This window comes from Gopherus evgoodei, chromosome 9 (assembly GCF_007399415.2).
Source record: "Gopherus evgoodei ecotype Sinaloan lineage chromosome 9, rGopEvg1_v1.p, whole genome shotgun sequence".
Classification (NCBI taxonomy): domain Eukaryota; kingdom Metazoa; phylum Chordata; order Testudines; family Testudinidae; genus Gopherus; species Gopherus evgoodei.
The window spans coordinates 58726536-58870714 of NC_044330.1; the positions used below are offsets into that span (position 1 = coordinate 58726536).

Consider the following 144179-nt stretch of genomic DNA (forward strand, 5'->3'; position numbering starts at 1 on the left):
CCCTGGTCATTTGTCCAATCTTCCACTTCTTGTAAGCTGCTTTTTGGCATTTAAGATCAGCAAGGATTTCACTGTTAAGCCAACCTGGTTGCCTGCCATATTTACTATTCTTTCTACACATCGGGATGTTTTTTTTCCTGCAACCTCAATAAGGCTTCTTTAAAATACAGCCAGCTCTCCTGGACTCCTTTCCCCCTCATGTTATTCTCCCAGAGGATCCTGCCCATCAGTTCCCGGAGGGAATCAAAGTCTGCTTTTCTGAAGTCTAGGGTCCATATTGTGCTGCTCTCGTTTCTTCCTTGTGTCAGGATCCTGAACTTGACCATCTCATGGTCACTGCCTCCCAGGTTCCCATCCACTTTTGCTTCCCCTACTAACTCTTCCTGGTTTGTGAGCAGCAGGTCTAGAAGAGCTCAGCCCCTAGTTGGTTCCTCCAGCACTTGCACCAGGAAAGTGTCCCCTACACTTTCCAAAAACTTCCTGGATTGTCTGTGCACTGCTGTATTGCTCTCCCAGCAGATATCAGGGTGATTAAAATCTTCCATGAGAACCAGTAAACTTCTGCTAGTTGCCAGAAGAAAGCCTCATTCACCTCATCACCCTGGTCTGGTGGTCTATAGCAGACTCCCACCACCACATCACCCTTGTTGCTCACACTCTAAAGTTAATCCAGCGACTCAGGTTTTCTGCAGTTTAATACTGGAGCTCTGAGCAGTAATACCATTCTCTTACATACAGTGCAATTCCTCCACCTTTTCTGCCCTGCCTGTCCTTCCTGAACAGTTTATATCCATCCATGACAGTACTCCAGTCATGTGAGTTATCCCACCAGGTCTCTGTTATTCCAATCACATCATAATTCCTTGACTGTGCCAGGACTTCTAATTCTCCTTGCTTGTTTCCCAGGCTTTTTGCATTTGTGTATAGGCACTTAAGATAACTCACTGATTGTCCCACTTTCTCAGTCTGAGGCAGGAGTCCTCCCCTCTTGCACTCTCCTGCTCGTGCTTCCTCCGGGTATCCCATTTCCCCACTTACCTCAGGGCTTTGGTCTCCTTCCCCCAGTGAACCTAGTTTGAAGCCCTCTTCACTAGGTTAGCCAGCCTGCTTGCGAAGAAGCTCTTCTTTCTCTTCGTTAGGTGGATCCTGTCTCTGCCAAACACTCCTTCTTGGAACACCATCCCATGGTGGAAGAATCCAAAGCCTTCTCTCCGACACCACCTGCATAGCCATTCGTTGACTTCCACAATCTGATGATCTCCACCCAGGCCTTTTCCCTGCACAGGGAGGATGGACGAGAACACCACTCGCGCCTCAAACTCCTTTATCCTTCCGAGAGCTGCGTAGTCTGCAGTGATCAGCTCAAGATCATTCTTGGCAGTATCATTGGTGTCCACGTGGAGAAGCAGGAAGGGGTAGCAATCCGAGGGCTTGATGAGTCTCAGCAGTCTCTCCGTCACATTGTGAATCCTAGCTCCTGGCAAGCAGCAGACCTGTCTGTTTTCTCAGTCAGGACGGCAGATAGATGACTCAGTCCCCCTGAGGAGGGAGTCCCAAACCACCACCACTCTCCTCCTTCTCTTGGGAGCGGTGGTTGTGGAACTCCCATCCCTAGGACAGTGCATCTCATGCCTTCTAATCGGTGGAGTCTTCTTCTGCTCCTTTTCCTCAGATGTATCATCTGTCCACTCTCTGCATTAGTGCCTGGGGAGAGAACATGAAAACAGTTGCTCATCTGTATCTCCATTGCTGGTACATGGACTCACCTCTAGAAGAAGAGAGAGGACACATGCTGCCAAATTTCTTCACCATCCCTCAGTCCCCTCTGTGCAGCCTGCTCCAATTCTTCAGAACGTTGTGCCCAGAGAAACACATCCTGATGTCTGTCCAGGAAATCATCATTTTCTCGTATGCATGGCAGGGTCGATACTTATTTCTCCAGACCTCGAACCTTCTCTTCTAATATGGAGACCAGCTTGCACTTCGTACAGACAAAGTTGCTTCTGTCCTGTGGAAGACAGACAAACACGGCACAGCTTGTGCAGGTTACACCTTCCGTAATTTCTTCCTTCTAAGAGCTTCCTCAGCTGTTGCAGCAACTCACAGAAGCTTCTGAGATGAAAGCCTCAGTGGGCTCTTCCCAGGCATACTCCCTCTGTTAGCCTCCCCTGTTTTCCACTCAGTTGGTTCGCTGCTGACTGCCTTTTTATAACAGTCAGGCCCATTCAAGGCTTACCTGGAACAAAGCACTCCCAATTCACTCTTTTCAATCAGTCGTCAAACTGACAAACTGTCCCCTGCAACAGACACTCAGATACTCACCAACAGAGCCCCCCAATGCAGCACTTAACATACCTCCTCTTGGACAGATCCCAGGCAAACTCCCTCTGTTAGCCTCCGCTCTTCGCCACAGTGGCTGCACCAGCACCAAATACAGAGGTAAAATAACCTTCCTACTCACACTTGAGGTTCCCATTTATGCATCCCAGGATCACAGCAGCCCTTTTAGGCAGTGCTGCACTGCAACCTCCTGTTTGGCTGATAACAGCCAAACAGTTAAGAACTGTCATACTGGGTCAGACCAATGGTCCATCTACAGGGGTGGCTCCAGGCCCCAGCACGCGCTTGGGGTGGCATGCCAAGGGGGCGCTCTGCCAGTCACCGGGAGGGCAGCAGGCAGGGTGCCTTCGGTGGCATGCCTGCGGAGGGTCTGCTGGTCCTCCACAGGCATGCCTGTGGGAGGTCCCGGCGAGCGGCAGAGTGCCCCCCACAGCATGATGCCGTGCTCGGGGCTGCGAAATGTCTAGAGCCGTCCCTGTCCATCTAGCCCAGTATCCTGTCTTCTGACAGTGGCCAATGCCAGATGTTTCAGAGGGAATGAACAGAACAGGTAATCATCAAGTGATCGATTCCCAGCTTCTGGCAAACAGAGGCTAGGAACATCATCCCTGCCCATCCTCCATGAATTGACCTAGTTCTTTTTTGAACCCTGTTAAAGGCCTGACCTTCACAACATCCTCTGGCAAACAGGTTGACTGTGTGGTGTGTGAAGAAATACTTATGTTTGTTTTACACTTACTGCCTATTTCATTTGGTAACCTCTAGTTGTGTTATGAGTAAACAACATCTCCTTATTTACTTTCTCCACACCAGTCATTATCATACTATGCCCCCCCATCTTTTTTCCAAACTGAAAATCCCAATTTTATTAATCTCTCCTCAGATAGCTGCCGTTCCATACCCCGAATCATTTTTGTTGCTCTTCTCTGAACCTTTTCCAGTTCCAACACCTTTTTTGAGATAGGTCAACCACATCTGCACACAGTGTTCAATGTGGGTGTACCATGGATTTATGTAGCAACAATATGATACTTTCTTATCCATGCCTTTCCTAATGAGTCCCAGCATTTTTAGCTTTTTTTTGATTGCCGCTGCACACTGAGTGGATGTTTTCACAGAACTAAGACCACTAACACCTCCAAACTCTTTTTCATTGCATCCAAAGATAGTCTCCCACAGATGCTCATATAGCTGGCCTATATGCTTTGTTCCTAGATGTATTCATTTACATGCATTAAAATACTTAGTTTGCTTGTACCAGCTATCATGTAATCTAGGTTGCTTTGTATTATTAAATACTGGCAGTTGCATGCAAGTACATTTAATAGTCTAAAGTAATGGTGTACAAGTATTATTGTTAAAGAAGGGACAAGACCTTCCTTACAGCATCAGCAGATGGAGATATGAATTGGTTGATTAGTTTGATTAACGGATACAGTAAAAATGAGATTTTTTAAAAACAGCAGTTGGAGAGAACTTATACCTGCACAGCTTTGAAGGGCTAGTTCAAAATACTTTGGGGACTGAACTAACCCTCAGCTTCTTAAGTTAATAGATTAGTTTTGTTTGGTTAGAGAACTTTTAAACACTGGACATTTTAAAGTGGGCTGTCAATCTGTAGAAAAACACTACTTGGACTGGCTGGAGTTAAATCTGGTCTCCAATATGAAATACTTCTCTCAAGCTCACACTAAATTTAGTTGTACAATACCTGAGAACTTCATTTACAGCTGTTTGGAGTGCCTTCAGCTGTGGAGGGGGAGGTAGAAGGGTGGAAAATGAAAGATGAGCTATACTTGGTATTGGTTGTAGCTCTGTTTAAGGCAGCTGCTCCAGGACTCCAGCATCAGAGCACAATTGTTCAGGTTTAAAGAGGTACCTCTAACTGGATATCTATTCCCTAAGTGTTGTCTTTCCACCTGTTAGCTAGTGACAAGGTAGTTTTCACATGGTTACTCCTATTAAAGGCAGCAGTTGTTTTAAGGTTAGCAGGGCAAAGTAAACCATCTAAAACAGCCATGTCTGTGATTTTTGTTTCATTAGCAAATGCAGTTCTCAAAACTTTTGTACTGGTGACCCCCTTTCACATAGCAAGCCTCTGAATGTGACCCCCCCCTTAAATATATAAAAGGGTTTTTAATTTATAACACCATTATAAATGCTGGAAGCAAAGCAGGGTTTGAGGTGGAGACTGACAGCTCATGACCTCCCATGTAATACCCTCATGACCCCCTGAGGGATCCCGACCCCCAGTTTGAGAACCCCTGATCTAATGTAAGAAAACCTCATCTTTAAGAGACTGCTGACTTGGCTTTAATTTGAGTACTTTACTTATTGACTGACAGCTGATGACCAGCTCCTTCTCCCCGTGCCAGCTCAATCAGTGGGAAAGGACCAGATATATTTCAGTTCCTTATCAGTATTTAGTCATTGAGATTGAGGCTCCTTGCCTATCTATACCAAAATTAAACTGGGCTAGAAAATGTAGATTAGGATGAAGGCTGCACACTGCATTAAAAAAAAAAAAAAAAAAACTAGCAGAGGAGTTTAAATCCTGGCTGCTGCTTTTTTTACTACTTTCTTTTAGCTAACTGTCCCCGACACTTTACCTTTATGAAGCACCTGCTCACAGGGAAACTGTAGTAAACAAGATGCTTTAACTTACCCAAAGAATGGTAGTATTAGCTATGTTGAATCACAGGTGGCACAGGAATGTAGAAAATATTGAGTGCCTGCCCGACATGCACAGAGTCAGTTTAGCCAATGCTTGCAGAGTTGGCCCTTGGATTTTCTTTTAGAGCTGGAGTCCCACAGGCTTTTGGGGGCACTTTAAATGTAAGCATCCTTTAAAGTGTAAATTCTAAACTTGATTTTTCAGTTACTTAGTTGTCCTGAATCTGTTTTGGATTCCTGCTGAAATCTTAAGTGGAAGCCAAAATGGTGCATATCTCTTAAATACTAATTTGAGATAGGGAAAAAATGAGGTATTTAAAACTCAGTTTAACATGCTTTCAGCAGAGCAAGCTCCATAGTAAGCAATTACTGCAGTATTCCTTTAGCTGCCTGAATCAGCAGTAAAACTACTAGAAAGACATGAAAGATGTTTAGTTTAAATCAGTTATATTAAATAGAATGTTTTATGCAAAGGACGTTTTGAAGATGAAAGGGATAGCTTACAGGCATTTTTGCATTTCCTATCAAGCCACGCCAAGCATTAAGCATGTGGAAAATCATGTATTTTCTAGTAAACAAGCTTTCTATGATGCAGTTTACTTTGGATTTACAGAACAGCCCATTAACTGTATTTGCTACATTTAATGTAGTAATGTGCAGAAAAAAACTATACTTTATGAATCTGGACCAGGGTTAGCATTTCAATTACAGTAGCCTGCAAAATAAAGGTCACTGTAGCGTTCAGACAAGCTACATAATGCAGTTTCCAAACATTAAGGACAATTTGTCTTTCAACCAATATGCAAGGCCCAATTCTCTGGTACCTTACACCATCTAGCTATTTAATGACTAAGGTGTAAGGCAGTGAATAATGTGACAACGGTTCTCTCTTTCTTTGGTGAATAGTTCTACTTGAAGATTTAAACTGTATTCCCACTTGTCTTGCTGTGGGATTGAGCAGAAAGAGCTATGCCTCTTCCCTTTCTTCTCGCACATGAAAAGGGGATGGTTGGTTTAGATTCAGATTAAGAATCTCTGCATGCTTTTTACTGAGTGTTCTCCACAAAATTCACTTCTGACAGCTTATTCCAGTGTAGGTCCTGAGGGCAACATCAGTCATGCTGAGGATGACTATGCAGAAGTGCACTGCAGAAGCAGCTAGACAACCCTGATTATAGCCCTCATGCTAGGTGCAAACAGAAAAAGATGGTCCAGATGTGTTTTAATCTGCTTTCTTGAAGCTGTTTTTCTACTCGATTTAAGTCTATACCAAACTCTTCCACATATGGAGGATTTAGATAATGCACTTTATAGGTAAGGTAGTAGTGACTAGTTTTCTTCCTGCTCAGGAGGAACCAAGTCAGTCTAATCAGGACAGGCAGCACTATTGCTGATATATTTAAAGTGTCTTAGTAATTTGGCCTGTTTCAGAAGCACACCAAGTTAAGTTAGGCAGGGTTTTAAAGAATAACTTTTCACAACACTGCTGGGTTTAATATTAGTGGTGCTCCTCCAGCATGAGTTGGGAGCAGCCATTTAATGCCAAGCTACCCTTCACAAAATTTAGCAAAGTCTGGTCATTTGCCATAGAGTAAATTTATTCAAACAGGATAACTTTGTTTTACAGTAATGCCTCACTGCATTCTTTAAAACAAGAGGAAATAGTTTATATAAAAAGTGTTTGTACATAAAGAGACAAATCATAGGAAATGAACAGTAACATTACCAATCCCTAAAACCTGCAGAGTTGCACATTGATTGTGGGCAGTAGCGCGTACTTGAAGGAGATGACCTATCTCCTGCTCTTCCCAGATGAGCCATGAGTATTTCACCGATTGAGGGTTTCCAGTAAACTCAGCATTGCCTCCATTCTCAGGGGTTAGTCCAACTGGCGATAAAAGTGAGCTTAACATGGAGAACAGGGTCACAAATATGTTTTCTTGCATGGCAGGAAGACACTAACCAGTCTCCAACTACCATGGATCAGATTTTGGTCTTCTGAGGATAAGCCCATGCATGGATGTGAATTTCGAGTACTGTTACAGAATGGAACCTGCCGAGAGATCAGTGTGTAACATGCAGCAGCACAAAGGATGCGATGGTGGTGGCAATTTGGTTTTCAGTGCCCTGTTTCATGGGGACACAGTACTAAATGGCCTCAGGGATAAACTCCTCAAGGCCAGAGTGCAAAAGCTGTTCTGTACATCACATCTGATTAATGGCACTGCAATAAGCACATGGCTTTAAATATATGCACTAGCCTCTCTCCCTCTTCCTCCCACACACACCCCTCTACCTTCTTAATAGGAGTTAGTTTCTGAGTGCTCAGTCACTGAGCACTGGAAAACTCTAGGGCCCAGGAGTTAGATATTTGTGTTAAGCCATCTCATATTTCTCATTTATAAGAGGATTTGCTTTTGTCTCCATCCCCTCCATAGGAAACAGAGCTCTTTCAAAAGAAATATTGAATAGTTTACCAATTAAAAAAAAAAAAAAAAAAAAAAAAAAGAGTCAGCAAGCCTTTTCCACACTGCCTAGGTCAGACCTCAAGCCACTACTTTACAAATCTGCACTGTATATAACTGGACAGCGCCACCCCAATTTCAGCTATTGAGGAATTATACAGGGCTATCCCTAGGATAAGGATGTCCAGATAGGACAAAGGGTTTATAATCAAAGCTATCAGACACTGGATAAGTCTCTATGGGGCTATTTTTGGCCCTGTGAGGTTCTCATAGTAGTATATTTGTCAGACTCCTGCCTTTGGTTGTTAACATTGGTGTTTTGTACCACAGATAATCCAGAATACATCTTGGGATAAGAGTTTCCCTTCAGAGCAGCACAAGATGAGACTTAGAACTGGGCCGGAACCATCAGTTACCTGTATCTTTAACGTATGGAAGGATCTGACCAGGATGGAAATGCAAGCACATGGCACTTCAGAACACGTTCTCTTTGCAAACCAGAAAAATAGCTTGGCCCCAATTCCATCTCGAGTAATAAGCACTTGCTGTAAGTTTATTTTGAGTGGGGGAGGATTAAACATACGGGACAGAAACAATACTTAACACACAATGACAAACAGCAACCAAGTTATCACAACCATCATCTTTACTCTATCGACTTAGTCACAGAGTAGGGGAGCTGGGCAGACGACAGAGGGTGAAAGAGGAGTAATTTCAACATGCCCACTCAATCCCCACCCATCTGTACAGATGTTCAAAGAGATACCCCAAAGGAAAAAAGGGTTCCATATTGAAGAGGGAGATGTCTCTTCCAGAGGGGCCTATGCCTTTCAAGGATCTTAACATCTACTGTGCTGTTCCATTTGTGACCTCAACCCATGTTTGCATTGGTGGCCCCTGAACAAGCAAGCATTTAACTCTACATAGTACATCACTTTGTGGACCAAACATGTAGGGAGGAGATGTTAATTAGATCCCAATACAGTGGCAGCAAAATGGACTTTCACCACTCTGACTACCTTCATAGACCCACCTTGAGCTCTCCAGCCCCACTCCTCATGCAGACATGGAGGCACTAGCAATGCTGTTCTCTGCTTAGCACGCTCCCAGTAAACTGCCAAGCTGTACATACACACACAGATGAATATGCATGTACGCTCTGGAGCCAGCCTTGCTGCCTGCCCAGCTGAGAAACTGCTGGTAAGACAAAAGAACAAAGAAACAAAACCCTTCAAGTAGTTTTAAAACACAGCTCTTCCTTCAGGCTGAAAGTGCACTGAGGCAGTGATTTGGGGCTGCTGGGGGTGATGAGACAAAGAGAAGTCCAAAGCCCTGGAAGGATGGAAGAATGAGGTGTCAGTAGTGAAAGACAAGTTATTTTGTGGGTTGCTCCTTCGCACACGCTCATGCGCTCTCATCCTTGGCTGAACAGCACAGGCCATCTGTTTACTTCTGCACACAGCTGGGCCATGTAAGCCCACCACAGGCAGCCGACACAATGACGTAGATGACCACCTGCAGGAAGAAAGCACTGTCACATGGATAGATAATCTCTCTCATCACTCAAGTACTTAGAACAAGGTTTGGAAACTCAGACTAGGGTACTATTCCTGTCTCTGCCACCAACTTCTCCTTTGGCATTTAATGATTCGGGGGAAACCTGCCTCCGTTTTCCCCAAGTGAAACATTGGGATAACACCACCCGCCCTGCAGAGTGATGCAAGGCTCCATCAAGGACAGCAATGCACCTATGTCATCTGCAATTATGCTTTGAGGTCCTCAGATGAAAGAGCAAGAACATCTGAGGGCAAATAGCTGAGGAGGGAGAGGTCTTGACTCAGGCATGAAGCCATTTCAAATAAGAGCAACAGGGGCACAGGGCTCCTTAAAACTTAAGTTTCCACTGGGCCCAGATACCGTGAACTCACTGCTTCAGTCTAAGAGTCAACAAGGCAGCTATGTCCCTGCCCTCTCTTACAGGGCTATATACAGCTAGAGAGAACGATGACAGGGCACCCTCTGGAATGCTACACTTCCTGTCCCTCTCATCTGAGACATTAAGATAGCAGACATCACCCCCACACACTGTTATGGGCAGGGCTAGAAATGACTGGAAAAGAGAAATCCCCTCCTGTAAAAGACTTCCCATTTTTGAAAAAGGTCCTCATATTTGGGATGGAACAAGTCAAAATAAAACATTTTTTGTGGGAAGGGACTGAGAGAACCAAAATGGAATGTCTGGCTTCCTGCCTGAAGGAAGTCTCTTCCTCCCTAGGTGGTGGCCTCCTAACTCCTGGGCCTGTAACTGGCAGGCAGAAAATGTAGTTGACAAGAGAGTTTTCCAGGCAGGCAGCCAGCTAGGGAACCATCGCTTCAATTTTCTTGATGGAAAAAATAGAATTTTTTGGCAAAATGAATTTTCTGCAGAAAATATTAGTTTTGGGAAAAGGGAATTTTTTGTTGGGAAATCATTGATGAAAAATTCCCGACCAGCTCTAGGCAGGATATTGCCACCTGCTGTAGTGTAAAAAGGGTAGTGAAATGCTGATTTCTAGCCTTGGGAAGAGAACCTTCAAGGAGGAACTCCTTTACCTCCATCACTAGGAGACAATGGTTATTTGGGCGCTACAGTGAAGAGACATGGATGACATTTTCTAACATCCAGGCCTCACTTTAGAAAGGCGCATGTGTGTTACCTCCTTGGAAGAAAGAGGATGAAGGCTAGTAACTTACAATCGATACTACTGTGATGATGATGGTAAGCTTGAGGTTCTTCATACACATGGCTCTGGCCAGGTTCCTGCTGGTAGTTTTGAATGTGACAGACTATGAGAGAAAGACAACCCCCACTTAGTCGATGTGCCCTGGTGAGCAGCCCTAGTCCTCCAGTTGGATTTCATCAAAATCCCTCCTGATCCAATATCTAATCTCCAACAGACTGTCAAGGGGAGCAGTAGGGGGGAAAACCTAACTGGCTTCAAGACTGAACTTGGTAAATTTATGGAGAGGACAGTGTGATGAGACTGCCTACAATGGCACGTGGCCCATCAGCCACTGCTAGCTGCAAAAATCTCCAATGACAAGTGATGGGACAATTAGAAGGGGAGGGCTCCGAGTTACTACAGAGAATTCTTTCCCAGGTATCTGGCTGGTGTGTCTTACCCACATGCTCAGGAGTCGGGAGGGAATTTTGCCCCATGTCAGATTGGTAGAGACCTTGGAGGCTTTTCACCTTTCTCTGCATCATGGGGCATGGGTCACTTGCAGGTTTAAAGTAGTGTAAACAGTGGATTCTCTGTAATGTGAAGTCTTTAAACCATGATTTGAGGACATCAGTAACTGAGCCAGAGGTCTGAGGTCTATTACAGGAGTGGATGAGTGAGGTTCTGTGGCCTGTGATGTGCAGGTCAGACTAATGATCATGATGGTCCCTTTTGACCTTAAAGTCTATGAGCGAGTGAGTAAAAGAGATGCATTCCCTGTGCCCAACCCCCACCTCATCATCAGCATTTAAAATAAATTTGGATACTTCCCACTGCTGAAGAGCTGATCATTTCATCCCTTGGAGGTTGTATGGGGCCCCTATCAAAGTTATTTATTTGCTTTGTCCCTTCATTTCCCCTAGGAAAGGGAGCCCCTTCCCATTCCTGCCTCTGTACCTGCAATCCTTTAGCACTGATCGTCTCAGTGGGAGATGGGATTGGGGCCCCAAGTTTCTGCCCTAGTTTTCTTCCACAGAAGTGGTAGTTAAATAGGCAACATCAAAGCTTGTGTGGGCCTGAAAGTAAGCCTTGTACATGGGCACCCCTCTGCTCAGTCCTCCAGCTTTTCTATGCACTGCCTGTTCACATGTCCTGTGTTGCACATACAGCCAGGCTAACCTACCCTGTTCCATTTGCAGGCCTACAATCCAGTAATAGAGAGGGCACTGTGCACAGTTTTACCATTGTAAATAAATATATTAAGAGAGGTTTCAAACTGAGCAACTTTTAATACCAGCTCCCTTTTGGACCTAGCTGATTGGAGACCTTTGAGAACCTGAAGCTTATCTCCAATATTTATGTCAGGGGTAGGCAACCTATGGCACGCATGCCGAAGGCGGCACTCGAGCTGATTTTCAGTGGTACTCACACCGCCTGGGTCCTGGCCACTGGTCTGAGGGGCTCTGCATTTTAATTTCATTATAAATGAAGCTTCTTAAACATTTTAAAAACCTTATTTACTTTATATACAACAATAGTTTAGTTATATATGATAGACTTATAGAAAGAGACCTTCTAAAAATGTTAAAATGTATTACCGGCATGCAAAACCTTAAATTAGAGTGAATAAATGAAGACTCGGAACAGCACTTCTGAAAGGTGCCAACCCCTGATTTATGCTATTCTGACCTTGTGGTAAATCTTCACTTTATTCATTTTTCCCATCCTGCTTCTCTGTAATCCAGAACCCCACCACACTCCAAATGATAGGGTTTCATCCCAGGATGGCAGCCTACTGTCTTAAGATCAGATGATTTCTTGCACAAAAACCCCTCAACATCTCAGTGCAAAGAGCTCTCTGAATGGAAAAAAAACTGGCAAATGCTGGACATTCAGCACAGGAACATGCAACAGCTTCCAATCCAATCCAGCTACAGGAAACTCAGCATTGCCCTCTGTTGGGAGCAGAGTGAATTTTCTGCACCCCCTTGCATTATTTCCCCTTCTCCCTTCTTTTCTTAAATGCAGAAGGGCATTTCTTGACATTTCTGAGAGGTGAAGAACAACTTCTAGGGGACCCATTCATAGTTATGTGGGTGTTAGCTGCAGTAACTTGTTTCTTTTCAGTAGCCAAAGCACTATTGTAGGCCAAAAGGCTTCCACATAATTAGCCTGAAGTCAATTGATCTGAGAGTTATTTTCATAATTAAGGTTTCTATAATGAAGAACATAAATGTCGTGGAACCAAAATATGAAGGAAACCCAGACTGTGGCTTTCCTCTTACACACTAGGAAGCAGGAAGGAAGGTCATGGGCATTTGGGGCTTCTGTGCACAGACAGGAACAAAGGGAAAGAATGGAACTTATACAGGAAGGTTCCTTAACAGAGCAGGATGCAGCAGCAGGAGCACATAACTGAACTAGCACCAAGGAGGTAGGAATCAGGCATTATTCCAGTAGGAGCAGAGTTCTGACATGTCTACATGTAGCCTGGTATCCAGTATCCATCCACACATCTCATGCACTGCTATGCCTCGGATGCAAATAGCAGAAGACATGGTGCAGTAAGGAATGAGGGCACAATGAGCTACGCCACAAGCAAAACACAGCTTTGTTGCTGGAAACCAAGTTGCGTAGGTAAGGCCTAGAGGGGGACTGAAAGAAAGTCACGACATGCAGTCTCAGTACAAACACAAGGGCTTAGTGTCTAGAAGCTCCAGTATTTGTATTATCTGTGTACAGCTCGTGTGCCTGGTCTTTGCTGCCACCTGCACTCTTTGCACACTGGTTAATATCAGCTTTTGCTCAAAACTAATACAGTACCAGCATGTCTGGTTACTACATAAAGTCCACACGTCTCCCTCACCCCTCTTCCCCTTATGCCTCTCTGTACTTACTGAGTCCACTAGATTCTCCGTTTTGTCTATCAGCAGCTCCAGCTTCTCTCCTCTTTGAGCCACCAGGTCTGAGGGAGGAAGAACAAATCAGCAGTCAGAATCGAGGTGCAAAAGCACCTTCCTTATCCAAGTCTCTTGCTTCTTCAAGGCCAGGAGACATCTCTGATACAACTAGGGTTGGCAGAATTCAATTGGTATTTTTATAATTTCAACAAATCCATTTATTTTAAAGCTTTTTTCCTATTTTTATCAATTTAAATTTTCACAACTCCAGGAAATCACATAATTGTCTGAACTGCCCTGATGACGTTAAATTAGATGTTAGTTATAAAGCTTCTCGATTCTCAACATAAATTGTCAACATGTCAAAATGTACAAAGTCAATATCTTTAAATCAAATTAAGTTCTCAAGCAGCATTTTTCTTATTTTATTGAAGTTTTGAGTAATGTCGATGGGAATATGTTTCCCTTGGTTTGGGTATGAGTACAGTGAAATCGATATTTACAAACATTTACCAATAAAAAGCTCACTTGTTAGACAGTTAAGGGTTGTGTACAACCCTTCTGAGCTACTTGGTGTACAGTATTTGAGGTGGAGGGAGGAGAAAGGTCAAAATCTCCATGTCCCAAGCAATCCCAAATTAGTTTCTGAGCCAGATCCTAGAGTTTCACCAATTTATACCAGCTGAGGATCTGGCCCTCTATCTTAAGTGAGGAAGCAAGTTTTTCTTGAACTCTATTGCAGTGGGCTAGGGCACTGTTTATGAATGAAGCCCTCAAAAGGAAACAGGTCACACTATGGATTAGTCCAGGGGTCGGCAACCTTTCAGAAGTGCTGTGCCGAGTCTTCATATATACCCTCTAATTTAAGGTTTTGCGTGCCAGTCATACATTTTAATGTTTTTAGAAGGTCTCGTTCTATAACTAAACTATTGTTGTATGTAGAGTAAATAAGGTTTTTAAAATGTTTAAGAAGCTTCATTTAAAATTAAATTAAAATGCAGAGTCCCCCAGACCAGTGGCCAGGACCCTGGCAGCGTGATTGCCACTGAAAATCAGCTCACATGCCACCTTCGGCACATGTGCCATAGGTTGCCTACCTCTGGATTAGTCATTTAACAAGCTACTCGAGGCACTGAAGGAAGCATTAATACAGTATCTCTAGCTTCATCTCACCTGTATAACTCTATAAACCTGCTATATAGTTTGGGTCCAGAAGTAACTAGTTTAGTGTAAAAGAGCCCTACATCAGAAACTGGTAAGTTACTATTTTGGCTATGACAAGGAGCCAAGTGGATTTTAGAGCCTGTCTAGGCAGTGGAGTAATGTGTTTTAGAGGACTGTGATTTCTAACACACACACACTAACAGGCTGCACATTAATTGGCATGTGTAGACCTTGCTGGTGTGCACTAAAGGTTCCCTAATGTGCTTTAATGCAATGCACTGCAAACAGCACTACATCAAAGCACACCAGCAAGGTCTACACAGACCAAGTAATGAGTTTTAAAAAACACAAACCTGTAGAGCACATTACCCCACTGTGTAGACAAACCCTTCGTCTGGATAAACCACTGCCTTCTCCAAGAATAGGAGGAGTTCCAAATCTTTACAGCTTTAAGACTCTTCAAATCCATCAGCAAAGGAGTGCTACACGTGCTTTGCCAAAGCCCTGATCCTGCACTCAGGCCCACATGGTTTTCAGTGCAGAATGGAGATTGAGCATTTGGAATTTGGAGCGCATCCACCATTGGTCTTCAACACCACTCCTCAATCTGCCACTCAGAGTGAAATCTTAGTGCAAACAAATTCCTCTGCAAACTCAGAGCACTTCTGCATGTGGCATAGAATACTTGCCAACTGTAGCAGACTCTGTTGTTCAATCAGGTTACCACTGCAGAAGATGGTAGGTAAACCTTGGCCTCCCATAAAGCATTAGCTGCACAATACCGTTGGGAATGCCTCTGAAAGAGATGCTCCTCTAGGACCCAGGGTTGCATGCTGTGTGCAGAGCGGGAAGTGAAGTGATACATACCTATGTTTCGGACCATGATTCCTTTAAGTTCATCAACCTGGGCTTGTGTCTCCACCATCTGATCAGTGCCCTTGTTCTCCGAGTGGTGTTTCTGTAACAGATGAACTGAATCAGTGATGGTACAGATCTGTTTAGAATGAAAACAAATTTCTCTCATCTCAGCTCCCCGTTCTCTCCTAAAGAGCTTGCTGGCAAGCTGGGGGAAGTGGGAGGGGAGAGAGATAATCCAAATATAATATCCAATAATAATAATCCAAATATAATATAGGTAGCCTTTTGTCTGGTGAAAAAAAATTTCCCTGGAACCTAACCCCCTCATTTACATTAATTCTTATGGGGAAATTGGATTTGCTTAACATTGTTTCGCTTAAAGTCACATTTTCAGGAACATAACTACAACGTTAAGTGAGGAGTTACTGTACCAGTGTTCTATCTGTACAGGTCCTGCAGACTGCTTTCAACCACTTCCTGCATCTACTTTGGCTTGCTGCTAATTTCCAAAAGCTTACAAGTGAAGTTCTCCCCACAGAGTCTCAGGGTATAGCTACACTATGGGATTATTCCGATTTTACATAAACCGGTTTTGTAAAACAGATTGTATAAAGTCGAGTGCATGCGGCCACACTAAGCACATTAATTCGGTGGTGTGCGTCCATGGTCCGAGGCTAGCGTCGATTTCTGAAGCGTTGCACTGTGGGTAGCTATTCCGTAGCTATCCCATAGTTCCCGCACTCTCCCCCACCCCTTGGAATTCTGGATTGAGATCCCAGTGCCTGATGGGGCAAAAATCATTGTCGTGGGTGGTTCTGGGTAAATGTTGTCAGTCATTCCTTCCTCCGGGAAAGCAACGGCAGACAATCATTTCATGCCCTTTTTCCCTGGATTGCCCTGGCAGACGCCATAGCATGGCAACCATTCAGTTTTTTTTTTTTTTTTTTTTACACTGTCACTGTATGTGTACTGGATGCCGCTGACAGAGGCGATACTGCAGCGCTACACAGCAGCATTCATTTGCCTTTGCATGACAGCAGAGACGGTCATCTGTCGTTCTGCACCGTCTGCTGCTGTCATAGGTGCCACTGGCTGAGGTCGGCCAGGGGTGGAAAGACAAAAATGGGAATGACTCCCCGAGTAAATCCCTCCTTTATGGTATCTAAAAATAGAGTCAGTCCTGCCTAGAATATGGGGCAAGTGTACTAGAGAACCAGTGTATCAGAAAGCACAGCCGCTCTGTATCAGATCCCGCAGAAATGATGAGCTGCATGCCATTCTAGGGGGTGTCCCTGCAACAACCCAACCCATTGCTTCCCTCCTCTCCAAACCTTCCAGGGCTACTGTGGCAGTGTCCCCCGCATTTGTGTGATGAAGTAATAAAGAATGCAGGAATAAGAAACAGTGACTTGTTACTGAGATAAAATGAGGGGAAGGCAGCCTCCAGCTGCTATGATAGCCCAGGCAGGACATTAAGTGGTATGGGGGAGAGGAGCCCAGCATCCTGCTGCTATGATAGTCCAGGCAGTACAGAATCTTTTCTTTACACATGAAAGGGAGGGGGCTGATGGAGCTCAGCCCCCAGTTGCTATGATGAGGACTGTTACCAGCTGTTCTGTACCATCTACTGGGAATGACCAGGAATCACTCCTATTTTTACTCAGGCGCCCCCGGCCGGCCTCACCTGAGGCCAGCCAGGAGCACTCACGGGCTCATGAGGAGGATGGCTATCAGTCCTACTGCACTGTACCGTCTGCCACTGGGGAGGGGAGGGGAGGAGAGAGGATGCTACTGTTTACTGCTGCAGCACCGTGTCTACCAGCAGCATGCAGTATACATACGGTGACATATAAAAAAAAGTCAAGAAACGATTTCCCCCCCTTTTCTATCACAGAGGAGGAGGGGTGGTAAAATGACGAGATAGACCCTGAACCACCCCGGACAACGTGTTTGACCCTACAGGCACTGGGAGCTCAGTCAAGAATTCAAATGATTTTCGGAGACTGCGGGATAGCTGGAGTCCTCGGTACCCCCTCCCTCCCTCCATGAGCATCCATTTGATTCTTTGGCTTTCCGTTATGCATGTCACACAGCACTATGCTGTGGACTCTATCATAGCCTGGAGATTTTTTTCAAATGCTTTGGCATTTCGTCTTCTGTAACGGAGCTCTGATAGAACAGATTTGTCTCCCCATACAGTGATCAGATCCAGTATCTCCCGTACAGTCCATGCTGGAGCTCTTTTTGGATTTGGGACTGCATCACCACTCGTGCTGATCAGAACTCCACGCTGGACAAACAGGAAATGAAATTCAAAAGTTCGCTGGGCTTTTCCTGTCTACCTGGCCACTGCATCCGAGTTCAGATTGCTGTCCACAGCGGTCAAAGTGGAGCACTGTGGGATACCGCCCGGAGGCCAATACCGTTGATTTGCGGCCACACTAATCCTAATCCAATATGGTAATACCGATTTTAGTACTACTCCTCTCGTTGGGGAGGAGTACAGAAACCGATTTAAAGAGCCCTTTATATCGATATAAAGGGCCTCGTTGTGTGGACGGGTATAGTGTTAAATCGGTTTAACGCTGCTAAAATCAGTTTAAACGCGTAGTGTAGACCAGGCCTCAGGTTTATCTTCCCTGTTATTTCAGTATCCTTGTAGATAGCTTGAAATCTATGAGTGAAGAACACTAGACAAGTACTAGGTATTACAGGAGGCAGACGGACATGGAAAAATAAAAACTGAGGTAGAAGCTAAGATTACTGAGTTTATGTCCCAGCTGACTTTGTACAGTCTTGGGCAAGGCACTTCTCTTGTGTGCATTAATCCTCATCTGGGAAACGGGAACTGCAACTGCAAGGTTAGTCGCAAAGTTTGTTATCAGGGCCCTGTGTACACTGCAGCAAGCTAGACAAATTCTGTGGTGCTCTGGTGCGGCAAACTGATTGGAAATTCTGTAACAGCTTCATTTAATTATACAAGTGGATTTTATTGAATTCAGTAGGAAAGTGAGTACTACAAGCAGTACTATAACCGCACGATATTTCCTTTTGTGCTACCCCACATTTCCAGTATGCTAATTATCTGCATAATCAACATTATGAAGGAAGCTGGGTGAGAGCAGTAGGGTGAAAGCTTTTCACACTCAGGAGGCAGTTTAGGATTGCTGGATAAGAATATTAGCATAATGTTTTTGCTCAAGTGATCCACAATAAAAGAGTGTTGCCATTAAGTGTCATTAGGAGTCAACACTTAATTGAAATGAATGGGGCAGTTAATTGCTCAAAGTTATTGTTTCCATGTTACCTGAGGCTACGGGCAGCCACGTTACATTCAGTTCCCATATTTTTATCATTCCCTTGAAAGGTTTTCAATATGGAAGTTGAGACTGGAGCAATATCTGTGACAAAGGGTGGATTCTACAGGAAATTCTGCAGTCTCAAAACAGCAGACTACATGGGCTATGCTTATGACTATCAAGTGCTTAGACATGCCCAGTCCTAGAAAGGCTACATACTCCTTAGATGTATGAGTCCTGCTGATGAGAAGCACATCAGTGTTCAGGCAGGAGCTCCCAACACAGCTTTGCTCAAGCTATTACAAAGTACGCATGCATTTTTCTCTCCAAACACCACTCTCCTCCCTACTTAGGGGAACTCTTTCCAAGGATGATTGTGGAGTCTGACTCAGAACTTGAAGATTGTCTGTATGAAATTTTAATTTGCACTGACTTTGCTAATGCTTTTTTATGTAGCCTGTTGTAAAAATAAGCAAATATCTAGATGAGTTGATGACATGCAAGACCTCTGCACACCCCCATAGGTACACATACTCCTGGTTGAGAACCACTGATGTAAAGCCAACAGGAGCGTTTACAAGGGAGAAATGAGGCTGGTTAGAGAGCCCCTTCTGACCATATGTATCTTACCAGCTGTGCAGCCAAGATACTGGAGAATTCGCTGTTCATGGCATATGGAAGTGCTGTCTGTGCTCTTGAACCGTACGTAGTCTGAAATCTCTTTTTGATTTCATTCAGGAAACTGAAGGCTCTGGAACGTTCAAAGTTCTAAAAGTAAAAACAAAATGTTCACATCAGGCAGAAAACTGCAAGTCACCTAACATTCTAGTTAGGAAACTGGGGGGAATAGGTGGCCTACAGAAAAACTTAAGACATGTAACCATTTAAAGACCCTCCACCTTTTATCAAATACAAACAAACAATCACACTGCACATAACCCTGCAAAAGCCTTGCAATCTCTTCCTCTTAATCTCTTTGTTAACAGCAGTCACTTTTTTAATATCAGTCTGTTCCTCCCTGGATACCCACTGGAATCAGGCCTACAAAGCTCAAAAGCAAGCCTGTGCTTTATTTACTTTTTAAGGGGAAACAAAGACAAAAGACTTCATAGCCTCTATTTGTACTTTCTTCCACAGCTGAGGGCAAAGCTTAAGTGTACTGTACTAATGACTAGGATGCCTTAGGAATGATTGCAGAGCGAAAAGTCACCTGATCCTTGTAAGCAGCAAAGAATCCTGTGGCATCTTATAGACTAACAGACATTTTGGAGCATGAGCAGGATTCTTTGCTGCTTTCACAGATCCAGACTAACACGGCTACCCCTCTGATACAGATCCTTGTAGTTCTATTTACTGGTCCTGCTCAGAAAGCTGGGTGAATCTTACCAACTCGCAAGTAGAAAGCAGCAGGGGAAGTTGGTGCAGTGGGAAGGAGACACTGTCATCCCCCATACACACACCCGCTGGATACTGAGGTAGACTGAACTAAAATATTTGAACTTTGACTTTAGCTAGAGGGGCCCATGTTCTGAGTTACACCAGTGTAAATATGCAGGAACGACACTGAAGAAAACAGCCCCATGGGTTTGTGCCCATTATTGATTTTCATGGATAAGCAGAGAGAAAAGCGCTATCCTTTTCAGGGTGTATGCATAGTAGCGTTATCCAAAATACTTACATCATCTGTGATACATAGGTATATAATCCGGTCTTGGCAGATGTAATGAAATAGATAACTGCAAAAAGGGGGGGAAAAAACAGCAAATCTTATTTAGAGCTGCCAGCGAGACTCCATGAACTACTGTAGAAGACCCCAATCTTCAAACTATCTGCCAGGCACACCCAAATTAAGGAGTGGAGCAACTTGCAGTCACCCTACAGAAAAGAAACAGGTCCCAGCATGCAATGCTCCATCTTGATCACAGCATATTTCTTCTGGGACCTTTGTACTGTAACCTGCATAGAACTAAAGATATCAGCTGTGGGCAGTGGTACAGGTTGGTATCCCAATGGCTACATGTAGCTCACAGCCCACACTTGGCTACCCCTGGATTAACAGCCAAGTGGGGCAATGTCTAACTGCAGATCTATTAAAGTTACGCATTGTACTAATCATTTAACATACCAAGGTAAAACCATCAAGGGGCTTTCACAGATATGATTCAATGCAACATCATCCCAAGTATAAAGCAAACAATATGCCTACCAAAGTAAGCCAACATAAATTCCTTGAAAAAGTGTAGCTAGTGTGTCCAGACAGTAATTTGCTTAATGAAGCAATGAAATTTCCATTGTAAACTCTTCTGGCCCAGGTCTCAAGTTGCAGTGGGGGAGGTCTAGGTTGGATATTAGGAAAAACTATTTCACTAGGAGGCTGGTGAAGCACTGGAATGTGTGAAGTAGTGGAATCTCTGTCTTTAGAGGTTTTTAAGGTCAGGCTTGACAGAGCCCTGGCTGGGATGATTTAGTTGGTGCTGGTCCTGCTTTGAGCAGGGGGTTGGACTAGATGACCTCCTGATGTCTCTTTCAACCCTAATCTTCTATGATTCTCTAGCACAAGGAGGCCAGTTCACAACTGGATTCTCTGGGTGCTACCATAACAGTTGTATCAATAACTGGATTAATGTTTTTACTAAACCAATTTCAAAGGCCTCCATAAGCCTCCATCAGCTGCTTACACAAACAGCTCTACGGTCATTGGCATCCTCCGACTGCTAGGCTGCATTTAATTAACTGTGCAACTCTTTGGAAATAGCAAACAGCCACATTGCTCTAAGTCTTGCATTCATTCTTAATTTTTCCATTTGCACCTAGACTGACACACTTAAGCAAGCCTGATGTTCTGCATTATTAAACACCTATAAATGAGAACAGCAGCAGTGTTCTTCCCAGGCTTTAGAAAGGCATCTTAGGAATACTTTTGAATTATTATACAGCCTTTTTCATCTAAGGATGTAAAAAACAATTGACAAGACATTAGTCAGTCTCACAACATTCCTGAGAGATGCATCTACCTAGTACAATTTGTCCAGTTCTGCCTCACCTGTGGTTTGTGCACACACACAGTTAGGACCCGCCCCCCACACACACACTAGGAGTTCTGGACATGGTTTTGATTTTTACTGGGTGGTTGTGAGCCCCTGAAAGTCCAACCCTATTCCCCCAAATAGGAATAAACTCCATCCCTTCTATGTCAGAAGGCTCCCTCATGGCAACAGCAGAGAATGGATAGCACTGGGCAGTCCAGATGCTAAACAGCATTAGGTAGGGACCCTGAAACCAAGGAGTGGTTTGCAGCAAGATCAGGCATTCACCTCCTAAAGTTCTTCGCATTAACGAGGACACACCAGGCTTCAGCTATTTCCTCTCTGAGTTTGTTTTTGGTTTAAAAACAGAGACTCCAGACATTCTAGCACAGGGGGAAGAGCATTCCCAGGTCTCCCTGTCTATGGGGGCCAGGACGCTGGGGCAGAAAGTAACTGCCTACGCTCTGAATGCTAAGTCCTCTCCTCAGGCCACCTCAGGTGCCCTGCTCAGGTGTCCTCAAGTACCACAACTGGACAGAACCGCACTGCATCTTCCCAGCCCCATGCCATGATCTCTGCTCTGTCCCAGAGGAGGGAAGGAATTGCCGGTCCCAAGCAGGGAAGCTGGGTTGTTTGGAGGATTTTGAACACAAGAAAGAAGACGTCCTACCTTCCAAACACTCTTCAAAAGGAGGTGTATGGAATTTGAGCCAAACTGCCCATTTCCTCCCCCTGTGGAAGGACAGAGGAGTTCCAGTCTAAGGGGTGGTTCTCCCCATTTTGTTGTGGGCATATAAACACTGCAGAATTAGATTGCTAGGAGGGAGCCCCTGCAATTCTGGCTGGGGATGCGGTTTCATACTGAATACAGAGTGTGCCTAGTCTCAGAGCTGCCCAATAGCTCCAAATCTGCACTGTGCATTATCCTACTGCAGTAGTTTAGAAAGTCTGAGAAATGCAGTTCACCCTATTCAAGCAAAGTGTTTAATAAAGCAATAATCCTGCCTTGCCCCAGTTATAGCCACCCACCCCCAGCTGATATCTTCAGTCAGTTCCAAGTTTAGCTCCCTCAAGGTCTGGGGTGTGAACACTCCTGCTGCATGTCACATGTAACCCATAGCACACTTGGGAAGCAGACATGTCTGCTAGTAATCATTATCCCTCATCTGAGCTCCCTGCACAGCTGAGACAGACTGCAGAGCCAAGATCCTCTCTATCAGGAATTAGCCCAATTAGCATGCATCAAATATACTAATGGAGGCAAGCCAAGCCAACTGCCCAGTTTGACTTTAAGGAGAAACTCAGGATTAGAGTAAGAAATGTGAGCTGTCCTCAAGATTAAGATTTAGTATTTTTGTAAAAATTGAAGATTGCAAAGCAGATACTAGGCCGACTCAGTGAGACACATCCCTAAATACAACACTTTGCAGTGCTCCCAGTCAAAGTCCTCCCAGTCAGAGCTATAATTTGTGGGATTCCTACAAATTTCATCAGACAGCCTGTGTGTAACAATGGAGCAGCCAGGTCCAGCCACTTGTTACCTGAAAGCACACTTCGAATCCTAAAGTGCACAAAGTTTGGACCCATGGTCTTTACAGTGTGAGGGAAAGTTCTGGGGTACTCTAGATTATAGATCTAGAGTAGAGATGCAATTGAAATGAAACACCCTGAACTTTGGGAAACCATCCATCTGATCTGTGCCACTGAAGTCCAGCCATAGTTCTGTGCCTGGCGGTTTGGGTCACGCAGTGTTGTAAAGGCAGGAAGTCAGCCTACTTTAGGAAAAAGTTTAAATAAATCTATATTAAAGCCTTATCCCACACAGATTTCGCTCTCCATGGCCCAAAGCCAAAATTGCACATAACCAGTTGCACCCTTCTGGCCTCCCTCACTGTTGACGACTATTTCTGGGTATGTCCAATGAATCTCCGACTCATAGTACGAAGATCCTCCTAGCCATACCAGAGGATAATACCAACTCCACTGGTGTCTTAGAGGGACAGGTTTCTAAGAACTGCCTGAGCAATGAGACATCTTAAATGTATCAGTAGCCAAAAAGTGTCAGCAATCAGTGCAGCAAACCTGGTGCCCTTACACGCTGCATAACTGCAAGTGCAGCCCAAGGCATCCCATGTTCAGCACCACTTCAGAAAGCATGGTTAGATCAATTGCTCAGCCTTCAATCTTGACAAGTGATGTCATAATCCACCTAGTTGTTCACAGGGCATTCAAGACCTGAATTTTTAGCATAAGAAACAAGGTGCATGGGAGCAATGTCCTTCTCAGGTCTTAATACATCACTAAGTAGCAATGGCCCAAACTCAGTTTCTCCCCACAGCAGGTCCCTTCTCTCCCCTTTCCCCACAACTCCAGAAGACAGAGCATTACTCACTTTCCATGCGAGTAGGTGAGTTTGTTGTTCTCTGATGGTATCTTTGCCAGGATCTGCTCCGTCACCTCCAGGAAGTTCCCTCCACACCAGGCATGTTTGGCAAGGATGGTCGTGCCTCTGGCAACAACGACAAACAGGATGGCCATTGCTTCACACTAGCTAGAGACACAACACACACAGGATTAGGAGACTCATAACACTTCCTCTACAGATCCCTCTCAGCAGAGCACAGTAATTCCATGTTAACAGCATCTCTCTCTTTGGCACAGAGAGCAAGGAAGCAGTAAGACTGTTCAATATTTCTACTGGATGCCATTACCTGCAGCCCATCTTTCTTCCTCTTCCCCTTTTCTAGGCACCACTCAATAAGATATTATGCTGACCTCGCTACAAGATTCTGGTTTGATGCAGGTCATGCATCATGGCACTACATGCAGTTAATTGCCCTTCCAATCTCCTCACCAAGAGAAAACATTTGTTGCAAAGGAGTTTGCTTCTAGGTAACTAAGTTTCACAGGAGAGAGTCACAATTTTCACCATTTCCCAAGTTAGCATTGCATGGCTCCATTGCACAAGACATGCCACGTACAATGGAAAGACCATCTCAGACTGTAAGCTCTTTGGGGCAAAGGGTAGCCCCCCGTCTCATAACAGATAAGGGGAGCAAGACTATGATTATTGTACCGGTAGTGGTCACAATGCACCAATGCCCGTGCTAATGCATGCACACAAATCTCTGTGGGTTAGCTGGTTGTTTTAAAGAGGTTTCCTGATTTTAGTAAATTATGGATCCAAAGTACAGGAGACACACCAGCAGCTTACAGTTCTGGAACCACCATATACATTTCCCCAGTAGCATCTCTTGGTCTGGCAGTTAATGAGGTTCATATGCTTTAGGCAAATTAAAATATCAACATGCATGGACTTCCACAACAAAAAACACTCACAGCATGCCATTCCGAATCTTTTAAAATTAGATTGAATCCCTTGATGGAAAGATAACCACGTATCCTCACATCATATGAGTATCAAATTCAGGGTTTAAACGTCCAAGCAACTGGGGCTATGCTGAGTCTAGCAAGACGGTAGAGAAGTACTTGTTAGTCTGCTGCCTCAGCATCTGTGTTAATCAGTGGAATAGCAACACTTTAATCTGCTGTCAGGGACCCAAGATTTAAAAGGTGCAGTACATCCATAAGCCTCTTTTCTGCTTAGAGCGTATATTAAAGGAACGCCTCCTGCCCTTGTAAAGGAGCCTACTATTTTTCACTTTCCACTTGGAGAGTTCCAATGTCATCCATCTTGTACTCAGCCACTGAAACAGACGCTGTGCACATCACCATGTATTTGAACTTGGGAAGCCTGATTGGCAGAGCCATCGGACCGTGTGCCGAAGCAACCGGGATGACTGAAAAGTCAACGTTGAGAATGCCAAGCAATCAAATCCCTGTTCAGACTGGAAGCAGGATTGTGCTAGTTTCCCTGGTACTTTCTTTTCAGTGGGGATGAGGTGTTTTATTCTAGGCCTTAGACTGTAAAAGGCCAAGAAAAGGCACCAGATCACAGCATTTTTAGCACTAGACTCCTTGCCCATAAACCCAGCATCTATCATTTCAGTGGACTGTTGTGATAACTGGTCCTAACTGTGAGCACCACTGTAAAAAGTGATTCAAAGTTCATAAAATGTTACAACATCAAATGATGGGAAAAGGTACAAAAAAGAGAGACAATTACTGAGTTAGTCCAAACAAAGAGACCTATGGATACAATTCCAAAACTGTGTTAAAATCATGCCTGGTATACAAGAACAGTGAGACCCCAGTTGGTGTGTCAGAAGTTAGACCTAACTGGTCAACAAAATAATGATGGGATGGTTATTACCCATCATCCTCTTTTGAGGTCCTTACCAAAAAAAAAAAGACTTTTGGGGGGAAATGAGGAGGAGGCTACCGCAACTCTGGCTGACTGAAAAAAGGGGAAAGAGTGAGTTTCAACATCATGACTGCCACCCCCACTGTCTCTTGGACCCCCAGACTGTCTTCATCCTAACCTGAGAGATGTCCTGACAGAGGACTCAGGTGACATCAGCACCTCCACCTCTACCAGCTGCAGCTAAATCCAACTAGCACCTGGGATGTGAGTGCGTGCAGTGGCTGAGTAGTTAACACAACTACAACCCCAAAAGTTGTGCTTTTGAGTCTCACTTGATCTCACACTGAAAGACCATCTCCAGTTTACACAGTGGCCAAATGAGCCAGCAGGTTAGGGTAGCCAGAGATGTTTGGATGTGCTGCTGGCCACACTACTCCCTTGGGTACCACTGGCTATGAAACTGACATGCCTTAACCATATCTGCCCCATGAGCCATTGGCTTGGGGAAACTCTGATCTGGGATGTAAGACTGTCACCTGCTGCATGCTCGTTCCCCTCCCCCCAGTTCTTTTTCTTCCCCTCTTTATTTCTTCTCTTTTCTGTCTCTTTTTCCTTCTGCCTAAGTAGAGTCTGGCTAGCCTAGCCTGGCCTGTATATTTTGCAAGCCTGTGACCAGAGAGGCAGCTAAATGCAATGATCTAAACAGCCTGACACTAATACAAGTATGCTAGGTCTTGAAGTGGCTGATCAGACTGTGTGCTGTGCCTGGATTTTTCAGCACTGAGAGTCAACACCAGAGACAGCAGCTGCGTTTTTTCTTTGCTGTTCTTTTCTCTCCCATCTTGTCCCGCGCTCTCATTCTGTCATTTAGGAAACTAAATCGGATTTTAACACCACCACTTCCTCCAGGTCATCTCAGCTAACTTCTTTTCTCCCCAGAAAGGCCTGTTATCTTGAATGCCATCTGAAAGATGGTCAAAAAAGGTTTCTTTTCCTTTCTGAATGCTCTCTAGAGCTCCACGGAAAGGCAACAAGGGTATTGTTCAAATGAAAACCTGATTTAATACTTTACATACATTTCAAATGCTTTAACTGTCTGTCAGCCCTCCTCCCTCATCCTTAATAAAAGATTAAAAGAATGTTTCATGGTGTGTTTTCCATGGTACAAAGCAGGCTAAGGTCACTGGATACCAAACCCCAAACCCTGTTTAAACTGTTTAATGTTAACACCTTTAAGTCTTTGGGCCCACATATTCCAGCTCAGTCAATACAATAGGACTCCATCTACAGTAGGAAAATGACCCATTCCTGACAATAGCGGGTCACTGCCAGATTCTCAGTAGAAACATTGAGAACTGCTGGTTTTGTCCCTTCTGTATTATGTACACTGTTACAGGAAATGAGCATTGAACTGGAAACTTGGTACCAACTGCTGTTTACAGCAACAGCCCAAGTCCCTAGCATATACAGAGCTACTGAGACTTGAAATGACTATTCAATCAAGGATCACATCAGTGTCCACCTTAGGAGGCAGCAGGGACAAAACAACCTGATATGGCCTGCACTTCAGCAACCTCTTTCTGGCCAGCACTTTCCCCACCATGTGCAAGAGTCATTAGGCATGAAAATAGGAGGAAGTAGCAGGCACCAGACCATAAAGCCGCCTTTAACTTTTGAACCCAGAAAGCACGTACTGAAAGAACTATCATTACCTTTCTATCAGGCCAACCCCTGGTCTGCTCTAGCAATATGGGTATAAAATGACTTTTTTTTTTTTAAAAACCACTTAATTCTGCATAAGGGCTTATATTTGATGTTTGTGATGCCCCAACTCAGGATCAAGGCCCCGTTGGGCCAGCCACTGGAGACACAGAGGTAGAGTTCTGCACTAGTAATTATACTTGCTGAATCTCACTTCAAATTAGATGGTGAGTATGCCAATAGCTGGCACATGGGAAGGCAGGAATAGGGGCAATAACGCTAAGGCCACAGTGTTATATAGGTTAGCTACTGCATAGCTTAGTGGTTTGAAATCTGACAGATCTGATATTGTATTAAAGAGTGCTGAGTGCCACGCAAGCTTGCCAACTCACGGCATCACAAGAAATGTGTCATGAGAAGGGATTTGAAGAACAGGGTAGTGGATTTATGGATTAAGTCAGAAATGGCATTCCATGCTGAAAATCAGCAGAGAGACATTTGTGGGAACAGCCAGGTGTTCAAGCTTGCATCACTGGCAAAGCCAGTGTGATAGGACACAAGAGTAGATATGCAGGACAGCAGAGCAATGAAAGATTTAGAGCGCTCTGGGCTGCTGAAGGAGACTTTCAGAGGAAGAGGGCAAATCAGATATGCCATTAAATGGATGAGCTTTACAAACCCAGAGAACACACACTGAATCGATGAAATCCCAGATGCAGGAGAGCTGCCCACACTTACTTTCCCTTGGCCTCTTACATGAAAACAGAGCAATAAGCTGGGCAGGGCGAAGGGCCCTCCAGCATTTGTCAGCCAGTCACAGCAATATTTCCCTCCAGTGCCCTAGCGTTCACTGAATTTGCCTCTTTCACTTCCCTCTTGGTCTATAATAGTCAATCTTCAGACCCAAATTAATGGGCTTTCAGCATCACCCCACTAAAGGTAGGAGGGCTACTCCTGCTGCTCCTTTGGTCTGCACTAGTTCTGCTTTAAGCAACCAATCAGTGTCTCTGGATGACTGCAACTTGATACATGTTTACCAGCTGCACTTGTGTCCTCCTTGCTTCTCTAAAGCTGTGCTGATGGCTCCCCACTTCCCCATGCCCCTTTATATTTCAAAGTGCTTGTTTTTAACCTCAATCGCTCCCACCCATTCTCACTCCTAGAGGGAGCAACCTGGTTAGGACATTAACCTAGGCTTAAGCAGTAGGACTGACATCCCATCGACAAACTGTCACGAAGACTTTTTTGCAGCATCCTTCTCCCTGCATCAGGGCTACACAGTCACTCCCTGTTGGCTTCTCAGCACTATCCCCACTACCTGCATAGCAGTCAGCAAGCTTCCTGCTTATCCTCACTGTGCAGCTGTTTTGTCTGCTTATGCAGCTTCAAGGCCCTACCAGCTTGAGGAAGTCAGCACGCAAGCTCTCAGGGGCTTTGAATGCTTCTCTCTCAGCATGCACCGTTCTCATCTCCGATTTGCAAGCAAAAGACTAGTCAAAGAGAACAAAAGCTACAGTGGCAAATACATTTATTTGGTGATCTTTTTCTGTTTGCCATCATCTTTGTAGAGCTATTTTCCCCAATATTATAGATAGCACAACTGTGATCACGGCATGCAAGACTCGCTATTGTTCTTTATTACTATAAAGATATAAGATTCTTCTCTCATTACTTCACCCATCTTCTCTAACAGAACTGCACTTTTTTTATTTTTATTAATGTGCAGGAGCACTTCTAGGAGAGAATGCTTTGTTTAGTGAAGGTCACCTGAGCTTTCAGGGAACCTAACTCCTGTCATGAACCCTTAACAGGCTGTTGCTTTCTTCCTCTACGTCGGGCAATTAAATCGGCATCTGGAGACATTCAGGATTCTTTTGCAGGATGAAACAGACACTTATGAAATGGAGCACTTGTCCACATACATACATAAAAAGAGAAACCACATACACACACTAACCACATGCACCATACCCACAGGGCATTTCACTTGTGATCAAAGTAGGGGACTGACTAGGAGTCAGGACTCATGGTTCTGGCCATTCTATCAATTCATGCCTTGACCTTTTTTCTTAGCCTCACTATGTTCATATCTCCCACCACCTTCCTGCATCTGTACAGTGATCAGAATATCTACTTCACAGAAGAGACAGTAAGTTACACAGAGAAAGGCCTACAGGACTGCAGACCATCATCATTAGCAGTACTTAAGCCATCTGCTCTGCATGATGATTTAACAAGGGGTTTAAAACGTGCTTTCAAGGAGTCTTCATCAGCTCTTCTGCTGTTTGAGACATATCTGTTTGTAAAAACCTGAGGTGATCTGCTTGCACTGACCTGCAAGTTACTCATGAAAGAGACTTTAGAAGGTTGACCACAACAATCTATTGCTCCTTCCTGCCAATATCTGGAAAGCTACCTGCTGTAAGCCAGACCTTGTGTGGTATAACATGGCAGTGCATTAGCCCAATACAAGAGAACTATTACTCACCCTAAAAGCAGCAAAGAGTCCTGTGGCACCTTATAGACTAACAGATGTATTGTAGCATGAGCTTGAAGTGAACACCCACTTCAAGCTCATGTTACAATACGTCTGTTAGTCTATAAGGTGCCACAGGACTCTCTGCTGCTTTTACAGATCCAGACTAACACGGCTATTCCTCTGATACTTGATTACTCACCCTGTGGGATTTTATGTTTGCATTTCGTATGATTTAGAATGAAGGATAAAGAATAATGAGATAATAAAGTAGCATATATTAAATGTACTGATATATGATGTGACCATATCCTGCCAGCCACCCTTTTTGAATAGCGGATAGGAATGGCTTGATACGCCATTAGTAAAGATGCATCAGCCAGAATTTGTGTGTGTCTGGACTGATTTTAATGCAGTAACAGATCTTTGAGGGTCACCATTTTGTTGTAGGTTTAGCATTTTCAAATAAGTAAAAGAATGCCATAATTGTTTTCTTTTGCATTGCAACTTGATGTTCCTGTTCAAAATTTTCTGCATAAATTAATTCTGTTTTGTGTGTGTTGAGATAAGTGTGAAGGCCATCGCTGAACCAGATGGTCTAGGGAGGATCCAGAGACAGATGCAAAAGCGCCAGGAGCTTGCAACATGCCCCTACTGAAATGTCAGAAGAGGGCAGATTGAAAGGTGAGACAGGCACCTATCAATGGGGACAAGATAGCTGTGATCAAAACCAGCATGGGGTAACTCCCTGAGAAACCTGATGAAAGAACAAGATAAAGGATGAGAAAAACAAATTTAAGAAAACAAGCACTCGTCAAACAACAATTGATTACAGCATGATGGTGCAAAACTCATTGGTCCCAATGAAGGAAAATCACTATATAAAGAGGGTGCCCTTGCCATGAAACTTTGGGTTCATCCTGCCAAGACGTCCCCAGAGCATCATGCTGCGACCGAAAGAACCCGGCTCCTACCTACCCATGATCAACCTAGCTGGCCTCTAGATTGATCTGGACTCTGGACTGGTAACTATAACATTGACTGGCAGGACAGTGTGTGCGTATGTGTGTGTGTGGGGATGGGGGGCGGGGTATGATTGAATGCATATGCTAATTGTTACATCTTCAATAAACGCGGCGTATTGCTTTTTCCCCTGAAAAAGATGCTGTGTGCTTCTTATAAGCATAACAACCCCCTTCCCCCAAAAGTCTCAGACAGATATCTAGAGAAATCAAGGTCCATAAACTGGGCTGTTTGCAAGTGAGTGCATCACTGTAGTCTTGTCAGACAGAAGTGTCTTGAGATAGATCTTTCTGGAAGAGAAGTTGCCTTGACCTTTTCCTAATCAGATTTCAAACTGATCAAGTTGCTTTAAGTAATTTCTCATCCAGAACTATAGAGAAGTTCTGCAGACACGCCCATTACACTGCATTGTACCTTTGCAGAACACCAGAGCAGGGAAGGAGACCCAGACCAGACGAGGCAGACAGACTCCACAGTCATCTTACAGACTCCACAGTCAAGATGACTGTGGAGTCTGCTTGTCACCTCTGGTCTGGGAAAGCCTGAGTCCATGGATCTTCAGAGCACACTGCTAGAGCTGGGGAGGTTTCTTACTGAGGATTAGAGAGTTAAAGTATTAAGAACCTCATACAGCAAGAATTCAGCTTAAGTGCAACCAGACACAGTTGAGTGCATCAGTTACCAAATAAATACCTCCCTCCATTATTCTGAAAGGCAGGAAAAGGGCTTAGCCCACTGGACACGTGTATCTGTTTATATGCTGTGGTCACCAGGTGATTTTAGAGTGGGGCCATGATGATATAAAAAGGCACATGCCAGGACTGACTAAACCATAGAATCACAGAAAGTAGGGCTGGAAAGGTCCATGAGACATCAAGTCCAGCACCCTGCACTGAGGCAGGACCAAGTAAACCCAGACCATCCCTGACAGGTGTTTGTCCAATCTGTCATAAAAACCTCCAATGAGGGAAATTAAAAAAAACACCCAAACCCTCCCTTGGAAGCCTATTTCAGAACTATATTACCCTTATACTTAGGGTACGGCTACACTTGAAATTTCAAAGTGCTGCCACGGCAGCGCTTTGAAGTGTGAGTGTAGTCGGAGCGCCAGCGCTGGGAGAGAGCTCTCCCAGCACTGCACGTAAACCACATCCCTTATGGGTGTAGCTTGCAGTGCTGGGAGCCATGCTCCCAGCACTGATTACACTGAGGCTTTACAGCGCTGTATCTTGCAGCGCTCAGGGGGGTGTTTTTTTACACCCCTGAGTGCAAAAGTTGCAGCGCTGTAAAGTGCCAGCGTAGCCATGGCCTTAGAAAGTTTTTCATCGCTTGAAACCTTCCAGCAGAAAAACACATTTACCTATGTAAAGCCTAAATGGAGAAGAAAGCAAAGCCAAAAATAGACTGGATCTCAAACACAACCGCATCTCTGTACAAGCCAATTTACCGAGGCTTAATACTCTCATGAGAGGCAGGAGAAGGCTAGGATCCCCGACTATGATCTTGAAAGAGCAAACAGGGCCACAGAACCACTGTAGCTTGCTCAACCCCATTACACAGCAAGTGGTTGTCATCATTAGTGCCTGACGAGATAATGCCTAAAGTACAAATGATGCTTCCTCAGCATAACCCAAGAATCCACCAGAGACAGGATGCGAAATGGCCAGCAGTTACTCTGGACTAACTTGTGGCATGTCCTTGGCAAGTCACCTCACCTCTGTGTCAGTTTCCCCACTTGGAAAAAAATGAGGCCGAGCAAGAGGCACATGTTAAGGCACTTTATGCTCTTGGATGAAAGGTGCTGTACAGATGTAAGTATTATTTCCTTTCCACCTCCCTCTTACACTTCCGGGGCTCCTTTTAGGTGAATACTTTAGAGACTCAACACCCCTCCTTAATCTACCTCAAGGAATGGCAGGAGGCACCACTACTTCAGCTAGAAGTGGGGAAAGGATGCAAACTACATCTGCAGTAGAAGAGAATAAGGAATCAAGCCTGAGGGCTTGTCTACATCAGAAAGTTGCAGCGCTGGTGAGGGAGTTACAGCGCTGTAACTTAGGAGGTGTACACATCTGCAGGGCACCACCAGCGCTGCAACTCCCTGTTTGCAGCGCTGGCCATACTCCCGTTTTGTCTCGGGTGTAGAGGATCCAGCGCTGGTGATCAAATATAGACACTTACCAGCGCTTTTCTTGACCTCCGTGGAATAAGCAGGTATCCCAGCATAACTGAGGAAGCCTCTAGTAATCAAGCTGGTCTCCTTCCCCGGCTTGCTCTCGCGTTCCCCGAACCCCGAGCAAGCAGGTCTCCTTCCCTGAGGTTTGCTGGGTGGTTCCGGGAACGCGAGAGCAAACCGCGGCGAAGCTGGTCTCCTTTCCCGGTTTGCTCTCTCGTTCCCCGAACCCCCGAGCAAGCAGGTCTCCTTCCCTGCGGTTTGCAGGGTGGTTCGGGGAACGCGAGAGCAAACCGCGGCGAAGCTGGTCTCCTTTCCCGGTTTGCTCTCTCGTTCCCCGACCCTCGAGCAAGCAGGTCTCCTTCCCTGCGGTTTGCAGGGTGGTTCGGGGAACGCGAGAGCAAACCGCGGCGAAGCTGGTCTCCTTTCCCGGTTTGCTCTCTCGTTCCCCGAACCCTCGAGCAAGCAGGTCTCCTTCCCTGCGGTTTGCAGGGTGCTTCGGGGAACGCGAGAGCAAACCGCGGCGAAGCTGGTCTCCTTTCCCGGTTTGCTCTCTCGTTCCCCGAACCCTCGAGCAAGCAGGTCTCCTTCCCTGCGGTTTGCAGGGTGGTTCGGGGAACGCGAGAGCAAACCGCGGCGAAGCTGGTCTCCTTTCCCGGTTTGCTCTCGCGTTCCCCGAACCCCCCTTGAAGCCGCCCAACAGCGCTGCAGTGTGGCCACATCTAACACCACTTGCAGCGCTGGTTGCTGTAAATGTGGCCACTCTGCAGCGCTGGCCCTATACAGCTGTACTAATACAGCTGTAACAACCAGCGCTGCAAAATTTTAGATGTAGACATGGCCTGAGTCTCCCACACTGCAGTGCACAGCCACCACTGAAGCACTACAGGTCACTGGGTAAGAGATGCATTTTGGTCTAACAGGAGACTGTCACTGTTTGATACAAACAGTATGGCATAACTAGGAAAAAAAAACCCATGACTAGCGTTGCCAGGCATCTGGTTTTTGACCATAATGCCTGGTCAAAAAGGGACTCTGGCAGTTCCATTCAGCAGTGCTGACCAGGCCACTAAGAGTCCGGTTGGTAGCACAGCGGGGCTAAGGCAGGCTCCTTGCCTGCTCAGGCTCAGTGCAGCTCCCGGAAGCGGCTGGCATGTCCAGCTCCTAGGTGCAGGGGCAGCCATGGGGGCTCCACACACTGCCCCTGCAGCTCCCATTGGCCAACTGAACAATCTGGATAAAATCTTCCTCCTAACTCCAATTAAAGTTATTTGTGCTATTCCTAAATGCTAACATTAAAGAGGTTCCACCCTTCTAATGGGGGAAGCGGGAAGTACGGCATCAACCCCTTACAACTAATGCTTTGAATATTTAATGTATCAAACATGTACCCTCAATCTCTAAGCATGTTTACAGTCATTAGAAACAATGTTTAGAAATACCCAAGCTGTACAAGACCAACTCAAAACTTCCTGGAAGAAAATCTGGACCTACTTTGCTCATTTAGAAAGAGCCTGAGTGACTAAACAGGACTTGCAACATGCTCAAGGCAAACTGCCAGTCTAAGAGGGGGGAGAAGAGGATGGATATATTACAGAGTTGAAGGCCTCTTTCAAGATGACTCTGCCAGATTTCAGATCTGGGGTCTCTTAGCAAGACTATCATCTGATTTCAACTGCAGGCTGATGGATAGGTGAAATGCTGTCTGCAGAATAATCCAGACCCAAATCATATAGCACCTTGCAAATCAAAATTTATGTCTTGAACCATGCCCAGAAACAAGTAGTAACCAGTATAGTCAAAATAATGATGCAATATACTCCATATGCAGACCAGTAAGTGAACAGGTTGCTGCATTCTGCATTAGCTGAAGTTTCCCAGTGATCTTTCAGAGAAGGCCCAAGAAAGTGAATGACAGCAACTCAATCAGGAGGTGAGGAAGAGGAAAGGAAGAAATCATGAGACACTGTACAGTTTCAGTCTTCTACAATTTGGGGTTTCATACTTATGCCATCAAGTACCCCAAAATGCACTACACTGCTTGGCATCTTTCATGAAAAGCAGCAAGAGACTTTGCAGAACTAAGACCTAGACTACAGTAAGTGCTGAGCTGCCATGTGAGAGAACTGAGTAAGATTGTTTGCTCATTCTTCATGCTAGCATGGAGCAGGAATCAATACAGACATAGCACAGTTATGTCTCTTCAACAGTACTGCCCCCACTCACTAAGGAGAACTCCATAGTCTTCTTTGACTAGAAGACTGAAACCACAGCTCAGAACTGGAGGAAAGAGAAAAAATAAGGGAATTCTCATAAACACTCTAGGAAAATGCAGTCTAGATTAAATTACTCAGACTAATTATCAATGGTTTGGTATCAAACTAGGAGGGTGTATCTAATGGGGTTCCATAGGGGTCAGTCCTGGGTTTGGTACTAATCAAAATTTAAATTAATGACTTCAGTAATGGAGTGGAGAGCATGCTTATCAAATCTGCAGATGACACCAAGCCGAGAGAGGTTGCAAGCACTTTGGAGGACAGGATTAGAATTCAATACCATCTTGACAAATTGGAAGATTGGTCTGAAATCAATGAAATTCAATAACAAGTGTGAAGCACTTCACTTAAGAAGGAAAAATCAAATGCACAACTACAAAATGGGGAATAACTGAATAGGTGGAGGTAGTACTATGGAAAAGGATGTGGAATTATAGCAGCTCACAACTTGAATGAGAGTCTACAATATGATGCAGCTGCAAAAAAGGCTAATGTTCTGGGGTGTATTAACAGGAGCATCATAAGTAAGGTGACTGTCCTGCCCACTACTCAGCATGGGTGAGGCTTCAGCTGGAGTACTGTGTCCTGTTCTGGGCACCACATTTTGAGAAAGAAGAGGACAAACTGAAGAGTCCAGAGAAGAGCAGCAACAGTGATAAAATGTTTAGAAAATCTGACATGAGAAAAGTAAAAAAAACTGGGAAGGTTTAGTCTTAAGAAAAGACAACTGAGGGGAACCTGATAACAGTCTTCAAATCTGTTAAGGGCTGTTATAAAAAGGACGGTGATCAATTGTTCTCCATGCTCACTGAAGGTAGGACAAGAAGAAATGGGCTTACTCTGCAGCCAGGGAAATTCAGATCAGATGTTAGGAAAGACATTCTAATTCTGAGGGTAGCTCTAGCATAAATTCACTAGGGAGGTTGTGGAATCCCCATCATTCAAAGCTTTTTAAAAAAAGGTTGGACAAACATGTCAAGGGTGATCTAAGTTTACTTGGTCCTGCCTCAGTGCAGAGGACTGGACTAGATGATCCCTAGAAGTCCCTTCCAGCCCTAGATTGATGTGATTCTATTTGCTTGTGGGGGGCACAAAGAGTTACAAGCGATACAGATCCCTTCCCTATCACTTTGTTGGGAAATCTTCTAAGGTCACCAGAAAAGGTTTTCTACAAATCAGATTCAGGACAGACCATGCATGGTACGTGTTGTTCCACAGTACATACGTTAACAAAACTAGCATGAGCAACATTTGTATCGATAGACTACAGATTCCTTCTTGACCTCTATAGTGAATATTTAAACTTGATGACTTGACCAGAAAGTGAGCCAAACTTCTTTTTAGCTATCCCTCATTTTCGTTCATTTAAAATGAGGAAAAGTTTTTATCCTATCCTCCAAAGCTTCCATGTCGCTCTTAGTTTATTTTGACCTGACAGGTGTCCCTTTAAAGATATTCCTACCATTAACACCACCTTACATTAAAACAAATGTGAAAATCTAACATTATTTTCTGTACTTAGGCTGTTTATTTTTTGCCTCCCTCAGCCTGAGCATCAGGAACACAAAAGCTGCCATGACTGGTCAAATCCCATCTAGTCAGGCAGCCAGTAAAAGATGTTTCACAGAAAAGTGAAAGAAACTCCATAACAATTATGAAATAACCAGCTCCTTAAAGAAGTTTCTTCCTAGCCCATAACATAAGAACAGCCACAGTGGGTCAGACCAAAGGTCCATCCAGCCCAGTACCCTGTCTACTGACAATGAACAATGCCAGGTTCATTCCCTCTGGGACACTTAACAGGTAACGGTCAAGTCATCCCTCTCCTGCCATCCCTCTCCACCCTCTGAAAGAGGCTAGGGACACCATTCCTTACCCATCCTGGCTAATAGCTATTAATGGACTTAACTAGATAAATTCATGGAGGTTCTCTTTTAAACCCTGTTATAGTCCTGGCCTTCACAATCTCATCGGCCAAGGAGTTCCACAAGTTGATTGTGCGCTGTTTGAAGAAGAACATCCTTTCACTTGTTTTAAACCTGCTGCCCATTAAATTTCATTTGGTGGCCCCTAGTTCTTATATTATGGGAACAAGAAAATAACTTTCTTATTGACTTTCTCCACATCACTCATGATTTTATATACCTCTATCATATCCCCCCTTAGACTCCTCTTTTCCAAGCGGAAAAGTCCTAGCCTCTAATCTCTCCTCATATGGGACCTGTTCCAAACCCCTAATCATTTTAGTTGCCCTTCTCTGAACCTTTTCTAGTGCCAGTATATCTTTTTTAAGATGAAGAGACCACATCTGTACACAGTATTCAAGATGTGGATGTACCATGGATTTATATCAGGGCAATAAGATAGGGTCTGTCTTATTCTCTATCCCTTTTTTAATTATTCCTAACATCCTGTTTGTTTTTTTGACTGCCGCTGCACGGACGTCTTCAGAGAACTATCCATGACGACTCCAAGATCTCCTTCCTGATTAGTTGCAGCTAAATTAGCCCCCATCGTATTGTATGTATAGTTGGGGTTATTTTTTCCAATGTGCATTACTTTACATTTATCCACATTAAATTTCATTTGCCATTTGGTTGCCCAATCACTTAGTTTTGTGAGATCTTTTTGAAGTTCTTCACAGTCTGCTTTGGTCTTAACTATCTTGAGCAGTTTAGTATCATCTGCAAATTTTGCCACCTCACTGTTTACCCCTTTCTCCAGATCATTTATGAATAAATTGACTAGGATTGGTCCTAGGACTGACCCTTGGGGAACACCACTAGTTACCCTCTCCTTTCTGATAATTTACCATTAATTCCTACCCTTTGTTCCGTCTTTTAACCAGTTCTCAGTCCGTGAAAGGATCTTCCCTTTTATTCCATGACAACTTTATTTACATAATTCAGCTGTTGATGTATGTTCTGAAACATTAAGGTTTATATCCCTTCTACTTTCCCCCCTAGCAAATGTAACTGTAGATTTTCTCATTATCCATGAGAGTGTCTAATCCTTATTTTGAAGCCAATTAAACCATTGGCCTAAATTACTGTATATACTCGATCATAAGCTGGTTCATTTATAAGCCAACCCCCGCCTCGTCACCCCCCACCCAGATGAATAAGTAAAAATGGAAATTTTTTATGACTCCTTCATAAATCAACCCTATAATTCAGGAGTCAGCAAACTTTGGCTCCCGGGCCATCAGGATAAGCCGCTGGTGGGCCGAGATGGTTTGTTTACCTCAGGTTTACCTCTGTGCCTGCGGACGCTTAAGTAAACAACGTGTTCCGGCATGCCAACTGCTGACCCTGACGGGCCGGGACAGCAACTGGTGGAGAAATTTTTTGTGGGGGAGAAGCTGGGGGTCAGGGAGTAACCCCTGTGACCACCCCCCCTCATGACCCTAGCCCTAGCCTGGGACCCACACACTCTCTCCATCCCATCCTTTCCTAGCTTATCTGGGGAGGACGTCTCTGGTCTGGCTGGAGCTGCTCCAGCAGGCTGGACAGTGCAACCGCAGCCTTCTCCGGCCGGCCAGACCGGGCGGCGCAGCTGTATGTTTCAGCGGGCTGGGCGGCGAGGCCGAGCAGCACCGCTGCAGCCTGCCAGCCCTGTAGCTGCAGCTGCTTCGGAGGCTGGGGGGCACAGCAGCATGGCCAGAACCCGAGAGACTCTGGCCCCGCCTCTTCCCTTCTGACTCTGCTGCCTCTCCTTGCTTCCTCTGTTGGGGGGACGGGCTGTGTTCCACCTCTCCCTCTCTATACCCATTCATAAGCCAACCCCCTTCTCTGGTGCTTCCCTTTTTCACTAAAAAGTTCGGCTTATTAACAAGTACATACATATATAGTGACATTTAGTTCCAGAGATGAACTAAAATAAACGGGCCTGTTGCACTTTGCATACTTGATCAATTTCATACTCAGGTTCTCATGCACTGACACAGTCTTACATAGTTCAGGTTTTTAAACATAAGCCAAGAGATTTTCCAATGAAATGTTTTTGTTGCATCACTGATACATTTCTATTGTTTGAGTTCTGTAAAACCTCTCTTTTACTAAATCCAAGTTTGATGATTCTCTCATTCTGTGTCCCTTTTTAGTGTTTAATTATTGTTGAGAGATAAGAACTTACCAAGCCTAGAATGAAGGGGGGGAAAAAAAAATAAAACAGACTTTCCTTACAACTTCCATCAAGTTCATTGACTAGCTTCCCATCAAAGTCAGCCTTCATTCTACCTCTCCACCCCTTTTGCAAATGAAATTAATAGGCAGCAGGTTTTAAACAAATAAAAGGAAGTATTTCTTCACACAAAGCACAGTCAGCTGGTGGAACTCCTTGCCAGAGGATGTTGTGAAGTCCAAGACCATAACAGGGTTAAAAAAAAAAACCTAGATAAATTCATGGAAGATATGTCCATCAATGGTTATTAGCCAGTAATGGTGTCCCTGGGGGTGGGGGAGGGATAGAGCTCAGTGGTTTGAGCATTGGCCTGCTAAACCCAGGGTAGAGTTCAATCCTTGAGGGGGCCACATAGGGATCTGGGAAAAATTCAGTACTTGGTCCTGCTAGTGAAGGCAGGGAGCTAGACTCGATGACCTTTCAGGGTCCCTTCCAGTTCTATGAGATAAGTATATCTCCTTATATGAATATGAAAAGCCTCTGTTTGCCAGAAACTGGGACTGAGTGACAGGGGATAGATCACTTGATGATTACCTGTTCTGTCCATTCCCTCTGGGACACCTGGCACTACTCACTGTTGGAAGACAGGATACTGGGCTAGATGGACCTTTGGCCTGACCCAGCAGGGCCATAAGAACCGCCGTACTGGGTCAGACCAAAGGTCCATCTAGCCCAGTATACTGTCTACCGACAGTGGCCAATGCCAGGTGCCCCAGAGAGAGTGAACCTAATAGGTAATGATCAAGTGATCTCTCTCCTGCCATCCATCTCCATCCTCTGACAAACAGAGTCCAGGGACACCATTCCCTACCCATCGTGGCTAATAGCCATTAATGGACTTAATCTCCATGAATTTATCCAGTTCTCTTTTAAATGCTGTTATAGTCCTAGCCTTCACAACCTCCTCAGGTAAGGAGTTCCACAAGTTGGCCATTCTTATGTTTGCATAAAAGCCCACATGCAAAGTCAGAAGCTAGCTGACTTCCACAGTCTTCCAGTTTCCACTTCCAGCATCCCGCTATGAGCTAAAACCAGAACACATCACTCAGTGCGAGCACCTAACCAGAACAGGTGGGAAAACAGTAAACTTCATTTTCTCTTTTGTAATTATTGAGTAATATCTGTTCTCTTCCCCACCCCCTCCACATTTAAAGCTAATTTGGTTTCACAATTGCCTTTGTCTCTAACAAGAGATTATACAACTCTCACCTACAGAAGTTTAACTGTCATAAAGCTTCCCCCAAGATCATCTCACTGTTTTACCTCCTGTTTACCTCTACTTCTATATGGCAGCTCTCCTTACAAAGGGACAGCTTTGCTGTTGGAAGTCTGTCCCTTTCCTCCCACTCTTAAATAGAGACTGTCAGTTTATGCCAAAATAGTTAGATTTGTACAAGCAAAATGTTGGGACCTGTTTTGGGGACAAGCATTAAAAACTCTTTTGAGGCATTTACAAGCTCAGCAAGGTAACATTCACCCATACACCAGAACCTGAAAGTGAAACCAACAAGCTTGCCCAGGAGAAGAGAAATGCAATAAGTAAACAAGATAAAGACAGGCTACAAAACAAACAGCAGCAACAAAGGAAAGGTTAAATGAGATGTTTAGATTCCAGTCAGCAACTTCAGGTGTTGTTAGTGAGGCAAATCAGGAAGGCTGTAATGGCTCTGGGTGAAGCTGCCTGGCAACACCCCACAGGTGTACAGGCAACAGCCACCAACTTGGACACACCACTCCTCCTCCACTGCACAGACGCTACTAACGAATATTGCTGCATGATGCGGCTTCTCCATCCTTTGCGTAGAAAGCCCCAGGCTCTGCCCCTGAACTTCAGAACTCTCTTTGGGTGGTAACTCCCACCCCTACTCCTTCTAGCTGTCCCCCACACTCCTTCCTTCTGCCTCTAGTCCCCATTTGGGCCCAGCCCCACACCCCCTCCTCCTGCTGCTCTATTGCTCCTACTCCCGTCCCCAGACCCACCCACCCCAGCCTCCTCCTGCCCCCCCAAGTCCTACTTTTACCCCCTCCTGCCTCCAGGTCCTCTTCCGCCTTCCTCCTGCTTTATTACCCCCACCCCTTCTCCCCAATCCTCCTCCTCCTCCTGTCCCCCAAGCCCACTCCCCAGACTCACATCCTCCAGCCTCCTCCTGCCCCCAGTCCTACCCCTACCCCCTCCTATTGAGCCTTCCACCAACTCCCGCTCCCGCCCCCTCTCACCTGCACCCGCGCCTCGCTTTCCGGGCGGGGCAGTCCCCAGCCCGGTGCACTGTTTACCTGCCTCCCCAAGTCGCTGTCCCCTCCGTTCGGCGAGCACGTGCACTTCCGCCAGAGACGCTCCCGACGCCGCAGGAACTCACGGGAAATGTAGTCGCCATCGCGGGGAGGGGGCCGGCGCTGCACGTTGGGAAACACCGCCTACGCAGCCGCTCTGACTGCTGGGTATTGTAGTTCTACGGTGAGCGTGGTAAGGTCCCGCCGAGAGCCTAGGACGGCAGCGAGCAGCTCTCCGTCTGGCTCAAGACTAGGGTGACCAGACGTCCCGATCGATGTTTGGGCGGGACGCAATTTGTCCGATATTTCGCACTCCTGGGGGGGGGGGTGTTTTCTTTTGTCCCCCCCTGCCGGCGGGACCCCGGGGTTTTTGCGCTCTCTGTCTTTCTGGCGGCGGCACTCTGGGACTCCGCGCTTTTTTTTTTTGCTGTGCCGCCGGCAGGACTCCACTCCCCCCACCTCCGGCGGGACTCAGTGACTCCGTTTTTTCCTCCCCCCGCCGGCAGCACTCCATTATTTTGTCCCTCTCTCTCTCTCTCTCTGCCCGCAGGACTCTGGGACGCTGCGCTTTTATTTTTTCTCCACTGGCGGGACCCTCCCCGCCGTGTCCCGATATTTTCTTCATCCCATCTGGTCACCCTACTGGAGACTGCCCAGCCCCTGTCCTCCTGGGGCCTCCCTAGACCTGCTGCCACAAATCACATTCAGATTCCAGTTCCAAGCCACTCGCCAAGCACCCCGCCCCAGAGCAGCAGGGTCTGCTAGAGGGCCCCACCCCCAGCACCCAAGATTGAGTTAGGGGTATTTTCAGTAAAAGCCATGGACAGGTCACTTTTGTTTATTGCTGAGACCTGTTCCTTACTTTTTCCAAAAATACCCCCAGGAGCGGCACCAGGGTTTTTGGCGCACTAGGCAGGGGTCCTTCCACACTCCCGGTTGTTGGCAGCAATTCTGCAGCGGGGGTATGTGTGTGGTCCTTCTGCGCTCCTGGTCTTCAGGGCACTTCAGCGGCAGGTCCTGGAGCGAGTGAAGGACCTGCCGCAGAATTGCTGCCGCTGACCCAGAGCGCGGAAGGACCCACCACCGCCAAATTGTTGCCCTCCCAAATCCCGGTGCCCTAGGTGACCGCCTAGGTCGCCTAAATGGAAGCACCAGCCCTGAATACCCCTGAGGTAGCCTTAGTGAAGTACCGCCTTCATTCCATTCAGAGCAAGACTTCACAGTATGTTTGAGATTCAAACCCGGGGTTGGGTTGTTTTGGTGATGACCAGTCCTGATGCTGTAGCATCTCACATGATGCTATCTCTGCCATCCGTTTCCTCACATGGCAGGGTGAGACACAGTTTTCTCCCTATTTCAGCACCAGTCATGCTTAGGATATGCTCTGTGGTGCAGATATGTAGTTAGGTGCCAAGGACATAGCTTGTTGTGGCGCTGTCCTTTATTTTTCACATATCTTCATTTCCTAATCCTGCTCTCACTGTATTTCTCCCAGGCAGCCAGTGTCATACAGACCCTTGGCAGCTCCCATGAATGCCTCTGAGTGGAATTAACCTGCCACAAAAGCAGCAGCGTCACCAACCTTAAGTGTTCAAATTTGAGCCAGGCCCCTCCAAATTATGGGACTGACTTAAAAATCACAAGGTTTTGTTTGTTTGTTTTTGTTTTGCTTTGTTGTTTTTTTTAATAGTACATTTGGAGTTCTTTTTATTTGACTTTTGGTTTTCTGTACTGTCACTCCTTGCAATTTTACTGTGAGTGGCACAATATTAGTGACTAGGTTAGCATCTCAGTTATGGAATCATTATTTCCTGACAATTGCAGCTTTCATTTTTTAAAAAAGCTAAATTTCTGGCCCTCTTGGCTGCAAAGAAGTGCTCGAAAGCATGAACCATACATGTACCAGCACCAGAAAGCAAACAAAAAGAAACCCAACTGAATTTTTAAAGCCAATCTCATGATTTTAGAGGCCTTGACTAATTTTTATTAACACATTACTGAGTTTTGAACCTTTAGGCTGCACTCAGATCACATTTCCAAGCTTTTCTCTTCAACAAAGTGCTAGAAACTTGTTTAAAAACACTGATAGCTGAAATTCCCAGGCAATCACGGGACCCAGGAGCTGCAGGCTTTAAGAAACACAACAAATATAGACTCCAATTTGGCAATGCCGGGAAAGAGATTTCAGAGCACACCAAAATCTTCCTTGTTTGCCCACTTCACTAGGGTTGGACTACAACTCCCAGAATCCCTTAGCAGCATTCGAGGAAGAGGAGGAGGAAGGAAATTCTTCCCAGGCAGCAATGGCTGAAGAGGTGGAGAGGAAGCCAGTGCTTGAGATGGTGAGTGTCTGGGAGGTCAGGGCTCCCTGGTCCTGCTGTGCTTCCTGGCTGGATGCACTAGGGAGGCAGGCTGGGGGACTCAGGCTTGTGGCAGAAGAGTCACGTGGTGACCCTCGGCTTCCCCTGTGCAGCCCCCAGGGTGTGCTGCTCCCAAACCCTTCAGTTTCCGTGGGCCTGGGACTGCTTTCATGGGTGGCCCTGTGTTCTGCCTAGCTCGATCTTTATCAGGCTCCCATGGCTGGAATATCTGAGAGCCCACCTACGGTCCTGGATTCAGAGAGAAAAGGCGCTTTATCTCTGTTCTGCAGGTGAGGGCTGGGTCTGAGGCACTGGGGTGAGTGATGATTGCACCAGGTAGCTTGCAGCAGAACTGGGACTTACACCCAGATCTTTCCTAAAATGCTGTTTTATTTATGTCCCCCTCAGCCTCCATACCCCAGTACTTCAGCCTTTCAAACATAATGAGTTGAGCTCCTACCCCAAACCATGAGATTTTAGAATCTAGTAAATGTGGGTTCTTTTTATTTTCTTTCTAGGTTTTGAGCCTTTTTTGAGGCTCATGTTTTCAAGCTTTCTCTATGAGCACTAGAAACTTTACTTTTCTTTGCAAATGAAAACAGGTTCTCACAAATCATGTGAATCTAGAAGCTGGGGCTTTAAGAAAAACACTTGTGATTCTAGACAGTTGGAAATGCTGTCCCTCTCTTCTCCATCTGCTTAGTTGTCTCGTCACCTGTTGTCTTTTCTTTTAGCCTGTATGGAGCAGATCCCCAAAGCTATTTAGGCAGCTAACTACCATGGATTTCCCATTGGGAATTAGGTGCCTAAATTCCTTTGAGCAGGGCCTGGATTGTTAGTCACACTATATTTGTACAGTACCTAGCACAATGGATCCCAGCTTGGTCAACACTAGGCACTACTGCAATATAAATGTTCAGTAGTAATAAGATTTTGAGTCTCCTTAAGTGTGAGGCCACACTTCTGGTTTTGCTAGGACCTTTTGCCTCCACAGCCCACCGCTCTGTTAAAAATGAGCTCAATGTGCCCTGCAACTGAGTCCAGAAAGCAAGTGTATCCTTCAGAAGAAGATAAGATGTGGCATAGCTACAGAGCAGTAGAGGAGCCACCAACCTGTTACTTATCTTCAGCCAATCCCATTCAGAGTTTTCATCTCCCTACTTTCAGCTTGAGCCTCCATTACAAGCTGCAAACTTCCTCTGTATAATGTAGTTCTAAGTATTGGCTGTTGGTAACAGCAGATGTGTTGTTTATAAATAAGAACATTTTATGCTTGATTTGCAGTGTGGTTTGGAGCAAGGGAGTCAGGAAGGATGTTGATAAATTGGAGAGGGTTCAGAGAAGAGCCACATGAATGATTAAAGGATTAGAAAACCTGCCTGACAGTGATAGACACAAGGTGCTTGATCTTAACAAAGAGAAGATTATTTAATAATGGGCTCTCCCATCTATCCAAGGGTAGGTCTACACTTAAAACGCTGAAGCAGCACCGCTGCACCAATGCAGCTGTGCCACTGTAGCGCTTCTGTGTAGGCACTACTATCTGACAGGAGACCTTCTCCCACCAGCGTAGTTAAGCCACCTCTGTAAGAAGCAGTAGCTAGCTATGTCGACAAGAAGCCCTCCTGTTGACATAGTGCTGTCTGCATCAAGGGTTAAGTCAGTATAACTGCGTTGCTCTAAGGTGTGGATTTTTCACAACCCTGAGTGATGTAGTTACACTGATGTAAATTTGTAGTGTAGACCTGGCCAGAGAAACGTAATGGCTGGATGTTAAAAATAGACAATTTCAGACTGGAAATAAAGCATACATTTTTAACAGTGAGAATAATTAACCATTGGAACAACCAAGGGTTGTGATGGGTTTTTCATCACTGACAGTTTTGATTGGATGTTTTTCTAAAAGCTCTGTTCTAGGGATTATTGTGGTGCAGTTCTCTGGCCTGGGTTATACAGGAGATGAGACTAGGTGATTACAATGATCTCTTCTGGCCTTGGAATCTAGGAATCTAATGACACTGAAAAGAATGGGGAGTTTTGGCATTGATATCAGTGGGAGTTGGGACCAGGATTAGGGGCATAGGCCTTCATAGGGAGGTTTCAATTGACCGTAACCTAATACATTTGATTAAATGGTTCTCTAAAAATGGGATATTGTGCCAGAACTGAAAGTTGTATGTGAAACCACAGCCGCATGGCATATGGCATATTATTTTATAATCAGTCTAGCCCAGCAGTGGAGCAGCTGGGTTGTCAGTTTGTTTAGCAAACAAAATTGTGTCCCTTGTGTAGCAGTGAATTGCTTACTATGGGCTCAGTGTTTTTCTGCAAGGGTTAATCACACATCTGGGAAGAAATCTTTCTATCAGGGATTCACAGAAGTGGCAGGAGGTCCCCATTTCCAAAAATCCATAGGTCCTTGATGAATGTATGGGTCATAGGAGAGCTGCTGGAGACAGCTTGCATTGGCACAGAAGTCACTCCCTTCTGCCATCTCCACAGCCCTGTTTCATGGTAGTGTGGCTTCTTCAGGAGTTGTGATGCCAGAGCTCCCCTGCTGCTCTCATTGTTTCACAGAACAGGCAGGGAACCAGGTCAGGCTGAACAGAGAGATGGTCAGTATGAAGTTGTATACTAGGTGAGGCCCTGGATTGGTTTTATTTGGGGTTGGGTAGTGCTATGGCAAACAGCCATTATTTGCCCCTTCACTTGCCCTCTCTTGAGATACAGAGCTTGAATCCAGTGGACCATCTACATGGCAGGTGGGCTATGCAGTCTAAGGGATGTCTGAGGAGGGTTGGTGGTTAGGGCACCCGCCTAGGACTTGGGTGAACCAGGTTCAGTTTCCTGCTCTTTTACAGACTCCCGGTGTAACCTTGGGCCAGTTGCTTAGTCTCTCTGGACCACAATTCCCCATCTGTACAATAAGGATAATAACACTGCCTTATTTCCCAGGACATTGGGAGCATAACTATATCAAAGACTGTAAGGCGCTCAGATGCTGCAGTGAGAGGTCTGTATAGTGCCTGAGATAGATCGAAGGGGCATGGACTAGGGTTGTCAAGCGATTACAAAAATTAATGGTGATTAATTGCGCAATTAAAAAAATTAATGGAATACCATTTATTTAAATATTTTTGGATGTTTTCTACATATTCACAATATTGATTTCAATTACAACACAGAATATAAAGTGTACAGTGCTCACTTTATATTTATTTTTTATTACGAGTATTTGCACTGTAAACAAACCAAAAGAAAAAAAGTATTTTTCAATTCACCTAATCCAAGTACTGTAGTGCAATTGCTTTAGCATGAAAGTTGAAGTTACAAATGTAGAATTATGTACAAAAAAAGTGTATTCAAAAATAAAACAATGTACAATTTTAGAGGCTGCAAGTCCAATCAGTCACACTTCTTGTTCAGCCAATTGCTCAGATGAACAAGTTTGTTTACATTTGCAGGAGATAATGCCCGTTTCTTGTAGTGAGAACAGGCATTCGCATGGCACTGTTGTAGTCAACGTTGCAAGATATTTACATGCAGATGCACTAATGATTCATATGACCCTTTGTACTTCAACCACCATTCCCGGGGACATGGATCTCTGCTGATGATGGGTTCTGCTCAATAACAATCCAAAACAGGATGGACCGATAAATGTTCATTGTCATTATCTTATGCCAGCAGCAGAAGATTGTTTTTGGTGGTTCAGGTTCTGTAGTTTCCACATCAGAGTGTTACTCTTTTAAGAATTCTGTTTAGCATATCTGGCAAGTAAATACCTTGCAAAGCCAGCGACAAAAGTGCCAAGTAAATGCCTGTTCTCACTTTCTGGTGACGTTGTAAATAAGAAGAGGGCAGCATTATCTCCTGTAAATGTAAACAAACGTATTTGTCGTTTTGTGATTGGCTGAAAAAGAAGTAGGACTGAGTGGACTTGTAAGCTCTGAAGTTTTACATTGTTTTGTTTCTGAGGGCAGTTATGTAACAAAAACATGTACATTTTTAAGTTGCATTTTCATGACAGAGATTGCACTACAGTACTTGTATGAGGTGAATTGAAAAATACTGTTTCTTTTGTTTATCATTTTTACAGTGCAGATATTTTTATAATAAAAATATACACTTTGATTTCAGTTACACAGCATGCAATATATATGAAAATGTACAAAAATCAAAATCTTTAATAAATTTCAATTGGTATTTTATTGTTTAACAGTACAATTAAAACTGCTATTAATTGCAACTAATTTTTTTAATTGCGAATAATTTTTTTGAGTTAATCACATGCATTAACTGTGATTAATCAACAGCCCTAGTAAGTACTGATTCTGTAGTGGGCTTCCTTCCTCCCCAGGCAGCAGTGTGGGATGTTTGCACAGAAAATTCTCGAACCTAGGAACATAGCTGTTGTAGGGTGTTTGTCACAAGGTAATGGAGGATGTTTCTGAGTTCAGATTTCACCCCTGATCTTTAGAGAAACATCAGTAGCCCTATCTAATGCTTGTCAGCACCACAGGATGTGATGCCACTTTATTTTGTATAATATGTTTCATGGAGCTAAATGGCACAGGTATGAAGTTAAAACCCAAGCCAACAGTGGAGGGAGGGAGAAATTGAGAAGAGACAAAAGTGGCATTTTCAGAAATGGACATAAGAGTGAGATCCGAGAAGGTGCCTGTTGCTTTAATTTCTTGAAGCATTTCATTGTGTTGCCCTTGTTTTGATCTCACCAAGATTATCCTACATAGAATAGGAATAACAAAGTCTGTGCTATGTTAGATGGAGCTAGGTTAGAAGCTAGGGTCAATATTTTCTAAAACTGGCCCTATTTTTCAAGGGGAGTTTTTGGAATGAGGCCCAAGGAGTCTCAGATAATCAATTTGATAGCTGCAAGACCTTTCCTTGGTAGAGATTTGCCCCACACTCTAAACTGACACATTGGCAAGATTATTCAGCTCTGTTGTGAGAGTTTCAGACTGGTCTTTCTATCCATGAACCCATACTTTATTCTTATGTCTGCCTTTCCTTCACTAGTTGGTTAAGTGCTGTTGTAGCTGTGTTGGTCCTGTTATTAGCAGGACAAAGTGCGTGAGGTAATATCTTTTATTGGACCAACTTCTATTGGGTAAAGAAACCAGCTTTTGAGCTTATACAGAGCTCTTCTTCAAGTTTTCAACTGATGGAGATCTCTGTGTTAGCTTAAAAGCTTGTCTCTTTCACCAACAGAAGTTGGTCCAATAAACGATATTACCTCGCCATCTTATGTTTCCTTTATCAGGTCCCTTGTACTTTATTTTTCTCTCAGCCAATGCACTAGATGGCATTACAGTTCACCATAGCTGGATTTGTATCGCATACTAGTTTGAAAGGAACTTGTTTGTCCAGCAGCCCAAGACATTGTAAATTAGTACTCTCTGGACAGCTCCTCCAGAGTCTCCAGTTGCCAGCCAGCCAGCCAACCAACCAACCAATGGGGAAGGGGCTATTGAGAATGGAGATGGCTGGACAGGGGAAACAAATGGATTATTAGTAGTATCTATTATTTATTGCCTGTTTTTAAAAAAGAATCATGTTAATATGGTCAGTTATTGTTCCAACCAAATGCCGAATCATGCAGATCCCATGAGTAACTATGAGTACTTCCATTGACAAAGATGTGGAAAAGGGTAGAAGGATCAGGCCCCTAGACAGCAAACCAGGCACTTTGATCTAGAAATGTCCCATAGTGTACAGACCCCTGCACAGTAGAAGAGAAAGGGGACTGAGATGGGTTGCTTGATGTAAGGGAATTTAGGGACAGACTTGTACCATGGTCTCTAACCAGTTACCACCTACACTTGTGTATAAACTGACCCTCCTGATTGCCCATTGAACATGAATAAAAACCAGTGTCCCAAATGTAAACTAGCCACCACCCTGTCTAGCTAATCTAGTCCCTCTATGTGCAGTGATAATGCAGCCATCACTGCAGTATGTAGGTACCACTGACAAGGTTAAATAATTCACAATTGTAAATCACAGTCCCTCTAAGCAGGAAGATCTTTTATATGATGTGGGATTACAGCTATTAGGATTGCTTAGCTGGGAGAGGCAAACAAATATCTGAGAGATGATCTGTCAGGACCAGAGTCAACAGCCTGCCCTTGGTGTGGATACCCTGGATAATCTTGTGGGTCTTTCCCATCTCTAAGGGGTTGTCTATGCAGGGAAATTGACCAGCATAGCTTTAGCAGAATAATTGTTCTTTATAGCCATGCCAGCATAACTGCCCTGTATAGATACTCTTCTGGAATAAAAGCGACTTTTTTCTGGAATAATTACTCCACTTCCAAACATCTTTGGGGATCTAGAGGCAATTTGATTGATTGTGTATTTCAGATTAGGAAAGCTGCCATGAAAACAGATCAGTTCTTCTCTTTTCCTGTTGGTCCATAATTTGAGAATAAGGGTCCAGCGGATGAAATGGATGGCAAGTAAATGTAGAAAAATAAAATATTGCTGCACGCACTAGGTAGAATTCCCTACACCAGGAAGGAGATCGGGCTTTCAGGTCAGATAATGGAGAACATTTTTCAAATGGGTTGAATAATTTGACACCTACATACCACAGTGATGGACACATTAGAAATATGTAGAGACATCCAACTTCATGCCTCTGGGCACAAACTGATTACCACAGGGCCATGTCAGAACCCTCCCTATGTATACAGTATGGCATAAGTCAAGTGGTGTGTTACTGGAGGGATGCTGTTTGCCTTCTTCTGAAGCATCAGATAACAGCCACTGCTGGAGGACCAGCAGTCTGATCATCTGCCGCAAAACTTCCATCCCTATGGAGATCCGGAAATGTATCAAAGGGATCTCTGTGCGAAGCAGGAGGGATAAATCAGGTCTCCGGGAACCAGACTGATCTGGCACAGCATGTTCCCTGCGGCTCCGTGAAATAGTGGTGCATGGGCTGTCATCCATCAGATCACTACACCAGTTTCTCAATGTACTAGGCAGATGGAAAAGCTAAATGCATTGTAGTCTGCTGCATGGTTTGTTACCTTCTCAATCTCCTTTAAGAAGTCTGCCCTGTGCATCTCCTGTCATGCACTGCACTAGGCCACACGGCCTCCTTTCCGCAAACTCCATGACTTCTGCAGTGGTCAGTGTGGCTGGCCCCAAGTGCCAGGTGGTCGAGGGACATCCACAGTGGTTGCTGCTGGAGTAGCTCCACAGCTAGCCATTTGGGTGGCTCTGCAGCCAGCCTCAATGGCCACGGCTCGAGTGTCTCAGGGTGGCTGGCCCCAGGGACCACCTGAGCAGTGGTCCCAGAGCAGCAGGAGCAGCCGCAGCTCAGTGGCCACTGGCAGCAGGCTGGGGATGGTCCCTGGGGGCACCCCCAGAGCAGTGGCCTCCCGGAGGCCTCCAGCAGTACCCCTGGGGTCCCACAGAGCAGGACTCCTCTTGAGGGCCCCCCCCCCAACTAAGATTTAGTCAGAGGTATTTATGGTACAAGTCATAGACGGGTCACAGACTGTGAATTTTTGTTTTCTGCCCGTGACCTGTTCATGAATTTTATTAAAAATACCCATGACTAAATCGTAGCCTTACTTATAACATCCAAATCCACATGTGCAGGTGTTTGAGGCATAGAGGGCCCAATCCCGTGACATATTGTGCCTTAAGGGCATGCCACACTGTGCAGGATCAGGCCCCTAGAGACATGACACAGGATCCTGATATAGTCTGTTTGGACTCCTGCCAATGCGCCAATAACTAAAAGCTCCAACAGGACCAGTTTGGGATTGAGATTGTCTCCAAAACCAAGAGTATCTAAATAATCTGCCAGCCATCAGAGCGCTGCTGAGCCTCTGGCCTCTCTCTGGGCTAAGTATAGCTGCTGCAGAGCCTGATTTCACCAGTCAATCCCCAGCCGACCTCGGAACTGCTGCGAGGTCTCAAGGTTAAGTGTGGAGCCAGAGCTATACAAAGCCCTCATCTCCTCACATCCTGCCCACGGTCAGCTCCTCAAATGCTCCAGAAGGTTCACAACTCCATTCACTTCTTGTCACATAGCAACACCCTCAGCAGTTACATTCACCTTTCCACAGGCACAGACACTGCAAGGAATTTGCTCAGAGTTTTAGAAGAACAGGGACAGTGATTTCAGAGAATGAGACGGGTTATCAAGATCTGCTAGAGAATTCCAGGACTGGCTCCAGAAAGCCCCTGTAGATTACATTCGGCACAATAATTATATTAACATTATAATCCTTTGTATTTCTACAGCTCCTTTCATGTTAGGATCTCAAAGTACTTTAATAAATTAAGCCTCGCAACCCTTCGGTGGAGTAGGTTAATATCATCCTCAATTCTACACATGGGGAAAATAAGTGTAGAGAGAGAGGTTAAGGAATAGGTCCTTCCCCCACGGTGGTCACTGGCAAAACTTCCATGGGAATAGAAGACAAGAAATGAGGAACTTTCCCTATGCCACTTGGTGAGATGGTGGCATTGCTGAGAACAAAACCCAAGTGAACTGACTCCCAGTCCCCTCTCACATGCATTAGGCCCAGATCCTTCCTGTTTGTTCCCAGAGCCCGTTGTTATTTTGCTAGTCCGCAAGGAAGTATTTACTGATATTATTAGTGTCTACTGATGCTCAGAAGCACCTTTCCATAGTTCCAGGCTCCTTGGGTAGCCATTAAAATGCATCAATCTAAAGGAGAAAATCCCCCTTGCCTGCTCTCTCCTCTCTCAGAGCATACGAGCCCATTTAAACCGCCCTTCGTGACCCTACCCCTGGAAATAACCATCTCTTTCATCAGCCTGGCGTGCACAGCCCTCAACCTGCTCTTTCCTGAGAAGTTGAAGGAAACCAATGAGGGGCCTGACAGGCAGAAGAAGGGCTTAGATGGCCCAACCGAGATCAGCGCCCCAGTGTTGTGGGCACAGAGTGAGTCCCTGCCCCAAAGAGCTCACAATGGGATGGGAGGGAAAAGCAACATATCATCAATAGGGAGCTGTGCCCAACGTCAGACAGGAAGTCTGCAGCAAAGCTTGGCACTGAACCCAGAATTCCAGATGTAGTGCCTTAGCCACAGAATTACCAAGATGTTCTCCCTGCCTGAGACCCTTCAGCTAAGACCAGGTATCGAGAGCTGATCTAAATGCTGGACAAACAGGATTTTAAAATGGAACTGCTGGGTTTTTTTTTAACTCCTAGTGCTGACTTGATCTCCGTCATAGACATGGAGTCCTAGTTATAAACCCAGGGGGTGGTGGAGGCAGTGTAGCCTAGTGAATAGAGCACTGAACTGGGACCTGGGAAACACAGTTCTGCCACTGGCTCACTCTGATTCCGTAGACAAGACATGTCACTGCCCCGTGCCTCAGTTTCCCCATATATAATGGCAATAACGATACTGAATTGCTTTGTAAAACCATGAGATCTGCTGATGGAAGCACTAGATAACACCACAACCTAGCTCTGATTACTAGAGTGAAATCCTGATCCTATTGAAGTCATTGGTGAAATTCACATTCATTTCAATAGGGTAGGATTTCACTTAGAGCAGTGGTTCTCAACCTTTCCAGACTATTGTACCCCTTTCAGGAGTCTGATATGTCTTGTGTACCCCTGAGTTTCACTTCACTTAAAAAATCATTGTTAGGGGGCTTATTCCTTCACCCTTCCACTTCCCTGGTCCTTTTTGCATGAACAGAGAGCAACAATACCCAAAGTCCAAAGGCGCAAACAATGTATACAGACATAAGGGTTTTCCAGCTGTGTCAATTGATAAGTGAGTTCTTGCCAGACAGGATGCTATCAAACTAAGTTTCCTTTTACATCTTCTAGGCTCTTCCCTTTCTCTGGAGGTGATAGGAATATCAGGACAGGATTGTATTCCTAATAGCCCAATAGCACCTTATTTCAATGTGACTAGTTTGGAATGTGAGGATGTGGCCATACACTTCCCAGCTTATGGCTGCCTAACTACATCTCAGCTGACGGCCTTAGCCTGTCACAGTAAGAGAAGGCCAGTACACAGACAGTGATTTTGATTCTTTTATACCTCTATAACTAGCTAAGTGATAAGAATACACCTAAATTCTTAAAGTATAGGCCTTTGCAGACAGGCCTGAATATCTATATCCTAACACCCCACCCCTCCCTTTTTTTTTTTCCTTTTGGGATTCTCCTGCCCAGGTATCCCTGGAAAAGCATAGGACATATGGCGACACATTTCCTGATACTGCCAGGCATCAAGGTGGAAGGTGTTGATATTTTATTTGTTTCACTGCCCCTTGTGTAGTATAGTGCCCTGCACCTTTTCTTGTACAGGCATACCACACCTATTTTAATTAGTGTTTCAGACTTCCCATTATAGTGTGCCCGAGAAGGTTGGGTTCGGGTTGTTCTGCACACTGCGGGGTGGGGCGGGCTTACTGCATTACTTATAGGTTATTTTTATATTCAGTGTAACACAAGTACTGTTAACAATATACAGTGCACAGCAACACCCAGTTTTGATCACTGCAGTATGGTCCCACGTCCGAGCCACGACCAAAACACTGCCTCTTTTCCTTTGACAGGGTTAAGATTTTAATGTGTCCAGTTGCTGGCAGTTACAACAAGGTGCCTCTGCAAGTTTTACGTGCTTTTGTTTATATTATAAGTTTATTGAATGTTTACAGAGAAATGGTTTGTTATTTAAACCAACTTAATCACTTGGTATGGAATTAGGTAGTATGCCCTGGTTTGATTATTTACAGCAATAAGATTTACAGATTTATTTGTGCACCAGAGTCCAGATAGCAGCGTGTAGATGTGTGTAGTTTGGTTGGGGGCTGGTGTAATTGTGCCCCCAGTAATATGTACATTTTTAGCAAAACATCTTATATATAGTACACCCAATTGTTTACCCCTTGCCATAGGCCATTGATTTTGCTTTTTTATAGTTAAAGGAGAGGGGCACAGCCAAACATTTTGTTTGATTTACACCCATTTTTTACACCCCTTTATTGATTTTTAGTGAGCTGCTTTTTTTTTTTTTTTAATTAGTTTCATAGGGCTCGTGGGGCCACCTTAGTTTCTGTTTTATTTCCAGGCACCATGGTAGCTATTGCGCTGGTGCTGGCCTTTTAGTTGAGCATTGAGCATTTTGCATTTTTACACACATTTTTTTTTTTTTAGGTTAGCCTTTTGAAGCCACCCCCAACCCACGTTATGCTAGCAACAAGACAAACACTACAGATAACAACACAAAACATAGATTCATGGTATTTTGGGTTATTTTTTTGCTGGCGCCAGCATGCTTGTAGAGTGTTTGAAAAACAAAAGAAACAATTTCCACCCCCCTAGTGGGGACAGATTGTTGCTTAATAATAATACTAATTTTTTTTACACTTTTTTTTGCTAATTGCAGGAAAAACAGAAGAATTACCTCCACGCTGTTTTGGTTTTGTTTTATAGTTAGGCTAGTGAATTACCCCACTTACTGTTCGTTCATGAAACTTATGAGGTGGTGTGCCTTAGTTTCCCCTTTTGTACAACAGACCATGTTTGCAGTAGTATTTTTGCTGTACCAAGCTTTACGTTTATTTTTAGGTAATAGCTGAGAGACAGCTTTAGATTTTTGCTTTGTGTACACACACACACTCTCTCTCTCTCTCTCTCTCTCTCTCTCTCAGGGTTAATCTGTTTCCCTTACTTTTAGGTTTGACTTGTTTTTTTACCTTCCTTTAGTAGCTTGTTTGCTGACCAGATGTATTTATTATTTTTAGGTTTTTGTGCTGCAAAGTGCAGTTTTTTTTTTCATTAGCTAGGTAAATTGCATTTACACAGACGCTTTTTTGGCTTGCCTTTGGATTTAAAGCTATTAGCAGCTCAGAGACTGTTTTAAAAGGGACACATTTTACTTTCACCAGAGTTGTGATTACTTTTTACTTTTATTTTTTGCTTTAAAACACTGCTTTAAAGATTTGAAAAAGAAAGCACAATTTACTATGGCTTCTTTTGGAGCCCTAACAGCATTTTAATTAAGTACCATGTTTTGTTTGCATTTATTTTACCCCTTTTTAAATATACACTGCACATGTTTTGGGAAATAGTTTAACCTTTATTATATTAGCCATATTAATTTTACACAAGATATGACTGCCTTTCCCATGCCCAGAGTTTTTATGCACTTTCAAAGTGACAGTTGGATCCCCCAGAGCCACCCCAAGGCTTAGTGTTCCCATTATTGCTTTCCTTTTTTCTTTTTGTGCACAAACAAAATTTTATTTTGTCTAACATTCCTTGCACTCTGATTACTTTTTTTACACAACTGTACCCCGATTACACTTTTATTTTGTACAACCAGAGATTGCCAGGAGCAGTTAAGTTTCAATAGAAACCCCTGACATTTCTTTAGTGATTTTGATTACATTACCAATCAGGACTTAGAGTAGAGTGCCTGATAGACTCTGGTTTCCCCCAAAAACCTTCCCTGGGGGGTCCCAAGACCCAATTCCTTGAGTCTCACAACAAAGGGAAATAAACCATTCCCCTCCCTCTCCCTTCTTTCTCCCAGCTCCTTCCCGCCCTGGGAACACTAGGAAATCACCTGATTCAATTTCTTGAATCACCACACCGAGAGGAGTGTTACCTTCCCCCTCCCCCAGAGGCCCTACAGATTTAAGCTGCGTGAATCTAACACAAAGAGAAAATTTATCCTTCCCTTCTTCCCACCAATTCCCTTGAACTTTAACTAGGAGAAAAAAATTAACAGGTCTTACAAGCAAAACTTTTAATAAAAAAGAAAGAAAAAAAGTAAAAGGTTTATCTCTGCACTTTAGATAGTAAACAGTTACAGAGTCTTTCAACTTATAAACAATAGAAGCTTTCTCCAGCAGAAACACAATTTAAGCTACTTCCAGCAAGTACACATATGCAAATAAGAAAACAAATTAAAAGACTATAACCGCCTTTTTTCTTACTCACAATTCTGAATAGATAAGAGACTGTAGCAGGGAGATTGGCAGAAACCTGGTTGCACCTCTAGTCCCGTCCAGGACCCAGAGAGAACAAAGCCAAACCCAAAACCCACAAACAAAGGCTTCCCTCCACGAGATTTGAAAGTATCTTGTCTCCTGATTGGTCCTCTGGTCAGATGTTTGCAGGTCACTGTTTGTTAACCCTTTATAAGTGAAAGAGACATTAACCCTTAGCTATGTGTTTATAACAGCACCTTATTTCAATGTAACTAGTTTAAAATGTAAAAATGTAACCATATACTTCTCAGCTTATGGCTGCCTAACTACATCTTAGCTAAAGGCCTTAGCCAGTCACAGTAAAAAAGGCCATTACACAAACAGTAATTTTAATTCTTTTATACCTCTATAACTAGCTAAGTAATACAAATACACCTAAATTCTTGAAATATAGGCCTTTGCAAACAGGCCTAAATATCTATATCCTAACACTCATCATCATCATCACCACCATAACCACACTGGTCGTTGGGGCACTATCATTGATGAGCAATCAGCCAATTTGTCTCTACCCCTGTGTGTCAGTGCTTGACTCTCCACAATGTCCATTCCTGTCCACTCTTTTATGTTGTCAATCCGTCTCTTCTTCTGTCTACCTCTTCTTCTCTTTCCCTGTACTGTTCCCTGGAAGATGATCTTGGATAGGCCAGTGATCTTGTTACATGGCCATACCATTTCAGCCTGTGCTTCTTCATGGTCGTCAGCAGGTCTTCATATGACCCAGTGCATTGGGTGATGATGTTGCAGACCTCTTCATTAGTGATGTGGTCGAAGTAGGAAATGCCCAGGATTTTACGGAAGCATCTTATCTCTACTACCTGTATATTCTGTTCAAGTTCTGCCATAAGGGTCCATGTCTCGCACGCATATAGAAGAATGGAGATGACCAGTGCATGCTGCAGTTTCAGTTTGGATTCCAGGGAGATGTTCTTATTCCTCCAAATTGGCTTTAGCTTTGCCTCTGGTGCTGCTGGTTGCACAGTTCTTGCCCAAATTTCTGCCTTGGATCCTTCATCAGTGATGATTGCCCCCAAATACTTGAACGGTTTTACTGTCTCCAGCTCTAGTCCGCTGGCAGTGATATGTGAGCTGATCCCACCACATTTGTTTGTCATCAGCTTAGACTACCCAGATTCAACAGAGGAGGATGACTTTCCAATACTTCGTGAAGAAGTGGAGACATCTGTGAAATCACTCAAGAATGGAAAGGCTACAGGTATTGACAACATCCCAGCGGAACTGATGAAATTCGGAGGAGAAATATTAATAGATGTACTCACCAAGAGCTGCAAGAAGATCTGGCAGGCCGGTGAGTGGCCCTCCACATGGACACAGTCACTCCGCCAAAGAAAGGCAACCTGCCACTGTGTCAAAATTATCAGACCATAAGTTTAATTAGCCATCCCAGCAAAGTGATGTTGAAAGTCATATTAAACAGATTGAAGCCACAAGCCGAGAATATCATCGCTGAAGAACAGGCTCGCTTTCATGCTGGAAGAAGTACCACTGAACAGATTTTCAACCTTCATGTTCTATGTGAGAAGTACTTACAACACCAGCAGAACATCTACCACGTCTTTGTTGACTTCAAGAAGGTATTTGACAGAGTATGGCACGAAGCTCTCTGGGCAACTATGAAGAAGTACAATGTTGGTTTTAAGTTTATTTTTACCATTAAACAACTGTATGCCAAGGCCAGCAGTGGCGTTCTCATCAATGGCACAAAAGGAGAGTGGTTTCCCACCAAGGCTGCCTTCTTTCGCTCACACTGTTCAACATCTGCTTGGCGCGCATAATGACTGATGCCCTAGAAGATCACATATGCACAGTCAGCATTGGGGGAGGGGGGCGAATGATGTGAAATCTTCAGGTTGCTGATGATGTTGATGGCCTGACAGGCAGCGAAGATGAACTTGCCAACCTTGTGAAATGACTGGATGAAGCCTTCGCAAAATATGGCATGGAAATCAGTGCAGAGAAAACCAAGCTGATGACTTAAAAATTACCTGCTTACAAAATTAGACATAAAAATACAAGTGTCACAGCACACTTACTGAAAAACTGCTGACTTTCTTATTTATACCATATAATTATAAAATAATCGGAATATAAATATTGCACTTACATTTCAGTATATAGTATATAGAGCAGTATAAACAGATCATTGTCTGTATGAAATTTCAGTTTGTACTGACTTTGCTAGTGCTTTTTATGTGGCCTGTTGTAAAAGTTAAAAGTCCGGTAAGCGGCGCAGCAGAGCCCGGGGCTAAGGCAGGCTCCCTGGCTCTGCACGGTCCCAGAAGTGGCCACCAGCTCTCCCGCTATCATAGCTACTGCTGCTCATTGTTGATGGGAGAGGTCTCTCCCATCAACAATGTGGTTACATGAGCACTCTGACAGCGGTACGGCTGTATTGGTGCAGCTGTGCTGCTGTATGCTTGTAAGTGTAGAGTTGGCCTGACTCCTCACAACAAACTTTCTCCTTTAGGAAGCTTTTCCTGCTGTCTCACCTCATTGCATGTTTCTTTTTATTTCATCCCATTATTCCTAGATATTCTCCTTTTTCTCCCCACAATGGATCCTAGCTGGTATCCCTACGACTCCTCCAGCAGCAATAGATGCTGGGACTATTTCCCCCCCCCCTTGAGTGGAAAAAAAAGCAGAGACTTGTTACACTCTAGGTGCCAGTTTCCACAGACTCAGACAGTTATTTAATCTTTTTAATACTGAATGTGGGAATGTGGTAATAAAGTTTGTGGATGACAGAAAGCTGGGAGGTATTGCCAATACAGAGAGGGACCGGGATATCCTACAGGAAGATCTGGATGACCTTGTAAACTGGAATAATAGTAATAGGATGAAATTTAATAGTGAAAAATGCAAGATCATGCTTTTAGGGATTAATAACAAGAATTTTTGTTATAAACTGGGGACGCATCACTTGGAAGTAACAGAGGAGGAGAAGGACCTTGGAGTGTTGATTGATAACAGGATGACTGTGAGCCGCCAATGTAATATGGCTGTGAAAAAAGCTAATGTGGTCTTAGGATGCATCAGATGAGGTATTTCCAGTAGAGATAAGGAGATGTTAGTACCATTATACAAGGCACTGGAGAGACCTCATCTGGAATACTGTGTGTAGTTCTGGTCTCCCATGTTTAAGAAGGATGAATTCAAACTGGAACAGGTACAGAGAAGGGCTTCTAGGATGATCCGAGGAATGGAAAACCTGGGGGCAAAAAATGAAAGGAGACTCAAAGAGCTTGGCTTGTTTAGCCTAACCAAAAGGAGGCTGAGGGGAGATATGATTGCTCTCTATAAATATATCAGAGGGATAAATAGTAGGGAGGGAGATGAATTATTTAAGCTCAGTACCAATGTGGATACAAGAACAAATGGATATAAACTGGCCATCAGGAAGTTTAGACTTGAAATTAGATGAAGGTTTCTAACCATCAGAGGAGTGAAGTTCTGGAACAGCCTTCCAAAGGGAGCAGTGGAGGCAAAAGACATATCTGGCTTCAAGACTAAACTTGATACATTTATGGAAGGGATATGATAGGATAACCTAATTTTGGCAATTAATTGATCTTTGACTATGAACAGTAAATATGCCCAATGGCCTGTAATGGGACACTAGACAGGGTGGGATCTGAGTTACTATAGAGAATTCTTTGCTGGGTGTCTGGCTGGTGAGTCTTGCCCATGTGCTCAGGGTTTAGCTGATCGCCATATTTGGGATTGGGAAGGAATTTTCCTCTAGGGCAGATTGGCAGAGGCCCTGGGGGAGTTTTGCCTTCCTCTGTAGCATGGGACACGGGTCACTTGCTGAAGGATTCTCTGCACCTTGAGGTCTTTAAACCACAACTTGAGGACTTCAATAACTCCTCGTTACAGGAGTGGGTGGATGAGATTCTGTAGCCTGTGTTATGCAGGAGGTCAGACTAGAAGATCATAATGGTTCCTTCTGACCTTAAAGTTTATGAGTCTATTGTTGGGTCTGGAATGTGACTCCTGGTGAATGAGATCCAAGAACGGCTTGGTATTAAAGATCGTTGAGGGTGGGATCTTGTACTCATGCTCCCAAAATTCCCTTTGAAGGCTGGGACCTTTGGGTGTGCAAGGAATGGAAGGATCAAAACCTAGGATAACACTAACCCTTTGACCGTGCATATAATACTAATTCCTAGCTTTTCTATCGTGCAATATATCTAGCCTTCATCTATCTGGCAGTCTAGAAATCCCTGGGTTCTAAGAGGAAGGCTCTGGCTTATATTTTTTTCCCCTCCAGATTTGTGTGGTGGGCCCATACTCCAGCTGTGGCGTTTCTCCAAAAACAAGCTCGTGGCAATTCTCAACCACTGTTTTCTAACACAATGATGAACATAGAAGAACAATGATAAACCTAGTTGTCCAGGTCTATGCTTACAGTTATACCATAGGGGGTGACCCTGTTGCTGACACCAGTCATCAGAAGTGAGTCATTTTTCTAGTGTAGGCCTGTCCTTAGTTACTTCAGAAGGAGTTTAAATCATCTGGAGATATAACCATATTCTTGTGCTCCTCTTGCTTTCCTGTCTCTGGCAGGTCCAGGCAGATGGGATGGATGGAAACTGTGTCACATTTGTGTTACATGATGAGGACCACACACTTGGCAACTCCCTCCGTTACATGATCATGAAAAAGTAAGTGAAGTCCCTGTGATAACTGGTACCACTTCAGGGCCATGTTTGCCGTCCCTAGACTTCTGATCTAGCACCTCTGGCACTGCTGAAGCCGGATGAATATTGCAAATCTCCCTACTTGGGTTCTTTAAACAAATGCACTTTGACTGCATCTCTGCCCCTTTGGAAACAAGTTTACTGTCAGGCCTGGGAGTGGAAACAGCCAGTGTTCAAGTGAGTATTAGAGAATCTTATTTTGAATGTGCAAACACAAATATTCGCACTGGGAGCCTGATTCGTATGCTCATGCAGTCAAAAGAATAGTATCTCATGACCTACATGACCCTATCCAGTAATCAATATTTAGGAGGAACTTCTTGTCATGAGTTCCTGCTCTAGAAGTATTAAGGAAGGGGGGTTTGCATTTGATAATTTCAAAGGACAAATTGTGATAGTCTTGTAAGCTGCTCATGATCAATCACTATCAGCAAACCAGTGTTGTAACCTTTAGGCCATGCTTTCTTTCAGCTGCTAAAACCAGGGCAACCACTCAACTGGTCTTAAGTTTGGGTCTGGGCAGTCGTGAAATCCATCCACAGCATAGAAAAGGCAGGGGGTGTTTATCTATTCCATACCCCACCAACTTTAGGATCTAGCCCACCCCACAGAAGCACACCTTTTCCTCTGCACGCCTATCTCAGGGAGCTGTGGGTGATGGGAGGTGATTGCTTTTGAAACAAGTGGGACCAAGATGCAGTGCAGGTCTGCTTGCTTCAGAGGCTTCCTAAACATGAGTGTCTCTGCAGTTGACTTGCTGCTGATTCTGAGAGCCCACTTATGCTTCCTGCTTCTGTACCTCCTGTAGCCCTGAAGTGGAGTTCTGTGGTTACAGCATCACCCACCCATCTGAAAGCAAAATCAACTTCCGGATCCAAACCAGAGGTAGGAATGCAGCTGGGTTTCCCTGGACAGCTGTCCCTTGCCATGTCAGGCCCTGAAACCATGGATCTGCCCACCTGTGAAGTCTTTCCCCCTCCCTCTGCATGTCGTTGGTTCCAGCATTCTACAGAGCAGTTGCAGTCACCATCCATGATCAGTGCAGCTTGTGTAGCAAAAATAGAGCTGGTCTCTGTCATCCCCCACTGCAGAGCCCAGACGTGGCCTCAGTAGTAATCAGCAAGCCTGGGGAGTTGTGGTCCCAAAGCCTCACTCAGCTTTGGGCATCCCACCTGGTATCACCCCTAGTTAGCTCCTGGGTGCCTCCTCCAAGTTAAATCTTCACACAAAGCTTGTTACGTTACACACTAAACAGCAGATCCAGTCTGTTACACAGCTCGATGGGCAGATATTGCTAATTCCTGGGGTGAATAGCACTGCAAGTGCTCTGTGTAGCAAGGTGCCCTCTGGGTGCTGTACTCTGTGTTCCCCTCATACTATCCTGATGTCCATGCCAAAGGGCAGCCTGCAGGATTCGCCTGGGACTGTATCTGCCATTGCAAGAGCAAGGCTGCTGCGGCTCCATTTCCATACCTACTTCACAATTGTCCCTCTGAATAGTTTGTAAAACCCAGCCAGAGCCTCTAACTTGGTTCCCAGCTCACAGGTCCCCTCTCCTGTGGCCTTGAGTGTTGGTTGCGTAGAAGAGCAGAGCCACTGGAAATGGCCAAGTTGTGCTAGATGGCTTTTTAATTTTTTGAAGAATTCAGCAGTACTGCAAAGTGCTGGATTGCTGGTCCCGGAGAGTAGAGCCCTATGTCTGTCCACAACACAAACTGCAGGGCAAGCTTCCCCTACGTTGTCCCCTGCCAAAGGGCTTCAGCCTGGACATGGGGCTCTGAGACACCAGTTCAAGCCTCCGTGGTCCATTCAGTCCTTGTATGATCTTCTCAGACTGCTGATGGGAGTGGGAGGGAGCATGACATGGATGCTGGCCTAAGATCCTTACCTTATCACAGGGGCCGCCAAAGAGGTGTATGAGAGTTGGGTTAGGAGGGGAAGGGCCCCATGTCCAGTACTGGAGCCGCACTTTCTGTGAATGCTTCTTCTTTTCTGAAGGGGGGATCCTGGCCGTTGAGCCATTCCGGAGAGGACTAACAGAACTGGTGGACGTCTGCCAGCACGTGCTCAGCAAGTTTGAGGTGAGGTCACAGCTTCATGGTAGAATGACTCTGGGCTCCTTCTCTCTGTGGTCTGTGAAGGAGAGAAATAGCTGGCTGCATTGTCTGACTGACAGAGGCACTAACATGTCCATGGCCGCAGATGTTATCTAACGGATCCCCTCCTCGCTCCTCTTGCAGGATCTGCACATATTTGGAGGCAGCCAGTTGTAGTAGTTAGAGAAGTGAAATTGGGAGTCAGCAGACTTGGGCTCTCTGACCAACTCTGACACTGGATCACTATGTGACCTTGGGGAAGTCACTTCACCTCTTTGTGACTCAGTTTCCCCATCTCTAAAATGACACTTCACCTACCTTTGAAAGGGGGGTTCTGAGAAGCAAGCAGTGTTTGTGGAGTGCTTTGGGATCCTCATATGGAAGTTGCTGTACAAGTCAAATGTAAAATATTGCTATTTCACCCTGTTCATTACATTTTACTGCAGTGTAAGTGAAGCTCAGAGAATGCACAAATCTGCATTCCACATCCGAGGGGTTTCCCCATCATCTTGGAAGAAGTGTTTTTTCTACCATACTGGGGGGATAGGATTTGGAAAGCCACCTGAGGCTCAGTAATCCTGCTTGTGGCAGAGAGCAGCTAGCGCATCACAGAGACAGTTTGGTGTCATAGAGGCGTAAGAATGCCAATGTGAAGGATGGCTTGGGTGTAAGTGGAACCTGGATGCAGCAGGGCTACGAGGATAAGTTTGGGATCAGTCAGCAATAAGATGGTGCAATAATCTGCTCCCCCCAACCCTAACGGATGTGGATGTATGCTCTTTGAAGGAAGGGCTGGATGCAGTGGCAGCAACTTCAGTGGGGGCAAAAATGAGCCCTGAATTTGTTCTCTTTCAAACATGCTGCTGTAATCCGTAAAACATCTGTGTCAATAGGCAGGCTGAACTTGGGGCTACTCCTGGAGGCACTGCCTCACCTCCCTTACAGTGAACCAAGACTGATCAAAAATAAAATGCAACCATTTCTCAGAGCACCTAAAGCTCATCGGTTTCCTTCCCCACCCTTCAGTCCTCCTAGACCCTCCAGCCTTTTCAAACAGGAGCCTCAACCACATTAAAATGTCGCTCTTTTCTTGTCTTACTCTGCCTGGGAAAGTATGTTCAGAACCAGAGAGCCTCTCAAAGCTCCTCAGGTGTGGGCATGGGCCTGGCTGTGTTTTAGTTAATCAAACATACAGCATTGACATTGGTCATTTGATCTCATTTGCAGGCAAGCGTAAAGGAATACAAGGCCCAAAGAGAGGCGGAAATGGACTAGCCCTGCAGCTGCTGGAGTACAGAGTGGACATGTATATATTGTTCATGTATGTTTAATGCCCCTGTTGAAAGAGGTTTTATTTTTTTATGACAAATCTGAAGCAAATTGTATAATTTCTCTAATAAATGCTGTGAGGTTCAGTCCTGCTTGCATTTCACTCCATTCAGACCTGCCACAGATCCAGAAAAAGAAAGGGGTTTCTTGAAATTTTCTCAGGTCAGCAGTCCCCACTACACTTCCATTCTCGCCCTTAGAAATCTCCACAGCCTCAAATTCACTTCAAGATCTGAGTCTGTAGAAATCCTCCAGATCAAAGCACCTCCAACCCTATGCAGTGTTTGAAATCTGATGCTAAGTTTTCAGCTTTCATCCATTTTCTCTAAACTTCTTACATTTCCACACTTCTTCCACTTTTTGGGTGCCTTGATGACTTCCACTTAACCCTTTACCCACCCCTTGGGAAAAACCGACTATGATTCTGCGGTGTTGGAAGGGTAACTGCAAAGACCAGAGTAATAAGAGCATTAAGATTTCATCAGTCCAATGAATGTGCAGTTCCCATCCTGCTTGTGTCTGTTTGTGCCTTTCTTGTGAGCATGTGTGTGTGTTTTTAAAAAGCATCAGTTCACAGAGCAAAGGGGGAGTAGTGTCCATTTCCCTTGATTGAGCTTTTGGTGCACAAGGAAATCCACCATCAGCAGTTGTGGGTTTATCATGAGCCCATTTGTTTAATTATCAAACGGGCACTCTGGTCATTCCTTACAACAACAGAGAACGTATCATTAGGCTTTACTTGGGGCATGGCTTATCCCAAGCAGCATAAATTATGTGTAATGTACAGGGAGAACAGATGTGATTTCTTTACAATAAATCAATTCAGTTTGGATCCCAAATTAATAACAGGATCCATATGGAGACTGAACTATTTACCAGTCTGTCCACCTGACTCCGATCTCCTTTTTCATTGTTTGAAATCCTCATTTTCACCTATGGTAAAGGTGAGAAAAATCAAGATCCATGTGTTTTAAAACAGAAGAATCTGATCCTTCTTTTACCCACCAAGAGCCTGCCTTCCAGTCTCTGTGTCATCCTCCAGGAGAGTTAACGTCCTTTCCCCTAAAGGCAGTGTGGCATAGGGGAGAGCACACTGGACTGTAACTCGGCAGACCTGGGTTCTATCCTGCCACTTTCTTGCTGGGTGACCTTGACCAAGTCCTTTCCACTCTCTGTGCCTCAGTTTGCCTAACTGTAAAATGGGGATGATAATGCCGACGTCCTTTGGAAAGTGCTTTGAGATCTACCAGTGGATAAGAGCTAGATAAGAACATAACATGTACACAGCCATACTGGGTCAGACTAATGGTCCATTTGCCCTATCTTCTGACAGAGGCCACTGCCAGGCCCTTCAGAGAGAATGAAGAGAACAGGGCAATTGTCAAGTGATCTCTGCCCTTTGATCTACTTCTGGCAGGCCGAGGTTTAGGGACAACCAGAGCATAGGGTTGTGTCCCTGCCCATCTGTCATAGATTTGCAGGCTCAGTGCTCTGGAACGGCTCTGAATGAAGTTCACACTGGATCCACTTATAGTGCAACAACGCCTCAGGCCACACACTCACTAGGGGAAGCCTCCTTGGATCTGACCTTGGAGCATTTAGCAGCCCTGTTCACATTGTGAGCTCCCTGCAGTGAGTCCACCTGAATAGGACACCTGGAGAAGCCTTGAACATACCCCAAAAGGGGCCATGCACACCAACTCCACAGTCAGCAGTGACTCAGCCAGCAAGGTAAAATAGAAAGTTTTAGTTCTGTGGAACTCAGCATAGAAACAGATCTTGTTAGCACAGAAAGCAGAAACATTCAGCAAAGTCCGTCTTGTGGAGATCCAGAGCCCTGGGCTCCCCACTCAGTCCCAAACTAGGAGACTGACTAGCTTCAAGCAGCCCACCCTCAGCCATACCTTGCTGGCCCTCCTCTGTCCTTTCTCTCTTTCCCAGGCAAACTGATCACCTGGCCTCCACCTCTTGCTTTGTTAGAATCATAGAATATTAGGGTTGGAAGCGACCTCAGGAGGTCATCTAGTCCAATCCCATGTTCAAAGCAGGACCAACCCCCAGTTAAATCATCCCAGCCAAGGCTTTGTCAAGCCTGACCTTAAAAACCTCTAAGGATGAAGGTTCCACCACCTCCCTAGGTAACCCATTGCAGTGTTTCACCACCCTCCTAGTGAAATAGTGTTTCCTAATATCCAACCTAGACCTCCCCCACTGCAACTTGAGACCATTGCTTCTTGTTCTGTCATCTGCCGCCACTGAGAACAGCCTAGTTCCATCCTCTTTGGAACCCTCTTTCAGATAGCTGAAGGCTGATATCAAATTCCCCCTCACTCGTCTCTTTTGCAGATTAAATAACCCCAGTTCTCTCAGCCTCTCTGTGTAAGACATGCCCCAGTCCCCTAATAATTTTCATTGCCTTCCGCAGGACTCCAATTTGTCCACATCCTTCTGTAGTGGGGGCCCCAAAACTGGACACAATACTCCAGGTGTGGCCTCACCAGTGTCCAATAGAGGGAATAATCACTTCCCCCGATCTGCTGGCAGTGCTCCTACTAATACAGCCCGATATGCTGTTGGCCTTCTTGGCAACAAAGGCACACTGCTGACTCATATCCAGCTTCTCGTCCGCTGTAATCTCCAGGTCCTTTTCTGCAGAACTGCTGCTTAGCCCGTCAGTCCCCAGCCTGTAGCAGTGCATGGGATTCTTCCTTCCTAAGTGTAGGATTCTGCACTTGTCCTTATTGAACTTTATCAGATTTCTTCTGGCCCAATCCTCCAAATTGTCTAGTCCAGGGGTAGGCAACCTATGGCACGCATGCCGAAGGCAGCACGCGAGCTGTTTTTCAGTGGCACTCACATTACCCGGGTCCTTGCCACCGGTCTGGGGGGCTCTGCATTTTAATTTAATTTTAAATGAAATTTCTTAAACATTTTAACCTCATTTACTTTACATACAACAATAGTTTAGTTATATATGATAGACTTATAGAAAGAGACCTTCTAAAAACGTTAAAATGTATTACCAGCACGTGAAACAAATTAGAGTGAATAAATGAAGACTCGGCACACCACTTCTGAAAGGTTGCTGACCCCTGGTTTAGTCACTCTGGACCCTAGCCCTACCCTCCAGCATATCTACATCTCCCTCCCAGGTTAGTGTCATCTGTGAACTTGCTAAGAGTGCAATTAATCCCATCATTCAGATAATTAATAAAGATGTTGAACACAACTGGCCCCAGGACCAACCCCTGGGGCGCTCGGCTTGATACTGGCTGCCAGCTAGACATCAAGCCATTGATCACTACCCATTGAGCCCGACAATCAAGCCATCTTTCTATCCACCTTATAGTCCATTCATCCAATCCATACTTTTTTAACTTGCTGGCAATAATACTATGGGAGACCATATCAAAAGCTTTGCTAAAGTCAAGATATATCACATCCACCGCTTTCCCCATGTCCACAGAGCCAGTTATCTCATCACAGAAGGCAATCGAATTGGTCAGGTATGACTTGCCCTTGGTGAATCCATGTTGTCTGTTCCTGATCACCTTTCTCTCATCCAAGTGCTTCACTCAAGAAAGAGATCTTGGAGTCATTGTGGATAGTTCTCTGAAATCATCCACTCAATGTGCAGCAGCAGTCAAAAAAGCGGACAGAATGTTGCGAATCATTAAGAAAGGGATAGATAATAAGACAGAAAATATCATATTGCCTTCACATAAATCCATGGTATGCCCACACCTTGAATACTGCTTGCAGATGTGGACGCCCAATCTCAAAAAAGATATATTGGAATTGGAAAAGATTTGGAAAAGGGCAAGAAAGCTTATTAGGGATATAGAACGGCTTCCCTATGAAGAGAGATTAATAAGACTGGGACTTTTCAGCTTGGAAAAGAGTTGACTAAGGGGGAATATGATTGAGGCCTATAAAATCTTGAGTGGTATAGAGAAAGTAATTAAGGACGTGTTATTTACTCCTTATAAAACAAAACAAGGGGCAACCCCCAAATTAATAGGTAGCAGGTTTAAAACAAACACAGGAAAGTATTTTTTCACACAATGTACTGTCAACCTCTGGAACTCCTTGCCAGTTGGTGTTGTGAAGGCCAATACTATAACGGGGTTCAAAAGGGAGCTAGATAGATTCATGGAGGATAGGTCTATCAATGGGTATTAGCCAGGATGGGCAGGAATGGTGTCCCTAACCTCTGTTTTCCAGAAGCTGGGATTGGGTGTGACAGGGCATGGATCACTTGATGATAACCTATCTGTTCATTCCCTTTGGGGCACCTGCCATTGGCCACTGTCAGAGAACAGGATACTAGGCTCGATGGACCTTTGGTCTGACCCAGTATGGCCATTTTTATGTTCTTATTCTTTTTTAATCTCAGTTTTGGCCTCTACAACATCCCCTGGTAATGAGTTCTATAGAGTGACTGTATGTTGTGTGACAAAGAACTTCCTTCTGTTTGTTTTAAACCTGCTAACTATTAATTTCATTGGGTGACTCATAGTTCTGTGAAGGAGTAAATAACTTCCTTATTCACTTTCTCCACACTATTCATAATTCTATAGACCTCTGTCATATCTCCCGCAAGTCATCTCTTTTCTAAGATGAGCAGTCCCAGTCTTTTTAATCTCTCCACACTCCTAAGCATTTTTGTTGCTCTTCTCTGTACTTTTTTTCAATTTCAATTGATCTTTCTTGAGATGGGGCGACCAAAACTTCACACAGTATTCAAAGTGTGTGCAGACCATGGATTTATGTAGTGGCATAATGGTATTTTCTGTCTTCTTATCTATCTTTCCTAAAGATTCCCAACATTCTGTTAGCTTTTTTAACTGCTGCTGCATATTGAGCAGATGTTTTCAGAGAACTATCCACCGTGACACTAAGATCCCTTTCTTGAGTGGTAACAGCTAATTTAGACTCCATCATTTTATATGTATAGCTGGGATTATGTTTTCCAATGTGCATTACTTTGGACACTGAATTTCATCTGCCATTTTGCTGCCCAGTCACCCATCTTTGTGAGAGCCCTTTGTAACTCTTTCCAGTCTGCTTTGGACTTAACTGTCTTGAGTAATAGTGCATCATCTGCAAACTTTGCCATCTCACTGTTTTCCTCTTGTTCCAGATCTTTTGTGAGTATGTTGAACAGAACTGGTGCCAGTACAGATCCTTCAGGGACCCCACTATTTACCTCTCTCCACGGTGAAAACTAACATTCATTCCTACCCTTTGTTTCCTATCTTGTAATCACTTACTGCTCCATGGGAGGACCTCTCCTCTTATGCCATGACTGTTTTACTTTGCTTAAGAGCCTTTGGTGAGGGATCTTGTCAAAGGCTTTTTGGCAGTCTGAATACACTATATCCACTAGATCATCCTTGTCCACGTTTGTGGCCCCCCTCAATGAAATCGAGTAGATCGATGAGAGATGATTTCCCTTTCAAAAGCCGTGCTGACTCTTCCCCAACGTAGTGTGGTCTTGAATTACAACTTGGAGGGGTGTCTCAGAGATGACCAGACTCAAGGACGGCAAGCTGCCATTGATTGCCTCCACCAAGTTGTAGATAAGCTTCCTTTGCACCAGCTGGTGGTTTGTTTAGCAAATTTAGTGTCCATGAAATTACCAGAGGCTCCAGAATCTATCAGTGTGAGCTGTGTGCAGCTTGCTTTGGGTGTAGACAGGCCTCAAAGTCGGAGCTTGATCAGAAAGTGAGATTGGCAATTGTCTGTGGCCGTTAGGATAGGTAGCAGAGAGGGTCTGCTTTGGGAACTGATGTCTATCGTTCTGGCTGGCCACTTCCCCTCTCATGAGGCTGGACCTACCTGTTTTCCCAGACTACCCATGGGACAGGACTTCACGGAGCATCTGATGGCAAAGTGGCCTCGTTCTCCACTGTACAGGTATAGGCCATTGAGAAAACACTATTCCTTCTCTTGATCTGAGGTCACGTTCATGTCGTGTCTACCTGCATGGATTCAGGTCCAGTGATTGCATGGAGGGAGTGGGAGGGGGACAGGAATAGGGCAGGGCCAGGTGGGGCTGAGCACACCTTCCTCCTTTCCTGGCATCGAACAGTTGATTGTCAATTTGGATACACAATACAAGTCAATGAAGGGGAACAATGCAGTGGTGGGGGTAGACCTGGGCCAGTTCATTTTTAATAAAAACACCGAGGAGTCCTTGTGGCCCCTTAGAGACTAACACATTTATTTGGGCATAAGCTTTCATGGGCTACAACCCACTTCATCGGATGCATGAAGTGGAAAATATAGAGGCAGGTATAAATACACAGCACATGAAAGAGTGGGAGTTGCCTTACCAAGTGGGGGGTCACTGCTAATGAGCCAATTCAATTAAGGTGGAAGTGGGCTATTCTCAACAATCACTTTTGTAGTGCTAATGAGGCCAGTGTAATTAAGGTGATCCATTTCAAGCAGTTGACAAGAAGGTGTGAGTATAAGCAGGGGGAAATTAGTTTTTGTAGTGACCCATCCACTCCCAGTTTTTATTCAGGCCTACTTTGATGGTGTTCAGTTTGCACATTAATTCCAGTGCTGCAGTTTCTTTTTGGAGTCTGTTTTTGAAGTTTTTTTGTTGAAGAATTGCCACTTTTAAGTCTGTTATTGAGTGTCAGGGAGATTGAAGTGTTCTCCTACTGGTTTGTGACTGTTATAATTCTTGATGTCAGATTTGGGTCCATTTATTCTTTTGCATAGAGACTGTCCGGTTTGGCCAATGTACATGGCAGAGGGGCATTGCTGGCACATGATAGAATATTTCACATTGGTAGATATCACATTTTTAATCTCATCCTTCAAGCCTAGCCAGAAGTGGTAACGCTGCACTGCTTCATTCCAGGCTTTGTTAGCTATCTGGGGATGGAAGTGGATGGCATAGGCTGCGACAGGGGCCTTGTCTCAATAACTGCAGGGCAACTTCGGCAGAGCGGGCACAGTTTGGATCATCAAACATGAGTGAAAAGACACAAATTCATCAAAGTCATTGAGAATTGTGTCCCCCCCTGTCACCCTCAGGAGTGGCAATGCACAATCCAGTGCTTCACCTCTCAATAAGCTGATGACAATCCCTACTATGGTTTGGTTCTTTGGGTAGAACATCACCAGGAACAGAAAGTGACATTGCTTGAGAAACCCTGAAACTTCCAATGGTTCCCATCAGCTCTCTGGTAATGGGAGCTTTGGGCCTAGATCTTGGGCTCTTTTCACTGGCACTGCTGGGATCTGTGATCCTAGGAAGATGTTTTCCCACTGTAGCTGGGCCCCTTGGTTCTGGAAACTTAGAACTAGCTCTTCCATCTCAGTGGTGGGGGAGCCTGGAAATGTTATTTTGCTTGTAGAGGGTACCAGCTGGCATTATGAAATCTGCCTTGGCCATTAAGCCTGACTGGGGTCAGTCTACTCAAACTGGTGGAAATTGTGATGGGGATCGTCCCTGAGAACCACTGGACCAGCCCCTGGCTTGAGGAGCCTAGCACAGGGATGACTCATCGCCACATGCAGCTTCCTCAGGCTCTAGCTCAGGGATGTCTCATCACCTCACAATGGGGCTTGGTGACATCTCCCAGCCCATGGGTCTATTGTTAGTAGTTGAATGTTAAGGAAGAGCAAGGAACTCATGGCATTAGAATTGCCAGCAGGAAGAGCTGACAGTGCTGAACTCAGGCTCTGACCGGCTAAAAGGCTTTCCGCACATCTTTAAACTGCATTTTTGTAATTATTTCCATCAAAGCAAGGTTTTCAGCTCCAATCTAAGGGTCAGTGTATGGACTGAACCTGTAGGAGGCCTTCCCGCAGGACCAGCACTTCTCTGTGCACCCAGCAGCTTCTGCAGAAATTAAGTTTTCTTTTCCATAAATAAATTTAAAAAAAGATTCTAGCTCTTAGAGTTCTGGAGAAAACCTCCTGCATGTAACCTAATGCAGCACTGTCTGCAGAGGAACTCCGCTACATGGGTTTGGTTTTACTGCAAAGAAAAAGCTGCAGCACCATCTCAGAGCCTGGATCAATTGACTCAGGCTTACAGCTCTTGGGTGGCGGAGCTAAAAATAGCAGTGTAGGCATTCCTGCTCAGGCTGGAATCTGGGTTCTGAGACCTGGCGAGGGGGTGGGGTTCTCTGAGTCTGGGCCCCAGCCCTAGTGAGAACGCCCACACAGCTATTTCGGACCCTGGAGCCTGAGCCTGACAAGCCCATTGCAGTATATACCAAGTGCAATGTGGCCTAATGTTGCCTGAAGTTTATCTGCTGCCCTCCAGCCTTTATTTTGCCATAAATGAAGCCATTCTTAATCCTTGGCTGACATTTGCCAAGGTGCTAGCCCAGAGGGGCGTGTGCAAAGTCTGCAGTCACCAAATGAACACAAGAATCACAGGAACCAGTTGACCCTCTATTAAGTATTTAGCAGACTTCCCAGGGCTGCTGCCCAATGATAAGAGACAGCCAGAGTCTTTCCTATCAAACATGAAAATGTTTTATTAACATACAGAGAAGAAAAAGGGCATGACATGTCATGATTTGCTGTATATTGCTCTTTCCAAGACAAATTGATGGACTGGAGCCCTGTGACAGGTTGACAATGTGTTTGCTTTCACAGACATTAGGTCAAGAAACCCATTAAACCCTGGGTTTCATGATAAGATTCTCTCCTCTCTCCACCGCAGCTGGCCCATCTTGTCTATTTCACTGTGATACAAGGAGCTGTCAAGCACTTGGCTTGGGAGGGTGCAAGGGCTGCTTTTCTATAGCACTTTCCATTGGCAGGCTGCAAAGCCTTTCTCTAGTAGAGACCTGATTTAAAAGGGGGAGTTGAGCCACAGCTGGACTGAGTTTGTGGGACCCCTAGTGAGTCTTTGACAGAGCCATGTGTAGAAGGGGGGTGTTTGCACAGGGCCAGCCTGCCTCTAAATGGTGCCATCAGTTTTTCTGTACTCGTAATCACCAGATTTGCTAACCCGAATGAAAGGGGATTGTTAAAAATAAGCATCCTAGTTAGCAGGAAGGCAATTACCCAGCGGGGATGGGAGGGACGGGTCCTCAAACAGGAGCTGATTCACACACAGGCTTATCCCATGATTGCTCAGCTGAGGACAACTGACAGAGAATAAACCTCCTTGTAGTTTACATGATCTGAAATGCAGCTGGCTTCTGGTAGCTGACGGGTGACTTTCTCTGATATCTCAGGGTGTCAGGACATAACAACTGCTGCATTAGCCCTAAATTTGTCTCTGAAGCCCTCCTCACCCTCTTTTTCTTCCCACAGTGAGAAGAGAGGAATGGCTACATACATACTTAACTATTCTATCTGCCTCTCAAAGCTGGATGCATCATGTAGATATGATCTTGTTCTGTAGGGAGCTATGTCATTGTATTAAAATTTTTGCTAGTAGTGAAAGCTAAACTTAAGGCCGAAGAATAGCTTCCATTGTAACTCCCTGTTTTCAGGTGCCCATAACTTTCAGAGATTTTGTTCCTTTCAGGCAAAAATTTTCTGGGGTTGGTCTTAGTCCAACGATTATATTTTAAGGCTGGGGACATTACATTTAAATGCATCTATCATACAAAAGGGTTCAAAAAAGCATATACAGTTTCCTGTTGTGCCAAATAAACTTTGAGATCTGTTGCTTTCGACAAGAGAATTACAGGGGGTGCTTCAGTGAGCTGCAAGGGACCAGCTATGCTGAAGGATACTGAGGCCCTCATTAAAAAGAACATGGTAGGAACCACCAGAATGTAGAGCTGGAATAAATTTGCAGCAGCCTATTTGTTGCAATATTTATAACGTGGATCTAAGGCTGTTTTGAAAGATTTGAAACATTTATAAAACTAAACATTGATTTGCATGCAATGGTTAATGTGGAAATGAATAAAACTGCTCCTTTAGGATGAAAAGGCAAGGGGTTTGTAGCTCTTCTATGTCTGGCTGTTCAAACCAGTGATCTGCAGTCCCCCAGGGTGCCTGTAATTGATGTCTGTCTGGTTCGAGCTCCACAAAGTGCCCTGAGCTCTCCTTCCAGTGCCAATGAGCGGCTTGTGGCTGTTGAAAGTATAGGATGTTGTATATTTACTGCCACCACTCAATGCTTATGGCTGAGAGCTTCAAAGCAGCCTTGGGGATTTAGAGGTACATTTCCCATTGAAATGAATGGGAGTGGTGCATCTGCCCCCTCCCCCCCACCCAATATGTCAATATAGCACAAGGCAGCAAGGGGGTCCCCAAAGGTGGAATAAAATGAGTCACAGTCCCAAATTCTTTGCCAGCCTACTGAACATTAGGAGGATGTGCCTGAGGTCCCTTTCCATGGTCTGGGTTAGTGAGGAACCCTGGGTGCTTTCTTTATGTGGTGGTGTGATAAGGGCTAGCTCTTTTGGGTTGGTAATGGCAACATTTTTGCACAGGGAAGATACTAACAAAGGGGCAAAATTACAGATATAAACCAATGAGCTTCCTTCTTTCCCGTCTGCAAACCCCTGCTTGTGCCACAGTGGCACAGTGTTCAGCTGAGTGCTGGGGACCTGCACAATCTGTCGCTCTGCAGCTCATCCAGCAAGCAGTGCTCCAAGCACTAGGGGAATTGGACCCTCTTCCCATGCCTGTCCCTTGAAGCACAAAGCACTTTGGCCCAGATCCTGAGAGATATTTAGGCACTTAACTATCATTCAAATCAATGGTAATTAGATGCCTAAATATCTCTGAGGATCTGGGCCTCTGCCATGGTCCAAAGTCTCTCTTGAACCAAGAGAAATAGCCCGTTACTGTCTTGATGAAGTGAGTTAATGCCCCCTTTGCCTCTCCTTCTGCATTCTGAAATGCTGCCATTCTTAAATGAGGCATCCTCTCTGCTCCTGCCTCCTGCTCCCCTGACCTGTCCGCCAGGGAGACAGCCACTGCCAGCTCTAGCTCTTGAGCGCAGCCCTCAGATCCAGGCATCGCAGGATCATGGTGAAATGAACTGCCTGAAAACCAGCAAACCAGCCAGTGAAAGGTCAAGGACATGAAGAGCAATGGCCAGAAAGCCCTGAAGAGCAGAGGGTATCAGGACGGAAGCTAGCCAAGCTGCCTGGGGAGTGCTAGCCCAATGGGAATTGACATGCTGGGGAGAGTCTGCTGTTCTTTCTGGGTTGGTTTCAGCTTGTTTGGTGTGTTGATTTTACCATTTGTGTTGACAGCAGTTTGTCCTGCAATGTCACCTGACTTGCCTCAGCGTCACCTGAAAATGACCACCAGACTTGTCAAACTGGCTTGCAGCCTTTCCTCTCCCACAGGAGCAAAACTCCAGGACTCCCTCCTCCAATGGCTCTCTCCCCCCACAAGCAGCGGCTGCCTTCTCCAACCCCAACTGCCCTTTTTCTGGCCCGTTAGAAATTCTAGGCTGCTCCATATGCCAAAGTTTAGGGTGACTTAGCCTATTGACTCACTTGGTAACCCAATGGGGTGGAGAGATCAATTTAATTAGTCAGCTGTCTCTGGTTTTAAGATCCTCTCAGTCTCTCTGCCACTAACTGCTCTGATTCCAGAGTGTGAGGATGTTGACCATGTTTGGGGTTAATGCAGGGTGGTACGGGGGTGCTGATGTCAGATCACATGCTGAACAGGAACACAGAGACAGGGGGTTATATACAGTATATGCACACACGCTCACTCAGGTCATCTGTAAGCACATGGAAATACCAGAACCATGACAGAAATCACAATGATTTAAAAATACTTGCTGTTGAGAAAATGCCCTCCAGCCTGGAGCACTTCAGCCACCAATGAAACTGCAGCCACCTCTGTGGTAGTAGGGGGAGAGAACACAGTAACAGCAGCACTGTGTAATTCTTAGGAGGTGAAGGCAAGAACAGCCCAGTCAAGTGTCGTGGGCATTTAGCTGGGCAGACTGTAATCACTAGAATGGCTCAATTTTCAAACAATTTTTTCTCATTGCAAATTGGGCTTTTTTCCAAATGGAAATGTTTGCAAAGCATGTCAGTGTATGTGTGTCTCTGTGTGTAAAGGAAAATACCAAAAGTGAAACAAAACTAGGATTTTTATTCCCATTTTTTTCCTTTTTCCCTACTTTCCCCACCCCTTTTTTTTAGTGGCAGAATGGAAAAGGGGGCAAAGAGGCAAATAAAGAGAAGGAAAGAAAGGGGGGAAAAAACTGACCCCCCCCTCCCCCATGAAAATTCCCCATAAAAATGTTCATGACATCATTGGAATAAATGCAAGATTGTTCCTTTGTGGAAGCTCTGGGGTGAAAGCCCATCTGAATGGTCGACTATGTCAGTGAAGGCTCTTCACCGTATTCTGAGCAGCTCTCTTAAGCCCTGTGCTGGAATCTGGCCCCAGTGCATGAAGGCTCCCAGCTCTGAAGCTAGCACGGAGAGCGATGAGCCTATAGACCACCACGAGTGGGCAGAATTGTGGGTTTATGGCTAGTCTGCCAAACGGCAGTGCCAGCAGCACCATGCTGGAGCATTGTTTCAGTATTGCAAGAGAGGGACCAGTACATCCTAAGGAGTCTCCAGCACCACTTCTTGCAGCACCTGGGGTTTTCTTAGAGGTCTCTGAACTGTGTCCCCGAGTTTGATGAATCTCACAAATGGACTACCAAGGGAAGTGGTGGCTTTGCTATCTCTGGAAGCCTTCAAATCAAGACTGGTCTTCCTGTTAGACAGGCTTAAGCCAAGCACAAGCCAATGGGCTAAAGCCAGGAGGAACTGGATGACATTTTCTGGACTGTGATATATAGGAGATCAGAGGGATGATCTAGCAGGCCTCTCTGGCCTTAGACTATATGAATTTATGTGGTACAGTGTTCCTGTAGCTAGGTACGCAGCCAGCATTGCTCAGACCCAATGGTGATCAAGGGTTTCCTTTCACTTCTAGTTCATCTCCTAACTTAGGTGACATGTGCAGTGAGCTTGCTGGCATCTGTTCATAGCACAACCCCAGCAGAGCTGATCTTTCCTGTTCAGAAGGACCAGGACTGGAGCAACATGCTGCAGATAGCAATTAAGGACAAGTTGGCAAAAGTTGAGTGGTGGATGACAGCCATCAGTGCCTGGTTTTGCCCCACGTTGACTCTAGCCAAGGCTGCCATTCCTGTGCTTGCATTTCCAAACACTAGCATGACCAGACGCAGCTCTCACTGTGAAGGAGCTGCCGGAAAGGAGAGAGGAGAAGCTGCAACAGCCCATTTCTTTGTATGCTACAATTTCAAAAAAGGAACATTTTCTTAACCCCATTTCTACTAAGAATATAACATCCCCTAAGCAGCTCTATTCTATATACACTACTGTGTTGTTACACTATAGACATGCAGGGTGAAATTCACTCCTAGGCAGAGGGCAGTGCAATTCCTAGGCACCCTCTGGGCTTAAACAGGGCTTAAGTGGTGCCTCGGACTTCTGCTGGCTGGCTGTCCAGGGTGAATTTCATCCCCAGTGATTGTGTCCCAGCAGCAAGGAGGGGAAGGCTATGGGCCTGTGATGCAGCTGCTTTGGTTTCACCTTAGCTTCTTAATGTATCAGCTTGAAGGATCAAAATTAACCTCCGCCAGTGATGTCCCTTGTCCGTTTAAACATGACATCACCCACAGCACCATCCCCCCCTCCCCATCTGGTGATCTTGCCATCTGGAGACAGATAGCACCATGGGTCACTCAGCTTCTCCAGCAGGATTTAAAACCCAAAAGGTCCTTTGAGGAAAACAAAAAAGATGATTATAAAGGAACAGATGAGAAGTGAGGTTCCAAGGCCCCCGGCAGTGGCTAGTTCAATGGTAAGTGAAGTGCTGCTGCTTTTTCCAATGGATCTGTGAAAGGAAAGCAAGTGACTCAGAGCCAGCCAGGAAATGACTGTGAGTGGGATGGATGGCTCCTTTCAGCTCTTGCAGTGAGCTCTCCAATTGATTTATGGTTCTTTAGGAAGAGCTGTACTTATTACTCAGGTGGGAGCTGCTTCGGTCCAGCCCCAATTCCTGCCCGTTGGCTTTCCACTTCCCAACAGTTCCCTTATCATCCATTGGTGTGCTGCTCAAGGCTGGTCTCTGGCACCAGCAGCACAGACAGGACTGGAAAGAGGTACACAGAAAGAGGTTAGAAGCTGGGACTATGGTGAAATATCCCCTATTACTGTCAGGAGGAAAGGTGGTCTTGTGGGTAAGTGATTGGCAGGGTCTTGGCCTGGGAGAATATATACATATATTATCTGGAAATAAATTATCTGGAAACAGACTTAAATTTATCATACTTTGAAATTGTTTGGTGATCCTGTGGTCTTAGGGACCATGCTCTTAAGGGCTGAGCTTCACAGACAGAATCTGGTCGGGGCATTGTGATGCTCTTGTTGTTATGTATAGCCATTTGGAACAAGGTGCAGCATAAAGCAGAGCTCTTGCAGGCACCGTAAGCACTGAAGACCACAGAACCCTTTGTGTGAAGGGATCTCAGCCCATGCATTGTCTGCAAGCCATTTGCTTTGACTGCTGGGCCAGAGGAAGACAAAGTTTAAACTTTACTCCTGGGGGAATTCTGCATCACTACGCGTGTGCAGAATTCTTGTCCCCCGCAGATTTCTTTGCTTCCCTGCAGAAAAATGACTTCTGACGGGGAAGCAAAGGGAAGCCCACAAAAGCAATCATGCATCCCTCCCCTGCAGCGTAGGCAGGTTGGTTTGACCTTCCAGAGCAGCTGTGGTGGAGTGGGGTGGGGTGGGGTGAGGGACTGTGCAGATGTGCATGAGAGACACTCTGTCCCTCTTGCTCGCTATTGTGGCATGTTTGGTATGGAGAGGCAGGGCTTTGGGGTGTTTCTGAGGAGGTAGGCATGGGGCAGAGCAGAATGTAGCAGCCTGCCTTCTTAGTGAATTGTTCCCAGTGTCTTTGTGAATTCCCCCAGGAATATAAAACAGGTGTAAAAGTTTTAAGGCTCCTTGTCATAAACAGATAGCTAAGGGTTAACGTCTCTTTTACCTGGAAAGAAGTAATCTGAACCACCTGACCAGAGGACCAATCAGGAAACAAGACTTTTTCAAATCTGGGTGGAGGGTTTGTTGTGTGTGTGTCCTTTGTTCTTGGGTCTTCGGCCTGTCTGACTCTTTCTCAGCTATGGGAAGGATTTTTCTATTTCCTGCTTTCTAATCTTCTGTTTCCAAGTTGTGAGTACAAAAAGGGTTGGTTGTTTTTGTATTTACATGTCTATAGTTGCTGAAGTGCTTTGAATTGTATTCTTTTTGAATCAGGCTGTTTATTCAATATTCTTTTAAGCAATTGACCCTGTATTTGTCACCTTAATACAGAGAGACCATTTGTATGTATTTTTCTTTCTTTTTATATAAAGCTTTCTTTTAAGACCTGTTGGAGTTTTTCTTTAGTGGGGAACTTCAGGGAATTGGGTCTGCAGCTCACTAGGGAATTGGTGGGAGGAAGAAGTCAGGGGGAGGTCCGTGTGTGTTAGATTTACTAGCCTGACTTTGCATTCCCTCTGGGTGAAGAGGGAAGTGCTTTTTGTTTCCAGGACTGGAATTAGAGAGGGTGAACTACCTCTGCTTAAATTCACGGAGGTTGCTTCTGTGTATCTCTCCAGGAGCACCTGGAGGGGGGGAAGGGAAAAGATTTATTTCCCTTTGTTGTGAGACTCAAGGGTTTGGGTCTTGGGGTCCCCAGGGAAGGTTTTCGGGGGGACCAGAGTGCCCCAAAACATTCTAATTTTAGAGTGGTGTAAAGGACAGTATGGCCTTACAAATGCTTATGGTGCTTTAGTGGTTAGAATTGGTCTAAATTTTTGGACTGCAAAAAATTCCTATCAAAATGTGCTCCATGAACTGTTTAGTGCTGACCTTTTTGGAGATGGTCAATAGCCAATATAAATTGTGAGTTTGATTCCCCAGCCCTCACTTGCTCTTCAGTTGCCTACAATGTAACACTGAGCATATGGCTGTATATATTTGTTGACTAATAGCTAGAAATAAAGGGCCAAACCTAGCTACATTACTATTAGATAAGGGAGTTCGGGGATTTCCTCTAATGCGCCCCATTGTATTGTACTTTTAAAAAATTACCAAAATAATTGAAACTGGCATGATTATATTGCATTATTTTGACAAATAAACTTTGCAGAATTTTAAAATATTGTGCGCAGAATTCCCCAGAAGTAAAACTTGACTTAGTTTCCCTGTGTGCTTTAGGTTACGTTTCAATGCTTCCTGAAAGTGCATGGTGCGCTGCTGGTGCTCGTGTTGCAGGGAGCATCAGTTGTTGCTAGCTCCAGATCGAACCCCTTTGCTCCACTTCACAGCCCTGCCAAGTGCAGCACGTGATGGGAGTGAGACCATCAGTAACCAAAATAAAGACCCTTTGAGCCAGCATAAAAACAGATCACTGGGGAGGTGCTAGGGAGAATTCGTTTGATTTTGGTCCCTCCCCAAATGGGAATTCATCCTCTAAGGACTACTAGACAGTGCACATGAGTGGAAGTCAGGAGACCTAGGTTTTATTCCTGACTCTACCAGTGGTGCCATTGGCCAAGTTGCTTCCCCACTCTGTGCCTCAGTTTCTCTTTCTTTGTTTAGTTTCTTTCAACTGTAACTCTTCAGGGCAGGTCTTGTCTCTCACTATGTGTATGTACCATGCCCAGGAAAATGGGTTCCCAGTCTTGCCTGGGACCTCTAGGTTCTTTTGTAATACAATGATAAACACCCCCCAAAGCGCAGCCCACACCCTTCTTCATGCTCCTGCTAGCTGAAACATCTTCAGGAGTCTCCACAGAAGGCGCATGGCACATGCAACAAGTCTGAGCAAGCTGCGTTTGTCTCTCACCTGAAAGCAGTTCTTGAATTTCCGGCTGACGAAGTAGAGAGCTATGGGATTGATGCAGGAATTCAGGGAGGCCATGTTGATACCAAAGTAGTCCATCACCAGGAGGAAACTGGGAGTGGAGAGGAGACAGAATGAGGGGGGAATTGGAGTGCTCTGTCTAGCCCACTGTCATGCTTCTGTAAAGAAGCAGTGATTGGAACTTCAAAGGAAGGCAAAACAGTCCCCTGACATACCTAGCCAATTGTGCAATGCTCTGACATTAGGGAAATATTTGTTTTCTGACCCCTGCAGTGACAAGCTCATGCCTGGAAGCTTAACATCTGATTACCTCGATCATCCTGCTTTCCGTAAGCTCAAAACATGTGCACTGCTCTTTGATAACAGCAGCTCCCTGCCCACCTACCATAGCCATACTGGGACCTCACTGGAATATCTGCACCCCACACCTTTCTGTGACTATTAAAAGAAATTAAGCAAATAAAAACAAAAAAACAAACCAATGACTGAAGTTCCAGAGACAATTACTGTCAGCAGCAGCCTGGATTCAGAGTCCAGTATTAATATCGCTGCGATCACAAGACTGAAGCATAATACAGAAGTGGGGGTCTTTTTCTCATTGTCCTCACCTCAGCAATTCACATCTGTTGGGGTCGGTCTGGTCATAGATGGTCTTCTTCAGGATCCTACTCAGGTGGAGAGGCAGCCAGCAGAGTGCGAAGATCACCACCAGGCAGAACACTGTCTTGGCAACCTCCCGGCGCTAAGACGCACAAGTTGAGAAGTGTGGGTGAGTGCACACTCAGTGTGAGCCTGTCTGAGGAGGGGAGCAGGGCACCACTAGCACAACCCTTGTAGAGGACCTTTAAATCCCTAGGCACATCCAGCAGTAGTTAGTGCTCAATCAGAATGATCATTGCACAGCACTGATAAGGGCTGTAGACCCCCTTAAATCCTTACATACCTCCAGCAGCACAGAAATTTACATGACTGCATGATCAGAGGGGTTGTGAGGGCTAAGGTGGCACAATACAAGTAGTACAATACTGGTGGGGACTAGGGACTCTATCTGTGGTCAGCCAGAGTCAGCAATGTTTGCTATAGTGAACACTCAAAGGACCTGACCCAAGCATGCTGAATTCAGTGGAAAGACTCCCATTGACTTCAGTGAGCTTTGGATCAGGCCTGCAGTGAGCCTGAACCAGCCGGGAGGTGAGACCTACAAGAGCCTTCACTGCTGAGGCATGAGGTCTCCCTTACTCATCTACGTATAGCCAAAGACAGGAGTTTACATCAGAAGCAAGCCAAGAGGCTGAGCACCAGCCTCTCCTAGTGCAGTGAGTCTGCTATTAGGAGATGTGAACACACACCAAAGCCACCAGAGCCAGCCCTTCTGCCCATTAACATAGTGACATCTCCACTGGCAATGTGCGTGCGGCTGCTGCGGTAATACAGGCAGTCTTCAACTTTACCACGTTTGACTTATGATGAACAGCACCCTTACGACATTTCTGAATTGACCCCCTGATTCGACTTATGGCAATTGGTATTGATTTTATGATGCTCGGTCCCACAATGGAGTGTATTGCTGTTCCAGGTTACAACATTTCGACTTATGACACGATTTTCAGGAACCAATTGTGTTGTAAGTCTGAGGACTGCCTGTACAACATTTCTTTAAACAACAGGCAAACAGGACTATTTATAACCCAGATATAATAAATACATAGGGAGGCTTGGCTTCCCCAAGACAGTCAGATTGGGCCAGACTGGGCTGGAGACCTAACCTAACACCACATGATTGCTCATATACTGGTATTTGTAGCTATTGGCGGGTGGCCCTGGAATGTAGCAGGGAACAGGGGAGCCACTGTGGCATAAGGAGGTGGAGATCAAGATATCTTAGACCAAAGGACTAAGGTCCAGCTCCTCAATGAGCATTAGGTGCATTAAACCCCTATGAAGCTCTGGGCCTCCCTGCCTTTTCTGTCCAATGGAGATAATAATCCACATTTTCTGCCCCTCCTTGCCTGGTTTGTTTATTTAGACTGTAAACTCTTCAGGGCAGGGACTGGCACTTGTGGGTATGTGCCACGCCTAGCACAAAGGGACCCTGATTGCCATTGGCCTTTACCCACTACTGGAATATAACTAAGCATAATACGTTAAAAGTCAAACTGTTTTGCAGCCTTAATGCTAGTGCCTGAAGTTGTACCAGATGAACTCTGGCAACACTCACCACTGGGCAGAAGAGGGGCGTTTCCCCCAGCTCAGACTGGCAGGGACCCTGAAGGGAGGGGTTCATCTTCCTTTGCAACATGGGGCATGGTTTGCCTTCTGAGATCATCTGAGCATGTCTCACCTAGTCAATGCTCTGCCATCACATGGGGTCTTGTGCACTGATGGCACCTTGATCCCTCCAGTTCCCTGCCCATGGCACAGAACAGTTTAGTCACCTGAGGAAATTCTTTAATCCAACTAAAGTCTATGGGTTTAGCAAAGGGATATCTGGGTGCAATGTGGTGGCCTGTCATACACAGGAGGCCAGACTAGATGAGCTGATGAACTTTCTGGCCTTAGACTCTATGAAAGTGACAGATGAGCTGTACAGAGCTAGAGGCCCCAGATCTCCATTGGTGTCAATTTCCATAACTCCACTGACTTGTCCTTCTCCATGGACTTCACACCGACTGTGGACTAGGGCCAATACATGGTATCTTGTGCTGCAGCTCTATCCTCTCTCTGTGGAGTGCCTAGTAGAAGGCTGGATCGCCTCACCCGCTTCATGTGGTCATTGAAGGCAATTCTCATGCCATTCCTCTTGCTCAGCATCTCGCAGGACATGAGGGTATAGAAGACACCGGTGCATGCCAGAGGCAGGCAGAAATAGAAGCCAAAAAGCCACCAGTCTTTCACATCCCTGTAGAACTACACACAAAACAGAAAGGACATGAATAGGAAACAGGAATAACCAGCCAGAGGCAGAACCAGGCTCCATCTAACCCAGTGTCCTGGCTTTTACAAAGTCCCCTGGCAGATGCTTCAGGGAAAGGTGCAAGAATCCTTGCATTAGGCAGATGTCAAATTATGTTTACATTAAGTCTCCTAATCCAAAATAGTTAGAGAATGGCTTATATCCGTTTAATATGCCTTCCAATAGCACCTCTTTCTTATTCCTGCAGATCATATACAGCACCCAGAGTCAGGAAGTAATCACAAGTCAAAATATCATGCAGGGCTCTATCCTGTTCTGGAAGGGGATACATTTTGATGCTTCATTAGGGATTTTTTCCATCCACAGATACTATGATGTCAGCTCTGTAAAGCTGTAGTAAAAAGTAAATGGAGGGTCAGCTCAGTTCTACACTTCTTATCTCTGCAGGTTAGTCATGGTAAAGCAGTGCAAAAGTCTTTGGTGCACTGACTGAAATGGCCAGAGCAATGCATTTTGGGGGGAACAAAAGTTTTTCTGTTTGATTTTGAGTTTTTCTTAACATTTAATTTTTTTAAATAAAATTGAAGGACATGCATCTGACAAAGTGGGTATTCACCCATGAAAGCTTGTGCTCCAATACTTCTGTTAGTCTACAAGGTGCCACAGGACTCTTTGTCGCATTTTGAAATGAAGTAATTTATGAAGAGAAAATCAAAACATTTTGAAAATAACAAAACTAAATATTTTGATTAGGGTTTTATTTGAGGGTTTGTCTGTGGGTTTTTTGACAGAAACAATTTGGTGAAATCCTCACAAATTTGCAAAATATTTCAGTGTCACTGAATTTTGCCCAGCTCTGTGTCCTGGTGAGTGACACAGGCCCTATACTGAATGCATGGGGCATAGTTCAGTCCAGTTCCCTTCACTTTTAGTTTGCTTTAAGATGTTTACACCCATCTGCATTCCTGCTTGTCTGGTTTCATCCAAAAGCAAAAGGATCCCAAAATCATTAGGGATGTTGTTCTTATAGCATTTCAAACACAGGAGAAATCACTGTTGCACTGGATGATGGGATGAATTGCACACTCAGCAAGTTTGCAGATGACACTAAACTGAGGGGAGAGTTAGATACACTGAAGGGTAGGGATAGAGTCCAGAGTGACCTAGACAAATTGGAGGATTGGGCCAAAAGAAATCTGATGGGGTTCAACAAGGACAAGTGCAGAGTCCTACACTTCGGAAGGAGGAATCCTATTCACTGCTACAGACTGGAGACCAACTGGCTAAGCAGAAGTTCTGCAGAGGAGGACCTGGAGATTACAGTGGACGAGAAGCTGGATATGAATCAGCAGTGTGCCCTTGTTGCCACGAAGGCTAACGGCATTGTGGAAGTAGAGCAAGAGTCAGTCTACATTCCTCATTATTGACACAAGGTTGCAACAACTTTTCACATAGCTCTTTCCCACTCGCCTCATACAATCCTCGCTTCTACATATCTCGCGTTATTAGGGTTACAGCTAGCCTGTCTCTTGCTCTACTTCCACAACATATTGGGCTGTATTAGTAGGAACATTGCCAGCAGATCAAGGGAAGTGATTATTCCCCTCTATTTAGCACGGGTGAGGCCATACCATAATACAATAGCATTCAACATCCCTGTGATGGGAAGAACATCTCAACAGCCCAACACTGTGGCATTTAATTTCAAAAGAGGGAACTGTACAAAAATGAGGGGGTTAGTTAAACAAAGTTAAAATGTACAGTGACTAAAGTGAAATCCCTGAAAGCTGCATGGGTGCTTTTTAAAGACACCATAATAGAGGCCCAACTTCAATGTATACCTCAAATTAAGAAACACAGTAAAAGAACTAAAAAAGAGCTACCGTGGCTTAACAACCATGTAAAAGAAGCAGTGAGAGAGAAAAAGACTTCCTTTAAAAAGTGGAAGTCAAATCCTAGTGAGGCAAATAGAAAGGAGCATAAACACTGCCAAATTAAGTGCAAAAGTGTAATAAGAAAAGTCAAAGAGGAGTTTGAAGAACGGTTAGCCAAAAACTCCAAAGGTAATAACAAAATGTTTTTTAAGTACATCAGAAGCAGGAAGCCTGCTAAACAACCAGTAGGGCCCCTTGACGATCGAAATACAAAAGGAGCGCTTAAAGATGATAAAGTCATTGAGGAGAAACTAAATGGTTTCTTTGCTTCAGTCTTCACAGCTGAGGATGTTAGGGAGATTCCTAAACCTGAGCTGGCTTTTGTAGGTGACAAATCTGAGGAACTGTCACAGATTGAAGTGTCACTAGAGGAGGTTTTGGAATTAACTGATAAACTCAACATTAACATGTCACAGGGACCAGATGGCATTCACCCAAAGGTTATGAAAGAACACAAATGTGAAGTTGTGGAACTATTAACTAAGGTTTGTAACTTGTCCTTTAAATCGGCTTCGGTACCCAATGACTGGAAGTTAGCTAATGTAAAGCCAATATTGAAAAAGGGCTCTAGAGGTGATCCTGGCAATTACAGAATGGTAAGTCGGACGTCGGTACCGGGCAAATTAGTCGAAACAATAGTTAAGAATAAAATTTTCAGACACATAGAAAAACATAAACTGTTGAGCAATAGTCAACATGGTTTCTGTAAAGGGAAATCATGTCTTACTAATCTATTAGAGTTCTTTGAAGGGGTCAACAAACATGTGGACAAGGGGGATCCAGTGGACATAATGTACTTAGATTTCCAGAAAGCCTTTGACAAAGTCCCTCACCAAAGGCTCTTACGTAAATTAAGCTGTCATGGGATAAAAGGGAAGGTCCTTTCATGGACTGAGAGCTGGTTAAAAGACAGGGAACAAAGGGTAGGAATTAACGATAAATTCTCAGAATGGAGATGGGTAACTAGCGGTGTTCCCCAAGGGTCAGTCCTAGGACCAATTCTATTCAATTTATTCATAAATGATCTGGAGAAAGGGGTAAACAGTGAGGTGGCAAAGTTTGCAGATGATACTAAACTACTCAAGATAGTTAAGACCAAAGTAGATTGTGAACAACTTCAAAAAATCTCACAAAACGAAGTGATTGGGCAACAAAATGTTAAATGAAATTTAATGTGGATAAATGTAAAGTAATGCACATTGGAAAAAATAACCCCAACTATACATACAATATGATGGGGGCTAATTTAGCTACAACGAGTCAGAAAAAAGACCTTGGAGTCATCGTGGATAATTCTCTGAAGATGTCAACGCAGTGTGCAAAGGCGGTCAAAAAAGCAAACAGGATGTTAGGAATCATTAAAAAGGGGATAGAGAATAAGACTGAGAATATATTATTGCTTTTATATAAATCCATGGTACACCCACATCTTGAATACTGTGTACAGATGTGGTCTCCTCACTTCAAAAAAGATATTCTAGCACTAGAAAAGGTTCAGAAAAGAACAACTAAAATGATTAGGAGTTTGGAGAGGGTCCCATATGAGGAGAGATTAAAGAGGCTAGGACTCTTCAGCTTGGAAAAGAGGAAACTAAGGGGGGATATGATAGAGGTATATAAAATCATGAGTGATGTTGGGAAAGTGGATAAGGAAAAGTTATTTACTTATTCCCATAATACAAGAACTAGGGGTCACCAAATGAAATTAAAAAGCACCAGGTTTAAAACAAATAAAAGGAAGTGCTTCTTCGTGCAGAGCACAGTCAACTTGTGGAACTCCTTACCTGAGGAGGTTGTGAAGGCTAGGACTATATCAGCGTTTAAAAGGGAACTGGATAAATTCATGGTGGTGAAGTCCATAAATGGCTATTAGCCAGGATGGGTAAAGAATAGTGTCCATAGCCTCTGTTCATCAGAGGATGGAGATGGATGGCAGGAGAGAGATCACTTGATCATTGCCTGTTAGGTTCACTCCCTCTGGGGCACCTGGCATTTGCCACTGCCGGTAGACAGATACTGGGCTAGATGGACCTTTGGTCTCACCCAGTACAGCCGTTCTTATGAGAATTGCGTCCAGTTTTGGTCCGTCCACTACAGAAGGGATGTGGACAAATTGGAGAAAATCCAGCAGAGGGCAATGAAAATGATTAGGGGACTGGGGCACATGACCTAACGAGGAGAGGCTGAGGGACTTATTTAGCCTGCAGAAGAGAAGAGTGAGGGGGGATTTGATAGCAGCCTTCAAATACCTGAAGGGGGGTTCCAAAAAGGATGGAGCTAGGCTGTTCTCAGTGGTACCAGATGACAGAACAAGAAGAAATGCTGTCAAGTTGCAGTGGGGGAGGTCTAGGTTGGATATTAGGAAAAACTATTTAACTAGGAGGGTGGTGAAACACTGGAATGGGTTACCTAGGAAGGTGGTAGAATCTCCATCCTTAGGGATTTTTAAGGCCCAGCTTGACAAAGCCCTGGCTGAGATGATTTAGTTGGTGTTGGTCCTGCTTTGAGCAGGGGGTTGGACTAGATGACCTCCTGAGGTCTCTTCCAACCCTAATGTTCTATGATTCTATGAGTACAAGGAACCTCAAAAGACAGCCTGATTTCTATATAGGCTTCCAGAGAGTCTGGGGTTAGAGAAGGGCCTGAATCCAAACCTTTGATCGGAGCACCATCAGACTTCAGAAAAATGTGGTTCTAGATCGAGATCCCATCTGGCTTCTGACTCCACAATGGGCTAAACCAAAGCTCCATATCCAACCTCCACCCTGCGATTTGCAGCTCAGATACACATGTGAGCCCACTGCCTTTGGAGCTTTGCCCAGTACTGTTATCACCTCGCTGGCACTGAGGGGCTGTGCACCAGCCATTCCCATCTGCATGCTAGGAGTGAGCACCAGAAGGGGAGTGTCTCCTCCTCCTCACTAAAACAGCGGTGGAGTACGCACCAGGGTGAATCTGGAGTTCTGTTCAGCGGACAGCATGCAGACCCAGAGCATCTGCTCGCGATAGTTCAGCTCCACCATGTCGAAGGCAATGGCTTCAGGGACAGCCAGGACGAAAGCCGCAGCCCAGATCAGCATCACCTCGACTGCCTTCCACATGGGGATCCCTATGCCCTGGATCCGGCTCCAGGAGGCCACGGCTCTGTACCTGCCGGACACAACAGGATGTTACTGCCTTCATTTCACATGCTGCAACTCACTGTGACAGGATGAGAGCCCCATCCCCTACTGGAAAGAGCTAAGGCAAACCTTGGTCTCAGGAAGCCACCCACTCTGGACCGTGCTGGGTTTAGTCTGAAAGAGGGGGAAATCCAGTTGGGGCCTGGAAAGAGTGCTGATAGATGTTCAGCTGGGACCTGGCTGGCAAGAATGGGTTGCTGGCAGGAAGGACTGAGCCAAGAAGACAGTGGCTGAATCTGAACGATGTGTCTGAGAGGTACAGAGCCACTGTGCATGGCTGGTCATTACTTACAGGAGCAGGGCCTGAAGGTGCAGCCTGGCTGGTGAAAGAGTTTGTTGTCTTGTACCTTTTGAGCTTTGTTTTGCAGAACTCCTTTCCCCAATGGGTCAAGTGCTTTGGGCTCAGTTGACTGGAGGGCAAGGCTGCTATTACAGCTGGGTAGGTCACAGGGCACTGGGGGGAAGCTGAGGCAGAACACACACAGGACTATGCTGTGTTATAAGGGGACAAGTGCAGGCCATGCGCTGTCACGCTCACACATGGAAGGGTTCAGGGAGAGAGCTGCAAGAAAAGCAAATGCCTGGAGGGTTGAGAAGCCCCAACCCTGCCTTAGGCTTAGAGCATCTTCCATCTCCCTTATATGTAAGTTACCCCACTGCCTTGGGCATCAGTGGGTGTCAGAGGGTCTGAGTGAGGCTCACAGCATGTTAAGCATCTTCTCTGAATTCGGCTTAAGGGAAAACAGGGACCACGTGGGACCAGTGGGCTGCACTGTGGCTATGCGAGGGGGTATGCACCTCCACCAGTAATGAAAGAGTTAACTGGAAACTGAGAGCAAATAGCGCACCTAATTGCACCAGGAGGGTGGGAGGTGAAGCCAAGCTGGGGGCAGAGCTGGGTGGTGGGCATCCAGGGGGAAGCCTGGTCTGTAGGGAGAGGGGTGAAGAGCTCTGCAGTCTGTCTCTGCATACTGGAAAGCAGAGGAGGGGCCTGGAGAGAGGCAGGTGCACAGGGAGTCCAGGGAGGGGCTATGGGAAGGGCCAAAGTAGGAAGAAGTCCAGGGAGGCAACACGGAGTCTGAGGGAACAGAGCTCAGCTGCTCACCACAGGGTGCCTGGCCTGGAACCTGGAGCAGAGGGCAGGCCTGAGTTCTCCTGCCCTCCAGGACCAGTGGGGCTGGAAGCCCCTGCCACAAGGGGGAGAAGGAGAATTGAGTTTGGAGCCAGGGAGAAAGCACTAGGAGGTGTCGCTCTGCCCGAGAGCCCTAGGGCAGCCCTGCAGAGCCCAGGTCAGGGTGAAGCTTTGTTGATTTGAGTTTAGTGTATTGGATTCTTTGTTTACCCCTCAAATGGGGGGGACGACACTAAACGTGATCTGGCTGGCCAACCATGGCAGGGCCGGAGCAGGTGTCTGCAGGGGGAGCTAGAGGAAAGCCAGCCATGCCATCCCCAGCCATGAGGGAGCACACCAGCACTGAGTCCAGTCGGCTGCCTTGAGGACAGCAAAGGGCTGCACCCTCATTAAATTGACCTGGTTGCAGAACATGGTGGTGACAACAGGTTCATTACCTGTCTATGCTGAGTGCACAGAGGCTGAGGACGGTGATGCCCACAGATGCCTTCTGAATGAATGGAACCAGCTTGCACACCTGAACGCCGAATGGCCAGTCTTCTGCCAATAGCTGAGAAAGAGGACGAAGATGCACATGATTAACAGGCCTTGTCAGGCTTTTTGGATCAGGTTGTTCCCTTCATGGAAAGGAGAGGACGCTATGAAACAGTTGGATGTTACCTCAGCTGGGATTCGGGGTGACCTTTCTTGGGCTGTGTGAGCATGGAGTTGTACAGTGGCTTGTCACACTGGGAATGAGCACACTTTTAGGAGGAGGGTTTATTGTGCTGAGGGGTGGTCCAGAAGCCAATATGTGAACCCAAACACTGGCATTTTTTGAGATGTACAGAATTCAACTTTGACCCCTTTGGGCCGGAAGCCCCTCTGGCAATTGGGTTCTGGGCTGGCCTCACATTTGCAAGGAGCTCATCTTTAGCTGCTGCTGAAATCTCACAAGAACAGCTGCTGAATTTCAGTGCAATCAGATTCCAGCCCAGCTCGGATTCAGCCTTGTATCCAAACTTGAACTTACTGCTCACTTAAATGTAGATCTCAACACCAACTCCTCTGTGCAGCACTAGCTGCTTTGGCCAGTAGTTCATTGCATGAGACTGAGGCCCTGATCCTCACAGGCATTTAGGTCCCTGACTCCCACTGGAATCAATGGGAGTTTAGGTGTCTAAATACTTTTGAGGATCCAGGCCTAAAAGCATAAAAATGGCCAACTTGCTGAGGGCTCTAATTGACAGAGCACTCTTCAAGTTTCAGAAGTCACTGAACAGACTCAGACAAGGAACAGCAAGGAAACATTTAGGATCAGATCCTAATTAAACTTGACTGAGATCAGGATTTGGTCATTAGAGAAAAAACTAACCAGTTTATAATCTTGCATTTGCTAGGGGTCAGATTCTGTTCTACCTTACCCACTTGACTTCAGTGGAAACCCTTATTTGAGTAAGGCAACCTGGGTTGGCCTAGGTAGCCACCCATAAAGATTTAAAAATAATAAGTTGTTCTATGATTAGAAAGGATTCATTTTACTTTAACATACTGGCTCAAATTCATCCCATTGAACCCAATGACATTATACCAGGTCTTAATTTGCCCCACTGAGTTTACTAAGGACACTATCTCTAATTGGGCAGGATAGTGTACTCATGCTAAATTGTTAAGTTAATTCATAATTGAACATCACCATTTGAAATCCAGGATTATACTGGAACAATTGTATTGCTGTACATTAGGATAATTGAATTATACACACGTGCAAAAAAGGAACAATGCAACCTCATATTAAGACACTACAGAGTTAGGATGACGTAAGGCAGCTTATGTTGACATAACTATGTCAGTGTCTACACTATAGCCTTGCTCCTGCTGATATAAGTGCCTAGGGGATGAGGTAGGCTTGAAAGCCTGAGCTCCAACCTGAACCAAAACATCTGTGCAGCTGTTTTTAATGTGCCAGCCAAATCTCCACCAGAAAATGTCTATGGCATCAGGCTAGGAGGCTCGCTCAGAGGGCTTGTAACACTAGTGCATATGTTGGTATAACTGATGTTGCTCAGGGGTCTGACAAAGCAATCCCCCTGAGCAATGTAAGTTATTCTGATCTAAGCACTGGTGTGGACAGTGCTATGTCAGCAGGAGAAAGCTTCTCCCACTGTCATAGCTACTGTCTTTTGCACAGGTGGATTTATTTTGCCAGTGGGAGAGCTCTCTCCCATCAGCATAGAGCTTCTGCACTAGCAGCACGACAACTGTGCTGCTGTAGAGATTCTAGTGTAGACTAGCCCTCAGATGCAGCATAGACATACCCTTAGGGCCTGAGCCATTGTCTTCAATGGGGTTTGGAGCAGCCATTTAATCTATCAGTTCCCCACCTATAAAAAGGGTATTGTGAAGGTTGACACGCATTATGATTATGTGATGCTTGGGTACTATGGAGATGAAGCTGAGATACTCACCTAGAGAGATGTCAGTGGAGTTAATAATCTGGTAGGACGGTCTGTATTATAAACTGACTTCTCCACTCCTCAGGCATATTGGAACATAAAGCTCATCTGTGCAAGAGTCAGAGTTTTCCTGGGGGCCAGTCCAAGCCTATGCAATGAGCTCCTCCAGGAACTAAGGGTATGTCTACACTACCCACAAGATCGGCGGGTAGCAATCGATCTATCAGGGATCGATTTATCGTGTGTAGTGTAGACGTGATAAATCGATCCCTGATCGCTCTCCTGTTGACTGCTGAACTCCAGCTCAGCAAGAGGAAGAAGTGAAGTTGACGGGGGTAGCCACGGCCGTCGATCCTGCACCGTGAGGACACGAAGTAAATAATTCTAAGTTGATCTAAGATACGGTGACTTCAGCTACACTATTCTCGTAGCTGAAGTTGCGTATCTTAGATCGATTCCCCCCCGCCAGTGTAGACCTGGCCAAAGAGCCATCCCCAAACCTCCTCTCCCGCTTCTGCTGCAAGTGCCAGGTGCACTCTGACCTGCTGTCTAATATGAATGCAGAGCAGCACGGACATTTTAAAATGCAAAACCAAAACCATATCAACACAAACCACTTCATGGCACACACAATGACAGCAGGAGAGAAAGGAGTTTATTAGGCCGCTTAATGGACTCTTGGAAGTGCTCAGCTATTGCAGTGATGAGGGTGGTATAAGAATCTGAATGGAAGCCATGATGCTCAGCAAACTGGGATAGCTTTATCAAGTATTGTAACACCTGTGATTTCCCTTTGTCTCCCATTGGGGTCTTGTGTGCTGCTCATTTTCCCCTACCCCTTTGGCAGCCTACTGTGATGGGGCAAGGCCAGATGGCTATAGGAAAGTAGTGAGAAACAGGTATGTGAGCCCCAGACTAAAGAAATCTCTGTTACCGTGGTAACCAAATGGCAGTTGCTCCAGGTTAATCAAGACACCTGTGGCCAATTAAGATCCTTCCAGAAAGCAGTGGAGACAGCTAGGTTGATTGGGACACCTGAAGCCAATCAGGGGCTGGCTGAAACTAGTTAAAAGACCCCCAGTTAGTCAGGGAGCTGTGGGACGAAGTTGTGCTGTTGGAGAGACTGAGCTGTATGCACCATATTAGGCACAAGGAAGGAGGCCCTGAGGTAAGGGTGAAGTGGAGTTTGAGGAAGTGGGAGCTGCGGTGGGGAAGTAGCCCAGGGTATTGTACGTGTCCTGTTTCTAAAAGGTCAGCTACCATAAATGATACTATTAGGGTCCCTTGGCTGGAGCCCTGAGTACAGGGCAGGCCCAGGCTTCCCCCTTTGCACCCCCTGATTAATCACTGAGACTGAGAAACAACAGAGACTGTGCCAGGGAGGATAACTTCTCCTCACCTCCCTCGCTGGCTTATGATGAAAATGGCTGTGACCCTTACCTCTAAAGAGAAAAGGTCTATGTGGAGGGTCACAGTGAGCCTCTGAGGCTAGTGAAATCCACCAGGAAACGCGGGACCCACGGAGAAAAGGACAGAGCTTTGTCACACTACCCACCATGCACCTCATCTCATTACCACCTGGCAGCATCAGGCTGAAGTCTTTCCTCAAACCATTCTGCCCTCTTGCCACTCTGCCAATCTCCTGTCCATGGGGCCTGATCCAAAGTCACTTACAGCAACGGAAAGACTCTTATTGAATTCAATGGGCTGTGGGTCAGGATTATTAACCAAGAGAATACATGCATTAAAAGCTTTTCCTGGGCTTCCCTCTTCCTCACCCCATCGGCACATTGGTGTGAGGGGGAAATTTTCTCACTGTGCTACCACTATAATTTTAGACCATAAACTCTTTGGGAAAAGGGTCTTTGGGTTGCATTGCAGAAATAAAATAAAATGCTGCTATGATGCTATATACTTATTTCTACTACTGCTAAATTATCACTGTTAGTTGATAATAAACACCTGTCCTCAGAGTGCAAACCCATTGGCCAGGCTTTCCAATGGATTGGCCAGCCATTAAAGGGAAGGAAAAAAAAAGTATCACTTTGTTTAAAAACTAAAAGAAGAGTCCTGAGTTATGCCCCACAAGCCCTGATCATGACAAAAACATTCCCTTCCCTACTCACCAGGGTTTAAATCACAGCTATAGCTGTGTATTAACGTAACACATTAGATCTCTGATTTTTCTTTTTGAAAAAGAAAAGAATCGCTATTAAAATCAGTCCTGAATTGGGGTGTGAGGTGTGCACAGAACTGGATCAGTGCTGGCTGCTGCAGGAAATCTAAAGGAGAACTGCTGTTTGTGGCACAAAACAAGTGTGTTCTTCTCGAGGAGGTTTCCCACACAAACCCAGATTAAGCCTAGATCAGCCTGGTTTATAACATCTGACCACATACAAAGCCTCCTCTGGTCTTGCTGCAGAAGAGTGAGTTTGTAGTCGTGCTCCCTAAAGCATTGGAAAGAAAAGAAGCTGAACTCCAACAGAAGTTTATTCCTTAACATGAGCACTGCAGTCCCTGAGCGATACCCCCTTTTCGCTAACCCATTCCCATCACCCACAAAACTCTGCCAGCGTTCCCCATTTGCAGCAGCGCTATTTGTTTGAGTTCTGGAACCCCACCTGGCTTCCTCAGCATATCTCAGTTCTGCGCTGAGATGGCCCCTGCTCTTCTAGCCTTGCCCACAGAGTGGTGCCAGTGCAGAACAATGCCAGGCTCCCCTAACCCACAGAACTCTGCTAATGCAGTGCAATCATCATCATCAGCCCATCCTGTTCTACTTCTGGATGCCCGTTACTCGAGATAGTAGCAGTGGGAGCCAGATGGGCTAAGAGATCATAGGCCCTCTGAGTGGCACCCTACTTGTCAGGAGAAGCCCAAGCGGCCTATATGGCCCTGAATGAAGAACAGGCCTGGGACTATGATCAGTGAAGGTGGCCGTCCTGGACAGGGTTGGCCTGTTGGGCAAAAATTATAGACAGAAAGTTCATGCTGCTAGATGGACTGGGGATGTGTGGTCCTGAGCCATTGCACAAAAATGGACAGACTGGGCAACCCATTGGCTTTGACTGGACACCTGAAGTGCAGGGGAGATAATAGACATCATAATACTGGTGCAATTTCTCCAGAGCCTCCTTGAAAGCAAACATGTATGGGTCCAGGGGCACCAGCCAAGTATAAAAGGTACCTCAAGAGGCTTCTATCGTCCATCCCCCCTGCATCGAGGCAGGATTAAATAAACCTAGACCATCCCAGACAGCTATTTGTCAAACCTGTTCTTGAAAATCCTCTGTGCTCACAGAAGAGGACATCATCTCACTCACATTAGTGGTCCTTGCTGCACTGCAGATTAGCGTGCTCTATCACTTGCTCTCCCTTGCAACCTGTTGGACGTGTAAATGTGCACAGGTGAGTTCTACCCCAAAGGGTTGGTTGATTCAAACTGTGTGTGTGTTTACCTACCCTTGAATTTGCTGCCATTCATATCTGAGTTTTTCTGTCTTACATGCCCAGCTCATTATATGGAGAAGATTCAAAAATGAGTCCAACCTTGTTAGGTACTTTTAAATGAAGAAGGATGCTAAAAATTTTGCTGAGCAGGAATAAACTGAGTTATTGGATCCCAGGTTATTCTCTCTCCAGGGAGAGTGATCCTGGAACTAGGGCTGCTGGCGTGCTAATAACAACCCAAATATATGGCTTCTGCCTTCAATACCCCCACTATAAAAGTTGTTTCAGTACCACTGCAGGGCTTAAGAACACATCCTGCAGTTGCTCAGTGCACAGTTGTATAACATACACACACATTGTGGAGCAGTTCTCTGGGCTGTTATAAAGGGGGTCAGACAATGGTCACAGTGGTCCCTGCTGGCCTTGGAATGTATGGAAATAGTGATTTAGAAGGTCATTATGTTAACTGAAGGATATATACTCTCACTCCTCCTTATCTCAGAATACTCCTTCCTGCTCTCAGTAATGCTCATCTACCTTTGCACTGCAAGATTTAATCAATGGGGATACTAAGGCATGGAGAGGGGAAGTGATATGACCATGCTTGTACAGAGTTGGGAACAAATCTCAGGTTTCGTGACTCTCCCTCTGCAGCAGGACACATAGGATCTTCACTTCATTCCATAGACCTCCAGGACCCACAGGAAACCTGAGGATTTGTCACCTCTTGCTAATTATTATTAACCATGTTTATTATGGCAGTGCCTAACAGCCAACCGAGAGTGGGGCTCTGTTGTGTATGTGGTGTGCAAGCACTGAGTAGCAGACATTCCCTGCCCCAAAGAGCTCACAGTCTAAACAGAGCAGATAGACATGGGGTGAGGGAAGGGGTAGAACTCGCCAGCAAGAGTGATTGGAATGGCAGCAAATGGCATAGTAGGCCTACTGTTTTGTTTTTAGGTACTTTTCCATAGGTGGGAATCAGCTAAATGGAAAGAGAAGTGAAGGAGAGGGGCCATTGAAGAGAAGGGGGTGAGGGAACAGGGCAGAGAAGAGGTAAGAGGGGCACATGTGGAGAGAAGCTGAGGTGCAGAGATTGTTAGGGAGGGGAAGAAGAGGGCTGGATCCAACAGCCGATTTGCACAGGGCAAAGACAGCCCAGGCAGAAAAGCAGAAAGTTCTCCCAATGTCTAGAGGTCCCTGCTTTGGGTGCGTCTGCCCCTTCCCCTCCCTCTCTCTTTACCTCAGCTTCTCTCCACTTGCCACCTGGTGGGTGAGTGTGAGTGCCCTAGTGCCCTGAGAGCATTTCTGGGACTGGGAGAAGGCCCTATTTGACCCCATCTTCCCCTAGTACAGCAGTCTTTGCTTTGGCTAGTAGGCTAGTCTGCCTCCTGGTCAGTACAGAATTGTTCTCCTGTCTAGTGCTGAGTAATTTTTACCTCTTCCCTGGAGAGATTGTTCATTGGTCCAATCAACCTCCCATCTGATATGTGGCTTAACTGTTTGTTTCTCCAAATAATTTAATTTTCCTAATTGTGTCCCCCTTCACCACCCTAGAATCCATTTCTGCACCAGGTGACACTCATTGCTCTAATAGCATTTCCAGGTCTTGGCTATGCCTGTATTGTGCTAAGCTGTGTCTGTAGGGAGAGACAGTCCCTGCCAAAAAATTTGCTCCCAAGATAGATAAGAACAACGGAGGCTCAGAGACTTTAGTGACTTGCCCATAGTAGATCAGTGGCAGACCTCAGAAGAGAACCCAAGTTTCTTGGGTCCCCACCCAATGCCTTCTCCACTGGCACAATGATTCTCTGACAGTTGCTTCAGATACTTGTATACAGTTATCATATCTCTTGGTGTGCATTGGCCACCCAAATCAGTGTTATCTGTTCAGGTATTTATCATGGTAGGATCAAAGCATTGTAATGTGGGAGGGTGAAATCCCCCTTGCCACCTCCCCAGATGGCAAGATTATTAGTGCCCCATAGTGCCTACCTTGTACACATTGATGGGAAGAGCTATGAGGATGTACAGAAGGTCCCCAAGAGCCAAGCTAGCAATGAGGACATTGGGCCCATTCCTCATGCATTTGTTCTTGTAAATGATCCTCAGCAGGGTGGAGTTGCCGATGATGCCCACCATGAAGATGGTGCAGGACACGATGGTATTGATGTACTTGAAGATGTGTCTGATTTCAGCAGGCTTTATACACATAGTGGGCAGGGGTAGCTGTGACTGAGCGTTTCCAGGGGTGTCATTCGACTGGTTGGAGGAGGCTTTGACATCCTGGAACAAGCTTGATTGGATAAGACTGTAAACCTGCTCCTGGTGTAGAACCTTAAATGGAATCGTGCTCTCCTTGACGTTCCTCGGGGTCTGACTGCAGACGCTTGAGAAGATGCAAGTCAGGCAAATGGCTAGTACTACAGACGTTGGGATTCTAGCCATTGAGGATGGAACACCAAACCTCAGCCACATTCTTATGTGCCTTTGCTTGCGGCAGTATGAATGTCTGTTTGAGTCTTGGCTTCTCCTGTAGAGAAGGAATGGGGGGAAAAGTTATAGGGGAAGGGGAAGCATGATGAAATTGAGGAATTGAATGATGAATCAGCAAAGAAACCCCACTATCATTATTCTCATAGGGCCTGACCAAAAGTCCAGTGTAGTCAGTGGAAGTCTTTCCACAGTCTTCGATGGCTTTGGATCCAGTCCATTCTCAGAGCAGTAGTCACTGAATCTAACATGGACTAACCTCTTTAAATATCTTAAATACAAAAAATGCTGCTGTGTCTGAAATCCTTTAATTCAGTATTTCAGCAAAAAGCCTTTGCCCCTCAGGCACTGCCCAGTCCTTATTCCCTTTCTAAAATGATTTATTTTGTGTGTTGCAGCTATATCACCTTAAGCTGAGATCTCAAGTGAGCCAAGCTAACCAGGGCCAGTTTGCTCAGTACAATAGAAGTCCTATCTTCCCAGAGACATAGGGAGACAATACATGATGCACATTGATTCATGGATCATGAGTAGTCCAGAGACTAGTTAAATGGAGCTATACTGTACTTTGAGGTCTGCTGTCAACAACAAACATTGGTTTTATTTCAAGTGGTGGTGTTGGTTCAGTACTGCAGTGGGCATTCTTCACTTCAGATCAGGAATGGGGTAACAGCTCAGTGTGCTGCACTGTGCCACAGGCAGTGCAATATATCAGATGCAGTGATGTGGTCAGTGAAAATCCCATGGCACTTGTCACAGCTGTGTGTGTATGAACCTCAGGTCGGGGCTCACTTCCAAACCAGGTAATTACTGCAGTTGATTAAAAATGTTATGTCAAAACACTTTTCTGAAGAAAATTGGCTTTTTAATTTCATTGTAAATTTTCCCAGAAAATTCCCTTTCAAGGTTGCTGCATTGAAGTGGTGGGCAGAGTGCGTCATGTAGTCTGTAGAGCACTTTGGGATGTGTTTGATACAAAGCGTCTTCAGTGCGTGAAATACAAACAGATTTTTCTTCTCAGCCTGGCCCAGTGAAGGCTTAACAGTCAGACTCAGCCACTGATTGGCTGTCCGATCTCAGTCAAGTCACTTCACCCATCAGTGACTCAGTTTCCCTGTCTGTAAAATGTAGCTAATGTCCTCACTTATAAGGTACTCTGAGATCGGTGATTGAAATGTGCTAGCTAAGAGCTATCATTATTACAAGAACCAATGCAGAACAGGCCAGTCTTCTGTTAAGAATTCTATGTCCTATTGCTCTCAGAACAAAACCAGATTGAATGCTGTGAGTCTGAGGTTTGCCAACAAGCACTGATCTCAGGCCTGTCTTTTATATCTTGCTGGCTGTCATCCCAGACCCCCACACTCCTTCCATTTATAATTTGGTCTCAGATAATTACATCTGAGTTTATTTTTAAACAATCTTCTCCGATTCCAAAACCCAGAAGAAATGCTCGTCGCTAAGAGAACAGCAGTAATATCCATCTAGCTTAGGCATCACCATAGTATCTGAGGCAAAGAGTTCTGTGGCACCTTACAGACTAACAAATGTATTGGAGCATGAGCTTTCATGGGTAAATACCCACTTCGTAGGCATCCGACGACATGGGTATTTACCCATGAAAGCTCATGCTCCAATACTTCTGTTAGTCTATAACAGGGGTAGGCAATCTATGGCATGCATGCCAAAGGTGGCAAGCAAGCTGATTTTCAGTGGCATTCACACTGCCTGGATCCTGGCCACCAGTCCCGGGGGCTCTGCATTTTAATTTAATTTTAAATGAAGCTTCTTAAACATTTTAAAAACCTTATTTACTTTACATACAACAATAGTATAGTTATATATGATAGACTTATAGAAAGAGACCTTCTAAAAACTATAAGGTGCCACAGAACTCTTTGCCACTTTTATAGATCCAGGCTAACGTGGCTACCCCTCTGATATATAGTATCTGAGTGCCTTACGATCTTTAATATATACTTATCTTCACAATTCCCCTTTGTAGCAGGGCAGTGTTATTTCCATGGTACAGAGGAGAAACTGAAGCCAGTGAGATGAGATGACTTGCCCCAAGTCACACAGGAAGTGCTTGTGAGAGCAGGCAATTGAACCTGGGTTTTCCATGTCCCAGGCTAACACCCTAACCAATGGATCTTCCTTCCTCTTTGATAGCTTTGGTAACACCCCATGTAAACCCCTTCTCCACACCCCACACAACAGCACTGCTTTATGACAGTCTCTGAAGTGCCCACTGTCCCATTAGAACTGGACCTGAGGCTAATGGAGATATTCCCATTGTCTTCAGTAGGCAGTGGAGTCAGCCAGTAGAGATTTGTTCAACATCCCAACTGTGTGAGGCAGTCGTGAAGCAGCTAAAGATCCATTTTCAGCATGGTCCCTGCACATTTTAATCACTCCCTGGCTCCCTGTAGTACTAAAAGAAACCATGTGGCTGAATCCATCCCTGAATAGACCATATTTGGTTGGAATATACCACAGGATTTTCTCCCACTATGGTGTGTTTAAACCAAACATCTAATACCAATTAATATGGTGGGGGAATAGTTTCCCCCTCTATTGGTATAGCTCTTTAATTGCAATGCTTAATTTCAGAATCTCCCACAATATTCATGTTAAATATTAGTGGACACATGTAACTCTCCCAAAGCAATATGCTGCTTTGATGAATGATAGCACAATGGTGCTCGCCTCCCACTTGAGACCTCTAGGTGCTCCCATAAAGCAAATAATACACATTAGTGCTTATTCCACTTCCCAGCTCATGGCCACTGTTTTAAAATAGCAGTGTGCACATCTCAGGATTTCAAAACACTAAGCCATTTAACCTCACAATGTCCCAGGCAGTAGGTTAATATTACAGAGGTGAAAGATGGCACAGATAGCACATGCCTTCTCCAAACTCACAGAACAAAACCATGGTGGAGCCAGGAATACAGTTCAGGTCTCCTGACTCCTACACAATTGCCATAATTACATGACCATCCTTCCTCCTGCTTTAGCTAGTTGCAGTTATAAAATAAGTTTTAGATAACTACAGTCCACCATACAACAGACTGAGCCAAATACACCTCTACCTTGATATAATGCTGTCCTTGGGAGCCAAAAAATCTTATCGCATTATAGGAGAAACTGTGTTATATCAAATTTGATTTGATCCACCTGCGCACGCAGCCCCCGCCCCCGGAGCGCTGCTTTACCATGTTATATCCAAATTCATGTTATATCGAGTGGCGTTATATCGGGCTAGAGGTGTATAACAGAGTTAACACCTGTGATGTACCAGGGCAATACCTTGCTGATTAGATAAATAATATGAACTTGGCCTTCTGTATTTAACATTGTACAAAGTGATATTGGGCTTGATCTCTCCTCCAGTAAAGTCAAGGGGAGCTTTGACTTCAGTAGGAGTCACAGTAAGACTATAACCTCCAGCAAGTTGCTTGTTAAACTATGGGGACCATTTGTGACAGGGATATTCAGAGTACCAGTAAGGGATGGGGTGAAAGAAGAAATGTGGCAGGCCAAGATTCCAGGAAAGGGGTATGGAGTGGGGGCATGGAGATGAGGGTCAGGGACTTGGAGGGATGTAAAAGGTAGTGATGAGGTGCACTGCTTGGTCTCAGAATAGGGAAGGCCCAGGAGAGATAGAAGGAGGGGATGTTTTTTTCCCTTTCTGTCTTGAATTGGGACAAAAAAGCTAAAAACTAGAGCATTTTTATAGAACTGAAATCCCACAAAGTCTAGTGTTTCTGAAATGAAATATGCTCCTGGATTCCCTGCTGCCCATCTGCAGTCACTGCTGACTGAAATGGATTGATTATTGTCAGTTTCACAACTGCCCACCATTGAATAGCTGCAGTGAAACTAACCAGGTTCTTGTTGGGAGCAGGGAGCCTAGATAGCCAGCTGACCTAGAGTTGCAGACCTTAGAATCCTCGGGCTCACAAGTTCTGAGGCAGTCTGCACTCTGCTTATGTTCTGCTGGAAGTTCACTGAAATTGAACCATTCCACAAAGTGTTTCTCCTTCCTTTTAACACCCTAATCCTAAAGGCAATTGAGTCCTTGGTAGTTTAAATAATAAACAAACAACTTTGGGAGGGAGATTATAGCATTTGTTTCTGATTATATGCCAAATATGGATAATTAAAAAATAATCAAATCTTTTAGTCACAGAATGGATCTTCTAAGTGATGCTGAAGAATTCAAATTGCTGTAGAGTTTATTAAAGGGATTAGTAATAAAAGATACTTTTAAAAGACAATTTCTTTGTATTATAACTGCTTATCAAGGGTGGCTCTATGATTTTTATCACCCCAAGCATAGTAGTCAGGAGGCCTTCGGCTGTGTTTCTGCGGGTGATCTGCCGGTCCTGCACCTTTGGTATGCTCACCGCCGAATTGCTGCAGAAGCCACGGGACCGACAGACGTCCTGCAGGCATGCCTGATTGCCGCCCTTACAGCAACCACCAGGCCGCCCCCCACAGCTTGCCGCCCCAGGCACGCACTTGCTCCGCTGGTGTCTGGAGCCGCCCCTGCTGCTTATGATAGAGGAGAAGTCAAACTGCCCCATCAATTTTTTCACCAGCTAATAACTAGGGTGCTTCTGTGTGCTAAAATATTCATGCTAACGACTGCACATGTGCATAGCAACTTTCATCCAGAAGGGGCCCAAACAGCCTTATAAATATAACTAGTGGATAAACTATATGCCTGCATCACTCCATCCACCACTGTGGTGAAGAGCAGCAACTGAAAAACTGCACAACAGTTTAGGACAGGAAGTGAAGAAGATGATATTCAGTTGCAAGGGCAAGAGAGTTGGGATTGTAGGCAGAATATAATATATTGCAGTTGGGAATTCAGTCAGGACATCAATCTATCTATTGATCATCATAGTATATAAGGTCCTATGGCTAATACCCCATCTCATGCAAAAAGTGACATAAGATCTTTAATGACCTCAAGTGGTCATGACCTTGGTTTTATGTCACATCCAGAAAATGGCAGCATTTAGCCAAACAAAATTATATATTTGAAAATTCTATCTGCCAATATTATTTAATTGTTTGCAACACTTTGTGCCAGGCTAGTGTAAGATACTGACTAGATGCTCTGTGTTCCTGTCTAGGGGCTAGTTCATCTACAGGCTAATAGATGCTGCCAGCCAACAGAGCTGCTCATTAAGCTCGAGCAGTAGAGGTCTGTGTTTTGACACTAAGGATCCAGGATTCCAACATGGCTGATAGTGGGGGATCCATACATATGTAACTTGGTGGAATGAAAGACATTTATTAGCTGCTAACCAGATAGCAGAGGGACACCCACCAAAAAACAGCTACACTTGTACCACTCTCTTAATTACATTAGCACTAGAGCTGAGTGAAATCTTGTTTGGAAAACAATGCCGATTCGGTGTCACTGAAACATTTTGTCAAGTATCAGGGGGGTAGCCTTGTTAGTCTGGATCTGTAAAAGCAGCAGAGTCCTGTGGCACCTTATAGACTAACAGATGTATTGGAGCATGAGCTTTCACCCACGAAAGCTCATGCTCCAATACCTCTGTTAGTCTATAAGGTGCCACAGGACTCTTTGCTGCTGAAAAATTTGGCAAATTTGTGTCACTTTTGCCAAATTGCTTCATTATAATTTTTTTTTAAAAAAAATGCAGATGTTTCATTTTGACATTTTTGAAACAAACTGTTTCAATTTTTCAATTCATAATGACTATGCTTTAGTTTTATTGTTTAAATTAAAATCAAAATGAAATGTTTTATTCAACCTGAAACTTTTAAAATGTTTTTTTCAGAATTGCCAACAAACCAAAAAAATCTGTTGTAATACAGCTGTAATTAGCGTAAGAGCTGCCTGCTACCAAATTCTGCCCCCTTTTGCTCTGCCAGCCTTGGGTCCTACAATTCTTGTGCAAGAGTGCAGCCTCATTTACTTCAATGGGACAGCTCATGTGAGTTAGGGGAGAGTGATCAGGCAGTTCCAATTCCTACATATCTTTTCCCACAAGGTGCTTGTAAAACAATTAACTGAAAGCAGTGACTGTTCCTGCTTGGTCTTAAAAGTCTGAAAGTCCAAAAATTAATGAAAAAGTGTCTTTGCAGATTCATATTTCCAGGCTCTTGTGAGTGCCTGAAATGTTAGCATGCTGGTCTGAAACAATACAATCTCTTTTAAAGGGAGACTATCCAGATAAGTAATCATTGTAACATCTCTTTATAGGACTAATAGGTGCAGGATATGGTCCATCCTTCATCATCCTAATTTTACAGATGGGGTATCTGAGGCACAGATGGGAAGAAACTTACCCAAGGACACCCAGCAAGTCAACTGAAAAGCCAAGGGTAAAATCCCTGGACGATGCTATTCTCCTCACAATAAAAAAAAAAATCCATCCTGGTTTTACTAACAACTCCATTAACTACTGTACTGACAGAACCATTTACATTCCTTTTTGGGAAAAGTAATAGAAATTAAACCAATGCAGTTCTCTAGAAATTCAACAGTGGTATACAGAAATTTCTGTAGAAAGCTAGAGAATTTAATGGAGAATGAGATCCTCTCTGTAGAATCTTTAAACCATTTTGTAGATGGTACAGAAAATTATATCCCTGCGCTAGAAATCCTTGGGTTGTTTAAAAATGTTATTCAAAGGTTAGCAGCATTTTCTACTAAATCCTAATAGGCTTTCTCCTAATGGTTCCTTTCTGATTTTGTGTTTTTTCCAATGTAATTCTTGTGTTTCACCCAACAAAGAAAATAGACTGGTCAGTGTCACTTTCTGTGTCTCATGCACTAGTGCATTGCTGCAATGTTTGCGTTGTCAACACTGCAGGGAAACCTTTAAATGCAAACAAAAACTGTTTGGACTAAAACAATTGATGAAAACACTTCTGTTACTATCTGGTTGTGTAACCCTCCCCCCAGCACAGTTGGGCCAGATTCTGAGCTGTTGTGGAGCTGTGCCGATTTAAACTAGCTGCCGGTGTAGCACCTTTGTGCCTAAACTACCAGTCCATTTCCTTCTAAATAGCATGAAACATCTCAGATCAGAATTATACCTGTACCAAGCTGGAACTAGACTCCTCAAAGGAGTCACCTGATATTTTTGAATGTTAGTATTTTTTGCAATAAGACCCTCACATTAGTATATACACCATATGTGTAAAAATATCAGCATCCATCTCTAGACAACTCTCTAATTGCTGTGCTTGGGATGAGGCTACAGAGCATAAATGAATCCATATACGGTTGTGGTTTGTTTACATTCCTGAGGTAGCCTTCACTGAAACAGTTTTCAGATGGGACGCTAGCCACAAATGGAGCAAAAATCACCACAGCCCCACCCCATACAGAATGCTAGCATCCCAGAGGTGGCATAAGCCTGGGAATTAAAACCTCTCTTGAGGTAAGGATGAACCCACTAGATCGTTAGTTAGCCATTCACTTTGATGCAGCCTCTCCCTTATCTACCTGCTGTGTGATGGCATGCTGATTTCAGGGGGACAGCCGTATGTACCTGCTTTACCGGCAGCACTACCGGTGTGTGCTCTTCCTGGATGAACCTGACATATTATACAGCAGACAATAGGGTAAGAACCTTTCTGGAGATAAACACCTATTGGCATGAAAGATAACTGAAATAAAGGGCAGAGTATTAACATCACATGCCCAGCTGTCTATTGGGTCTGAACACAATCAGGTTCCTACACAAACAAGGGATAAATGCAAGGTTTGCCCTATAAACTGCTGAACTCCCTTTCTTGCTTTCCAAAAAACTTATTGCTCACACCCTTTTTCTCATATACACCTCAGGAACATCTTGAGCAGTTCTCAACTTCCTTTTTAGCTTGTCATCCAGAGGAGAGATCGGGGAGAGAGAGGGAAAATTACATTCAAACATGCAAAAGTTCTTATCAGGAGGTTCAGTTGTTGGATTGGCTTGTCTGCAAAACACAGCATGAAACTACATAGCCTTCATCAGGATTAAGTTACCTTCCTTGTCCTTAGGAACGCAGAGGCTCCTTGGTTTAATTTCATTCACTCTAATGGCTCCTTCTTTCTGGATAGGCAGCTGGGCTTGGTCTGGAGGCCCCAAGGATGTTAGATCCCAGAATTTTCTTTAATGCGCATGAGCTGGGAAAGGATGCTGTTGCTGAGACTGGCTGCTAATTACCTGCTGAAGTGGCTTTGAATGGGATGGTTAGTTATATAGCGGTCCCTCGGTGCCCCCCAGATAGCAGCACTACAGCCAATGGTTGAAGGCTAGGGTGAGGCTGGAGGAGGAGGGGGAAGTGAGAAAAATACAGGGTGGCTCTCATAAGGGAGATGAAAATAATAAACAAGTAGTGTGCTGCAGGCAGGAAGGAGGAGGGGGAGGGATGGGGAGGGAAGGTTGGATTGGACGCCTCATTATTGCAAGAAACATAACTGGCCTGATACTGCACTGGAACATTTTTGTAATGGGGCCCGAATTCCTGCGCTGTAGAACCGTCTTTCAGAGTGCAGGCTGCAGCCAGAGCTGAGCCTGTTTGAGGAAAGGGTGCTGAAGAGATACATGCCCTGATACCAATGGCTGGACAAAATCGGTTGCTCCCATAAGAAGCTGATAGCCTGCTCCCTCTGCACCAGAAATGTGTCACCAGAGTATGCTCCAGCCCAGGTGTGATGTGTCCATTAGCACCTGAGCCCAGCAAGGGGTGAGTAAGGTAGGATCCAGACATTTCATCCAGGCCAGCACTCCTGATGGAGGAGTGTGACAGAGGGGCAGATGGCAGCTCAGCTGATTGCCTCCCGCTGGAGACAGCCTTGGCTGCCCCACTTAGGAAGAAAGTCAAGCACTCATGAGTGGAAAGAGTCCATATGGAGGGGCTGAGAGGACAAGTGCTAATGTCCCTTGCATCTGGGAAGAGACAGGACTCAGCTGTAATGAATGTAAAGGGGATTCTTGACTGAGGCTTCTGCAGACAGGCAGACCTGTGATTTTCTCTGGATCACAGACTGACCTACCTAACATCTCCCTGTGTGCTGGCTTGGAGTCAGCAATTATGGAATGGATCACTGACTACACTTCAAGAGTCTGTCTAGTAACCTCAGCTATGGGGGAGTCACACACACTGTGCTCTCCCATGTAGCTTCTGCTTTTGTTGGGTCTTGTTTTGTTATTTTCCCAAAATAGATTGGACTGGAAGTTTATGGCTGCTTTCAGTGTATGGAAACCCCAGCTAGTAAGTAACTCTAACCACAGACAGCACATCTGCAGCAGAAATGCCCAGCATCATCTGCCTTCTGCTTCCTACAGACCACATTTTTTGACAATAACTAGTGCCATTAAAGTAGCTTATGCCTTGGAGGATGGTAAAGAGAGGGTTACTCATAATGGAGCCAATCATTGGTCTGTCTAGTCCAGAACCTTGGCAAACCAAATAATTATGAACTGCCACTTCTTCAGGGTTACAACATCCAAAACTATAAGAAAGAAAAAAAGTCCCCAAAGTTCCACCAGAATCCTCTTTGCCAGTAATGCAACAGAGAGCCTGTTCCTGGGATTGGCCTGCTTCCACTAGCCTTCCCTATAGAGGCTAACAAGGATCACTTGAAGCAGTGCTGGGTCCGAACCCACCGAGCTGTGCCCAGCTCTCACTGGATTTCCTGATTGTTACTTCAGCTTGTGAGCACTTCCTACGTGTTCGTTAGTCCACTAGCAAAGGCTGCAGGTGTGGCCAAAATCTCTGCTCGTGCATGCCGCAAATGCCTGCTGGAAGCTCAGTTCATGTGATATTGGCATGAATCTCCTTGAGAGGGGAAAGAGTGCTTCATTTTTCTATTTGCAAATCAATCTGTGACTGATTCTAACACAGAGAACTAAAAAAATCCAGCTGAAACTAGCTCTTGAATGAAAGGGCCAGTGGGAGAGAATTTGGAGCCAGCAAAGAACATCACAGAACCATGGAGAAATGAAGGCACAGAGAAATTATCTGAAACCAATGTCATTTACTCTCCACTTTGACTGAAAATGTTTGTTAGAGCTGAAGCGCGAAGACAGGAAGCAAACACTTCTGAGTGGGAAAGGGATGTGGGACTGTTAGCTCAGTCTCCAAAGGCTGCTTGAGGACAGAGGGAATGTGTTTAGCAGCTCAGTGAGGGAACAGAGAAGTGGGCACTGGCCTTATGGCTGTCAGGTTAGCATGCAGGTTTCTGACACCCAAGATAAAAAAAAAAAAGTCTGTTGTGCCAAGCCAGCCAGCCACCTGGAGCCCTGGGGTTTTCTAGAGAGCCCCAGCTCCCAACTGCCTGTATCTTGGGGAGCCAAGCAGCCTGGGAGTCCAGTGCACCAGGGAACTGGGCAGCCAGGCAGGGAACTAGTTTCTGTTAAAGTTTTGACAAATCAACACATGCCCCCAGAATGTTTAGATTCCGTCAAATCAGCATTTTCTGACTGAAAACTGCCCCACCTGAAATCTTTTATCTCTACTAGTCAGCACATAGATTGAGGATGTCCTAGTAGTGGTAGGAAGCTGTGTTGGTGGTGGTTTTCTAACTCAGTACTGAGCCAATAGTGACGGGGGATGGAGGTTTTCTTTTGGATGAGACAAAAAACTCAGGTTCTAGTAATCTTTAAAGCCCTATTTGGGCTATCTGTAAAAGTCACTGTGTTCACTGTGGTATTCTGGCCAACTGCCAAAATTAGCAATTAGCTCCTTCCTCCCAATATTCTTGCTGCAATTTTAACTGTATGCATGTTCTATTTCATGCCCTGCCCTCTGCTATTGTGTAATGGTGCTGTGCACTATTAAACACTGCCATGGTTCACAGTAGCGTGATGGAAGTACAAGGCTAGATTCTTTCCTACATTAGGGCCTTACTATGTGATTCTGCATAGTAGATATACAAAGCCATGGGAAGTTTGTCCCAGCATAGTGGTATCCTGTGTATCACAGAACCAGCATACTAACTGCTAAGCCATCCCCCTCCCTGTTGCTGTAATGGGGGTGTTATAACCTTATTCCCAGATTCTGGACCTTAGCGTCCAAAACTTGGGGGTTAGCATGAAAACCTCCAAGCTTAGTTACCAGCTTGGACCTGGTACTGCTGCCACCACCCAAAAAATTAGAGTGTTTTGGGGCACTCTGGTCCCACTGAAAAACCTTCCCTGGGGACCCAAGACCCAAATCCCTTGAGTCTCACAACAAAGGGAAATAATCCTTTTTCCCTTCCCCCCTCCAGATGCTCCTGGAGAGATACCCAGACACAAGCTCTGTGAAACTACGCAGAGTGATTCCCCCTCTCCGTTCCCAATCCTGGAACAAAAGCACTTTCCTCTTCACCCAGAGGAAATGCCAAATCAGGCTAGCAATCCAACACACAGCTCTCCCCTTGATTTCTTCCTCCCACCAATTCCCTGGTGAGTACAGACTTAATTTCCCTGAAGTAAAGAAAAACTCCAACAGGTCTTAAAAGAAAACTTTATATAAAAAAGAAAGAAAAAATACAAATGTTCTCTCTGTATTAAGATGATACAACACAGGGTCAATTTCTTAAAAGAATATTGAATAAACAGCCTTATTCAAAAACAATACAAATCAAAGCATTTCAGCACTTATATTCATGCAAATACCAAAGAAAAGAAACCATAGAACTTACTATCTGATCTCTTTGTCCTTACACTTAGAAACAGAAGACTAGAAAATAGAACTACTTCTCCAAAAGCTCAGAGGAAACAGGCAGACAGACAAAAGACCTCTTACACAAACTTCCCTCCACCCAAAGTTGAAAAAATCCGGTTTCCTGATTGGTTCTCTGGTCAGGTGTTTCAGGTGAAAGAGACATTAACCCTTAGCTATCTGTTTATGACACGCCCCCCAAATTGCAGACAGTGGGGAAGCTCACTGGCGGCAATTTCTTCTAGAACTTGAAAATAAACAGATTAATACAACACATGCACCTTTACATATACTACTAAGTATATAACTAACAGACTTTAGATTTTAAGAACACTTTTTAACTACTGGATTCTGGGAAACTTTCACGGGAGAGTGCATCAGCAACTTTGTTAGAAGCTCCTGTGATGTGTTGAATTTCAAAATCAAAATCTTGGAGAGCTAAACTCCAACGAAGAAGTTTCTTGTTGTTCCCCTTGGCAGTATGAAGCCACTTTAGTGCAGCATGGTCAGTTTGTAGTTGGAACCGCCGTCCCCAAACATATGGGCGTAGCTTTTCCAGGGCGTACACAATGGCATAGCATTCCTTTTCACTGACTGACCAGTGACTTTCCCTCTCAGACAGTTTCTTGCTGAGAAACACGACAGGATGGAAGTTGTGATCTGTTGCTTCCTGCATGAGCACTGCTCCTATACCACGCTCAGATGCATCTGTGGTTACTAGGAATGGTTTGTCAAAATCCGGGGCCCTGAGTACAGGGTCAGACATGAGCGTTGCCTTAAGCTGGGTAAAGGCTTTTTGACACTCATTAGTCCACTTAACGGCATTTGGCTGGGTCTTTTTGGTTAGGTCGGTCAATGGGGCAGCGATTTGGCTGTAGTGTGGTACAAATCGCCTGTAGTATCCGGCCAAGCCTAAGAAGGATTGGACCTGTTTCTTTGACCTTGGGACAGGCCACTTTTGGATAGCATCCACCTTGGCCTGTAGGGGGTTTATGGTTCCTCGACCCACCTGGTGCCCCAGGTAAGTCACTCTGTTTTGGCCTATTTGACACTTTTTGGCCTTAACAGTTAGTCCTGCCTGCCTGATGCGCTCAAAGACCTTTTCCAGGTGTAGTAGGTGTTTGGGCCAGGAGTCTGAAAAAATGGCCACATCATCGAGGTAGGCAACTGCGAATTCTCCCAGTCCAGCTAGTAGACCATCTACCAGCCTCTGGAAGGTGGCGGGTGCATTTCGAAGGCCGAAAGGAAGGACATTGAATTCATACACCCCCGCATGGGTGACGAATGCTGACCTCTCCTTGGCAGGTTCATCTAGCGGTACTTGCCAGTACCCCTTGGTTAAGTCTATTGTAGAGATGAACTGGGCACGTCCCAACTTTTCCAATAGCTCATCGGTACGTGGCATTGGATAGTTGTCCGGACGAGTTACAGCATTTAGCTTACGGTAGTCCACGCAAAAGCGTATTTCCCCATCTGGTTTGGGTACCAGAACCACTGGAGATGCCCATGCACTGGTAGATGGGCGGATTATACCCATCTGTAGCATGTTCTGGATCTCCCGTTCTATAGCAGCTTGGGCATGAGGAGACACCCGGTAGGGTGGGGTTCTGATTGGGTGAGCATTACCTGTATCAATGGAGTGGTATGCCCGTTCAGTCCGTCCTGGGGTGGCTGAGAACAATGGGGCGAAGCTAGTGCACAGCTCCTTGATTTGCTGCCGCTGCAGACGTTCCAGGGTGGTTGAGAGGTTCACCTCTTCCACGCCACCGTCTTTTTTCCCGTCGTAGTAGACACCGTCAGGCCACTCAGCATCATCTCCCTGGACTGTAAACTGACAAACCTGTAAGTCTCTGGAATAGAAAGGCTTGAGAGAATTAACATGGTACACTTTAGGCTTTAGTGAGGAATTGGGAAATGCTATGAGGTAGTTTACAGCTCCCAGGCGCTCTTGGACCGTGAATGGCCCTTCCAATGATGCTTCCATCTTATGGGCCTGTTGCGCCTTCAAGACCATAACCTGGTCTCCTACCTTGAAGGAACGTTCTCTGGCATGTCTGTCATACCAGGCCTTTTGCTCTTCTTGAGCATCCTTTAGGTTCTCTCTAGCAAGGGCTAAAGAGTGTCGGAGGGTGCTTTGTAGGTTGCTTACAAAGTCCAGAATGTTAGTTCCTGGAGAAGGCGTAAACCCCTCCCATTGCTGCTTCACCAACTGTAATGGCCCCTTAACCTCGTGACCATACACAAGTTCAAATGGTGAAAACCCTAAATTGGGATGTGGTACAGCCCTGTAGGCAAACAGCAACTGCTGCAACACTAGGTCCCAATTATTGGAGAATTCGTTGATGAATTTTCTTATCATGGCCCCCAAAGTTCCATTGAACCTTTCCACCAGGCCATTGGTTTGATGGTGGTACGGGGTGGCAACCAAGTGATTCACCCCATGAGTTTCCCACAGTTTTTCCATGGTCCCTGCCAGGAAATTAGACCCTGAATCTGTAAGGATGTCGGAGGGCCAACCTACCCTGGCAAAGATGTCTGTTAGGGCCAGGCATACAGTGTTAGCCCTGGTGTTGCCTAGAGCTACTGCTTCTGGCCATCGGGTAGCAAAGTCCACTAAAGTCAGTACATACTGCTTTCCTCTGGGCGTCTTTTTTGGGAAAGGGCCCAGAATATCCACAGCTACTCGCTGAAACGGGACCTCAATTATGGGGAGTGGCTGGAGAGGGGCCTTGACCTGGTCTTGAGGCTTACCTACTCTTTGGCATACCTCACAAGACCGGACATACTTGGCAACATCCTTGCCCATCCCCTCCCAGTGGAAGGACTTCCCCAACCGGTCCTTGGTTCTGTTCACCCCAGCATGGCCACTGGGATGATCATGGGCTAAGCTTAAGAGCTTCTCCCGGTACTTAGTTGGAACCACCAACTGTTTTTGCGGCTGCCATTCTTCCCGGTGTCCACCAGAAAGAATTTCCTTGTATAAAAGTCCTTGGTCTATAACAAACCGGGATCGATTTGAAGAGCTGAGAGGCGGTGGTGTGCTCCGTGCCGCCGCCCACACTTTCTGAAGGCTGTCATCTGCTTCCTGCTCAGCCTGGAACTGTTCCCTTGAGGCTGGGGTCACCAGTTTTTCCTCAGACTGTGGACTTGGGCTTGGTCCCTCTGGAAGCGATGGAGGTGATGGGGTTGTTTCCGTTGCTGGTGAACCGCTCTCCGCTGGTGCACCTGAGGGTATTTCAGGCTCTGGCTGAGCCTTTTGGGTATGGCTGTCTTTTGCTTCTGCCAGTTCTGGCTTGCTGGCGCCCTCTGGCGTTGAGTTTGAAGATGTGGTTGCACTTGCTGGTGCTGGTTGCTGTTCCAGTTCCGGGCCTGGGACTGGAGATGCTGTGGCTGTTTCAGTGGTAGGCATGGAATCCGGGTCCACTACCTCTGTCTGGGTCTCTGGTAACACAGACGGGGCCTCTGTGGACGGCTCAGGAACAGGAATGGGTCTGGAAGCTTGCCTGGTTTGGCTACGGGTAACCATTCCCACTCTCTTGGCCCGCCTCACCTGGTTGGCCAAGTCTTCCCCCAGTAGCATGGGGATAGGATAATTGTCATAGACTGCAAAAGTCCACATTCCTGACCAGCCTTTGTACTGGACAGGCAGTTCAGCTGTAGGCAAGTCTACAGCTTGTGACATGAAGGGGTAAATGGTAACTTTGGCCTTTGGGTTGATGAATTTGGGGTCAACGAAGGATTGGTGGATAGCTGACACTTGTGCCCCCGTGTCTCTCCACGCAGTAACCTTCTTTCCGCCCACTCTCAAATTTTCCCTTCGCTCCAAGGGTATTTGAGAGGCATCTGGGCCTGGGGATCTTTGGTGTGATGGTGGTGTAATGAATTGCACTCGCATGGTGTTCTTGGGACAGTTGGCCTTGATATGTCCCGGTTCATTACACTTAAAGCATCTTCCATCTGATGGGTCACTGGGCCGAGGTGAGTTACTGGAGACTGGTGAGGTTGAAGAGTAGGGTATCTGTGGCTTTACTTGGGTGGTATGGAGGGTCTTTGGCTGTCCTCGGTTGTAGGGTTTATGGTCTGTGTGCCCCCTGGGGTAATCGTTCCCCTTGACAGTAGCTTTTTTGCTTTCTGCCAGTTCCATCCATTTGGCTCCAATCTCCCCCGCCTCAGCGATAGTTTTGGGATTTCTATCTTGTATGTACCGTGTGATGTCTTCAGGAACACCATCCAAGAACTGCTCCATTTGTATGAGGAGGTTCACTTCTTCCAAGGTTTGAATGTTGTTTCCTGTTAACCAGGCCTCATAGTTTTTTGCAATGTAGTAGGCGTGTTTGGGAAATGACACCTCTGGTTTCCATTTTTGGGTTCTGAAGCGCCGACGGGCATGATCTGGGGTTATCCCCATCCGGTATCTGGCCTTGGTTTGAAAAAGTTTATAGTCATTCATTTGCGGCTTGGGCATTTCAGCTGCCACCTCTGCTAAAGGTCCACTGAGGTGTGGCCTTAATTCTACCATGTACTGGTCTTCGGGGATGCTGTACCCAAGACAGGCTCTTTCAAAATTTTCCAGGAAGGCCTCGGTGTCATCACCTGCCTTGTAGGTGGGAAATTTCCTGTGCTGTGGAGCAATAATTGGCGCCGGGTTGTTAGGGTTGGCTGGCACATGCAGCCCAGCTTTTGCCAAATCCAGTTCATGTTTTCTCTGTTTTTCCTTCTCTTCATTTTCTTTTTCCATTTGTTTTTGTTGTTTTTCCATGTCTCGGCGGTGGGCCGCCTCTTCTTCTTCTTGCTTCCTTCTGTGGGCCAACTCATCTTCTGCTTGTTTCCTTCGGTAGGCTACCTCTTCTTCTTCTAGTTTTCTTTTGTGTGCTGCCTCTTGGGCTGCCTGTTCTCTTTGGAAGGCTGCCAGTTTGAGGCTTTCTTCCTTTTCTTTCATCTCCATCTGTCGCCTGTGTTCAGCGTCTTTGATTTGTTCTTCGGCATCAATCTTTGCCTTAGAAGTCATGGTTCCTGTTTTCTTGTGTTGGGGTGCCCTCCGGTGTTTATTTTCTGAACTGCAGGCTCTCTGTTGCCTCCTGAAGTCTGCCTAGCAACAGTGCTTTTTTCCTTTTCTCTCTCTAGCTAATGTTCAATGAAGGGAAACCAGAAAAACCACTTAATTTGCATGCATATAAGTGCTGGTACTTGCCACCTAATGGGAGGGCTATTGCATGACAAAAGACCCTTAACAGTCTTCTCGCTTAATATGCAAACCACAAACTGCTAGAGAGCAGAAAAAAAAAATTCTCTCTGGTTCCCTTTTAAAACCAAACTGTTTCTCTCTGCTAAAAAGCCCTTAGCAGAGAAAAGAAAAATATAATATTCCTACTGGCTTCTGGGTTCTGTCTATATCCCGCCGCTGCTACACCATGTTATAACCTTATTCCCAGATTCTGGACCTTAGCGTCCAAAACTTGGGGGTTAGCATGAAAACCTCCAAGCTTAGTTACCAGCTTGGACCTGGTACTGCTGCCACCACCCAAAAAATTAGAGTGTTTTGGGGCACTCTGGTCCCACTGAAAAACCTTCCCTGGGGACCCAAGACCCAAATCCCTTGAGTCTCACAACAAAGGGAAATAATCCTTTTTCCCTTCCCCCCTCCAGATGCTCCTGGAGAGATACCCAGACACAAGCTCTGTGAAACTACGCAGAGTGATTCCCCCTCTCCGTTCCCAATCCTGGAACAAAAGCACTTTCCTCTTCACCCAGAGGAAATGCCAAATCAGGCTAGCAATCCAACACACAGCTCTCCCCTTGATTTCTTCCTCCCACCAATTCCCTGGTGAGTACAGACTTAATTTCCCTGAAGTAAAGAAAAACTCCAACAGGTCTTAAAAGAAAACTTTATATAAAAAAGAAAGAAAAAATACAAATGTTCTCTCTGTATTAAGATGATACAACACAGGGTCAATTTCTTAAAAGAATATTGAATAAACAGCCTTATTCAAAAACAATACAAATCAAAGCATTTCAGCACTTATATTCATGCAAATACCAAAGAAAAGAAACCATAGAACTTACTATCTGATCTCTTTGTCCTTACACTTAGAAACAGAAGACTAGAAAATAGAACTACTTCTCCAAAAGCTCAGAGGAAACAGGCAGACAGACAAAAGACCTCTTACACAAACTTCCCTCCACCCAAAGTTGAAAAAATCCGGTTTCCTGATTGGTTCTCTGGTCAGGTGTTTCAGGTGAAAGAGACATTAACCCTTAGCTATCTGTTTATGACAGGGGGCACGGCCAGCCAGGGGAAAAGGGCTATGCCCAGAGTTCCCTTAAGTCTGCCATTATGGTTTCTTGGGACCATAAGCCGCTGGCAAAAGAGTAGTCACCAGTCTGCAGCAAAAAGCAAACAGCAGCTGCAGGATCAGGGGACCCAAAAGGTGGCTCAACATATCCCCTTACTCTTGAGTTGCACAGTGTGCTTCTTATCTGCAGGCAAAGATTTGGGGCACAGTTAATAAAGTACTTTGGAGGGAAAGGTACAATATGCATGTAAGGATACCATATGAGTCAGAGAGAGAAGGAAAGTCCAACTAACTACTTCCTATTGTGCATTTCCTGGTGGTTTGTCACGGCATTTTGGAAAAGCAAAAAGCCTCTCATATTTCTAACTCCCATTTGATTTATAACCTCAGGATCAAGCTACAAGCTTTATTAATGTGAAATCTGATTGTCATCTGGCAGAAAGACACACTTGAGAAATTGCAACAGATTGGTTTGTTTGGGAATGTGGTGAGATGTTTCCAGATCTAGCTTAGAATGGAAAGCTAGTTATAACTGGAGCTGGCATAGACATCTTTCCCTGGAGAACATTTTTGACAAAAATGAACATTTCCTTTGAATTTTTGTGTGTTTTCATCAAACAAATATTTAATTTTTGGTCACTGAAATTTGGAGGGTTTTGAATAAGACGTTTTGACAAACTAGGAATTTCACTCCATCCCACTCACCCAAACATTTAATGTAATTAGAAAGCCATTCTGTGTTTCAAAATTAACTATCCCAAAAGATCATTTTGGTGAAAATTTTTTGCTCATTTTTAATTACAACCATCACCAAGGAATAATAATGGCTAGTGCTGTGCAGCAGAAAAGCATGAAATTAATTTTCCATTACATGGCTTGCAGCTTGGACGGTGCCAATGTTTATTTCATAGCGTCTGGATTTTTTTCCCCCTTAATTACATTTATTTCTTCAGCAACAATTCTGTGTCCTATATCTGAAAGAATGTCTGTTTGCTTTGAATTGGTTTCTGGCCATGGCCTTGCTTTTTGATTAGCATGGCTTCCAAATTGCATAAGTCAATTTCTCTAGTTTCTCCCATAATTAGGATATCATCGTATAGCTTAAGCAGATAAGGATATTATATTATCTAGATATACAATTAACTTAGTTATCCTGTTAGCTAACTTACCATCCAGATATCCTGTTAGGGCTTAGTTATCATATTAGCTCTTGCAATGTACAGCTCATATTCTAACACTTTGGAAATCAGTCCTGCCACTGGGTAACTTGCTCTATTGCAACACATCTTTTAAGATGGATTAATAACAAGGCACTGTTTACAATTTTATTTGCTGGTTTGCCTTCATCGTATCTAATTTGGTGGCCTCTCCTCTTTCTAAATGTGAATATCAGGCCTGAATTTTATCTACAGGAGAAAGCCTCCGTTAATAGGATAGTGGCAGACATCACCAATTTGATCAACTCAATGTACCTTTACTACACATGTGCACATCAGACATCATTTGAAAGCCTATTATATTGTCTTTAAGATGAAGTATGATGTGGAGTTGTCAAGTGGTGCCGTTTCCACAGAAATAGGGCTAAACAATAATACCATCAACATGTTAAAATGACCACTTTGAAATATTTGCATTCATTTCTGAACATAAGACCATGAAAATGGTCAGACTGGGTCAGACCAAAGGTCCATCTAGCCCAGTATCTTGTCTTCAGACAGTGGCCAATGCTAGGTGCTTCTGTTGTAATAAACAGAACAGGCAATCAAGTGATCCATCCCCTGTCGTCCACTCACAATTTCTGGCAAACAGAGGCTAGGGACATGCAGAGAATGGGTTGGTTTACCCTCCTGGTTAATAGCAATTGAAGGACCTATCCTCCATCATATCCCCTTTTAGCTGTCACTTTTCCAAGCTGACAAGTCCCAATCTTTTAAATCTCTCCTCAAAAAGACCTGTTCCAGACCCTTAATACCTTTTTTTTGCTCTTCTCAGTTAGTTTTCCAATTAAAATATGTTTTTTGAGATCAGGTGATCAGAACTGCAAGAAGTATCCAATCTGTGGGCTTACTGTGGATTTATACAGTGTCATTATGATATTTTCTGTCTTATTATCTCTCTCTTTCCTAATGGTTCCTAACATTCTGTTAGCTTTTTTGACAGCCGATGTACATTGAGTGGATGTTTTCAGAGAACTATCCAAAATGATTCCAAGATTTCCTTCTTGGGAGGCAACAGCTATTTTAGACTCATCATTTTGTATGTATAGTTGGGATTATATTTTCCAATGTTCATTACTTTGCATTTATCCACACTGAATTTCATCTGCCACTTGGTTGCTCAGTCACTTATTTTTGTGAGGTATCTTTGTAACTCTTTGCAGTCTGCTTTGGATTTAACTATCTTGAGTAATTTTGTAATGTATGCAAATTTTGCCTCCTCAGTGTTTACCCCCTTTTTCAAATCATTTATGAATATGTTGAACAGCACTGGTCCCAGTACAAACTCCTGGGGACACCAATATTTACCTCTCTCCATTCTGAAAACTGACCATTTATTCCTATCCTTTGTTTCCTATATTTTATTCTGTTACTGATCCATGAGAGGACCTTCCCTCTTATCCCATGACAGCTTACTTTATTTAAGAGCCTTTGGTGAGGGACCTTGTCAAAGGCTTTCTGAAAATCTAAGTACACTATATCCACTGGATCACCCTTGTCCACATGTTCGTTGACTCCCTCAAAAAATTCTAATAGATTGGTGATGCATGATTTCCCTTTACAAAAAGTCATGTTGGCTCTTCCCCAGCAAACCGTTTTCATCGATGTGTCTGATAATTCTGTTCTTTACTATAGTTTCAACCAATTTGCCTGGTACTGAAGTCAGGCTCATCAGCCTGTTATTGCCAGGATCACCACTAAAGTCTTTTTTAAAAATTGGCCTCACATTAGCTATCCTCCTGTCACAGAAGCTGATTTAAATGATAGGTTACATAATACAGTTTCTGTTAGTTTAATGACTCTATTTCAAGACATAAAATTGGTTTTCTTTGTGACTTCAAAGCATCACAACAACAATCTAAAGGGTAAAACAAAATTTAATAATAAATATGTACAGGTAGTCAATATCATTATCATCATCTTGTTCCTCATTATGATCTCCGTCAAGAGTGTTACCACAGTCTTCACTGCCTTGGCATGGACCTAGTTCTATGCAGGAAAGACTGTTTTGACTACAGACACAGCTGATTGTGCAGCGATCCTTTCTGGTACAGGCACAGATAAGGCCTTGTAGAAACCCAGATGCCACTGGGCCCTTGAAGAATCCAGGAAATATTTCGTAATCCACATTTTTCCATGCAGGTTGCAATGGTGATCCAATATCTGACTGACCTACATGCAAAGACATCCAAATCTGTTTTGTCAAGATGCTCTTCTGACATGCTCCTCACATGCTGGCAGTTTGGCTAGTGACCTGATGTCTAGATTGAGGCACAAGCAATTCAGGTCTCTGTGGGTTAGCTTTTCTTTTTTGTTCTGGTCAGATAGCACTGCTACCCAACTTCCATGATGCAGAAATTGCCACTTCTCCATCACTCTCTCTCAATTTGGCAAGATCTGTAAGGTGGTAAACTCCCTTTGTTTTGGCAACATTAAACACAGATTTTTCCCAATACCAAATAGGGATGACACAGAATCACACTCTGTTAATATACGTACAGAAAGAAGTATGTTGCAGAAGTAAGGAGTGAGTGCATAATAAATTGCATGCATGGGTATGAAGTAACGCTTGTCAGTTGTGCTGATAATGGTGCCTGTTTCAATGCACATGTTACCGACGTGTTCCATTTTTGAAAAGTTATGAACAGCAAGGACCAAAACAGCTGTATCAGGTGACCAAATTAGACATCAAGAGTCCCAAAAGCCATACTGGTATATACACCATGCAGATATATCGTTGTGTACGCTTCCTTCTGAGTATGGTACAAGTCTTGGGTTTCTTCAATAGCTTTACTGGTGATAGACTTTGCTACTTCACTGTTGGAAAAGCCTGCAGTAAGAAGGAGTGTTTGTGCTGGGTGTGCTCCTACGCTCTCAGGTGCATTTTGAACCACAGAGCTGGAGGAATGTTACCAGTGACTGCTTGTTGGATGCCAGGTTTAGAAACCTTTTCCATGCACACACAGGGCAAGCACTAGTCACCTGGTATTTCTTGCATCCAATCTTAGATCCTGTTCTGTGCTATCTTTCTGCAGTTTTCATAGAGTTGTTGTCATATCTGTCAAAGACTTTGATTATAGAGTTAGATCTTGCCTTGTGGCAGTGCAGGGATGCCTTCTTTGGCACTCACTAATTTCATAGTTTCATAGCATTTAAGGCCAGAAGCGGCTATTAGATTATACAATCTGATCTCCTGTATATCACAGGCCATTAAATTTCATCTAAATACCCCTACATTGAGCCCAATGGCTTCCTTTAAGCCAAAGCATTTTAATCCTTAGGAGGCTAAACTATTTTGTACCACAGGCAGAGACCAGGGTATGTCTGCATTGCAGTCCAAGGTGTGATTGCAGATCAGATAGACATACTCTTGCTAGCAGGTCTTGCTAGTAGGGCTAGACTTCAGCATGGGCTGTAGATACATGCCAGGGAACCTGGATATGTACTCATGTTGCTAGTCTGCTCTGGGGTCCATGCTGCTATGTCTACATGGCTATTTTAGCTGTGCTAGCGTTACCTGTGCTGCTATTACACCTTAGATTACAGCATAGACATAACCTGAGGCATCACTAATGCCTGAGGATCTTCAATGGTAGCGAAATGATCAGATGAAATATGCCCAGATGATCCCAGCAGGCAATCCAAGCCCCATGCAACAGAGAGAGGCAAAAAACTCCTGAAGTCCCTGACAATCAGAATGGGGATTGGTGGTGGTGGTGGGGGGATGGGTGGGAATTCCTTGCTAACCCCAAGTCTGGTGATCAGTTAGAACCTGAGCATGTGAGCAAGACCCACCAGCCAGGCATCTAAGACAGAGAATTTTCTGTACCACCTTGGAGCATCGATTTACTCCAGTAGGTGCCCCATCTCTAATGCAACTTTCTCACTGGAATGGCACAGAGGCTACCCTAATCTTATTGGCTGATGATCCCCATTCCTGGGATGGAAAATCACACAGACCTTCTAGATTAATCAGCAGCGTTTGATACCATTTACCATAGTTCTTAGATGGATAAACATTATCACTTGTGAGTAGATCCATCCTTTCTACAAAGGCCTGGTCGGCACTATGGAATGTAACCATGCCAGAACATATTATCAATCTTGTCAGTAGAACCAGGGCTAAATAATAGTTCAGCTGTAAATGTAGACTAGGACAAACCATGTTTAACACTGTTGCAGCTAACCACGTCCTTGGCACTGAGACATCACAGTGTATAGCTTGGGGTAATTGCTCATCCTTTCCAAAACTCTCTCATTAGGGTTTTTGCAAGTTTCTATTTTGGCTCTTTGGAAACTGTTCTCCTCAAAATGTAAACTAATTGTTTTCTGTTGCTCCACTGAATGATGTCCCTGGCTGCCTGAAGCTTTGATCAACCGGAGCTGCGGATAATCCAGAGATAAGTAGTGTTTTCATTTACTGTATGCTCTTGTTTACCAGAAGTCTTTTAATTCAGAGGAGCTGAGAACAAACCTCCCATTCAGACTCTCTCTTTTCACCACATTAAGCATCCCAAATCTGTGGAACCTAACAAAGGACTCTCACCTCTCCCTTGTCTTATCCTCTCTTATGCTACATCTACACTTGGAGCTGGGTGTTTGATTCCCAGCTGGCGCAGAAATATCCATGCTAGTGCTGCTTGAGCTAACATGCCTAAAACCAGCAGTGGAGCTCAGCTAGCATGGGTGGCGGCTTGAACTGGCAACTGATGTATGTATCTGGGGGGATAAAGAGTTGGGTGGCTCAAAATCAAAACAAAACATTTTGTTTGACACAAAATTTTCTTTTTTTTTTACTTTTTGCTTCACAAATTTAATTTTTCATTTGAACCAAAATGCTTCTTTCTTCCATACGGAATTGCCAGCAAACTGAAAAATCCATTATTTACCTCATTCTAGTGCCAGTAGGAGATCAAATGGGACGAACCAGCATCTGCCCTTGGACACTGTTTTCTTTTGAATAGGGCCGAATTGTACATGGACCATGCAGCTTCTGTCCGTGTCTCTGTGCTGTTCTCCAGCAGTGTTTGTGGTGCAGGGCTCTCAAGCCAGAGGGCAAGCTGGCTCTAAGGGAACTGGAAGCAAAGATACGTGTGCAGTCCTCTGATTAGATGGCAGTGGGAAACAACACTTAGGAAATGAGTATCCTTTAAATCATCGATACAGTCAGACAGTAAAAAACTCTGGGCCCAATCCTGCCATCTGGAAGTGACGTCAATGGGAGTTTTGTCTCCATCAGCTCTGCAGGGAAGTTTGTTGCTAATTATGGCTGAAATTTTCAAACAGGCCTAACTGCTTAGATGCCCAATTCCCATTGAAAGGCAGTGGGAGCTGATAGCCAGATTTGCCAAGCTATTTAGGTGCCTAATGATGCAGCTAGGCATCTAGTGGGATTTTCCAAAGCCCCTAAGCAGGTTAGACACCTAGGCCCAGGTTCTCGAAGGTATTTAGGTATCTAACTCACAATTGACTTCAGTGATAAGTCAGGGCTTCTCCCCAGCTGCCAAATGACTCCCTGCCACACTCAAAGTCTTTCTGAGGCAATTTTATTGTCCAGCTTAACTAACAAAACAGGTCCTCAGCTCATCCTTCATATCTCAGACTCCCCCTGCCACTTTTTCCAGGCAACTCTGGCAGTCCTGCCTTCTAGCTCTGTCAGCCAGTTCCCTTCCAGCTCTATCCTGTTTTCACTGCACTGCCCTCTGTCCCTTTATAACTCAGGAGCTGACCTGCCCCTTTAATTGGTCCAAAGGTAGCACTTGATCTGGCACAGAGTTGCTGGACTTATTTCAAATACAGGAGCTAGCCACCCTGTGACAATGCCTAAATACCTTTGACCATCTGGGCTCAGATTCCTATTGATTTCAATGGCAGGTAGGCATCTCACTGGCTGAAGTTTTTTTAGTGGGGTTTTCCACTAGTTGCCTACATGTATCCTTACATACGTAAGTAACTGTGCAGATCTGGACCTCATGCTTATCTGTGTTAGGCTCTTTGAAAATTGCTGCCTCTCTCTCTCCTTCATGTTTTCTACCTTCAAAGGTGAACACAGCAAATTTCTGACTTGAACAGACCTCTGGGCCATCTAAATCAGTGTCCTTCTAGTAGTGGCCTGCATTTGATGCTAAACAGGAAACAAAACTTCTTATCCTCTAAAATAATATTTAGTGGACCTAGCCAACTGTGCAATACTGTTTGTGACCCATGTGCCTGTCTCCTCGGGGGCTAGTAGACAACTGAGGCTGATGTGTATATGGTAAAAATATTCTTTGCTAACCATAAAAGAGATCAATTTATCCCCTAAAGCATGCCCTTAAATGACCCTTTTCATTACCTTAGGAAGCATGGCTGCAGATGTGGGCTCATTTTGATTGTAATCTCAATGGGGTGATGTGATAAATGCGGGGGGGGGGCAAGGGAATGTTTGCAACCACAGCACCAAAGGGTGCCACAGAGCCTGCATCTGCAGCAGCAGCTAAACTGGGGCAAGAAGCTCAACTGGAGACTGAAATATAATCTAGTTCACCAGCAGATAACAGTCCACAATCGACAGAGACACCCCTTCCCCCATCACCTGCATCGCTTCCAGTGGGACCAAGCCCAAGTCCACAACCCAGCGAGGAACTAATGTCTCCAGCATCAAGGGAACAGTTCCAGGCTGAGCAGGAAGTGGATGAAAGCCTCAAGGGAGCTTGGACAGCAGCACAGAGCGACCACTGCCTCTTAGCTCTTCCAATGGGTCCAGGTTTGTTGTAGAAGAAGGACTCTTTTACAAGGAGATCCTTTCTGGTGGGGAGAAGGAGGACAGGCATCCTCAGAGACAATTGGTAGTTCCAACTAAGTATAGGGAAAAGCTCTTGAGCTTATCCCATGATCACCCTAGTGGCCATGCTGGGTTGAACAGGACCAAGGACTGTTTGGGGAAGTCATTTCACTGGGAGGGAATGGGCAAGGATGTTTCCTATGTCTGGTCTTGTGAGGTATGCCAGAGGGTGGGAAAACCCCAAGACCAGGTCAAGGCCCCTCTCCAGCCACTCCCCATAATTGAGGTTCCTTTTCAGCATTTAGCTGTGAATATACTGGGTCGTTTTCCTAAGAAGACACCCAGAGGAAAGCAGTACATACCAACTTTCATGGATTTTGCCACCTGATGGCCGGAAGCAGTATCTCTGAGCAACACTAGGGCTAAAAGCATAAGCCAGGCATTTGCAGACATTTTTCCCAGTGTAGGTTGGCCCTCCGACATCCTTACAGATTAGGGAACTAACTTCCTGGCAGAGACCATGACATGTCTTTTGGAAGCTCATGGGGTAAACCACTTGTTTTCCACCCCTTACCACCATTAAATGAATGGCGTACTGGAAAGTTTCATGGAACTTTGGAGGCCATGATATATAAATTCATGAATGAGCACTCATAGACTCATAGGTCAGAAGGGACCAATATGATCATCTAGTCTGACCTCCTGCACAAGGCAGGCCACAGAACCCCACCCATCCAATTTTATAACAACCCCTAACCCAGGACCGAGTTATTGAAATCCTCAAAATTGGTTTGAAGACCTCAAGCTGCAGAGAATCCACCAGCAAGCGACCCATGCCCCACACTGCAGGGGAAGGCGAAAAACCTCCAGGGCCCCCGCCAATCCGCCCTGGAGGAAAATTCCTTCCCGACCCCCAAATATGGCGATCAGCTAAACCCTGAGCATGTGGGCAAGACTCACCAGCCAGCACCCAAGAAGGAATTCTCTGCAATAACTCAGTTCCCATCCCATCCAACATCTCCCCGCAGACCATTGAGCAGACCTCCAATGATTGGAACCTAGTATTGCAGCAGTTGCTCTTTGCCTACAGGGCTGTACCACACGCCAGTTTGGGATTTTCACACTTTGAACTCATTTATGGCCACGAAGTTAAGAGGCCATTACAGCTGGTGAAGCAGCAATGGGAGTGGGTTACATCTTCTCCAGGAACCAACATTTTGGACTTTGTAACCAACCTGCAAAACACTCTCAAGGACTCTCTGGCCCTTGCTTTAGAAAACCTACAGAATGCTCAACAAGAGCAGAAGGTTAAACATGATAAACATGCCAGAGAGTGTTCCTTCAGAGTAGGTAACCAAGTCATGGTCCTGAAAATGTTCCAGGCCAATAAGATGGAAGCATCGTGGGAAGGGCCATTTAAGGTCTGAGAGTGTCTGGGAGCTGTTAATTACCTCATAACATTCCCAGACCCTGTCCTAAAACCTAAAGTATACCATGTTAATTCTCTAAACCCCTTTTATTCCTGAGAAATCAAGGTTCTCCAGTTTACAGCCTAAGAGAGAGACAATGCTGAGTGGCCTGAAGGAGTCTACTATGAAGAAACCAGGTTCTCTAATTTTTTTTGAATCAGTCTTTCATGTTTCAAAATTGTAAGTAGTAGCCAGGCAAGGCGGATTAGTCTTATGTTTGTTTTCTCAACATGTAAATGTGTCTTTTTGCTGGAAGGATTTTTTACCTCTGTTTGCTGTAACTTTGAATCTAAGGCTAGGGGGGCGTTCCTTTAGTCTATATGAATCTGAGTACTCTGTAAAGCATTTTCCAAAATGGTTACACTCAGCCAAGCCAGGCAAGCTTCCAAACCCATCCCTGTTCCTCAGCTGTCCACAAGGGCCCCGTCTGTGTTACCAAAAACCCAGACAGAGGTGGTGGACCCGGATCCCCTGCCAACGACTGCAACAGCCACAGTGCATCCAGTCCCAGAACCGTAAATGGAAAAGCAACCAGCACCAGCAACCGTTGCCAGCACTGAAGCCAGCACTTGCAAACCCATCTCCAACCCCAAAGCCAGAGGGCACCAACGGACCTAAACTGGCAGAAGCAGCAGACAACCCTACCCAAGAGGCTCAGCCAAAGCCTGAAATATCGCCCAGTGCACCAGCGGAAAGCGGTTCACCATCAATGAAAACAACCCCATCACCTACATCGCTTCCAGAAGGACCAAGCCCAAGTCCACAGTCTAAGGAGGAACTGGTGTCTCCAGCCTCAAGGGAACAGTTTCAAACTGAGCAGGAAGCAGATTACAGCCTTCAAAAAGCTTGAGCGGCAGCACGGAGCACCCCACCACCTCTCAGTTCTTCTAACTGTTGTAGAACAAGGACTTTTATACAAGGAGACTCTTTCTGGTGGACACCAGGAAGACTGGCATCCTCAAAAACAGTTGGTAGTTCCAACTAAGTACCGGGGAAAGCTCTTAAGCTTAACCCTAATCATCCTAGTGGCCATTATGGGATGAACAGAACCAAAAACAGGTTGGGAAAGTCCTTCCACTGGGAGGGAATGGGCAAGAATGTTACTAATTATGTCCGGTCTTGTGAGCTGTGCCAAAGAGTGGGAAAGCCCCAAGACCAGGTCAAAGCCCCTCTCCAGCCACTCCCCAAAATTGAGGTCCCATTTCAGCGAGTAATTGTGAATATTCTGGGTCCTTTCCCAAAAAAGACACCCAGAGGAAAGCAGTACATACTGACTTTCGTGGGCTTTGCTACCTGATGGCCAGAAGCAGTAGCTCTAAGCAACACCAGGGCTAAAACTGTGTGCCAGGCCTTAACAGACATTTTTGCCAGAGTAGTTGGCCCTCTGACATCCTTACAGATTCAGGAACTAATTTCCTGGCAGGGACCATGAAAAATCTGTAGGAAGCTCATGGGGTGAATCACGTGGTTGCCACCCCTAACCACCATCAAACCAATGGCCTGGTGGAGAGGTATAATAAAACTTTGGGGGCCATGAGACGTAAATTCATAAATGAACACTCCAATGATTGGGACCTAGTGTTGCAGCAGTTGGTTTTTTTCCTACAGGACTGTACCACATCCCAGTTTAGGGTTTTCACCATTCGAATTTGTGTATGGTCACGAGGTTAAGGGGCCTTTACAGTTGGTGAAGCAGCAATGGAAGGGGTTTATGCTTTCTCCAGGAACTAACATTCTAGACTTTGTAAGCAACCTACAAAGCACCCTCCAACACTCTTTAGCCCTTGCTAAAGAAAACCTAAAGGATGCTTAGGAAGAGCAAAAGGCCTGGTATAATAAACATACCAGAGAGCGTTCCTTCAAAGTAGGAAACCAGGTTATGGTCTTAAAGGTGTAGCAGGCCCATAAGATGGAAGTGTCATAGGAAGGGCCATTCACGGTGCAAGAGCACCTGGGAGCTGTTAACTATCTCATAGCATTCCCCTCCTCCACCCTAAAGCCTAAAGTGTACCATGTTAATTCTCTCAAGCCTTTCTATTCCAGAGACTTACAGGTTTGTCAATTTACAGCCCAGGGAGAAGATAACACTGAGTGGCCTGAAGGTTTCTACTACAAAGGAAAAAGTGACGGTGGCGTGGAAGAGGTAAACCTCTCCACAACCTTGAAAAGTCTGCAGCGGCAACAGATCAAGAAGCTGTGCACTAGCTTCACCCCATTGTTCTCAGCCACCCCAGGACTGACTGAACGGGCATACCACTCCATTGACACAGGTAATGCTCACCCAATTAGAACCCCACCCTACCGGGTGTCTCCTCATGCCCAAGCTGCTATAGAACGGGAGATCCAGAACATGCTACAGATGGGTCTAATCCACCCCTCTACCAGTGCATGGGCATCTCCAGTGGTTCTAGTATCCAAACCAGATGGGGAAATATGCTTTTGCATGGACTACCGTAAGCTAAATGCTGTAACTCCTCCCAACAACTATCTGATGCCACACACTGATGAGCTATTGGAGATATTGGGACGTGCCCAGTTCATCTCTACAATAGACTTAACCAAGGGGTACTGGCAAGTACCGCTAGATGAACCTGCCAAAGAAAGGTCAGCCTTCATCACCCATGCAGGGGTGTATGAATTTAATGTGCTTCTTTTTGGGCTGTGAAATTCACCCGCCACCTTCCAAAGACTTGTAGATAGTATCCTAGCAGGACTGGGAGAATATGCAGTTGCCTACCTTGATGATGTGGCCATTTTTTCTGATTCATGGGCAGAACACCTAGAACACCTGAAAAAAGTCTTTGAGCGCATCAGGCAGGCAGGACTAACTGTTAAGGCTAAAAAGTGTCAAATAGGCCAAACCAAAGTAACTTACCTTGGACACCAGGTGGGTCGAGGAACCAGAACCCCCTACAGGCTAAGGTGGATGCTATCCAAAAGTGGCCTGTCCCAAAGTCAAAGAAACAGGTCCAATCCTTCTTAGGCTTGGCCGGGTATTACAGGCAATTTGTACCACACTACAGCCAAATCGCTGCCCCACTAACAGACCTGACCAGAAAGACCCAGCCAAATGCAGTTAAGTGGACTGATGAGTGTCAAAAGGCCTTTACCCAGCATAAGGCCACACTGATCTGATCCTGTGCTAAGGGCCCCAAACTTTAACAAACCATTCCTAGTAACCACAGATGCATCTGAGCGTGGTGTAGGAGCAGTTTTAATGCAGGAAGGACCGGATCAAAACTTCCATCCTGTCGTGTTCCTCAGCAAGAAACTGTCTGAGAGGGAAAGCCACTGGTCAATCAGTGAAAAAGAATGCTATGCCATTGTGTATGCCCTGAAAAAGTTACGCCCATACCTTCAGGGACAGCGTTTCCAGCTACAAACCAACCATGCTGTGCTCAAGTGGCTTCAAACTGCCAAGGGAAACAATAAAAAACTGCTTCGATGAAGTTTAGCTCTCCAAGATTTTAATTTTAAAATTCAACACATTTCAGGAGCTTCTAACAAAGTAGCTGATGCACTCTCCTGTAAAAGTTTCCCATAATCGACTGGTTAAAAATTGTCCTTAAAATGTGAAAAGTCTTGTAGTTTACATAATTAGTAGTATATGTAAAGGTGCATGTGTTTTATTAATCTGTTTATTTTAAAGTTCTAGGAAGAAATTACCGCCAGTGTGGTTCCACACTGTCTGAGATTTGGGGGGCGTGTCATAAACAGATGGTTACGGGTTAATGTCTCTTTTATCTGTAAAGGGTTAAGAAGCTCAGTAAACCTGGCTAACAGCTGACCATAGGACCAATAGGGGGACAAGATACTTTCAAATCTCGGTGGAGGGAAGTCTTTGTTTGTGCTTTTTGTTTGGTTTGTTGTTCGCTCTTGGGACTGAGAGGGACGGGACATCATTCCAGGTTCTCCAAATCTTTCTGAATCAGTCTTTCATGTTTCAAAATTGTAAGTAGTAGCCAGGCAAGGCAGCTTAGTCTTATGTTTGTTTTCTCAACATGTAAATGCGTCTTTTTGCTGGAAGGATTTTTTACCTCTGTTTGTTGTAACTTTGAATCTAAGGCTGGGGGGGATCCCTCTAGTCCATATGAATCTGAGTACTCTGTAAAGCATTTTCCATCCTAATTTTACAGAAATAATTTTTACTTTTTCTTTCTTTAATTAAAAGCTTTCTTTTTAAGAACTTGATTGATTTTTCCTTGTTTTAAAATCCAAGGGATTGAGTCTGAACTCACCAGGGATTGGTGGGGGGAAACAAGGGGGAATGGTTAATTCCTCCTTGTTTTAAGATCCAAGGAGTTTGGATAGGTGTGAAGGCTCTCAAGACAACCCAGGGAGATGAAAGTCTGGGGGGAAAAGGAGGGGGATGGTTAATTTCTCCTTGTTTTAAGACCCAAGAGGTTTGGGTCTGGGTTCCCCAGGGAAGGTTTGGGGGGAAAAGAAAATGTGTCAGACACTAAATTCTGGCTGGTGGCAGTGTACCAGATTTAAGCTAGTAATTAAGCTTAAAAATGTTCATGCAGGTCCCCACTTTTTGTACCCTAAAGTTCAAAGTAGGGGAAAAACCTTGACAAAGGGGTACTGGCAAGTGCCGCTAGATGACTCTGCCAAGGAAAGGTCAGCCTTCATAACTCATGTAGGGCTGTATTAATTTAATGTGCTCCCTTCTGGACTGTGAAAAGCACCCACCACCTTCCAGAGATTGGTAGATAACCTTCTGGCTGGATTTTGGGAATTTGCAGTCGCCTACCTTGACGATGTAACTATATTCTCAGATTCATGGGCAGAACACCTAGAACACTTCCAAGCTGTCTTCTAGCACATAAGGGAGGCAGGATAAGAACATAAGAATGGCCGTACTGGGTCAGACCAAAGGTCCATCTAGTCCAGTATCCTGTCTATCGACAGTGGCCAATGCCAGGTGCCCCAGAGGGAGTGAACCTAACAAGTAATGATCAAGTGATCTCTCTCCTGCTGTCCATCACCACCCTCTGACAAACGGAGGCTAGGGACACCATTCCTTACCCATCCTGGCTAATAGCCATTAATGGACTTAACCTCCATGAATTTATCTAGTTCTCTTCTAAACCCTGTTATAGTCTTAGCCTTCACAACCTCCTCAGGCAAAGACTTCCACAAGTTGACTGTGTGCTGAGTGAAGAAGAACTTCCTTTTATTTGTTTTAAACCTGCTGCCTATTAATTTCATTTGGTGGCCCCTAGTTCTTATATTATGGGAACAAGTAAATAACTTTTCCTTATTCATTTTCTCCACATCACTCATGACTTTATATACCTCTATCATATCCCCCCTTAGTGTCCTCTTTTCCAAGCTGAAAAATCCTAGCCTCTTTAATCTCTCCTCATATGGGATGCGTTCCAAACCCCTAATCATTTTAGTTGCCCTTCACTGAACCTTTTTTAATGCCAGTCTATCTTTTCTGAGATGAGGAGACCACATCTGTATGCAGCATTCAAGATGTGGGCGTACCATGGAGGGCAATAAGATATTATCTGTCTTATTCTCTATCCCTTTTTAATGATTCCTAACATCCTGTTCGCTTTTTTGACTGCCCTTGCACTATCCATGATGACTCCAAGATCTTTTTCCTGATTAGTTGTAGCTACATTAGCCCCCATCATATTTTATGTAGAGTTGGGGTTATTTTTCCCAATGTGCATGATTTTACATTTATGCACATTAAATTTCATTTTCCATTTTGTTGCCCAATCACTTAGTTTTGTGAGATCTTTTTGAAGTTCTTTACAGTCTGCTTTGGTCTTAACTATCTTGAGCAGTTTAGTATCATCTACAAACTTTGCCATCTCACTTTTTACCTCTTTCTCCAGATCATGTATGAATAAGTTTAATAGGATTGGTCCTAGGACTGACCCTTGGGGAACACCACTAGTTACTCTCCATTCTGAAAATTTACCATTTATTCCTATCCTTTGTTCCATGTCTTTTAACCAGTTCTCAATCCATGAAAAGATCTTTCCTCTTATCCCATGATAACTTAATTTACATAAGAGCCTTTGGTGAGGGACCCTGTCAAAGGCTTTCTGGAAATCTAAGTACACTAGATCCCCCTTGTCCACATGTTTGTTGACCCCTTCAAAGAACTCTAATAGATTAGTAAGACACGATTTTCCTTACAGAAACCATATTGACTTTTGCCCAACAATTTATGTTCTTCTACGCATCTGACAATTTTATTCTTTATGAATGTTTCAACTAATTTGCCCGGTACTGACGTTAGACTTACTGGTCTGTAATTGTCGGGATCACCTCTGGAGCCCTTTTTAAATGTTGGCGTTACATAACTAACTTCCAGTCATTGGGTACTGAAGCCGATTTAAAGGACAGGTTACAAACCATAGTTAGTAGTTCCGCAATTTCACATCTGAATTCTTTCAGAACTCTTGGGTGAATGCCATCTGGTCCCGGTGACTTGTTACTGTTAAGTTTATCAATTAATTCCAAAACCTCCTCTAGTGACACCTCAATCTGTGACAATTCCTCAGATTTGTCACCTACTGTAATTTGACCATTAAGGCCAAAAAATGGCAAATAGGCCTAAACAGGGTAACATACCTTGGACACTAGATGGGTCAAGGAACTACCTTTGATTTGGGGATGTGTGTGATAAATGAAGGGGAGGGGGTAGCTCCTTTATGGATACCCAGCCAAACACTTAGCTATAAAATTCCTCTCAGTAGCTGTTCTCTACTTGCTTTACCTGTAAAGGGTTAAAAAAGTCCATGACCAAAAGAGCCAATGGGAAGTCTAGAACTTTTTAAAATTGGGAAAAAACCTTTCCCTTTGTATGCTGTTGTTGTTCTTCAGAAAAGAGGGGAACAGGGAGCAGTTATGCTGTGAGAAGCTGAAGGCCAGATATGAAAATCATCAGGTCATACCTAGAACTACTTATTAAACAACCCAATATGTAAGTAGATCAGGAACGTTTAGAAAGATGCGATTAGGTTTATTTCTGTTCATTTCTGTTTATTTCTTATTGGCTTGTGGACTCCTCTGTGCTAACTCCAAATGCTTTTTCCTTTGTGTGTAACCTTTAAGCTGGACCTCAAGAAGGTTATTCTTGATATATAACTTTTGTAAGTGGTTTTTTAAATCTAGCAAAAGCCTAAGTTCCAGATGTGTTTTCTTCCTTTTTGTTTTTAATAAAATTTACCTTTTTTAAGAACAGGATTGGATTTTTGGTGTCCTAAGAGGTTGTGCATGTTGTTTAATTAGCTGGGGCAACAGCTAATTTCCTTTGTTTTCTTTCTGAGCTCTTCCCCAGAGGGTGTGTGAAAGGGCTTGAGGATACCCCACAGGAAGGAATTCCCAAGTGCGCTTTCATGGGTTCAAGGTTTTTTTTGCACTTGTGTGGTGGCAGCATCTACCCATCCAGTGTCAGGGGTTTAATACCACCCTGGAGTGGTCAGTATTAATTTTTAGAATCCTTGTAGGCCCCCACCTTCTGCACTCAAAGTGCCAGAGTGGGGAATCAGCCTTGACAGATGTCATGTCATTAGTATTAGTACCATTATTCATCCTTTCTAAAAGACCCAGCTACTGTATTTGTTCCAGTGATTCCCCTTCAGTACTGAATTCCACAGACTGGCTGCACAGAGGCAAGCTCAGATTCTCAACAGGTGTCAACCTGCATAGCTCCATTGACGTCAGTGATGCTGTGGTTGTTTACATCAGTGAAGGATCTGGATCACATATGTCGTGGGGTCTGACATGCAAGAGGCAGAGAAGGGCTTTATGGGTATGAATCAGTAAAAAGAATAAAGGCCAGATTTCTAAAGGTTTGTAGGTGCCTAAAGGTGCAGAAATTCATCTAGAGGAACTTTCTAAAATGCATAGACACCTAACTTCCATTGGTTTCTATGGGAATTAGGCATCTAGATGCTTCTGAAATCCTCCTAGGCACCACTCTGCATCTTTATGCACCTAAATACCTTTGAAAAGCTGGCCCAAAGTGCTTTTAAAATTCCCCCTCCCCGATCTATGAGTCTGATCTCCTGACTTTCCTTGATCTAACTGGACATTCCATTTGGGACAAGAGGATTTCCCCTCTGGTCAACCATGGAGCGTCTGCTTATGGGAAGATACAGATATCTTCTTGATTGCTTCATCAGTGTTCTAGAGTTCTGTTTGAAAACCTCTTATTTCATAAGAGCAGATTGTGTCGCTAGTTCATCCTTTCACTACACTTCTCCTAAGCACTACAACGTCAGCCCAGATTAATAAACACAAGTACACCCTTCACAAATATACTGTAAAAATTGTACAACAAAGGGGGTGATCCCTACCCCACTCCACTTTGGCCAGCATAGAGGATTATGACATCTTGGACTATTTCCCAGAATTCACTAGTTTGCATGGCTTCTCCACTGCCTATTCTCATGAGAGAGGAATCCTGGAGCCCTATTCAGGGTCAGTCATGTTTCTGCATGTGACCCAGAAATGAATGGCTTTTCTGTTCTGGCAAAAACAAAGGATGACTCCTGTCCCTTCAGAAACCCCAGAAAAGCATTTTATTTTATGGTCATAATGTTTCATACACAAGGATTCCAATTCATCTTCAATCACCACAGGAAAGCAACCACCTTTGGGGTAGGACATGGTACCTATTTAACAGAGCCCCACAACACATCACAGCAGGTTAGGACAGGGAGAATAGTGTGTCCAGTTGAAACTATAGGAATACTTTTAAGTAGGCAGAATATAAATTACTCCTGCTGAAATAGGAGATCAAGGAGACATCAAATCTGCCTTCCTTTGCCCTGAGCCAGCGTGCCAGTCTGCTGTGCTTTCCTTTGCCCTGAGCCAGTGTGTTCACATGCCATGCTTTCCTTCACCCTGAGCCAGCATATTACACACCATGCCTTCCTTCATCCTGAGCCAGCATGCTCATACACAATGCCTTCCTTTACCCTGAGTAAGCGTACCCACACACCATGACTTCCTTCACCCTGAGCTAGTGTACCCACACGCCACGCCTTCCTTCACCCTGAGCCAGCATACCCACATGCCATGCCTTCCTTCATCCTGAGCCAGCATGCTCACACACCATGCCTTCCTTCACCCTGAGCTAGCGTACCCACACACCATGCCTTCCTTCATCCTGAGCCAGCATGCTCACACACCATGCCTTGCTTCGCTCTGAGCTAGCGTACCCACATGCCATGCCTTCCTTCACCCAGAGCTAGCGTACCCACAGGCCAGACCGTCATTCATCCTGAGCCAGCATGCTCATACACCATGCCTTCCTTCGCCCTTAGCCAGCATACCCACACACCAAGCCTTCCTGATACCCTCCTTGGCTCGGCACACAGCCCTGCGGGGTCTGGCAGGCAGTGAGCTGCAGGAAGGGATGTGGGGAAATGGTAATTAGCAAGGCTGTGAGGTAGGTTGGAGCTGGCAATGGGGGAGAAACCCAGTGACTCTGGGCTTGAGGCACCGGACGTAGAATGGCTTCCCATGGTGCCACTGCCTGGTGCATGTGGGAACCAAGGCAGTAATGTCATAGGGAACTAAGGGTAGGTGAGCAACCATGCTGAGGGAGCCTAGAGTGATCAGTGGAGGGCCTGGGGGCAGCATCCATGAGGGAGTGAGTAGGGATGTGGTGGTTAGAGAGGCAAGGGGGTAGCAGAACTGGGGCACGGAGGCTTGAGGGGAGATCATGGGGGAGAGCTGAGGAGAGGGTTGGCGGAGAAGCAGGGCTAGAGATGACCTCTGCTCTGATGATTTATCTGTGGTTCTCTACCAACGAGCTCCAGCTTGATGAAGCATTGGAAGCTTGTCAGAACAGGACTTCTCCCACTAATACTCTCATTTCGTGACAGATGTCTCTCCTATCGTCCATAATCCCCCAAAACTCCCTCATGCCATCCCACGGCCCAGCTCCCCCTCATTCCCACCACACAACCTCGCTCACTCTCCCATGCCCTTTTATAGCCCGTGCCCCCCTTGTTTGCCCTGACACCCCCAGCTCTGTTTCTCTCCATGCCACCCCAGGTCCTTGAGATCTACACAGGTGCATGGGATTTCCTCTCTCTAAACAATGCCTTAAAATACCCTCAATCGCCCCATTCACAGCATGGAAAAAAGGAAGTAGCATGCATGGAAGACAGGGCTGTCTGGGCAAGCCCTGTGCATGTGGATATCGCTGTGGGACTGGGACTGGTCACTTCTGTGCCAATGGGAAACTCCTAAAGGATTTGGATAGGAAAATCTAGTGGCAGTAGTCATCCCTGTGGGATTTGAATAAGTAAATACTCCAGGATAGGGAACCATTGAGGGTGCTGCTTTTAGAGGTATATTCTATTTTGACTTCGAAATCCATTGTTTTTGTTTATTATATCCTTTGCTGAAAAGGCTGAAAAGTTTACCTCCTGGTGGTTAACTGGCCCTGGGAACACCTGCTAATGATGCCAGCTGAAAGCTGAGAGCCGAGTTTATTACAAAGCAGCGTTAATCTTAGAAACGTGCACATTTGTTTTTGCCAAGCTATTCCACTTTCCACATGAAGCCATACATCCCCTTCCTCATAATTTGCCAACCACTGTTCTCAGGACTGCATTGCTGGCACCATCCTGCCTTGATTTCTTCAATTTCAGCCCTGAGTTTCTTGTCACTTTGTGAAGTGTGCTGCCAGAATGAGGGTGGGGTAGGCACTTCTTTTGGCTCTCTCCTCCTGAGAGGGGTGGGAGTCCTAGACAGCAGCTTTGGAATCATCCCAAGCCTGCTTGGCTACTGTACATGTTTTTATTCTTGTCAAGTTCTCTAGAGCTGTTCATCTTTGACCCATCATTATATTGTTTAGCCTGGCCAGGCTGATATCTCTCAGGTTTAACCCATGAAGTCACTGAAGGAGCACATGGGACAGCTAAAGGGAGAAAAACATGGAGTAGCCTCCTTGCGATGACAGGGTGTGCATTATGTGAGACATGCCCAGATGATCACAGCAAGCGATCCATCCCTCAGGCTGCAGAGGAAGGCAAAAAAGTCACAGGCTCCCTGCCAATCTGAGCTAGGGAAAATTCCTTCCTGACCTCAAATATGGTGATCAGTTTGACCCTGAGCATGTGAGCACAACACACCAGCCATGCATCTAGGAAGAGGATTCTCTGTACTACCTCAGCACTGGTCCATCCCATCCAGCATCTCATCTCCAGCTGCAGTCAAGCTCTGATGTTTCAAAGAGAGGCCAAACAAACAGACAAACAAACAAAATGCATGTGTTTGCAATCACATCCCTTCCTAATAATTAGGGAAGGGGGGGGGGAAGAAGAGTCTTGTTTAAAACTCTCAAACGCCAGTCTGCTTACATGAACCAGAGCTCTTCCTTCTCACTGAGAGGTGGGGGATGCAGAAGGGAGATCTATAATTCTGAGCCAGTTTTTTTCTGTTCCCGTAAGACCATGACAACCCTGCTCTTGATGTGTTTTGTCAGCAATGTGATCTATGAGGGGCAAGCAGAGTTGAGCTGGCTAGGGATGACAGAATGTTTGCTGTTCTGACTTCTAAGCCACACGGAGTTTCACAGCAGCAACTGCAGCAAAAGGAACGATTGTCAGCTTCTTGTCTGTAAAGGCTGATTACTGTGTCCTGGTGTCAGGGGATGGATGCACGTGTGTGTACGTGTCTGACTTCCTGCTCAGATTTGGTAAATCATGACCTGCACCAGCCAGGGTCCTCCTCATTGCTCAGTCATGTTAAGACAATGAAGCCCCAATCATGAGCTGTGTCTAAGCAGCCCTCAGAACAGTTATGAAATGGGGTGTGTGCCAGAGAGGGCTTTAGAGCATCTTTCAACCGTCCCCTATACCACTGACTGGGCCAGTCTCCTGTGGGAGTTAGAGGTCTCAGGTCTAGGGCCCCAAGGGGTTGTTCTAGTGATTGGGGTGCTGAGGTGTAGACACCCTGGACACCCCATGTACTGCAGGAAGGTTGCTTACACCAAAGCAAGGAGATGGTGTAGGAGTTGGCCCAGCAGCTCCATGCAACCTAGGGCATCTCACTGCCCTGGGGGAATCCTGCATCAGCTGGTAAAGCCAGCATTTAGATGGCTTTGCCCCACCAGAGGGTTGCAAAGCCACCATGGTGGGAGGAGGATCTGGGCCTCAGTGTTGCCTTGTGCACTGGGACCTGGGAGGGTCCTGCTTTACTGCTGAGGAGGCTAAGTATCTGCTCATGGAAACTCCTTGACACCAGGACTAGTTTCTGCACATACTTTCTCTCTGCACACTCTCTCTCCATCCCCAAGAACCATCCAGCCCACTCTGTGTGTTAAAAGTGGCCCTTGCTGGCAGGCAGCTCAGAGGGCAAAGGCTGACTGAATTTCTCTGCCACCTAATAGGCATCCCTTCAGGTCAGAGGTGAGTGGGTAGGAGGCAGTGTGGACCTGACCAGCAGAGCATCATTGACTGGAACTCAGAATTGGCTGTGCTCAGTGAACCCTTGGCTTCTGTGTACAGTCTCACTTTTGGTGCGGTGCCAGATGCTCTCAGCCGCTTTGAGGTTCTCCTCCTATACAATGTTGTTGCTTTCAAAATAGGTCAACTCCTCAGGCATGGGTTTATTTATCTACTACAGTGAGACAGAGAAAAGGCAGGGCCATTGCTTCTGGTCTAGGGTTGAAAAGGTTGGCTGTGATGAAGCTAGAGTCAGGGGAGGAACAAATTGGACTCAGTCTTTGAAGAGAATGATACCTCAATCTGGGCATGTTTATCATTAATTTATTATTACGGCAGTGCCTAAGGACCAGTGAAGAATGGGCCCCAGTGTGCTAGGTGCTGTACAAACCGTGAGTAGCAGACGATGCCTGTCCCAAAGTGCTCGGAGTCTAAATAGCCTTAACAAACCCATGGCAGAGGCAGGGGCAGACCATGCCAATAGAGTGGACAACGTGATGGTGGCACAGGGCATAGTAATGTCACTTTTTTCTCTTTCGGGGGGTGGGTTTAGTTAGGAGGGGATCAGTTAACTAGAAAGCAAAGTGAAGGGAGATGGGATACTGAAGGGAAGGGGCTGGGGCCAGGAAAAGGGTAAGGGGGCAGGTGCAGAGTGCTGCTGAGGTGAAGGGAGGAAGGACTGGAGCAAATAGACAATCAGCACAGGACAGTGACAGTCCGGTCAGAATTCTAGTATGTTCTCTCAGTGTTACAATTAATACTGGTAAACATTCAGAAGGTCACAGGAAATTCCAACATTTGACAAACATTTCCCTTGCAAATCGGAACTAATCTAGAAATGCTGAAATTTCCCATGGATTGAAAATTACAAAAAAAAATTCATTTCAGAAAAATGGAATGAGCAGCTGGACACTCTGCCCACCAAGGATGACTGGCACCATCCAGCCTCCTGGGAATGTCCGGCACTTCCCCACCTCCTGGCTCTGTGGCAGGGACCCTGGAAGCAGCCTTGATGTCCCTGACCTTGGGGCAGTCAGCGTGGCAGGGTTGCCCAGAATGGCAGACCATGGAAGCTCAGACTCCTAGCAGCCTGCCACAGGAAAGCAGGCAGGTTTCCAAAGAAACCCACCCAGGCAGGGTCCCAGCATGAAGGGTATGATCTGCCTCCATTTTGGTGGAAGTGCATCAAAACGACACATTTCTGTGAAACAGTTTTGTCAAAACCAATCAGTATTTCCAGGCAAAAAATGGTTTAGCTGGAAAATTCTTGACCAGCTCTTGTTACCTAGAAGCTCAGTCATGGTCCAGGCTGCTAGGTGCTGCATGCACAGACACAGACTAGACAGACAGTCCCTGCCCTAAGATCTCCCAACTGGGGCGTAGCCACGGGTGGGCCTGGGTGGGAGGAGGATCTAGTCCTCAGTGTTGCCTTGTGCACTGGGACCTGGGAGGGTCCTGCTTTACTGCTGAGGGGGCATCCAGGCCCACCCCTGAGTCCTGGTTCTGCTCCAACCCCAGTGCTTGCCCCATTCTATCATCCTGGCACTCCCGCCGGGGAGCAGGGTCGGCGTGCAGGGGCTTGCCCCACTCTGGTGCCTGCCCACAAGCCCCTGCTCTCAGACCCTGCTTCCTGTCTGGAGTGCCAGGCAGAGTGTGTCAGGGTGCAGAGGTGCCCATTTTTCCAGGGCCCCCCAACTGGCTCAGGCCCCTGGGCATGGCCCTGTTGACCCAGTGGCTAATCCCCACTGGGAGGAGGGCAGGCGAGCAAGCAGGTGACCCAGCGGCGGCAGAGGAAATCCTCAAAAAAGGTAGGCTCCTCAGGGAGCTGGGCCTGGCGTGGAGTGGTGGGACAGGGACAGGTGCTGAAAGCCATGAATGCTAGAGTGTGGTGTCTCCTCTCGGAACCGGGTGTGTGCCCAGGGCCCCCGGGGGCCCCTGGCCAGAGCATCCATTGCTCCACACAAGGCCAACTGGAATGGAGAGGAAGAGGGAGGCAGGCCCCCTGATCCCTCCTGCCCACTCATCCCCCCATCATTGACTACCCACACAAAGTTGGAGCCCACCCAAATGTCCCATCCTGGCTATGCCACTGGCTCTCAACATAAGTACAACACAAGAGACAGCTGGTGGGGGCATACAAAGCAATGAGACAATTGTAACATTCTGTACCTTGGGGGAACACCCTGTAATCCCCGTATTCCTCATTTTTATATAATCATGATCTGACATATAAAGCATGCGTTGTAAGCTATCAGGGGAAAGGGTATGATCTGCTGAAAGTCATTCTCTATCCATATATGTATATTATTAATGCATGTGAAGTTATGAAAATTGTGTTGTATGGTTGTTACTAAAACATGCCAGTTGGGGAATCAGCCAGATTTTAGCTCCCCAGAGGCAATGGCAAAGAAAGTAACCAACACCCCTAGCACAACCACCAAAACCATTGTCCAGAAAGGGAGCTAAAATTCAATGACTCACCCGCATGAGGCCGAAACTAGGGAAATTGCTCAACCTTGCCAGGAAACTCAATAATGCCAACCCAAATATCTCTGGACGTGTGATCCCCAAGCACATGGGACTGAGGATATAAAACAGAACACAGGGGCCCCACGCTGGGCCTTTTTCCTTCACCCACCTACGCTGCAAGCAACAAGGACAGTCAAAAGACTTCAACTGAGGGGAATGGCCCAGATTTCAAGGGAGACATCTGTATACTAAGGACTGCAATATCCAGTGGAGTGAGAAAAACTGCTTAATCTAGATGTTGCCCAGTCTAATAAGGTTGAGTGTTCAGATTGCGTGCTTATATTTTATTTTATTTTGGTAACTAACTATGACTTTTTGCCTGTCACTTATAATCACTTAAAATCTATCTTTTGTAATCAATAAACTTCTTTAACTGTTTATCTTTACTAGTGAGTTTGCCTGAAGTGTGTGGTAAATATGCTCAGGTTTTGCAAAGGTTGGTGAGCATATTCATTTTCCATTGATGAAGTGGTGAACCAATTAATACATCCGCATTGGTTGTCTTGAGCAGTGCAAGGTGGTATATTCCTGAGGTACAGTGCTGGGAGCTGGGGGGATCTGGCTGGTGCCTTTTCTTGTGTGATTCATGAGTGGCTCTGGGAGCATTCACACAATCTAGTTGGATGTGGGGCTCCATATGTGGTTGTGCTGAGTGATAACAGCACCTGGAGGGGTTTACTACTGGTCATGAGCAAGGCATTGTGAGATACAGCCCAGGCTGGAAAAGGTTCAGGGGGCACAGTGGCCCCACAGTCCCAGGCTGCACCCCAGAGATCCTGTCACAACAGTATCTGTCAGCATGATGGTCAACAGCTGCTTAACCATTGTTGAGTTCTTTGTAGGCATTTTAGATTTGTCAAGGGAGAGAAAAGAACAGATTTTAAAATGTTATTACAGACCATAGACAACTTATGACTCCTAATACTGGGGGGGCACAATCTAAAGGGGAGGACACATGATTGCTCCATGTGTAACACATCTCTCCTCTGCCCCAGGACACCCCCCTTGCGCCCAACCCAGGGACACTACGCATTCCTTGCTTCACCAGTTACCTGCAAGGGGAGGGGCTCTGTCCTTCTGCTGCGCACCTCCCACCGGCACATTTGGCTGGTCTCATGGCACCTGGGCTCAGGCAGGGAGAGGAGGTGGCGGGACAGAGCTGCTTCTCATGCCCGCTGATGGTGGCTGCTCATGGTCACAGCTCTGTGCAGCGTGGCAGTTGCCTGCAAAAGCCCGGCCACCACTACCGCTTCCCCAGTGGTGCTCTTGCAGGCAGCTGCCTGGAGTGCCCGACCAGAGAAGTAGCTAGTCCCACCCCCTCTGCTCCCCACTTGGGTCCAGCTGCCAGGGACAGAGGCCAAGTGTGCCGGGGGGGCAGGCACAGCAGGAGTAAGATAGAGCCCCTCTTCCCCTCCTCACTCAGCAGGCCAAGCAGAAATCTAGGAGGAGGGGGCACTTGACCCTGCATGGTCCCCTCTATATGTTGCAGACAGTGAGAAGTAGCTGATGAGAGCATGGCCAGGAGTTTTAGCAGTGCAGATGAAGAGGAAAGGCTGTATCTGAGAGGTTTAAACAAAGCCTGGATGAGAGGAGCAGACTGAGGTCTGAGTCAAAGATGACACACAGGTTACAGGCCTGAGTGACAGGTAGGATGATGGTGTTGTCCACAGTGACTGAGAAAGGAAGTAGCAGGTGGGGACTGGAGAAGTTTAGCACTTGAACACTCTAGGGGGTTCAAAGATGCACTCTGAACATGCCATTCATGTCTCCTTTCAGCCACAGGTCAGGCTTCCTGTTAGGTTGACAATTGACACGTACCGAAGACTTGCCCCAGAGCATTGGCTACCAAAAGAGAGAAGATCACACTTATCTAAGGACACCTGTCATGCTGTGCTATAAAGTCTAAAGGTCATTACAAATTGGGAAGCCCAGGTCTGCCAAAGATGGGTGATGGGCATGGCTGCTTGGCTTATGCAGATTTCTTGATTCTGCAAGGAGACTGGTGAGCAAAGAGCGGGCTGGGCGGATATAGCATGAACACTTTCTAGCCTGGGC

The 144179-nt window shown here is 45.2% G+C and overlaps 3 protein-coding genes across 7 annotated transcripts; 1 reads left to right on the plus strand and 2 right to left on the minus strand.

The window, feature by feature from the left end:
- Positions 1-6590: 6590 nt before the first annotated feature.
- Positions 6591-41884, minus strand: VAMP7 (vesicle associated membrane protein 7). Of its 5 annotated transcripts, none has more exons than XM_030575411.1 (8): positions 41797-41884; positions 23820-23978; positions 20080-20137; positions 19032-19169; positions 15112-15202; positions 13078-13145; positions 10212-10304; positions 6591-8993 (listed from the first exon to the last, which is right to left on the minus strand). In XM_030575411.1, exons 2-8 carry the CDS (start codon positions 23963-23965, stop codon positions 8925-8927), a joined length of 663 nt encoding a protein of 220 aa, XP_030431271.1. In that variant the 5' UTR covers positions 23966-23978; positions 41797-41884; the 3' UTR covers positions 6591-8924. The 5 variants fall into 5 exon arrangements, with proteins under 5 accessions (XP_030431271.1, XP_030431274.1, XP_030431272.1 ...); XM_030575414.1 differs by having other exon boundaries at positions 23820-23974; positions 41797-41863; XM_030575412.1 differs by having other exon boundaries at positions 41740-41845.
- Positions 41885-44031: 2147 nt separating this feature from the next.
- LOC115657925 (DNA-directed RNA polymerases I and III subunit RPAC2-like) lies at positions 44032-65417 on the plus strand. Its single transcript, XM_030576277.1, has 5 exons — positions 44032-44135; positions 61773-61870; positions 62715-62791; positions 63905-63987; positions 65230-65417. The coding sequence occupies exons 1-5, from the start codon at positions 44097-44099 to the stop codon at positions 65275-65277; spliced, it is 345 nt and encodes a 114-aa protein (XP_030432137.1). The 5' UTR covers positions 44032-44096; the 3' UTR covers positions 65278-65417.
- Positions 65418-76005: 10588 nt separating this feature from the next.
- Positions 76006-99713, minus strand: LOC115657819 (endothelin receptor type B-like). The gene is made up of 7 exons (XM_030576092.1): positions 99228-99713; positions 91785-91897; positions 89979-90183; positions 84943-85092; positions 82794-82927; positions 82168-82276; positions 76006-79422 (listed from the first exon to the last, which is right to left on the minus strand). Exons 1-7 carry the CDS (start codon positions 99708-99710, stop codon positions 79273-79275), a joined length of 1344 nt encoding a protein of 447 aa, XP_030431952.1. The 5' UTR covers positions 99711-99713; the 3' UTR covers positions 76006-79272.
- Positions 99714-144179: the final 44466 nt, after the last annotated feature.

What these genes read in the sequence shown, in the direction of transcription:
- VAMP7 (XM_030575411.1), bottom strand. Translation starts at nt 23,965, where the DNA reads ATGGCCATCCTGTTTGTCGTTGTTGCCAGAGGCACGACCATCCTTGCC. An exon ending in GTATCTTGGCTGCACAGCTG is followed by an intron (nt 15,203 to 19,031) that starts GTAAGATACATA and finishes CATCTGTTACAG; the next exon opens with AAACACCACTCGGAGAACAA. An exon ending in AATCATGGTCCGAAACATAG is followed by an intron (nt 13,146 to 15,111) that starts GTATGTATCACT and finishes TTCCTCCCTCAG; the next exon opens with ACCTGGTGGCTCAAAGAGGA.
- LOC115657925 (XM_030576277.1), top strand. Translation starts at nt 44,097, where the DNA reads ATGGCTGAAGAGGTGGAGAGGAAGCCAGTGCTTGAGATG. An exon ending in CGTTACATGATCATGAAAAA is followed by an intron (nt 61,871 to 62,714) that starts GTAAGTGAAGTC and finishes TACCTCCTGTAG; the next exon opens with CCCTGAAGTGGAGTTCTGTG. An exon ending in CTTCCGGATCCAAACCAGAG is followed by an intron (nt 62,792 to 63,904) that starts GTAGGAATGCAG and finishes TCTTTTCTGAAG; the next exon opens with GGGGGATCCTGGCCGTTGAG.
- LOC115657819 (XM_030576092.1), bottom strand. Translation starts at nt 99,710, where the DNA reads ATGTGGCTGAGGTTTGGTGTTCCATCCTCAATGGCTAGAATCCCAACG. An exon ending in TTCCCATCAATGTGTACAAG is followed by an intron (nt 91,898 to 99,227) that starts GTAGGCACTATG and finishes CCTCTTTCTCAG; the next exon opens with CTATTGGCAGAAGACTGGCC. An exon ending in TGTGCACTCAGCATAGACAG is followed by an intron (nt 90,184 to 91,784) that starts GTAATGAACCTG and finishes TGTGTCCGGCAG; the next exon opens with GTACAGAGCCGTGGCCTCCT.